The sequence below is a fragment of the Wolffia australiana genome, chromosome 10 (assembly GCF_029677425.1).
Source record: "Wolffia australiana isolate 7733 chromosome 10, ASM2967742v1".
In the NCBI taxonomy this organism is placed as follows: Eukaryota; Viridiplantae; Streptophyta; class Magnoliopsida; order Alismatales; family Araceae; genus Wolffia; species Wolffia australiana.
Genome location: NC_135844.1, coordinates 190,590 through 330,864, shown reverse-complemented (window position 1 = coordinate 330,864; position 140,275 = coordinate 190,590). Strand labels below are relative to the sequence as shown.

General features: G+C 41.7%; 14 protein-coding genes and 2 long non-coding RNA genes across 28 annotated transcripts in view; 6 read left to right on the top strand and 10 right to left on the bottom strand.

Annotated features, from left to right (window-relative positions):
* LOC144708826 (calcium-transporting ATPase 5, plasma membrane-type-like) overlaps positions 1-10,131 on the top strand; it is a 14,956-nt gene extending 4,825 nt beyond the window's left edge. For both annotated transcript variants that reach the window (XM_078582266.1, XM_078582267.1), the window contains exons 3-35: positions 633-749; positions 816-858; positions 1,286-1,392; positions 1,481-1,612; positions 1,701-1,790; positions 2,358-2,427; positions 2,905-2,975; positions 3,050-3,133; positions 3,228-3,305; positions 3,371-3,442; positions 4,908-4,991; positions 5,205-5,287; positions 5,358-5,466; positions 5,548-5,603; positions 5,696-5,738; positions 5,806-5,889; positions 6,005-6,142; positions 6,395-6,460; positions 6,553-6,651; positions 6,729-6,839; positions 6,914-7,081; positions 7,298-7,357; positions 7,454-7,618; positions 7,710-7,826; positions 7,898-7,996; positions 8,084-8,221; positions 8,326-8,426; positions 8,539-8,584; positions 8,679-8,813; positions 8,901-9,008; positions 9,157-9,248; positions 9,762-9,862; positions 9,950-10,131. In XM_078582266.1, the coding sequence (XP_078438392.1) occupies positions 633-749; positions 816-858; positions 1,286-1,392; positions 1,481-1,612; positions 1,701-1,790; positions 2,358-2,427; positions 2,905-2,975; positions 3,050-3,133; positions 3,228-3,305; positions 3,371-3,442; positions 4,908-4,991; positions 5,205-5,287; positions 5,358-5,466; positions 5,548-5,603; positions 5,696-5,738; positions 5,806-5,889; positions 6,005-6,142; positions 6,395-6,460; positions 6,553-6,651; positions 6,729-6,839; positions 6,914-7,081; positions 7,298-7,357; positions 7,454-7,618; positions 7,710-7,826; positions 7,898-7,996; positions 8,084-8,221; positions 8,326-8,426; positions 8,539-8,584; positions 8,679-8,813; positions 8,901-9,008; positions 9,157-9,248; positions 9,762-9,862; positions 9,950-9,981 (3,099 nt within the window). In that variant the 3' untranslated portion in view covers positions 9,982-10,131. The remainder of the gene's footprint in view (positions 1-632; positions 750-815; positions 859-1,285; positions 1,393-1,480; positions 1,613-1,700; positions 1,791-2,357; positions 2,428-2,904; positions 2,976-3,049; positions 3,134-3,227; positions 3,306-3,370; positions 3,443-4,907; positions 4,992-5,204; positions 5,288-5,357; positions 5,467-5,547; positions 5,604-5,695; positions 5,739-5,805; positions 5,890-6,004; positions 6,143-6,394; positions 6,461-6,552; positions 6,652-6,728; positions 6,840-6,913; positions 7,082-7,297; positions 7,358-7,453; positions 7,619-7,709; positions 7,827-7,897; positions 7,997-8,083; positions 8,222-8,325; positions 8,427-8,538; positions 8,585-8,678; positions 8,814-8,900; positions 9,009-9,156; positions 9,249-9,761; positions 9,863-9,949) is intronic.
* LOC144708827 (Peptidyl-tRNA hydrolase II (PTH2) family protein) lies at positions 9,849-10,873 on the bottom strand. Its single transcript, XM_078582269.1, has 2 exons — positions 10,499-10,873; positions 9,849-10,324 (listed from the first exon to the last, which is right to left on the bottom strand). The coding sequence occupies exons 1-2, from the start codon at positions 10,817-10,819 to the stop codon at positions 10,142-10,144; spliced, it is 504 nt and encodes a 167-aa protein (XP_078438395.1). The 5' UTR covers positions 10,820-10,873; the 3' UTR covers positions 9,849-10,141.
* Positions 10,874-24,810: 13,937 nt separating this feature from the next.
* Positions 24,811-27,319, bottom strand: PAP28 (purple acid phosphatase 28). The gene is made up of 2 exons (XM_078581961.1): positions 26,973-27,319; positions 24,811-25,862 (listed from the first exon to the last, which is right to left on the bottom strand). Exons 1-2 carry the CDS (start codon positions 27,150-27,152, stop codon positions 24,918-24,920), a joined length of 1,125 nt encoding a protein of 374 aa, XP_078438087.1. The 5' UTR covers positions 27,153-27,319; the 3' UTR covers positions 24,811-24,917.
* Positions 27,320-35,176: 7,857 nt separating this feature from the next.
* Positions 35,177-36,337, top strand: LOC144708949 (uncharacterized). Its single transcript, XM_078582409.1, has one exon. The coding sequence runs from the start codon at positions 35,617-35,619 to the stop codon at positions 36,172-36,174; it is 558 nt and encodes a 185-aa protein (XP_078438535.1). The 5' UTR covers positions 35,177-35,616; the 3' UTR covers positions 36,175-36,337.
* Positions 36,338-36,368: 31 nt separating this feature from the next.
* Positions 36,369-37,513, top strand: LOC144708948 (mitotic checkpoint protein PRCC-carboxy-term protein). The gene is made up of 2 exons (XM_078582408.1): positions 36,369-37,143; positions 37,244-37,513. The coding sequence occupies exons 1-2, from the start codon at positions 36,370-36,372 to the stop codon at positions 37,406-37,408; spliced, it is 939 nt and encodes a 312-aa protein (XP_078438534.1). The 5' UTR covers position 36,369; the 3' UTR covers positions 37,409-37,513.
* LOC144708951 (uncharacterized) lies at positions 37,473-46,566 on the bottom strand. Its single transcript, XM_078582410.1, has 2 exons — positions 46,038-46,566; positions 37,473-37,702 (listed from the first exon to the last, which is right to left on the bottom strand). The coding sequence occupies exons 1-2, from the start codon at positions 46,158-46,160 to the stop codon at positions 37,646-37,648; spliced, it is 180 nt and encodes a 59-aa protein (XP_078438536.1). The 5' UTR covers positions 46,161-46,566; the 3' UTR covers positions 37,473-37,645.
* On the bottom strand, positions 42,679-45,916 carry LOC144708952 (uncharacterized). The gene is made up of 3 exons (XR_013582906.1): positions 45,059-45,916; positions 44,893-44,970; positions 42,679-42,734 (listed from the first exon to the last, which is right to left on the bottom strand). It is a non-coding gene; the product is annotated as an uncharacterized LOC144708952 (long non-coding RNA).
* Positions 46,567-46,704: 138 nt separating the features above from the next.
* Positions 46,705-58,588, top strand: LOC144708947 (RING/FYVE/PHD zinc finger superfamily protein). Of its 4 annotated transcripts, XM_078582406.1 has the most exons (8): positions 46,705-47,003; positions 47,220-47,337; positions 48,043-48,737; positions 49,043-49,103; positions 49,184-49,299; positions 57,945-58,035; positions 58,196-58,243; positions 58,360-58,588. In XM_078582406.1, exons 3-8 carry the CDS (start codon positions 48,073-48,075, stop codon positions 58,378-58,380), a joined length of 1,002 nt encoding a protein of 333 aa, XP_078438532.1. In that variant the 5' UTR covers positions 46,705-47,003; positions 47,220-47,337; positions 48,043-48,072; the 3' UTR covers positions 58,381-58,588. The 4 variants fall into 4 exon arrangements, with proteins under 4 accessions (XP_078438532.1, XP_078438530.1, XP_078438531.1 ...); XM_078582404.1 differs by lacking the exon at positions 47,220-47,337 and having other exon boundaries at positions 48,047-48,737; XM_078582405.1 differs by lacking the exon at positions 47,220-47,337.
* A 767-nt stretch (positions 58,589-59,355) lies between these two features.
* On the top strand, positions 59,356-61,446 carry LOC144708408 (uncharacterized). Of its 4 annotated transcripts, none has more exons than XR_013582781.1 (3): positions 59,356-59,822; positions 61,027-61,171; positions 61,250-61,446. XR_013582781.1 is itself a non-coding variant. In XM_078581711.1 (3 exons), exons 1-2 carry the CDS (start codon positions 59,381-59,383, stop codon positions 61,089-61,091), a joined length of 507 nt encoding a protein of 168 aa, XP_078437837.1. In that variant the 5' UTR covers positions 59,356-59,380; the 3' UTR covers positions 61,092-61,129; positions 61,250-61,446. The 4 variants fall into 4 exon arrangements, 2 of the variants coding, with proteins under 2 accessions (XP_078437837.1, XP_078437836.1); XR_013582780.1 differs by having other exon boundaries at positions 61,024-61,171; XM_078581711.1 differs by having other exon boundaries at positions 61,027-61,129.
* LOC144708407 (RING/FYVE/PHD zinc finger superfamily protein) lies at positions 61,171-64,653 on the bottom strand. 4 transcript variants are annotated; one of them, XR_013582779.1, is made up of 9 exons: positions 64,427-64,652; positions 63,939-64,197; positions 63,621-63,820; positions 63,443-63,528; positions 63,148-63,294; positions 62,364-62,466; positions 62,029-62,141; positions 61,601-61,889; positions 61,171-61,481 (listed from the first exon to the last, which is right to left on the bottom strand). XR_013582779.1 is itself a non-coding variant. In XM_078581707.1 (8 exons), the coding sequence occupies exons 3-8, from the start codon at positions 63,808-63,810 to the stop codon at positions 61,797-61,799; spliced, it is 732 nt and encodes a 243-aa protein (XP_078437833.1). In that variant the 5' UTR covers positions 63,811-63,820; positions 63,939-64,197; positions 64,427-64,652; the 3' UTR covers positions 61,489-61,796. The 4 variants fall into 4 exon arrangements, 3 of the variants coding, with proteins under 3 accessions (XP_078437833.1, XP_078437834.1, XP_078437835.1); XM_078581707.1 differs by lacking the exon at positions 61,171-61,481 and having other exon boundaries at positions 61,489-61,889; XM_078581708.1 differs by lacking the exon at positions 61,171-61,481 and having other exon boundaries at positions 61,489-61,889; positions 63,939-64,156.
* A 15,479-nt stretch (positions 64,654-80,132) lies between these two features.
* LOC144708607 (Pentatricopeptide repeat (PPR-like) superfamily protein) lies at positions 80,133-82,390 on the bottom strand. The gene is made up of 2 exons (XM_078582011.1): positions 81,315-82,390; positions 80,133-81,239 (listed from the first exon to the last, which is right to left on the bottom strand). The coding sequence occupies exons 1-2, from the start codon at positions 82,262-82,264 to the stop codon at positions 80,291-80,293; spliced, it is 1,899 nt and encodes a 632-aa protein (XP_078438137.1). The 5' UTR covers positions 82,265-82,390; the 3' UTR covers positions 80,133-80,290.
* A 10,576-nt stretch (positions 82,391-92,966) lies between these two features.
* On the bottom strand, positions 92,967-93,954 carry LOC144708669 (large ribosomal subunit protein P3-like). Its single transcript, XM_078582083.1, has 2 exons — positions 93,727-93,954; positions 92,967-93,240 (listed from the first exon to the last, which is right to left on the bottom strand). Exons 1-2 carry the CDS (start codon positions 93,922-93,924, stop codon positions 93,070-93,072), a joined length of 369 nt encoding a protein of 122 aa, XP_078438209.1. The 5' UTR covers positions 93,925-93,954; the 3' UTR covers positions 92,967-93,069.
* A 683-nt stretch (positions 93,955-94,637) lies between these two features.
* On the bottom strand, positions 94,638-97,148 carry LOC144708476 (Pseudouridine synthase family protein). Of its 3 annotated transcripts, XM_078581836.1 has the most exons (8): positions 96,816-97,148; positions 96,701-96,754; positions 96,456-96,614; positions 96,248-96,376; positions 96,066-96,182; positions 95,871-95,966; positions 95,649-95,807; positions 94,638-95,026 (listed from the first exon to the last, which is right to left on the bottom strand). In XM_078581836.1, the coding sequence occupies exons 1-8, from the start codon at positions 97,146-97,148 to the stop codon at positions 94,679-94,681; spliced, it is 1,395 nt and encodes a 464-aa protein (XP_078437962.1). In that variant the 3' UTR covers positions 94,638-94,678. The 3 variants fall into 3 exon arrangements, with proteins under 3 accessions (XP_078437962.1, XP_078437964.1, XP_078437963.1); XM_078581838.1 differs by lacking the exon at positions 96,701-96,754 and having other exon boundaries at positions 96,456-96,637; positions 96,761-97,148; XM_078581837.1 differs by having other exon boundaries at positions 96,456-96,703; positions 96,812-97,148.
* LOC144708477 (uncharacterized) lies at positions 96,207-97,324 on the top strand. The gene is made up of 2 exons (XR_013582789.1): positions 96,207-96,348; positions 96,429-97,324. It is a non-coding gene; the product is annotated as an uncharacterized LOC144708477 (long non-coding RNA).
* Positions 97,325-118,227: 20,903 nt separating this feature from the next.
* On the bottom strand, positions 118,228-119,036 carry LOC144708859 (ribosomal protein-like protein). The gene has a single exon (XM_078582306.1). The coding sequence runs from the start codon at positions 118,882-118,884 to the stop codon at positions 118,393-118,395; it is 492 nt and encodes a 163-aa protein (XP_078438432.1). The 5' UTR covers positions 118,885-119,036; the 3' UTR covers positions 118,228-118,392.
* A 6,724-nt stretch (positions 119,037-125,760) lies between these two features.
* On the bottom strand, positions 125,761-133,040 carry PBA1 (N-terminal nucleophile aminohydrolases (Ntn hydrolases) superfamily protein). The gene is made up of 8 exons (XM_078582078.1): positions 132,842-133,040; positions 132,577-132,653; positions 129,436-129,491; positions 128,444-128,516; positions 127,062-127,173; positions 126,716-126,789; positions 126,136-126,210; positions 125,761-126,069 (listed from the first exon to the last, which is right to left on the bottom strand). The coding sequence occupies exons 1-8, from the start codon at positions 132,954-132,956 to the stop codon at positions 125,929-125,931; spliced, it is 723 nt and encodes a 240-aa protein (XP_078438204.1). The 5' UTR covers positions 132,957-133,040; the 3' UTR covers positions 125,761-125,928.
* Positions 133,041-140,275: the final 7,235 nt, after the last annotated feature.

Sequence of the window (140,275 nt, the reverse complement as noted above, 5' to 3'; positions counted from 1 at the left end):
CATATAGGATTCTTTGTAGACTTCCGAATCTCCTTTGAAGTCCAGAAGTAGGAGTTGAGATCCAAGGACAATACTAAACAATGACACTGCTGGACCCTTCTCCATAGCATGTGTTCCCTTCTCCGCAATACGTTGCTGATGAATGATGTCGGAATATGTTCTCTGAGGTCAATGGTCTACGATGATGTTGCGGGAACCTTCTCTGTAACATATATTCTCTTCTTTGTAATACGTTGGATCCACTGTTGCTGCAAATGGAGATAGAGGAAAAATGGGATGACTTGCCCTATGCCTCCAGCTCTGATACCTTCTCAGTTCTTCTCTTCCAGCCGGAGGCGGACCTGGCAGCACATGGGTCACACATACTAGGGTTTTTCATGAAAAGTTGGATCATCTCTTTCTAAACAGTTGGCCCCGTACTTATGAAGCTGGAATGGGGGCCTAATATCAGTGGGCCTAGGTGACAAAATAAGGGGGAAAGAAAATATAATTAAAGATAGAAACATGTGACGAGGGCCTCTGGCTGACAGTTTTTATATAATGTTGGGTCAGTCTGTTATTGTTATGTGCAAATGAAAGCTTTCCAGGTTCAATTTTTCTTCAATATTTTTATTTTTTTGGTTCAATTTCAGCAAGCAGTTCTTGTGCTGAATGCGTCACGAAGGTTTAGATATACTCTCGACTTGAAGAAGGAGGAAGAGAAAGAGCAAATAAGAAGGAAAATTCGAACGCATGCTCAAGTTATTCGGGTAAACAAAAGGAGAGGAAATATGTCGTGATTTTTTTATGGTTATATTTTCTTATCAACTTTTCAGGCTGCTTTTCTATTCAAAGAGGCTGGTGAAAGGGAGACGCCAGGTAACACTTCTCTTGCCATTTTCTAATGGAGGTTACCCTATGGAAAGTATCTTCTTTTGCTTCATATGATGATAAATCATTTCGCTAAGCTTCTAAAATTTTGCAAGATACAATATAAAACCAACAAAATCGAAGCAATTAAAATTACAAAATTATTGATTAGAAATCTCTGAAGTCCGACGTGTGTTGTGGATGTCTAGTATCCTCATTGCAGATGTCAAATTATTATTGTTCAAAAAAAAATACAAAAATATTCACCCATCAGTCATATCGAGAACAGCAGCAAATCTAGGATGAGAGAGAGCTATGATAAAAAATATTGAATTTTTTGAATCTAAATTAATTTGGCACAATCCTGTAACTCTTACGTTAATGTATTCTGAGGGTATCTGTTCTATCAGTGATTTTGTAATTCATTTCCTTTTAGGCCCCCCTGGAGCGATAACAGCCCCTGGAGCTTATGGCATCGTTGAAGAACAGCTGACCTCAATGAGCCGGGATCATGATATATCTGTGCTACAGAGATATGGCGGGGTGCGCATGCATACGACTCTGAATCCTTTATATTTTCTCTCAATTTTTTCTTAACGTTTCTCTCTCTCTCTCTTTTCAATTAAATCAGATGGATGGATTGTCCAGCTTACTCAAAACAAACTTAGACAAAGGAATCGGTGGAGATGAGGCTGATCTGTTAAACCGTAGAAACATATTTGGTTCTAATACATACCCGCGGAAAAAGGGCCGGAGTTTCTTTGTAATTTTCCTTAATTAAATCTTCGTTCTTATCTTATTCTAAGAGTCTAGCTCACGGAATTCCTGAACGAAACTTTTTCCTGTTGCAGCTCTTCCTGTGGGAAGCTTGGCAGGATTTGACGTTGATCATATTGATGATTGCTGCTGCGGTGTCACTTGTTCTTGGAATTAAAACTGAGGTTGGTGTCTTGTTGGAACACTTTTTTGCTAATGCCTATTTTGATAACCATCAGATATAATGTCGTAGTTTTCCTTGAACACTTTCCCGAAGCTTGATTGAATTCGTTCATAATATTTCAAGAATGTATTTTCCTGCTCGTTTTGGAACGATCCTACAACCATAATCGCTGTGAACCTGAATCTGTCGGGTTAAACAACCGTAAAAACAGAAAAAAACGTTTTTTTAATTTTGTTCTTGCTTTTTCTTCATTGGCGTGTTTCGTGGGATATAACTTTGAACTCTTTTGAGTAATCTATCATCTCCTTTTCCGTGCAACTTATATTTTTATGAATTATGCTATCCTACCATGACTGATAACTCTGGTGGTTGATTAACTGAGAAATTTCTTACTTGGGAGGTCTCTTAAAAAGGAATACTGTATGAAGGTACTTTGTGCGTTCTACTTTCGGTAATTTGCCCCTGACCTGTAACAGATGACGCATCTTCTTGTCACTTATTTCAGTTGCTGCTTATGTATTCTTTTGTTTATTGTTATCCCTTATTTATTGTTTGTTTTTCTATTTAGGGCATCAAAGAAGGATGGTACGATGGGGGAAGCATAGCTATTGCTGTTATTATCGTTATCGTTGTTACCGGTAAGATGTGTTCGAATAGGGAATCGCCTGTTTGCAGAAAAAAGTAGCCAAAAGTTTGAGAACTTTTGTTTGAATTTCGTCCTGATCAAGCGTGAAGCGTTGAACCTATGTTCATCGTCACAGTTTTCACTTGTTTTATTTTTATTATTGCAATCTATGTTATGTTGTTGTGAGCTTCGACTGCATCTTTTTAAGTGGTCATCTTCTTTTTGTTTCATTTCATTCTTGGTGAAACTTTTCTGATCTCGATTCGGAGTGTTCCATTGTAACCTCTGTTTTCTTTCTGCTGGTATAAGAGAGAAATGTGAGGAATGTACTTGACCTTTTCTCTCTTTTCGGAGGCCTGATTATATAATGTATATAGAAGCTCGAATCTATTGCTCATGTAACATGAGCAATAGATTTAACTGATTTCTGTTTGAAGTATACCATGTGCTCATGTAACAACTTGGGGTCAATTTTTATTTTTATGTCCAGCTGTTAGCGATTACCGGCAGTCCCTTCAGTTCCAAAATTTAAATGCTGAGAAACGCAACATACATTTGGAGGTACGCTTCTGAAACGATAGTCCCATACCCAGACTCAGACTTTTCTCTAATTACCTTGTGTGTTATGTTTTCAGGTTGTCCGAGGTGGAAGAAGATTTGAGGTTTCGATTTTTGACCTTGTTGTTGGTGATGTCGTACCGTTGAAAATTGGAGATCAGGTTTGTCGTGCCGATTCAGCAAAGCTTTTTATTTTAGCCTTCCTACATGGAGTTACTAAATTCGCCCTTATGATGGCTAAAAAATTGTCCCTAGGTTCCTGCAGATGGGCTATTTATTTCTGGTCACTCTCTTGCAATTGACGAATCCAGTATGACTGGGGAGAGCAAAATCGTAAGCTAGTGGTTATTTCTGCTTTATTATGACGTGATTTTTCAACCTCTTTCTGTTCTCTTCAGGTACACAAGGATCATAAGGCACCATTTTTGATGTCCGGGTGCAAGGTTGCTGATGGCTATGGTACCATGCTGGTAAGGAAATTTTATGTAGACTGCTCTTGTCGAGCTGGTTGTGTTCCGTATTCCCAGATACGTCCAGAGAGGATGACTCTAACAAAGGATAGAGACACTGAAAAAAACGATTTTCCTCTCCATGTGGCTGTATCGAGAGTGCTAATGAAAAGAAACTTAGATAATAACTGGCCAGGCGGACAGAGATGCAAAGAGACATCCCTCAATTCCACGGATCAATACTCTCTCGTACTACTGAGATCCCTTCCCTCACTGATATGTTTCTATGCAAGAAATGTGCAAATTGTTAGGCAGATACCAGTCACCCATGTAAGATGGGATCCAGCAGTCTTCTATCAATCTTCTCTCCTAATAAGAAGCGGTAGAAGGTCAACCGAGATCGGTGGTCCTCCCTATACAATTAATAAATTTAAAGTTATAAATGCATCCTAGACCCTAGGGGTCCCCACACCCTCCGTTCAGCTCCCTCTGGATGAGACAGAGGCTCAGCTCTTCCCATGGTGTACTATGCCGACCAGCGATGCCTCTCGGCATTTGAAGATGACATCGTTGCGGTGTAGCCATATGGCCCAGAGCACGGCAAACAGTTGTCCCCATTCCTCACCCCCCTGGGTACCCCATCCCATAGTGAGTCCCAGGACTCTGTAGAGACATTCACTCTGTCATAGACTGCCTGGCCAATGCCCCTGAGCGGGCGGGCATTCAAAGAAAAGATGGAACAGTCTTCTTCACCCTGCGTGCACATAACGTACTCTGTTCAAGACTTCTGGTAGCCATCTCTTCCTGGAGGCTGGCATCACCAATCTTCATCTATGACGCTGCCCCCCAAATAGCCACACTTTTAAGGTGATCTTTAGCTTCCATAAAACTTGGTTTGGGTTGATCATCGGCAGTTCCTCCTGCTTGTCTTTGTCTGATTTTTAGCATCCCTGATGATTCGTATCGATGATATAATTCTCAACCTCGTCATGTTAGTCCACCAGGGTATTTCGTTCATTTGGTCATTATGTATTTCCTTTAAATAGGGATGTCCTTCCTTTAGGAGGGCAGCCAAGAAGAGTGAAGCTCCCTGGTCTCTCCTCTCCAGCATTCTCTCATTGAACTCATTTACATCCTGTGGGGTTCTTTGGGGTACTGGAGAGAAAATAAAGACCTCAATCCTAAATTATTGAAACCTCAGGTTCACGTGAGTGGCCAATACATTCAACGAGAGATTATTCATAAAAAATTATTCCTCTCCTAAGGGTGTACTTTTGGTCACCTTAACATTAGTTTTCGGTGCGCCAAGATTTATCCACAGGCTGTTAGAGCACCGAGAAAGATAATATTCGGTGATCTGATGAAACCTTCACGTCTCTATCTTTCATGACTGATGACTGTTGATTGAGCCGTGCGTTTTTCTTCCCTCAAGTTCCGTTTTATTCATGCCTTTAATTTGATAGTTTCTCCCATCGGCACATTTCAGGTTACTGCTGTTGGTATTAATACCGAATGGGGTCTACTTATGGGTAGTATATCAGAGGACACCGGGGAAGAAACCCCTCTACAGGTTTTTTTCTTCATCTGTATATAGTACCAGTGTCAACATTACTTTTTTTTTCTTCAAAACAAGAAAACATTATTTTATTTTATTTCTGAAGAAAAGAGGGAAGATCACCCGAGAACGGTGATCAACCCAACTTGTCAACTTTAATCTGAATTTATTTGTGAGCACCACAACTTTGATCAAAGGTTGAGGTTTACGCTTTTTCAATGAAACAAGGTGCGTTTGAATGGCGTGGCCACTTTCATCGGTATTGTTGGGCTCACTGTCGCATTAGCGGTGCTCATTGTCCTCTTTGCAAGGTACGCCTTGTGTTTTCGTTCTCAAATTTTTGTTACCTTTATCAATGTCTCTGACACGTCCATCTACTAGATACTTCACCGGACACACCAAAAACCCTGATGGCACTACTCAATTCGTGGCTGGTCAAACAAAAGCCAAGGCTGCCGTAAATGGGGCCATAAAAATATTTACGATTGCTGTAGGTTTTCATTTTTTTCGTGAGTATATGAGCGTCTTGATATGTATTTGCATAATCATTTTATTATTATACATTTCAAAGGTCACAATTGTGGTCGTCGCGGTGCCCGAGGGGCTTCCTTTGGCTGTCACGTTGACGTGAGTCTTTTTTATTTTTTAGTTATATTTGATATTATTTATATCCGTTCAACCTGTGCAATTTAATAATTATTTTTGGTTTAACTTTGCAGACTTGCGTACTCGATGCGCAAAATGATGGCAGATAAAGCTCTGGCACGTACCACCTTTTCTCTGGCCATATCTATTTCAGATAATAATACATTTTATTTTATTTCTCCAGGTGCGAAGGCTTTCAGCGTGTGAGACTATGGGTTCAGCTACCACTATCTGCAGTGACAAGACTGGAACTTTGACATTAAATCAGGTACTATTTCATTATTGAAAATAAAATATTTTGCGTCAGTATTTAGAGGACTGCTCGCAGCATTAAATATCTCTCGTGGCTGACGTGTAGAATTCTCTTTACTTCATCATACCAGATGACTGTTGTTGAGGCACATGTTGGGGGAAGAAAGATTGAACCTTCTGACAACATCGAGCATCTTTCATCCGCTGTTTCGTCTTTACTTATTGAGGGGATCGCGCAAAACACGACAGGCAGCGTTTTCGCACCAGAAGTAATTCTCGATTACTTGTGATGATTCCCTTATGTTTTATTCTGGTTTGTCTGTTGGATAAAAAATCAATATTGAATTTTCATTTCTATTTCTTGACTTATCCCTCATTATCTTAAGTAAACTGCACGGACTTTTTCAAAAAAAAAAGCGAAATGTCTGTATATTTTTCTGACGGATGGATTATAGAAATGCATTTCAACGTATTTTACATGTCATGGAAGATGTTTTTTTATGAAAATTATGTGTTCACAGAACGGAGGAGATGTTGAGATTTCTGGTTCACCTACTGAAATGGCAATTCTGTTTTGGGGCGTCAAGGTACAGCTGCAAAACCTTCTTGTCATCTAATCAAAGTCACTATATTTATCTGCCTCTGTATTGGCGCTGATTTCATTATCATTCTATTTCAGTTAAGAATGCAATTTGAGGACGAGAGGTTAAAATCATCTATTCTTAACGCATTTCCCTTCAACTCAGAGAAAAAACGCGGTGGAGTTGCTTTACTGTTGGTAATGATTGCATCATTATTGGTTGTTCTTGTCGCTTTCTCATGTCTAATAATTCAAACATGTGCTTATTTCTTCAGAAGAGTTCAGGAGTTCACATCCACTGGAAAGGGGCAGCCGAAATTGTTTTATCTTCATGTACTGGCTGGCTCGATGAGCAGGGTAACGTGAAACCGATGGACGACGACATGGTGGGTACTCTTTAATTTTTATCTCTTTAATGTTTTGAAATTTGAGTATTAACAAGTTTTTTTTATTCTTGTAGATGAGCCAGTTTAAAAGAAGCATCGAAGAAATGGCTGCAAGAAGCCTCCGGTGCGTGGCATTTGCCTATAGACCATACTCACTAGAGGATGTGCCCCCCGAGGAGGAGCGAGACTCTTGGTCATTACCTGAGGTAGACTTGATATTGATCGGCATTGCGGGACTGAAGGTAAGATTATTGTATGTTTACTTGCAAAATTTTACTTGTTTTCCTTTTGTATTTTACTCTATTCCCTAAGTAAATTCTTTTTGCATTCTGATGATTGCTGCTGATCTATTCAAAGTGCATTCGTAGAATTCTGAATCTAGCTCCTATTTTTATCTAGTCATTAAGAATTATGATCATCGCCTTGTTCCTTTTTTTATCGCACGAACCTTGTTGTAGGATCCATGCCGACCTGGGGTGAAAGAGGCTGTGAAGTTATGCACTCACGCAGGTGTTAAGGTTCGTGTTTCTTCTTAAAAAAAGTGTTTCCTCCTATTCTTTTTCGATCTAATCTTGTTAATTGAGGCTTAGTATTATTATTTTCTTAATTAACAGGTACGCATGGTTACCGGTGACAACATTCAGACAGCAAAAGCCATAGCGCTCGAGTGCGGAATTTTGGATTCCGGCGTTGCGGCGGTGGAGCCGACAATTATCGAGGGTAGAGTTTTCCGTGCCTACTCCGATGCAGAAAGAGAGGAGATCGCAGGAAAAATATCGGTACATTTCCAACTGCTCAGGAATTATTGGCTTCTCTGATTGCGTACACTTCTTTGAAATCCGCTTTAGTCAGTGATGAAATTCTTTCCAGGTGATGGGGAGGTCTTCTCCTACTGATAAACTTCTTCTTGTTCAAGCTCTGAGGAAAAGAGGGCATGTCGTGGCAGTCACAGGAGATGGAACCAACGACGCGCCTGCCCTACACGAGGTTTCAGTTCATACTGTTGTTGTATGTTCTTAACATCATTCATTCTTTAATGATTATCCATCTGTATGTAGGCAGATATTGGGCTAGCCATGGGCATACAGGGGACGGAGGTGGCCAAGGAAAGTTCAGATATCATCATCTTGGACGATAACTTCGCTTCAGTCGTCAAAGTTGGTTCCAACTTTCAGTGCCGATTGTCTCTCGAAGTGGTTATTCTCGATTTTAATTTCTTTATTTTTTTTTTCTCTTGCACCTAGGTCGTCCGCTGGGGTCGGTCGGTGTACGCAAACATTCAGAAATTCATCCAGTTTCAGCTCACGGTCAACGTGGCCGCGCTTGTTATCAATGTCGTTGCTGCGATTTCTGCCGGAGAAGTTCCTCTTAACGCTGTCCAGGTTTATTTCTCTAAACTTTTTTTTTAAAGTTTTTGTGCATATGAATGACATTAAACTTGTAATTTACGGTTTTTTTTTCTTTTTTTTGGGGTGGGATTGAATAGCTTTTGTGGGTGAATCTTATCATGGACACGCTTGGAGCATTGGCACTGGCCACTGAGCCTCCCACGGATCATCTCATGGACAGGACACCAGTCGGCCGAAGGTGATATAAACTCACATTTTCTTAGTAATCTAGCTCTTCGTTTAATAATCCTTTTTCATGTATGCTTGACGAGGATTGGATTTTGTTTTGTTTGTTTGTTTGTTTGGTCCAGAGAACCTCTTATTACAAATATCATGTGGAGGAATCTTCTCGTACAGGTAGGTGTTTTATGGATGCTGAATCTTTTACGGGTGTTTTATTAACTGATTAACCGTTTAGATTGATTTATTAATTACATCGATGGAACTGTAGGCTACATATCAGGTGATTGTGTTACTCGTTCTTAACTTCGATGGGAAGAACATTCTACGCCTGAACAACGAAACCCCGGGCCAAGCCGACAAAGTGAAGAACACGTTCATCTTCAACACCTTTGTTTTCTGTCAGGTATGTACTTTTCTTCATCTTCTTCTTCTTCTACTGATCATGATAACAATTCTCCTTTTTTTTTGTTTTCTCTGCCTTTTTTTACAGATATTCAACGAATTCAACGCGAGAAAGCCCGACGAATTGAATGTCTTCCCTGGTATAACGAAGAACTATCTCTTCATGGGCATTATCGCTATAACGGTCCTCCTTCAGGTGGGTTTTCCTTGTGCTAAATATATATATATATATATATATATATATATATATATATATATATATATATATATATGTACGTATATATATATATATGTAACCTTCTTGAAGATCCTGAGAGCAACATGCTGACATCTTCCCCCCTCAGTTTCTGATCATCGAGTTCCTGGGCAAGTTCGCTTCAACCGTTCGCCTCAACTGGAAATTCTGGCTCATTTCCATCGCCATCGCCTCCGTCGGGTATGATAATTATAACAGTGAAGATAATGTCGATCATGATAAAAATGATGATGATGATCATCCTAACAATTTTGATGGTGATCATGATTACAATGATGATAATGAACCTGATGACAATGATTCTAATGATCATGACAGCGATGATGCCGATAATCACGGTGATCATGATAACAATGATGCTAATGGTCATGATCACAATGATGATGATCATCATGGTAACAATTTTGATGATGATCATGATAACAATGTCGATGATGATGATCATGATAGCAATGTCGATGTTGATCTTGCTTATAATGATGCTAATGATCATGCTAATAGAGCGACACTAAGGATCATGATAACAACTTTGAGAATGATGGCAATGATGATAATTACAATGCTAATAATGATACTAATGATCATAATAACAATGATGATTATATCAACAATCATGAGGATAATAATCATGATTACAAGGATGATGACGATGATAATGATAACAATGGTGATTTTCCTTGTCGATGGAAACAGCTGGCCTCTGGCCGTGGTGGGCAAGCTCGTACCCGTCCCGGATGAACCCTTTGGAAATTACTTACGGAAGAAGAAAGCCCCAGGACACGATGACTTAACAGGTTGCCGATCATATAAATCGATTTCTCATTCAGTTTATACAAAAAAATTCCCCTTTTAGTATCTCCAGCTCCTTCCTGTTCATGCAGGTAACGGCGTGGAGAACGAGATTCCGAGGTAGCAGTAGACCAACCATCTGATCGCCGCGAGCTCTAACCGAGAAGAAACTCATGAACTGATGAACATGCCCGGCCTCGAGGAAACAAAAGACAAAGAGTTTAAATTGAGAAGGGGAAAAAAAAACCCTAAAAAAGGGGATGCCTGTTGTTTTGTTCTTGGCGTCACTTGCAGAGCTTGAGATTCTTGAAGAAGGGGGCAACGAGGGGTTTAGGGCAAGGGCGGGTGGCGATGCAGGTGGGCGTGTTCTCCGGCTGTTCTATCCAGAGCTTGTGGTCGATCCCGGCAATGGCCAGCTTCTCCGACAGGTTCCGTATCTGCGCCTCCCCCTTCACTTCCAATGTCACCTGCAATCGATTCGATTCGATTCGATCAATCAATCAGCGAAATCGATCCCGACAATCTGCGCCTCCCCCTTCACTTCCAATGTCACCCGCAATCGATTCGATTCGAATCGATTCGATCAATCGAAGTGAAAAATGGAGGGATTGATCGATTTGGGGGGGGGATTGGGGCGCTGCCTTGTGCATGGAGTCGAGGTTGGAGGGGGAGCAGTAGGCGAGGGTGTCGGGGTGGTCGCGGTGAGCCCAGACGGCGGCGACGGCGGCGTGGCAGCCCTGCGTGACCACGCTGCCGAACGGCCACGAGTCGATGAGGTCCCGCCGTAGGACCACGTACTGAACCACCCGGCTCGCGTCGGCGGACCGCGGCGGCGCGGCGGGGTCGGGCTCGGCGCTCATGGTCGTCGCCGCGGCGGAGCTCCGCCGCCTCGGCCAATGGCTGGTGGGAGGAGGGCGGCGGAGTGGAAGTCCCAGCCCAGATGACAGGCCCAACTGCCGCATTCTCTCTCTCTTATCTCTCTCTCTCTCTATGTCCTTTGACGAAAGGAAAGAGAGCAACAGCGAAAGCGAAGAGAGAGAGAGAGAGAGAGAGAGAGAGAGAGAGGAGAGGGGAGGAAAGAGATATTCTTCTTTCTTCTAATTGCTTGTAAAGATTCTGTCATTACCTTAACAATTTTCATCATTTTTTTTTGTCAGTACCTTAACACGAGATATTCTTCCTTCTGCCAGCATGAGGAAACATGTTCGGGTCACGATAAGTCGCCCACGGAACCAACATGAATAGAAGATATTAGCCTGTGCAATTTGATTATCCACTATTTTCAATTTTTTAAAGTATAATTTGATTGATTATTTAATGTGAATTCTCATTTTGGATCGTTAATCGCGGAAGAACCTATCACTTTCTAATTAATTCCACAATTACATTGAGGGATATTTTTAATATCCATCAAAGCACTGACCTAAAGTCACTATCCTAGACACTAGATAAGCTTTCAAGGCCTTTACACTTCTTCTTAGCTTTTGCATCATGATCTTCATTCTTTATTAGTTCAAGTTATATTCGACATAGTATTAGTCTAGATCTGATTAGCTTGATGAAACTCTATCCCTCTCATAATAATGGCATCCAACATCAGTATTGTGGATTTATTACAGTTTATGTAATTCATAAAGGATTCCTGTGGATATTAAAAATTATTCATAAAATGTAATCATAATATTTAATAAAAATATTGTACAGTTGGTGTAACCTTGATCTTAGTATTTTCCCCACAAATAGTAATGTTTATCTCATGTTTTTGAAAAAATAAATCAGGACTATTCCATCTAATCAAAGTTAAGTTTTTTATTTTAATGTATTATTTTATCATATAATTTTTCAATTTAATAAGCTAAATGGCAAGTAATAGTATGTGTCATTCTTGGAGATAAATTAAAAGGATGTCATTAGAAAGTGTTATGCATTTTAATGGTACCCTTTCCTCCAGTATTGAAGTGAAATCATTTTTTTTCATGCATCCTTAAAAAAACCTAACCAATATTACTGCCACCAAGTCCATTTCAAGCCACATCAACTAGATTGCTCATGCCACTGCTGGGTATTGAGGCAAAATATTATCAAATCTCATAATGATTTCTCAAGACATTGACTTTAAACATGAATTATCTCAAACTGACTTCATTAGTTAACTTTATTTAACTATTTATGAATATATATTAGTGAATATATTTTTGGGTTTTAGGGCGTGATTGACATGAACATAAACATTTCACATTTTCGATGACTTAAAAGATAATCATAGAAATCTTAAAAACCTGATGGTGTATTCAGGTTGGTATATTAAGTGTCCACAATTTGTTAGTTCCATGAGTGAGATGTGTTAAGCTTATCAGTATAAATCCTGTAAATGTATCCATCTAATACCCAGCTCATTGAATATCGTTGATGCAGGATGATATGTGATGTCGGATGAAAGGTGATGCAAGATGATGGGACTGACCGGGTAGGGCAGACTAGCTTGACTAGGGTAGGATAAATCAGACCACAATTCACAAGATCAAATTCGAAGATTTAAACCCTGTGTAAGTACTGATGGTGCAACCCCTTTCCTCGATTGAGGGCGGGAGTACTGTCTTTCAACCACCATGGTTAACCAAGCGATAATTTCTATAAATCGATCGGTCAATCATGAGAAGATTCAAAAATATATAATCAACTAATCACGGGAAGATTCAAAAGCCTGATCAACTAATCCAACTGCATTAGAAAACCAATTGAGGAACACCGGAGGAAGAACACAGACACCAAAGAGGGTAGAATTACCTCGACACTAGAGCAGTGCGCCGTGGCGATGCGGGTAATTCTTGACGCGTCATTGGCTGGAGTGAGTGACGTGCGCTTTGATAGGGTGTCGTGGATCCAACTGCACGGTTAGTTGGCAGGGTTCAATGGGGGAGTCGCCCCCTTGGGGGCTTCAGGGAGCGCCCCGAAACCTAAACGGTATACGGGGCGTGCACTTGCAGAACGAGGGTCTGAAGCCCCGGGATACTGAATGCAGAGGCCGCGTGGGAGGGCGACCGCTTGGGCAGGCTGCCGCGTGGGCGGGTAGCCGCGTGGGCGGGTAGCCGCGTGGGCGGGCGGCCGCGTGGCCGGGCCGCCGCGTGGGTGGGCGGCTAGCGCGGGCTGGCGGCTGTGCGTGTGGTCAGTGCGGGCTGACATCTATGCGTGCGGCCGACACGAGTGGATGTGTGCGCGGTAGGCGCGGACAGTGGGCAGTGCGCGCGCGCGCAGGAGGACAGGTGGCCTTCTCTCAACGGCGGCGGCGGTGGCAAGAGGCAGCGGTGGCAGCTCAGAGGGGCGACGGCTAGAGCAAACTTCCTTTTAGAAGAAAAAACTTCAATTCCAAAAGAATTTCATCGAGTCTTTCTTACAACATTGGCCTATGTATAGGCCTTGGAGGAAAGAGAAAATAAGATAACCATAAATTTAAAAAACCTAATACTAATCGACGTTGGTGACGTGTCAACGTGTCACATCAAAGGACGATTCTGAAGTTGGTGTTGGTGATGTGTCATGACACGGGGACATCTGGTGAGATGGTGGAGGCATGTCCGGTACTGGTGCGTTGTCGTGGTCGCCATCAATCGTCCATCTCGATCATCCCCATTATTTATCACCATTGTTCTGATGTTCTGATAGCGTTGAGAGTAGAGCAGAGCCATGGAGATACGGAAGAAGAGAGAGAGGAACTTGAGGACTTCTGGCCAGGGTAAAAAAAGTTTAGGGCCTTCTCCTATTTACTCTTAATATGATTTTTATAAGAAAAGTCTAAGATTTGAGTATATATTTTAACATCCAAAAGAGTATTTGTGAGTGACTCTCTAGGCTAATGTATTAATTTATTTAACCATTTCAATGGCCTTATAACCTATATTTTGTAACCAACTTAATATCCACATCACCATATAGATTTAATTAATCAATTATTGATTTAACCTATCAATAGGTAGAGTTTCTATCATGTGGGGTGGAAATTTACACCTTGTGCTCTTTAAGATACAAACATTACTGTCATTGTTTATCATGTTCATTTAGACCCTCATTTGATTGAAACTACTAAGGTGAATTAGGGTTTGAACATTTGTCAAACCTCTTGTCAGACATTTGACTTAGTACCGATTGTTGCGAAATCATTGAAGAAGTTTTCTTCAATATTCATCATATTATCACCCTTAAGCTGTATCTTCTAATAGAAAGGGAGGACTCTCCTTTCATTGTCACTCAATTATCTTCTTGAGTTTCTTATTGCACTTGAGATATTAAAATTGGAATTCCATGAATAGAAACCCATAAGTTATAGTCAAAGAATGACCATCCATCCACAAGATGTCTTTGATGTCTCTGTTCTAAGGTCAAATTCATCAACATAATGTGAATCAACCTGATTTTTTAGTATAATACCATTTGCAGATCACTAGTCTTTAAATGTGGAATTTAAAGTTTCTTATTCAAAGGATACAATAGAAGAACATCGAAGTATCTCTATAGAAGAACATTATATACTCCCAGTCATATCATAAACTCAAAATTAGAGTAAAATTTTGTGTTTGTTGACTTTGTATTTAATCAATAATAATTTACAAACCTTTATACAATAATTTGACTAGTTAGTAATGAAGAAGGGTCTCTTCACAAGTAACATATATTAGGATTTAAATACTCATTAAATGACATATATTAGGGTCTCTGCACAAGTAACATGTAGTTCTAACTAAAGAGATGTGAAGGGGGAAAAAACTAATCTAAGGCAAGAGACTAACCTAAGATCTCTATATTCGGTCGGGATCAAGCCATTTTTCTGATGCATATCAGACTCTCCAGTTCTCAGTTGATCTTTCCAAATCACTCAAGACACTAAGAAAACCACTGGTGGACCTTCAAAATCTCACTCTCTTTCAATCTTCTTCCCTAGGATGAAATTAATTTAAATATAGCTTTTAAGAAAATTGAGGCGCTATTTATAGATCCAACTATGTGGATGGAAAAAGGCTGGAAAAGAAGCCCAACTCAAAATTTCAGCCCAAAAATTATTTTGCATCGGCATATATCGTGATATGAATATGGATTATTCTCAACCCTCCAATTTTCTCTCTCCTCTGATTTTCTCTTTTCTTTGATTTTAAAAGTACAAAAAAGTTAAAGAGCCAATAAATAACTCCAAAAAAAATTTATTCATGAAAAGATTAGAAATATATAAGTTGAATTTCATAGATGATATGTCTTCGAATATAATGTAAAACAACTCGGGAAGTTTTATATTTCAACTTAGAAAATTATTTTCTTTTTGAATTTGACGTCATAAAAACAATTAAAAATACTTAAATTCATATGTTTCAAAATATCATTCTAAAAATAATTTAATCATTTTAGGCTTGATAACAGCCATATATAATAAATTTTATGCAAATAAAATATGTAAATATGATCATGTTAACTTATTAAAATGTGTGTTGTCACTATCAGAAAGAATTTACTGAATTGATCCATACAGATCCATGGTGAAATTGTCAATCAGGTTTATTCACGTCATGTTTTGTAAGATGTATTGTGGACGAACCATTGTACTTTGACTATAATAGGTATAGTTCTAGTGCATCAAGAAATTCTTAAATATGATTGAATGGTAAACATGGGATTGTTGGCCCTCTATATTGGAGGATAAAATTCAATGAAGACGATTTAATGAACTCCTTGGCTAAGGTCACAAAATATCAGAGAAGATTTCTCTGATGATTTCTGAACTCATCAGTACTAACTCGGATAACAAATTACATTTTGACAGTTTACCATACCTTAAGTCATCCTAGGTGCATCAAGTGGATTAGGGAAAACACGTACATGATAATCAATGATAGAAAGGTTCCATTATTGAGTGAATACGCACTCGATTGTACCTCCTAGAGCACGAAAAGTCTCTAAGAACCCTTTGGGTTGGAAGCTTAGCCTATTGATTGGGTTAGATCGAACCTTTATTAATCTATATCATGATAATTAATTTACAAGGCCAATAAAGGTTAGTGGGCCACTAGAGTCGTTGACTAGACTAATACATAGGCCGAGAGGGTCACACAAAAATGGTATTTTGGATACCTAAAGATATACTTAAATTTTGGCAGTTGTTATAAAAAATACTCAATTATTATAAGGGAAGGCGCTAAAAGAAATTCATCCCGGTCATAATTATTCAAGGCCCTTCCCCTTCCCCTTCTCCTCCCTTCTCCCCAAAGCTCCTCTCCATTCCAGATGCGATCAGAATAATATAACAATGACGATGAAGCGTGAACACAATGTGAACAGAGCATGAATAGAGCCTGAACAGAGCTCGTATGGGTGAAGGAAGAGATTTGATGTGTCAATGATTGTATGGATACGTCTAGAGGATACAAACATGAGAAACTCGACGTATAATTTATGATCCAACAAACATGACAAGCTTGAATAGATCCAAGAAAACCATGGAATCGAATCAGCAAGGCATGAATCACGACTGTGATTGATGCCTTGGTGATTTGATTCCATGGTTTTAATCGTGTCATTTTCATTCTATTTTAAGTCTTGCACTAAAACAAATCATTTTTTTTATCTAGATCTAGTCCCTAGAACTCAACAGAATTCAGATAGGTAGAGAGTGAAGAAGAAAATGAGAAGAGTATGGAAAACGAGACTCTCGAACGACATAGGTTATGGTTTATCGTCAAACCTAAATCCGTCATTCGATTAATACAAATGTGTAACGGGGATCATTGGAGAACGCCTTCTCCAATATCCTCACTACCCTGGCCAGGGATTTTTCTGCATCATCTTCCTTGAGTCAATCTCCTCTTATATCGCGCGTGGATGATCGCCTCTTGACTACTCAATCATCCCTGTAAGTTTTTAACTACATCTTATCTATAACTTATTTGAATCCCATGATTAGAGGCTCATAAGGCATAGTTGACGAGACATAAATCAGGCATGTATATCAACATTCATTAGGAGTTTAATAAGTCATAAAATGAAAGAATTATGCATTTTTATGTTAAATCCCACCTTTATGCAATTTTTCAGTCATTTTGTAAAACATCACAATTTTAATAGGTTTTTGCCTTTATAAGCATAGTATGAAATTTGATGGTTAAGTAAAAAGAAAATAAAAGAATAAAAATTTTAGAAAAGAAAAAGAATATTAATAATATAAATACAATAAATAAAAAGGGGTCCTTAATGCCAAGTCACAGCCAAGCCAAGCGCACCCCCGCACGCGCCACCCGTAGCCGCAGCTAAGGCCACAGCCGCAGGGGACAAGCGCAGCGCAAGCCCAGGCCAGGCAGACCTCACAGCAGCCCAAAGGATTCAGTCAGTGCCCACGGTAAGTAGGAGTTTGTTTTAATTCACTCCTGAGGGAAGCTCAGAATTTATATACCGTTCGGATTTCTTAAAACAAGCAATATGGGATTGACAAAGAGCATTGTTTCTAAAATGCAATCGAGTCGGGCCAAGATGGAAAGAGAACGATCGCGGCCCATCCAGCCGCGATCTAAGGGGAATTACATTTAAATTCTGAACGGGGTTCGAGCCAACCTGGTCCGAAACCCGTGTCGGTTCGGGCTTTTCTTTAAAAACATTTTTTAAAAACTTGACCGTCAATCTTCCTTCGAAAGATTGAATTGTCAAGATCTTATTTTAAGTTCTTTTCTCTTTTCTTTTATTTTCAGATCAACAGCTAAGCATGGAGCGCCATCCTGGACGAATCGAAGATGGACAGATGGATGTCGAGGCTGAGGCGGCGCCGCTGACAAAGCAGGGTCCACCAGATCTTAAGAGGGTCCACAGCTATGGTTTAATCGTAGCCGTTGAGCCCTCCAACAGAGGATCCAATGGTTTTAGATCGCCGATGACCTGGGCCCCCTTGGTCAACCTCTTCGTTGTCGGCGACCGAATTCCAGCGACGAAGAGGCAAATCACGGCCGTCTCGCCGCCGAAAAATGAAGAGGAATGATCCCACATCACCGGAGGGGATTTTTAGAGAATATATAGCTTTAAAATCTCATTGTATGGTCCTGAACGCGGACCTTTTGCTGCCGAACTCAAACATTTTTTAAAAGAAAATTACGGAGGAAGATCCTCCTTTTTCATTTTCTTTCGATTCTCTCGGTCGACGGCAGTGACAGTGCTGCGACCTGAAGGGAGAACGCGAGAGTGATAGAAGAAGAAAGAATTAAGAAAAGCTTGCCTGAAGGATGAAGCGGCCGGAGCGGGGTCTGGAGTCGTCGGCATCTGCGAGTCGGCGCAGAAATCCGGTAAGTACTTTGGTTTACATTTATTTCAATTCCTAATTCATTTAGTTTCAAGAAAGAACGAATCATCTCATCAAAAGTTTTCCTTGAAATCGAATGAAATTGATTTTGAGTAAAAACATAAAAAAACTTTCGAAAACTCTCTCAGATATTTCTTCAAGCACTTGAATTCAAGTTCTTTGAATTCGATCTTTTAAAATATTTTAAATACTTTTTGACCAATTGAAAATCTCTAAAAAATATAATAAAATATGGAAAAATGTTTTTCCTACTTTACCTATATCTTAAGATAAAATACTTAAAAATTATATCTCGTTCCTTCTAAAAATCCATAAAGGGATATTTTCTATTAGGCATTTCAACAAACACTTAAAATTCAATATTGTCCTTTGTATTTTCTCATATTATTCGACCTCTTAAAAATTCTGGAAAATTTTCTGAAAATCACTAATATTCTCCCCTTGTCTGTATACAAAATTAGAGGTCTAAATAAAATTGTTAGAGAGGACTTCCTTTATAAATCATCATTAAATTCTTCTTTACCTTTCTTTAGAGATGAAAACAAACACCTAGTGGTGTTTGTTGACCATCCTACTCATTAGTGAATTCTATCTACAAGTGCCAATCCCTGTGGAGACAACCTTGCTCATCTGTATAAGATTTTGAGTAAGTTTACATATACAAATTTTTATTTGATCGAAGCAAAAATAACACTGACAAATTAAAACCCCATTTTCGCCTTCGTCAATAGTCAAAATGTAGTCGCTCGCTCACGAGATGTCCTTGGTGTCTCAGGTCAGTGGATCACTTATACAACCGTGACTTCAATCAACCTGATTGACGTTTAGGTATAATACCATTCAGGGATTCATGCGGATCAATTCAGTGAACTCTTTCTCCAAAGAGCACTGATAATCTCACTTTTAGGGTTAAAATTTATCGTTGGTGATTGAGATTATTCAATAAATATATTTAACCGTACTTAAAAATATTTAGTTAGGGATGAGTACGGATCGTCTCCACAGGGAACGAAGATTAAGGAATTACTTTCTTAACTCGTGATGTTCTTATGAGAAGATCGACAAAAGCACGATTCAAGGATATGAGCTAGTGATATTGATTAAGAAGTACTAAATGCATATGTTATTTCAACTAAAATAAAGAGTAAATGATTGTGACGGACACGAAGATGAACGAAAGTATAAATGAGGATAATGGTTGGGTATGATGGCACGGATGGAGAGACGAGAAACACGAGTGAAATGAGAGTGCAAGTATGATGAAAATTCTAATTATGTTAAATATAGTGAAGGGAAAGAGATAACGTAAGGCGAGGACACTTACCTTAGATCCTTATGTTCCGCTAGGATCACGGCGATTTACGAGTGCCGGTAAGCCCCTCCTCTTCTCCAATGCTTCTTCCCACACACTCAGGACATCAAGAACACTCTTGATGGATCTCAAAACTCACTATCTTTCAATCAGCCTACACAAGTAGGAAGCAAGTTCAAGATGAATTTTACAATGATCCAGGCCTCTATTTATAGATGAGGGTATGGATAGAAAGAGGAGGGGGAGACGAAGCAACGCTGAAAATTTCAGCTAAATCGGAGTTGTAGATCAAAAGTTATGGCCGTTTCAATTTGAAGAAATCCTAGCCATTGATATTTTCTCTCTCCTCATCATCAGCGGTGTTTTCCGTGCCCGTTGAGAAGTCAAAGCGCTCCGCATTTCGTGCTTTTCGTCTTCCGTGCGCTTTTCGAAGTCCACGTGTACCTGAAGAAAAGTCAAAGAAAACAAAGCAAAGAAGAAGAAAAAAAAAGCAAAACACGTTTTGTTTTCGGAGGGAGACGTGGCGGCGCGACAGCGCGCCACGTCACCTTCTTCTTTCTTCTTTTTCTTTCTTTTAAACGAGTGGCTGTGAGTGTGCCACGTCACCCGGCGCAAAAAAAAAACCAAAAACATTTAAAAATTCATATTAAATAAAATAAAAGCCCAAAAAATACGTATGTATATATTTTTGACTCAGAAAAATCATATCTTTCCAAATAAAATGTCAAAAAATTCCAGAAAAATCATTTTCTATCTCAAAAATAATATTATTTTAGAATATATTGTTAGAAAATCCATAAAAATGCAGTAAAATCAACAAATCATTCTAAGAACAGATTTAATCATTTTAAGATTGATAACATGCAAATATAAGTAATTAAATGCATATAAATAGGTAAATATGATCATATAAGGTACTTAAAATGCATGTTATCAAGCACCCGCTATCTGTCCTTGGTGTCAACATACTAATAGCTACATGATCAACTATACTTATCGTATAAGTAAGATCATCTAGTGCTATTCTATCCAGATAATTTGATGTCCGTCTTGACTATCCATCAAATAATTTGATGTTTAAAGACTAGTGATCACCGTATTATGATCTCATCATAATTCACTAAGTCATTGCATGTATTAATGGACTCCATTATAAATATCACACAAATTAACAATGAATGCAAATATTGTATTCAATAAACTTAAATAAACATGGTAGTCTGATTGACTTGACGGCCACATAATATTCATGACGTACATGTGTCACTCTCTTATTTGCTAAAAAGGGGACAATGATGACATGACGTGCGATGACGCGCTGCCACGTCAGCTGCGAGAATGATAAAGTAAAACTATTCAAACAATATAAATACACCATGATTCTCTTATGTCTTTTTGATCTTGCAGGTACACGCGGCAGCTCCAAAAGGCACGATCATGAATGATGAGAGGACGAGGAGTTCAAAGGATTTGATAGTTCTACCAAAACTAGAAAAAGAGGAAGCGTAAAAGACGATGATGATGAGGGAAAAAAATCAAAGGTCTGATTGAGCTTAAATTTTCAGAAATCCTTCATCTCCCCCTCCTCTTTCCATGCATACCCAATGCTCTATAAATAGACACCTATATCACTTTGAAATTCATCTTGAACTTGCTTCCTAAATGTGTGAGCTGATCGAAAGATAGTGAGTTTTGAGATCCATCAAGTGCGCTCTTGGTGTCTTGGGTGTGAGGGAAGAAGCATTAGAGAAGAGGGGGAGCTATCATTAATTAGACGGTTTCATTTTTTTGTTGGGTTCTAGAGGCCTTGACATTGATGAAGACGAGGATTCCACACAGCGGAAAACATGTAATGGAATCATAACGACATTGAATAAAACCATACAACGAAGTACCTTTCCACAGATTGCATTTGTGATTTCTTGGATCACGGAGCGAGACGAGGCAAGCTGCACAAGTGTGCAGCCTCTAGATGTATCCACGCGATCCTTGGCACTTCGAATCTCCTCTTTATTGTTGACGAGCCCCATTCTACCTCCATCGTCGTCGTTATGGCGTCCCGATCACATTAGGCATGGAGAGGGTGTGAGGGGAGAACGGAGAAGAAGGGGAAGACCCCCTAAACAATTCTGGCTTGGGTGAATTTTGTTCAGGGCCTTCCCCTATTTATACTAAGTGGGTAATTCTTCATAAAAATCCCCAAAACTTAAGTATATCTTCCGACGTCCAAAAGACCATTTGCGTGTGACCCTCTAGGCCCATGTATCAGTCTAGTTAACGACTCTAGTGGCCAAAAAACCTTTATTGGCCTTCCAAATTAATTAACTATATCATCATATAGATTAATTAATGTTGTATTGATTTAACCCAATCGATAGGTTGAGTCTCCAACACGTGGTGTGTCAAGCTACACCTCGTGTTCTAGAAGATACAAAGGAGTGTGTATCGAATCGCTCATGGAACATGTTCGTCATCGGTTATCGTGTATGTATGTCCCCCATCCACTTGACGCCCCTTGGACGACTTAGATTATGGTAAATTGTCAAACCCTAATTGGTCATCCGAGTTAGTACTGATGCATTCAGAAATCATCGGAGAACTCTTTTTGGGCAAGGACTTCATTGCATCGTCTTCCTTGAGCTGTCACCTCTTATACCGAGGGTGGATGATCTCATCTTAACCACTCAATTGTCTTCGTGAACTTCTTGATCTACCTGAACTAAGACCATTTAAAATCCCATGATTAGAGACTTGTTGGCCATAGCCAACGTACAACCGTCTGTCCACAAGACGTCTTTGGTGTCTCAGGTCTAAGTACCACTTACACAACCGTGATGTAAATCGATATGATTGAAAGTTTGGTATAATACTATTCAAGGATTCATACAGACCAATTCAGTGAACTCTTTCCACTAAAGAGCACCCACTATCTATCCTTAGTGTCTCCACACTAATGACTACGAGACTGGCCATACTCATCATATGCGTGAGGCTAGATTGTGCTATTCTATCCGGATACTTCGATGTCCTTCTCGCGTATCTTTTGAACAGGAATGCTTAGAGCACATGCTTAAAGACTAGTGATCTCCATATTACGATATCATCATAATTCACGAAGTCCGATCATGTATTCATGGACTTCAATATAAGCATCACATGTGCACTATAATGAATATGTTCTACCAATGAACATCGAACGAGATGTGGAATGTGTGATCGGCTTGCGGGCCATATATATTTCCATCACTTTTTTTAGATCACTAATTCATCTCACTCTTGCAGATTTGTAAATCCCGAGTAGTGTTGTGTGGGAGCACTGAGCAAGGGAACTACATAGGAGAATGGGTTTGGTTGATTACTTGGGAACGTTTTACGAATGAAAATTACAATGACCCCTTTGTCACGCAAAACAAAATTTTTGTCCTTATTTGCGCTATCATTAATTAGACATTTTACTTTTATGCATATCATTCATCTAACATGTTTTGTCATTGGTTCTCTACATGGATGTGATCTCGTCCATGGACATCATTTATCTGTGTGACCGGTGACATTGCCAGTATGTGATGTCCTTTCACTGGATCATGTCATGACGTCGGGTTTGGTCACATCACGTGATCTTATTAGTGCACGGAACTGACGTGGTCTCAATCGTGGGATCGATCTGTGTGGTTGGCAACGTCACCAGCATGTGAGGTCCTCTCACTAGATCACGTCACGTCGTCTGGTCTGGTCAAGTTAAAAATTTTGTGATCTATGTAATATTTTCATGTATATGATTATGTAATATTTTCAAATAATGGTGATTTATAGTTCTCTCCTATCTATTCATAGTCACATACTGTCATACCTTAGTAGTCAATAATATTTTTTACCATAATTGTATACCTATAAAATTATTTGACAGTTCAACCAAAAATAGAAAAAAAGACGAAGCGTCGGAAACTATGATGAGGAGAGAGAAATATAAGGGCTAGGATTGCTCCAACTTCAAACGGCGATACCTGACGATCTACAGGTCTGATTGAGCTGAAATTTTCAGCATTGCTTCATCTCCCCCTCCTCTTTCCATCCATACCCTTTTCTATATAAATAGAGGCCTGGATCACTGTAAAATTCATCTTGAACTTGCTTCCTATTAGTGTGAACTGATTGAAAGATAGTGAGTTTTGAGATCCATAAAGTGTGTTCTTGGTGTCTTGGGTGTGAGGGAAGAAGCATGAGAGAAGAGGAGGGAGTTATCATTATTTAGATGATTTTATCTTTTTTAGATCGCTAATTCATCTCACTCTTGCAGATTTGTAAACCCCGAGTAGTGCTGTGTGGGAGCACTGAGCAAGGGAACTACATAGAAGAATGGGGTTGGCTGATTACTGGGGAACATTTTAGGAATGAAAAATACAATGACTCCTTTGGCGGGCTAAACAAACTTTTCATCCTCATTTGCATTATCATTAATTAGACGGTTTGCTTTTATGCATGTTATTCATCTACTACATTGGCTCGTCGGCGTGTGGTATGAACGTGGTCTCATTCAGGGACATCCTCCATCCGCGTGGACAGAGACATTGCCGGCATGTGCCATCCTTTCACACGATCACGTCATGTCATCTCGTCCGGTCACGTCACAACATCTCGTAAGCGCACGGTACTGACGTGGTCTCAATCTGTGTGGTCGGCGACGTCACTGGCATGTGACATCCTCTCACTCGATCACGTCACGTCGTCTCGTCCGGTCAAGTTAAACATTTTGTGATCTATGTAATATTTTCATGTACAGAATTATGCAATAGTTTCCAATAATGATGATTTATAATTCTCTCCTATCTTCTCATAGTCGCATACTGTCATACCTTAGTACTCCATAATATTTTTACCATAATTTTATACCTCTAAATAGAGATAATTTACACAATATTGGCTAACTTATAATGCCTATTTCCAAACTTATGCTTTTGTCTTTCAAAATAAGTCAACATATTTTATGTACCTCATTATTTATAGTTTTCCGAAAGTAAGAGTTCACTCATACCTTCTTCTTCAACAAAATAATCCCAATTTCTGGAATTTTATTTTATTTCCAAATTGTTCAAACTGTTGGAATAAATATTCGGTCGAACATGAACGTACAAACTAAATCGAAAGACGTAGACTGAAAGATTAAACCTGTTCGGATAGAATCTTCAGATGATCGTTGGAAACATTCGATCAGGATTTAATCGATTAAATTAAATCCGATCTGAACCCCGACCCCTAGTCCTGTGCAAAATATAACTCTTCTGATCTCCCTCAGAGGACGATTTTTTAGTGCATGAATGAAATAATCATCCTGTCAAAACTATAAAGTAGTCCCACGTACTATCAGGATATACTAAGAGCTGCATGCAAGATACGGTAGAAAATATCGTTTCTCTGCTCTTCTCTTTCAGATAGAGGACGCGCCGTCCTCCCAGAGAACCTGCTCGTCGATGAGGGTCAAGGCAGGGTCGTCGAGGTGCTTCCAAGTCCGGACCCGGGCCACGCCGGCCGAGCCGAGCTCGGCGAGGATGACCCGGGCGCGCCTGGCCCAGCCGGGGCGGCCGTAGCCGTGGTAGCCGAACCCACCACCGTAGCAGAACATGACACCGCCGAGGTCGCCGCAGAAGTCGTTGAGATGGTCGTGCCCGGCGAACGCGGCCTTGACGTGGCCCATCCCCTTCATCGTCTCCAGCGCCCCCGCGTTCACCGCCGAGCACGCCACCCCCTCCTGGAACTCCCCCACAATCGCCTTCCCCCACAGCCCGCGCACCTCCGCCAGCGGGATGTGGAAGAAGGCCAGCCCCGCCGCCGTCTCCCGGCGGCGCCCGGCGGCGACCGCGCGGAGCCAGCGGAGCTGCGACGGCTTGATCCAGCCGTAGGTCCGGCGGCCGGCGACGAGCTCGCGGTCGCCGCTGTCGAGGAAGTAGAGGCGGAGCGCGGAGGAGTTGGCCAGGGCGGAGCCGCGCGCGCCGGCGACGCGGAGGGCGTAGTTGCCGAAGCCGTCGACGCCGGGAGGGTCCGGGAGAGAGACGGAGCGGTCCATGAGCGAGATGAGGGGCATGAGCTCGGGGCGGGGCAGGGAGGACTCGTGGTCGTGGTTGCCGAGGACGGCGGCCCAGGCCACGCGGGCGTCGGCGGCGGGGCGGAAGGCGGCGAAGAGCGACTCGGCGGCGTCGCGGGCGCTGGGGCCGAAGATGTTATCGCCGGTGAAGACGACGAGGTCGGGCCTCTCCGCGCGGATCGCCCGGGCGAGGAAGCCCGTCGAGTTCGCGTCGCTGCACGACGCCCACTCTCCCGCCGCCACGTCCCTGCACCGCGTCCCCTCTCCCGTCCCGTAGTGCAGGTCCGCCACCTTCATCGTTCGCACCGTACGTCGCTCGCGCGATTTAGACACGCATGTATCGGTTTTACACGCAAACGGATAGATAGCAGTATAGATAACTAGATAGATTCCGATTTCCGATAGCTAGACAGATAATAAATAGAGAGAGAGAGAGAGAGAGAGAGAGAGAGAGAGAGAGAGAGAGAGAGAGAGAGAGAGAGAGAGAGAGAAATAATTATATAGAGAGAAAGTTAGAAACAGATGGAGATAGATAGAGAGTGAGATAGATAGATAGAGAAATAATTAGATAAATACATACATCAATACTTGGCTAGGTACTTATAAACACATGGATAAATTAGATAGGTAGATAGATCCCGAGAGAGAGATATACATATACAGATAGATGGACATATAATATGATATAGAGATGGGAAAATAGATGAACATTGATAGGCAGATAGGTAGATATAAAGATAGATAGATAGAGAGATGGATAGGTACCAATTGAGAGATACATAGATAGACACAGAGAGAGATAGGTCGATAGATAAATAGATAGATAGGTAGGTAGAGAAATGATAGATACTCGCTGAGAGATAGATATAGACAGACAGAAACAGATTGAGAGTGAGAAGAAGGACAGCGGGAGAGAGAGAGATAGGTCGATAGATAAATAGATAGATAGGTAGGTAGAGAAATGATAGATACTCGCTGAGAGATAGATATAGACAGAAAGAAACAGATTGAGAGTGAGAAGGACAGCGGGAGAGAGAGAGATAGGTCGATAGATAAATAGATAGATAGGTAGGTAGAGAAATGATAGATACTCACTGAGAGATAGATGTAGACAGAAAGAAACAGATTGAGAGTGAGAAAAAGGACAGCGGGAGAGAGAGATAGGTCGATAGATATAGATAGATACTAAGTGAGAGAGAGACATAGATAAAAAGATAGAGAGAGATAGCTAGATAAACATTGATTGATACATATATAGACAAAGAGAGAGAGAGAGAGCGCGAGCGATTGATTGATAGATAGATAAACAGATAGAGAGAGAGATAGAGAGATAGATAGATGGATAGAAAGACAGAAAGAGAGAGCGAGAGAAAGATTGATAGATGGAGAGGATGAACGGACCTGGAGGATCTTGAAGGTGCCGTCGGGACGGAAGCGGAGGGGGAGGTCGGCGGGTATCTTGACGCGGGGAACGGGACGGTGGAACGAAGTCAGCTCCGGCGGGAGGAGGTTCTCCAAGATCCGCACAGTAGCCACCAAGAACACGAGAAAGACGGACACCCGCAGCACCTCCGCCGCCATGGCCACCTCAGGCCCGCCAGCCGCCGGAGAAGACGCTAAGCCACCGACGTTCACCCCCCCAATTAACTGGCATCTGAAGACTCTGGACGCTCCTTCCGAGATGGGTGAAAATCAGACCAGCCCAGCCCAGATTCCCCACTCTATTCAGCCTGATCTTTTTTTAATTGATGGTTATATTTCCATATGCCACTCAAACTGCTGGGCCGTTCACAACGTTTATAATCTCTTGAAGTGCTGGATAATTCCTCAAGATTGACATGCACTTTCAAAGGTTCTTGAAAAACCTGGATGTACAATGGGCCATAATAAGGCCCTTGTAAATGGTCCAGTGATAAGTCCGAATTTGGGTTTTCATTTCGCTGTTTTAATCCAGATTTGGCTAACAATATTTCTTATAAGTTTCCACTTAAATAATATATAATTAATATGCGGTAAGGGGTTGATCCATAGGAAGCATGGAAATTATTACATAAGTTATCTTAAGCTTGGAAACAAAAGAAATGCGGTTAAATGCCAACTTGTTTGGGATTTTCCACAATATTATATAATTTTCTAGGCATTATTTTTTGTTTGAAATGCAAGGAATATTACTAATACCATTTATTTTATTTTATCCTGATTTTATATAACATCTAGAAAGAGGACACGTGTAATTTTGGTATTTTATAGATTTTTGAATTAGTTTTAATAAATGGCTACCCATGATAAATATGTTTTTAAGAGATTTTTCAGGAGTTTATTTCAAGGCTAGACTAAATATAGCTTAATATTACTATTTAAAAGCTTTTTATATTAGTAAAAATTGTAAATACAGAAAATACCTGTATTTTGCATCTTTAGCAGTAGACAATAGTGGCTAGGGTCGAGCTATTGGGTCGGCTGGCTCGATCTAGGCCGGTTCAGGCTGGTTCACTCTTTTCCAGACTTGGCCAATGTTTGGACAAGTCTGGAAGGAGGAAACCTGTAGAAAAGCAGGAATGCCACTGACCCATAGATTAGAGGGCAATATGGTGTGCCTGCGGCTAACTTGCTGCAAGTGCTGCCCACACAAGTTTGGACAGTGGTGGAATAAAAGGAAAAATGGACAGGAAACATTAAGAAAATGTAGATCTAAGTTCCCTATGACCTTAATGCCTGTCTCTTTAACCTTTAATGTTTCCTCTCAAGTTTGAATTCTTATATTCCACTAGCATCATGCATTTTGCAATTCAAACAAGAGATGAGATTAAATGAAACTTCAAAAAACTTATGCTGCACAAGTCAAACAACATGTACTCTTGAGAATGCCTTGACCTACTGGGTTGTGACTTTCTAGAAACCGACATGTGATTTTATATTTTGTTTCACTACCATTGTTGCCTCTTTATCTCATTGGTTGAAAGTTTCTCCTTGTAAATTTCAGCTTCCCCTTTTTTTTTGCTGTATTTGAGGGCTAAATGGGCAGGTCAGGACATGATGAATTATCACCTGATTGTTCCTTTAAAAGCCCAAAATATCTTTTGACCATTTTAACGCAGTTGCACGGTAATAAACTCCAAGAAATACTTCAGCTCATTAATAATCGTCCCTTTTTCATTCAACTAAAATTTTGGCATGCATGAAAATTGTTTTTTGTGTGAAGGTGCATGTATGAAGTAGGAATGAGACCAAATCAATAAATTTCACTTAAACAGTATATTAAGATGATGGATATTATGTGGCTGGCAAGCCAATCACAACACCATGTTTATTAAAGTTCATTGAATAAAATATTACGTTCATTATTATTCCACTGTGATGATTATAATGAAGTCCATGAATATGTGCAATGACATAGTGAATTATGATGAGATCATAATACATTGATCACTAGTCTTTAAACATGTATTCTAAATATTCCTATTTGATGGATAGTCTAGATAAACATCGAATTATACGGATAAAATAACAAAAACTGATCCTATTTATATGATATGTATAGTTGATCTTGTGGCTGTTAGTGTGGCGACACTAAGGACAGATAGGGGGTGCTCTTTGGAGAAAGATTTCCCTGAATTGATCCGTATGAATCCCTGAATGGTATTCTACCTAAACGTCAATCAGGTCGGCGACGTCATCTGTTCGGGTACCAAGACAATGCTCGGATATTGAGTTTAATGCGGGCATCGTCGATGACGTTGTCTGTCGGTGTGGACCTACGGAGATGCGTCTACGTGATGTGATGCAATCCTAGGTGAGCGTACGTGCAGGTCCTGACTCGTGGGGTCTCCAGGCTCTGTGCTCCGGGGAGGGCGACTGATGGCAGTGACGGTGACCTCCCAACCCTCATCGGAGAGATGAAGGAGTCTATGGCGCCGGACAGACTGAGTCCGTTGGTGCTCTCACGTAACAGAGGGGCTCGGCCCCGTACCTAGGGAAGACGCTCGTTGGACGCTCTCGTGTTTGTTTATACTCTCATCTATTCTATCCCCAGCGCGGTGGAGTGCAATGGAAATGTATACAACAACAGATAACTAACGGGCGGGCTAGAGGAGCGAAGTACCTCTTGGTGACTTCGTCTCGGAGTCATACGTTTGTCGATGCAGGGATACCGATGGGAGAGTCAGTGGGGCTACGCCGGAGGCAGGCATGGCGTCGCTCAATTGGTGGTGCAACACCGCTCTAAGAGCAGTGATGCGGGGGGTGGAGTTGGAAGGGGAGCGAAGTGGTGCGGCGTGGACCACGAGGCGGGGTGATCACAGTGAACAACAGCGGCGTTCGGCATACGGCAAGGCATGCTGGGGGCGGCGTGGATCGAGGGTGTGGTGGAGCGCGACGATGGGCGCTGGGCACAGCGTGGCATGGCGTGCGTCATCGTGGCACACGACAACGGCAGTGCGATGCGTGGTCGAACTGGAGCACAGCGCTGGTGCGACGGTGTGGTACGTGACAATAGGTGTGTTAGGCTTTGTGCGAGCGCAGATGTCGTGACACGCGGTGCGACGTGTTGGCATGGCTTGATCCATGGGCATCGTGGAACACGGCAACGGGCGCGCTGGGCATGACGTGGCGCGGCGTGCAGCACTTGTGAACCGGATCAGCAGCCCGGCGGCTTAGCGACTCGAAAGACGGTGCAACACGAGCACGACTTGTGGCCAGCGCGATGCAACAATGGTCACAGCTACCATGGTGCGAGCTCAGGGAGACGGCAGCGCGACCGAGAACGGTGGCAGAAGCGTCCCACAGTCGGCACGGACTGTCCGTCAATTTCAGCAACCGGCGGCATTGTCATGGCAACAGCCAGCGGTGCACATGATTGGAGCGATTAGCGGCACGGGAGTGCACTGGACGCTGACGACTCGGGGAAGGCGACCGTGGTGCACGTGGCGGGAACGGTTAGCGACGCTGGAGCACGCAAGGCGATGGCAACTTGATGGAGGTGGCCGCGTGCTGTTCCCGAGTGGCCTAGACGCATCCGACAGTGTCTAGAGTAAAGGCCTGCGTGTCACGATCGCATTTTGTGGTGCAACAATCGGCACAGTCAACTTCGTGCGCGCGTGGGGGAAGATGTGGGCGTGCCTAGTACGGTGGTGATCCGGTGGAGAACGGCGACGTGCAACTTCGTGGGGGCGTGGGTGTCGCCCGAGAGTTCAGGTGGTGGCGTGGCGACGACATGGCAGTGGCACTCTAGCCCTCTCCCTCCCCTTCCTCTCCTTCCCCTCTTCTCTCCTTCTTTCTTCTGTCTCATGAACGAAGATTTTCCCAAAAAATATTCAATACAACTTAAGTTTTTTGGGCACCCACCCCATTCCTTGTATAGGAATGCTAAAGGGCCTCTAGAAAGGAGTCTACATGGAGGGGTCCATTAGAGGGGCCCCCCCTTTAAAACAAAGAAAACAAAAAAAAACATTCAAAGCAAATTAAAATGCAAAAATATGCGGAGACAGGGCCGTGCAAGCAGATGTGGCCCGAAACCTATGAGTGTGGGTGTACCTTCGCCTCCGCTTTGGCGTGTAGATCTGGCGGGGCTCGAGCCGACGGGTGTTGTTGGCGATGGCATGGGCTTTGGCGTCGTCCTCGATGGAGCAGGATCTCGTACTCCATCATGTTGATTCATGTCATGGTTGTATAAGTGATCCACTGACTTGAGACACCAAGGACATCTCGTGAATGGGCGACTACATTTTGACTATGACTTTTGAGCCTCTGATCATGGTATTCAAACAAGTCATGGCTCGGATGTAATAAGAATGTCACGCAGATGATTGAGTGGTCAAGACGGGATCATCCGCCCTAGGTATAGGAGGAGATTGACTCAAAGAAAACAATGTAGAAAATCCCTATCCAGGGTAGTGAGGATACTAGAGAAAGAGTTCTCCAAAGATCCCTATTACGCATCAATACTAATAGAATAACAAATTAGGGTTTGACAATAAACCATACCTAAGTCATTTCAGAGTCTCCCGCGAATGATAGATTATACATATAAGGTAACCGATGACGGTAAAGGTTCCATGAGAGAGTTCAAACACTACTCGGTATCTTCTAGAGCACGAGGTGTAACTTGGCACCCCACGGACTAGAAACTTAACCTATTGATGGGGTTAAATTGATTCTTAATGAATTAATGTATATGTAGACATAGTTCATTAATAAGGTTGGCCAATAATTGTTATTGGGCCACTAAAGTTATTAACTAGAATGATACATGGGCCTAGAGGGTCACACGTAGAAGGTCATAAGGGCATTGGTGGATATATTTTACTTTATAGGTTTTTGAGAAAAAACTTAAGTAAAATATAAATAGGGAAGGCGCACTCATTTCAAGAAACCATGCTAGCCAGATTTGAGACCCCCCCCTTCTCCACTCTCTTCTCCACTCAACTAAGGAGATTGTCTTCATGGTGAGAAGATCTTCAAGATTTTCAAGAAGAGTATAAGAAGATGAGGTGGAGATCCAAGCGCCAAATGATCGTGTGGATACTTCTAGAGGCCAGACACATGAACAACTTCAGAACAATATTAGAGCAACAAAGTCAATGGTGGAACAAGTTCCCCACAAGGTATATTAGATGTATGTTTTCAATGATTTATTATGAATCGATTAACACGCTTATGCATCCATGGAATCATGTTTTCCATGGATGAACCGAGGCATAGAATCCAACATAAGATACTTTAATCATCATTAGTGAGATATCAAAACAATTAAAATACAGGTATTTTTACAGAAATCTAAAGATGTAAAATAATGTTAGGCTAAGTATATACTTGAATTGATCAAATATAAACTCCTAACTAACTTGGTTTCTAGATTGATGAATCCTATATATCATTTATTTGTTGTTTTATATATTGAACTCCAAATGATACAGCCCTTGGTGATGGTAGAGATTTGTCACACAACATACACACATGATATTGGGCTTTAAAGAACCATTTGATATGATCCTTCTAAAAAATCTAAAATCGTACTCTGAGTCACTGTAAAGGTTTCACACTGTTCAAATGAATCAGAGCTTTTCACATTGTGAGGAAGAAAAAAGGGATAAGAATATAGTACATGGAATTCATCTGTTTGATCATAATCATAGCACTAGATTGTAAGGTTCTTCAGATCTCAACACTAACGTAGTCCTCTTTCTGTGCACCGTGTAACTTAAGCAGTTAAAGTATGGGTTGAATCTCTACTTTCCGGGTTTACTCAATTGATTCCACAACTTGAAGTCCATTAGTAAAACATATTTGTCCCCTTAAGATCAATCCAGCGACCTGCTCCTCGACCTGATATGCAAATCTGATGCAACTTAATTCTCAAATAAACTTATAGGGTCAATTAGCCATTCTTCATAATAAGAAAAACAAGTACCATGTAGGTACATACCATTCAGCCAAAGAAAATTAATGGAGAATTAATGGAAATTAATGACCAAAATGAGCCCCAAATATTAAAAGGTTATTATCTGTGTTAAATAAAGTGCTGTTTCTGATTTAAAATCTAGAAAAATTGCATAGCTCAAGTAAAATTCATTAAATTTTGAACATCATTCCATGTATAGTATTTTCAAATTATTCATCTTAAAACTAAAAAATAGAAAAGTCTATGTTTGCACATGAATAAAGTGACCATTTTTAAAATGAATGATGTCGTACATTATTTCAGTCACTAGCATGCATCAGATGATGATAGTTGACATGTTAATGTGTGATATGAATGTATGTTGTTAGTGACCTAGCTCATTCATGATACTTCTTTAGCACGGACCAACTATCTATTGTATTATAAACTATGTAGTGCATTCTTATCAAAGAGAATACCATTCATATCATACATATCAACATTTTTTGGACATCTCAACAAGTTCAAGCCTATAGCACATTTTTTGGGGTATCGACCTGGTACCAAGGTTCATGAACTAAGTTATATTCAGTGCGGATGGATTTTCTTGTTTCAAGATCTTCCAGGTTAGTATTTTTCGCTTCAGGGGTTCGTCTACAGTAGAAGAAACATGGTGTGTTTTCTCATCTAACCACTTATGTCACTGACATTATTGTTATTGGCCTATCAAATACTTTGCTATCCGTGCAATCTACTATTCGTGCAGACATCCAAAAAATGACCAATGAAGATATTAATCCAAAATAATAATGACAAATACTATCACATAATTTATTTCTATATTGAAAAGGGTGCCCTTTAAGTTGAATTTAAAGACTTAAACACATATTGGTCTACTACATCCAGGTCTGACTTTATGTACAAAGTATTCAAATATATTGATGGGCCGCGACAATGTTTCATGCACTTGGCATGGCAAAATTTTGTCCGAGTTGACTGAATTCAGCCTTTGCCAATGGCAACCAGAATATTCCCTTGTCATACAATTGGAAGGGACTGATACAACATTCATCGTATTCATGGGGAATATCATCATCTATATTACAAATGTCACCCATATAAACTCAGTCAATACCTTTTTGAGCTCTTAATTTTAACTAGTGGATATTTGAGCTCAATTATTAGGGCGAGGGCTTGAGATCACCAATTCATCGGTCGTCATTGTTCTATCTCAAAGGACATATGAATTACTAGTCCACGATGATGTAGGAAAGGGGGAGCTAAATCAAGATACTTTAAATTAGCACAGATACCAAGAAATGCCTATCCCTTCATCATGGGAAACTAGTGGACGAGTGTAGACAACGTAGTTGAATTTATTGGAGTTTAATGCACCTAACAGTGTCTTTTTGACATCACCTTTGTTTTTCAGTCAACACAAGAAAAAGCCGTTCACCATGTATTAATTTACATCAAATGCACGCTGGAAAATATTTGTAATCTTCTTCATCTCTTTTCCGAGTTGAATTTTCAAGCATACCCCGATGCAGATTGGGTTACTTACTATATTGGAAGTCAAAGAGATATACTGTCACCTTATGTCTGAGTCATTGAGCTCTGGCCCATCGTTTCCAATCATCCATAGCCAGACATCTCTACAAAAGCGCTTCTTTTCATGGAGCAGCCCGTCCACTCAAGTTATGATTCTTGCGTATGTTTTCCTCTCTTCCTCTTGTTTTTTTTATTCCTTTAGTTCTATCAGAGGATGATTTCTGTCCATTCGTGATGGTCGATGTATCTATCGCATCATCCCGGCACTAGATCCCAATCATCCCATTGTTGGTGTGGATTGATACCAGCCCTCTCATCTTACACGGCGAAGCTACAAGATGCGACACGTCTCCTCTCCTTCTCCACACGTCTTCTTCCATCGCTGTCCACCGCCACTGGCATTAACAAGCTGGTCTCCACACCGGAGACCGAGGCAGTGGTGGGTCTCTCTCTATCCATCTGTCTCTCTATTTCTCTATCTATCTGTCTATCTTTCCGACTCTCTATTTCTATCCATCATCTATCTTTATTTGGTCATCTATCATATATCTATCTATCTATCTATCTATCCATCTTTCTGTCCCTCTTTTTCTATCTACACATCCATCCATCTTTCTGTCTCTCTATTTCTATCTACCTATCTATCTCTATCTAGCCATATATCTCTCTACCCATATGTCTGTCTATCTATCTAGACATCTCTATATCTATCCATCTTTCTGTCTCTCTATTTCTGGCTATCAATCCAGCTATCTCTATCTATCTATCCATCCTTGTTCGAACCATCCTCATCCTCGGAGTTGTGACAGAAAAAAAAGAGATTTTTCTTCCATAACGTGAGGTGACGGGCCCCTCCGCGCGCATCTCCCCTCCGCCGGACGCGATGAACTAGCGAGTCCCGCGTGTGTGGACGACATGTCCGCCACGACCGCCAAGAGCCCGACTCCCAATTTCTCTCTCTCTTTCTCTCTCTGGGATAATCAATAATCCTCCTCCGACGCCAACGAAGAGTCTCCTCCGAGTGCATTCATTCACCCTCCCCCTTCTCTATATATATAAGCCTCCCTCGCGCCGCGGAGGTCGCCGTCGCAGCTTCTTCTGTTTCCTTGTCTCTGCATGGGCGCCACGCCTTGCGAGTTGTGCGGCGCGCCGGCCGCGCTGCGGTGCGAGCCCGACGCGGCCTTCTTGTGCTGGACCTGCGACGCGCGCGTCCACGGCGCTAACTTCCTCGTGGCGCGCCACGCCCGCCGGCCCATCTGCACCCACTGCGGCGGCGCCGCCGAGGCCGCCGCCGTCTCCGGCCCCAAGCTCAGCCCCGCGCGCTTCGTCTGCGCCCCGTGCAGCGGCGCCGCCGCCGCCGCCTCCGACTCCGAGTCGTCGACGCGCCGGGGGTCCAATACGGGCTCCAGCGGGTGCGAATCCAGCGGCGGGCCGGCGCGGAAGGCGGCGCTGGAGGCCTGCCGCGGCCGGCTCGGGATGCGGAGGGCGTCGCGCCGCCGCGCCGTGGCGGCGGCGGCGGCGGTCTGGCTCGCCGCCGGCGGGGAGGCAGCGCCGGCGCCGCTTCTACGGCGGCTCGAGGCCTGGTCCGGCGTGCGGGCGCGGGTCATCCTGGCGGCCGCCGCGCGGCTCGCGCGCGCCGCGAGCCGCCGCCAGCGCTGGGCCGAGTGCGCTTGATCTTGCACCCCTTGAACCTCTCTTTCTTCTTCTTCCTTGTACATGGGAAAACGCGACCACGTGGCCGCGGGAGAACCGCGCGATCCGTGTTTGTAACAGTAATTCGATGATGGGCTGATTTAGTTTAGACCGAATAACTACAAATTCGAGACCTTTTCTTGCTTCTTCGTTCTTCGTCCTTCTGCGGGAATCGGGATGGAGTCGCTGGTGGCGACGTATGGCTCGTCGGACGAAGAAGAAGCGACGGGGAATGGAAGGGGGGAGGAGAGGAGGAGTTTCCCGCCGCCGAGGCCGCCTAAATCGTTTTCCCTTCCGCCCCCAAAAATCTCTTCTTCTTCCTTGATCTTCTCTTCCTTGCCTCCGGCCAAGTCCTCTTCTTCTTCGACTTCTTCGTTTTTTTCGTCTCTCCCGGCGCCCAAATCCCTGCCGCGGAAACCCTTGGCCCCAAAATCAACCGAGAATGAAGAAGACGGAGACGAGAACGAGGCGAAACGCAGGAAGAAAACCCTTGATTTCTCGTCGAAGCCGCTGTCCTCCATCATTCCGGCGCCCAAGAACACCCTCTGCCTCGCTCCCTCCTCCTCTGGGTCCATGCGGAGGTCCGTTCTCGAGAAGGTCCCCCCGCCGAGCGAGTCTTACGGGGAAGCGCAGGCGAGTTACGGAGGCCAATGGGCGGAGCCTTACGCCGTGCAATCCGACTCCGCCGGAGTTGCTGTTGACGTCGCTTGGCCTTCCACCGCCGAAAGCTACGACCTTGCCGGCAGTCATGGCGGATTCGAGTGCAAGGATTGGGGGTACGCCGCTTCGTCGGCGGCGGAAGTGGTGGGTTCGATTGCGGAGCTCGGAAGGAGAGGAAAGAACGCGATTCCGTCGGAAATCATCGAGGTGAAGCAGGAAGAACTCGTCAAGAACAGGCCGAGAGAAGACCAGGTCAGGCTCACGGGAATCGCCTTCGGACCCGCTTACCAGGTGAGTACCCATTTGATGGCCATGATGATGAATTTCGACGGTGATGATGATGATGGGTGATGATAAAAAATGATGGTGGATGATGGTGGGTTTGGCGCAGCCTGTGGCGTCGGGGGGGAAGGCGAAACCGTCGAAGCTTCACCGGAGGAAGCACCAAATCGGATCGCTCTACTTCGACATGAAGCAGAAGGAAACGGAGCTCGCGGAGAGAAGGTCCAGAGGCCTCCTCACCAAGAAAGAAACCCAAGCCAAGTACGGCTGGTGATCATCCTCTTTCTTCTTCTTCTTCTTCTCTCTATTTCCTCAACACTCTCAAGAGAAAAAAAAGCTTGAAACAACGAGTGATCAACTCATCTTCTTCATTACTCGAGTCTGCGTTTATCAAAGTGTTGAGAGAGAGATATACATTGAGAACATCATCTTCTAGCTTTTGACCTCCAAGATATGTCGCCATGTTATGCTTCAATCCTATCTTCCCCCACGGCATGAAAGATTTTAAGCTCTATGAAATTCTCTCCGCCGATGCCTCCTCTTCCCGCTCCCTCCTACGCCTTTCTCTCTGTTCATGTTGGAGACAAGAATGACAAATATTAGAAAAATAAGAATCGACAATTTAGCCAAGGAATCCAGGGGATGCAATTTAAGGGTCCTATTCGAGTCAGTAATCCAACTGTTCGATGGAATGCTTCTTCTCACCGTCATCATAATCATTATCATCATTATCATCATTATCACCCGATTTTCAGGGCAGCAGGCTAGGGGTTCAGCGCTGGTGACCCATTAAAACCAATCTGAACGTAGAAAAAATCATGGGACGATCGTTTTGGTTCCACCCTGAACGACAATCATCGCCAAAGGCTATTAAATCTACAACAAATTATATTTGCTGTGAATGACAGGAACTAGTGGTTATCAAAGGAAGAAATTGAGTCGGCGGATTTGAAGGGCATGAAACCTGACGAAATTTGATCAGAGATTGTGCTGATAAGACCTGTTGGCATGAGAAGTCATGGACCCATCAAGTCAAACGAACGTTCATCAGAAATTTTTGGGCCGTGGAAAATAGTTGCCTCTCGTCGGCGAAAACTCGAATTTTGAAATACCAATCATGTAAAATTGTAGTAAAGAGCTCGGAGGAACTTGAAGTACAGTGGGATGTTGCTCTATAGCCTTACTTTCCTTGAATTCGGAATTGGGATTTTTATAAGAACTAAGTTGTTCTTAACGAGGGAGAGAGATAGGAGTGCTCATACTCACTTTTGATTTCTTCTTTGCTGCCCTTCTTAGGGGAGGGATAGATGTATTTAACGATATAAATGCAGGAAAATATAAAAAGACTAAAGCACCCAGATCGGGTAAAAGGCAAAATGCCACTTGTGCACGGAAACAACTAAGCGATCTCTGTAGGTAGGACGGAGATCGCAACAGAATTGAGCAACCAGAAATTTTTAAAAAAGGTGACCACAGCCACAGGAGCGATGCATAATTTTTTTATTGGACAAGTAAAAAATGAAGATTATCTATTCCCACCACAGCCACTTGTTTAAAGGGACTAATATTTTGTCAAAAAATGTAGATTCTGGTGCAGGATTAAGGTTATCTAAGACATACTCCCGAAGGAACTTGGTGGACTCTACGTGACTTTGGGGTCACAGTGTGAATACATGATTTTCAACATCTATTGTTGAAGTTTATGCTCAATGGATTTATTGATGAAGGGGATCCTTCCTTCTGGTCGACTTTTGGAAGATTATCGAAAGAGACAGCGGAGGAGCCTGTTGTCCTGGGAGCAAGGGATAATATCACAGAGAATAATAGAACTTCTCATGTTTTACTTTACTCTTCCTGCCTTCAATAGACATAGAGATCGACATTTTAACACCTCCCATAAAATCCCATCATAAATTAGGGAGTGACATCTTAACAGTCTAAGACGTTGTTTCAACGGGACCATGAAACCCCATTGATTTTCAATATCGATTTTTAGCTGCAGGATGATGGGTCTTTGAATGAGCACTCAGTTTACCGGACCACATTTGAGGTCGTTTTTTTTCCAATATGGACCGAGAAGAATGATATCCATTCTAGGCCAGAAACGGGATAACCATTTCCTGATTTGAATAGCTCTAGATAATACCCATCTTATCAGAAAGTTTTTCCACTTCATTAAGCAGAATAATGAAGGTTGTTCTCACAAAAGTGGCGGATGTTTTGTCCTGGTCTTCTCACCTCAGCTCTATGGAGATGAATGCTGCCACCATTCGCCCCTCTTTGAATCTAGTCACTATTCCAACATAGGAGGCTGATAATATGCTCCTCTCAAACATAAAAAGACTGATTCAAAATGAGCCAGCGGCTCTGCCACATTACTCCTTGTGCCCAGGCATTCTTTTAAATAAAAATAGAATTGTACTTCCTGGAGATTCAGCTCTTATTCCCAACACACTATAAGATTTGCGTGATGGGCAAATTGGAGGTCATTATGGATGATTGGAGAAAAGAAACACATTTCTCAACACGAATTTTGGACTGTTATCAAAAAGCTGATTAGAGATTACATCAAATGCAGTTCAATTGCTAAAGCACAAAGCATCTTCTCTATATATGGCAGGGCTGTTACAGCCTCTGGCCATCCCAAATCTTGTTTGGGAAGATAAATTCATAAATTTTATGGAGAAACTTCCCAAGTTTAGCAGCTTTGACACATTTCTGGTGTCAATTGACAGGCACAGTAAGTATGGCCATTTTATCCCTCTAAAATATCCACTTACTTCCAAGGTTATGACATTTGCTTTAATAGTGGAAATTATTCATCTCTGAGTGTGCCAAGGCTTTTCAACTCAGACCGAGGCATCATTTTTACCATCCTCTTTTGTTGTGAACTCCATCTTCAAGGCACTGGGCTGAGGATGAGTTCTGTGGACCAACCCGAAACTGATGGCCAATGTGAGATGGTAAATAGTTTTCTGGAGAATTATCTGCAATGATTTGTCTCTGATCAACCAAAGAAAATGTAGTCAATGGCTCCATCAGGCAGATCCTAGTTATCATACCTCTTTTCATATGTTAGTGCCTTGATACATACTCATCACAGAAGACCCTGTCATCAGGGCTCAGTCATTGACTGCGCTTTAGGTGGGAAAGAATAACTGATCCTTGAACAATCATAGGGTTATAAACATCCTTGTAAAGTCATTAGAGGGACTTTTGGATGAATGATCATTTGATGGTTTCTTGGCACGAGTGGCTGTATCGACTGTCGTGAGGACAAGAAGTCTTGAACAAGAAGTTCTTGAGGCCTCGTTCATTCCAACTTCTCGTATTCTTCTTCTTCTCTCTTCCGCACTCCTATTTTCCTATTCCTTTCTTGATTTTCATTATGATAAGTACCATTCAAGAAAATATCAAAGAAAGAAGAAGAGAGTGCCTGGTCAACGCACCGTTGACCAGGCGTTGTGACCTCAAGCCTACGTGAAGCCATCCTATAAATAAAGGGGTCGACAGACAGGTATGGAATAGAACATTTTCTTGACACAACTGCCGATCACCACATCGGGGGGGCCAGAGCGGAGGATCAAGCCGACGCCGCCTGGAGGGAGGAGCTCTTCCAGATCTGGAGGAGACGCCCAAGTATCGAGAAGGAGCTCCGCCTGGAGGGAGGAGACGTCTCGGTCGCCTACGTTACTATATCGTGTATACCTTGCAATTTACCATTCTTGGAACACAAGTACTCTTTGGGCATATATTGTTGATTGGAATTTCGAGTTCAGATAGGTTTGGAGTTGAACCTATCAACTGGTATCATAGCAGTGATCCTGCGAAATCACGCCACAAAGAAAGTCTGTCTGATTATTTTTTCCGAGAAGATATTGTGCGATCAGCAGACAAGTTTTCAAGAAAGATCTTATGGAAATAACCGTTTCTTGATTTTTCAAGGACAATATAATCGCATCTTGTTCTTCTGGTGAATCATTATCAATCACATTTTCAGTTGTTTGTCGTTTACCCAAGTTCACATCGAAGAATGCAAGTACAACAGTGACGGAAACACCAATTTTCAAGAAATTGGTTTTCAAGAAACTGATTTTGTAGTAACCGATTTTCAAGAAAGGTCCAAGGGGATCTTAAGAGTTCTCCATCCACATTCATGCTAACAGTTGCACCTTATAGTTGACAGTGTGAGTGCATCTATCATCTGACTCCACTGATTGGCATCATGGAAGAAGCATTCGCACATCCAGACACAGCAAAACTTTTATCTGACATTCTTCAACAATTGAAGGTTATGAATCTACGACTGGAAGGTAGCATTCCAACTGCATCAGTATATAATACACAAACAACTCAGAAGGATTCACAGATTTTATCAAATCAAGATCATCGACTAGATCAGAGATCGAGTTTTCAAAAATTCAATTTACCGTATTTCCGTGGAGAAAACGCAGAAATTTGGTTGAATCGTGTCGAAAAAATTTTCCGGTCGCAATGCTTATCAGATTCCAAGAAGATTTATATCGTGTCATTACACCTAAAAGGTTTTGCATCAGATTGGTTTACATACACGTATGAGCACACCGGATTTGATTCTTGGATAGAATTCAAACAGCAGTTTTATCAAAGGTTTGTATTTTCCTCTAAAGCAATTTATCAACAACTATTCAACTTGCATCAAACAGGATCTGTCAGCGAGTTTCGCTATGAGTTTGAAAAGCTAACTACTTGTTTGCCTCATATACCCGCGGATATTTTGGAGAATGCTTACCTGCAGGGACTCAAAGCAGAAATCAGGGCAGAAGTTCGTAAATATCGTCCATATGGTATCCAGGAAGTCATGGATTATTCTATTGAAGTTGAAGTAAATCGGGAAGTATTTGGCCAAGGCACACCTTCACATCATGGCGGGAACTCACTCAATCATGTCAGATACAGCCAAAAAGGAGAATTGTCAAGCCTAGATCAAGACCCCAGTGAGGCAGTTACGGTAGCCACTTCTTGTGAAAATTTGGCATTTTCTCCATATGAAATGACAGGTAAAAGCAAGGAGAATTTTTCGGAAGGGGCGCTGCCACCCACCCTGCAAGGGGGGGATTTTCCCCTTGCGGTAACCTCGATGAAGAGTGTTGTATCAAGCCCCGCACTAAACAGAGGGGATTGCAGCAGTCAAGATATCACAAGAATAGATATTTCAGAAGAATGTGCCCAAGCTGGAACCATTCATCAAAAGAAAAGTATACAGACTTGTAAGCTAGATTTCTCTCCAGTGTTACATTTGGATATTCCTCAAAAAGAAGATCAAGAAGAACAATTTGAGGTATCATTTCCACTGTTCTTACTAGTTTTTCATACAACTCAATCCGAAATTCCTTGGTCATTAATGAGATGCACTGGTGACACAATCTTCGTAACATAAGTGGAATATATCCATCCAAGTTTTTCATTTATAGGAAAGCATCTTTGGAACATTAGAGTGAGTGAAACTATAAAGGGACGTCCATCAGGAGGGCAGTATGCAAACATCTTATTTACTCAATTGTGGCTTGTTGCTGAATTTATTTGTTGTTGAGAAGGGCACGATGACAGTACATCACCACCTGCAACATTAACCGTAAAGAATATCATGTGCCTGGTTGCTGCTATTTTAAATTACAGGAGGATAATACATACCGAGCATTGCCTAAACAGATTCCGAGATGTAAAGACACTGTATGATGGTGAAGTTGAGAGTATGTTATACTGGTGCTCGATATCTCTTTTCGCTTTATGGAGGAGACTTAGAATGAAAGAATTTATATGGACAACAAACAAGAAATGTTCTTCCATTTAATATACCTCGGGAAAAGCATACAATGACGAAATGATTAAGTCGCAATGTTCAAGGATTATTCCTTTTATTCTCAATGCAGATATTAAAATGCAGTATGGGGGTGAACCAGAAATTGTTGAACCCAACATACTGTCTACACTTGATTCAGCGACTCAGAACATGTTGCAATTTCAAGGGTACATCTTAATTCGGCTGGAGCAAGCTTGGTATCTACCTTTACAAAGCATACATCCATATGCTTATAATGATTTAGTAAAAGAATTGCAACTGGTCATTTCTTATCGCCCGTTTTGTCTGTCCAGAGAACATAGAAATAATTATACGGAGCTTGTCAACTCATGTACATCCAATTCACCTTATGATTCCAGAAGATCTCCATTACCTACAGGCTCTTTGATGTTCTCCACTCCAATGAAATCTGCTACAATTATAACTAAAACTTTTGAAGCAGGCAGGATGTTTCAATCCATCACCAAGTTTCTTTTCATAAAACTGCCTCTAGCAAAATCAGAATATCACATGATCATCTTCAGCACATTTACTCCCGATTACAGTAAGATGGGACTCACAATACTTTCCTATCTCCAAATAATCTCCAATGGGGAATGGGAAATTACTTTTCAGACTCTTTGGCATGAATTCACAAAACTTGTCTCTTGTCAGAGGAGCTTGAGACATAGTTTGAAGTTGCAACATTGGGTACATTACCGGAGGCAAACTCTGACCATATCAGTACATGATGCAGCTTATTACCTAAATGCCATTATTCTTAAAAATTATCTGGAAAATAGAGCATCAGAAGGAAATGAAGAGGGTTTCTCAGTAGAGGGTTACATTGACATTGAGATATATGAGGAAAAGTTTGAAGGCAGACCAACTGGTTCTTCATTGCAAGAAACTCAGGCACAATTCTTTCAGTCCAATACCCACTCATCCTTGTCATTTTTTTCATATATGCAGAATAAAGTCAGAGCAGAACCTATTGAACTCAACTATCCACAGTTGTCAGCATCAGCATCCACTGAATATTCCACAAAGCTACAGAGGGAAAAGATAAGACACTTGATTGATGAAGTTTATTGTAGAAAAGAGAAGCAATGGCGTTACCACTTCAACGACAATCATTCACCAGGATATAAATACCAACGAGAGCTTACTATTTTCCTCTCACAGGAAGATGATACAAAGAAAGACTTGCCAGTGAAGTGGTTAAATCTGCCTCTATGCGAAGCTACATGGGAGGGAGCACAATTACTTCAACGCTATTTTCCTCAATCTAAGCTTGAGGACAAGCTTAAAGTCCATGGAGGGAGTATTGATAAGTACCATTCAAGAAAATATCAAAGAAAGAAGAAGAGAGTGCCTGGTCAACGCACCGTTGACCAGGCGTTGTGACCTCAAGCCTACGTGAAGCCATCCTATAAATAAAGGGGTCGACAGACAGGTATGGAATAGAACATTTTCTTCACACAACTGCCGATCACCACATCGGGGGGGCCAGAGCGGAGGATCAAGCCGACGCTGCCTGGAGGGAGGAGCTCTTCCAGATCTGGAGGAGACACCCGAGTATCGAGAAGGAGCTCCGCCTGGAGGGAGGAGACGTCTCGGTCGCCTACGTTACCATATCGTGTATACCTTGCAATTTACCATTCTTGGAACACAAGTACTCTTTGGGCATATATCGTTGATTGGAATTTCGAGTTCAGATAGGTTCGGAGTTGAACCTATCACATTAGATCTCCATGGGGATCGTAACACACACCGCTTTGAAACTCACTCTGTTGAAAGCAGAACATGGAAGAGACACACTTTCACCAGTAAGACTCGACTGAGGAAAAATCTCCCATGGATGATGTAGATCAACACTTGATGGAGAAGAATCAAATAATGGATCTCATGGAGTTACAACAACTAAAAAATCAAACCTCAGCTAAAGAAGTATCCATTTATGCCAGACGCAACCTCCAATTTCAAGTGGCAGAGTGATAGACCCCTCCCTGGACCTATCAGCGAAGGAAAAATAGTAGGTCCACATCAGTAATGAGGGCGGAAAATGACACTGGACGTTCTTGAATTGTGAGTATATAATACCCCTCGGCGAGCTGTGATGAGGGATTTCAATGAATTTATGTTCTTGGATTCTTGTGCCACATTGAGCTGTTGAAAGATCAAAATTGTTGTATTCAGCGATTCTTGGTCATCCTCATCCTACTCTTCTCGATTCTTTTGCCATCTTCTATCTATCTTGATTCTTGATAGACAACCACTAGTTCTGGCCTATCTCAAGTTAAGGCCCAAGCGGATGAAGTCCTTGGTATAGAAACACAACGATAAACAAGGACCTAAATACTTTGGCCCATATGGCATCCTGAAATTCATTGGAGATGTCAGCTATTGATTAGATCTGCCAGCGTCTGCTGCAATCCATCCAATCCCTCATAAACCTCAATTGAAGCGGCCACTGATCCAGACGAAACCGAGTCAATATCCACCACAGATCTTCATCGAAGGAGGAATATTAGCAGAGTTTTCTGCAAGTCGTTCTGCAAACAGCAAGTCCAACAAGGGAACAGAAGCCCTGATAAAATGGCATGACTTCCCATCCTGTGAAGCAACTTGGGAACACGCCGCCGATTGATCAAAGTGCTAGAAACGGATCTCTTTTTTTTCTTCAATTCACAAGGGTGTAAGTAGACATTGATGTTACTGAGACGTACATGACTGGATAATCAAATTCACAAGGGCGTAAAAAGACATTGAATTTCTTGTTCATCCTCTCTCTTCTTCCACCTTCTTTTCGACCCTCCCTCTCGAATTCAATGGATTATTGATAGATCTCCCGCAGACGTCAATCAATTTCGAAAGGTTTTACCAAAAGGAGATGCCTCAAGAGCTTCACTTTCTCGTGAATATGCCTCCGATTCCACCCAATGTAGAAATTGGAATCAAAAGAATGCTGACAGACGCGGTGCCGACTCATTCTAACGTTTTTCAACTGTTAGCGAAAGTCCAGATCGAGATAGAAGAAAATAAGATTGATTACGAAGAGAAAATGCGTAGAGAAGCTTACCCTTCTCTCCCAGAAAGGATGGAAGCAGACAAAATCATAAACTGGAGTGATCGTCGTCAGCAGAAGAGCGTTCACCCCAGTGAACAGCAGCAGAGCCGTCATGGGCCTGCTCTTGTGCGGCATATCTCCTTGATGCTCGAATCCCCACGATCAAAAATCAACCAAAACTCTCAACCCAAGAAGATATTCGAGAGTCGAGAACCCTAGTTCGTCCCTTCCGGCTCGGCGATGAACTTCTTGCGCTATCGCGGGATAAATCAGTGTCAGGCGAGGCGAGGGGGTGAAATTCCGTGCAAGACCCTCTCCTCATTGCTTTTATGTGATTATCGATCCCTAAAAAAATTCATCTGGACAGTTCGCGCGGGTGCGTTCCCGGAATCAATGAATGGAAGATTGTCAATTCGAGATGGGTTCGGGCAAAGATGATTTCTTGCGGTTGATTCATTCCTGGGCAAAGAAGTAATCAGTCGCGGCGGCCCGTCTTTCGATTCTACGGAAGACCCACGTTTACTTCTTGCTCGCGGGGAGAATGATCGTTAGATTTAGTGCAGTCAGTGTGATCAACAACCGACTCCGTGAAGAACGAGCACAATGTCGGAAGAAATCAATCAAGAAGGCCGGCATTCAATCTGACGGCCGGAGGAGAGCGAGGGGGAATGGTTGATTTTTTTTTCCTTTTGCGTGGTTGTCTAGATCGAATTGTTTGTGGGTGGCCATCAGCCGAAAATTGAAGGTAAATTGAACCGCAGGAAGTCCAAAAAATTATATTTTTTTTTACTTCCCGGGGCCCAATAAAAGGTGGGAAGAAGAGAGTTGTTGTTTCAAGTTGGAGAATCATCCTCTGCTCTCTCTTTCTCTCGCTCTCCCTCTCTCTCTCTCTCACAACCAGATTGATGGAGTCTCCATTGCCTTGTGTCAACACGGAAGAATCTAAAAGAAGAGAGCCGCAAAACTCCAACCTGGAAGGTAAAGAATCGACAAGCCTTGTAGTCACTTCGCTATCTCGGGTTTATGTTCTATGTTTGTTGTTCAAACGCATCACTCAAGTATCGAAGCGGGATGCGAATAAAATAAAGCTTCCAGTGATTAGATTTACGCATTTTTTCGTTGGCAATCATGATTTTTAATAGAGAACCTTACATATTTGCTGTGAATTGAGATGTGTACCCTCTTTTTCGTCAGAAGTTGTGGTGTAGTCCGTGTTTTTGGAACCGCTGCCGTGTGTATGTCGAATGAACGGAGGAAGAGGGCAAAAAAATCTTAGCTGCTGTTTGATGATTTTGTCAATCCGAAACTGACGGTATTGCCTCCAAAATGAAACTCAAAACTAACCTAGTTTTCTCTGGTGGGAGTCTTTCTCGTTTCTGTCACGTTTGAAATGAATCAGGCTACCATTCTCGACTCAACCCGTGACAAGTCTCCCTTCTCTCGATAATGCATCTTTGGCTGTGTTCGTTAAATGTATCATCAATGGCCATTACAAATGGCGAAATATATTAATTGGCTTGAGACAGTGTTTTTTTGAATTTCTTTGGACAGTTTGTGTTGCAGGCGTTCCGATCAGAATAAAGCACAAGCAAATCGTTTTGTTTTGAGTGTTTGAATTGGACGAGCTTTTGTATAATTTCACCCAAAAAGTTGTGGATTAGAGCGAGAAAAGTTGTGTTCAAGTTGTTCAAAGCATGTTTTCTGTTTAAATTAATGATCCGAGCATCGCATAATCTGGTTTGATCTTTGTGAGGGAATCTTACGTTTTTTGTTCATTTTAATTAACCCTAAAGGAATGTCCTATTCCTTGCTCATTCGTTTATGGATCTACTGGTATAGAACACTAAAGGCTGGTTTAGAATCATGTCACAACTTTTTGCAGTTTTACATCAAGTTATTGACATTAGTGCATATGATCTAGTATTCGATTTCATTCTGCAAATTCGGGTTTTTTTTAGGTGGATGCCGTTCGTTTCAAAATTTTAACATATTCGTCCGTATTGTCGAATGCTACTAGCCAGGTTTCCTCCAGTGTAGCGTCTCAAACATGCATACGAATCATGTATACAAGCGAAGAAAAATTCGAAATTCTGTTGCTCTATTGTCGGAAGGGGGGGGCTGTTCTTCTGGCCTCAATTTTGGATGCAGTACTTGGGAAAGATACTCGATCCCTTCACTTTCTTTAGATACATCGACTTCTTCAACACCCCTTCGATGGAAATCTCTCAGCGTTAATCATGAAAATCTCAGAAAATCATCGAGCAATTCTGAGAAACCAACACATAATTCTTCGTCAGAACACAATCGGGGACTTGCTCAAGAGAGTTGCTCTCCAGACGAGATCAAAGTCGAGACTGATGATAGCTCTTGGTTTTTGTGCAAATTATGCGGGCTCAAGGGAAGTCCGGAGAAAATGTTGATTTGTGATCTTTGCGAAGAAGCATGGCATTTAAACTGTTGTAATGAGACAAAAGTTCCATTAGACCAATGGTGCTGTCAGCCTTGTTCAAACAACGGGTTGAGTGCATCGCCAAGTAGTCTTGCAGAAAGGTTTTTTTGGTTGATGAGCGAAAAGAAGAGGAGGAAGATGTTACGCGAGACGCAAGGTCCGATTTTATACATGTTAATGGATGAAGATCTGCACACATCGCGTGTTAGGGTTGGCAAAGATTTCCAAGCAAAGGTTCCGGGATGGGAAGGACCAGCTGTTGAGTATGTTTCTCCTCCACCATCTTTAATTTTCTCCTTGTCTTAAATTTCCTATTTTCTTATTGATTACATTGATTCTCTTGATTCTTCTTGAGTCAAATCTCCGGAATGAGTTATTCATCATTAACAAAGCTAAAGTTTTGTTTCTCTTCAATTTCGAAAAGTTTGTTTCTCATCAGTTTTCTCAGAATGCAAAACGATTAATTTTCCTTCCAATTTATTAGTTGAATAGTCACCGAAAGAAAATAATTTTCTTTCCAGAAGAATTTTATCGCAACGCTTTCTGAAATTTGATTTATTTTGCGTAGAGATGATGAATATTTTTCAAATTCTTTGGAGTTGAGCCCTACGGAGCTAGATAATTTAAAAGTAAGCCATCTTCCTTGATCACTTCTCGCAGAAATAAAACAAACTTCTGTTAAATCGTATTGTTTTCTTTTGATTGTCAGTGCTGGAGTAGATTTTCATGCTCTGGGTCTAGTAGCAATTGGCTTCAATGTCGAGGGAAGATTATGCTTACAGCAGAAGTTGGCAAACGAGGAATTTTATGTGGAAAGTGGCGCAGGTTAGCCAGTTCTGGAATCTGGATCTTATTTAAAGATAACTACTTTGTTAAATTATCTCTATTTTTCAATGTGATGATAAAAGTGTGATCAAGGTTTATCTTATTTCCATATATTTTAGATGATAAAAGCTCAATATGATGCCGAGTGATCTTCAATGCTGGATTGCATTATTTTTTTGAAGAAATGCTGGATTTCATTATTAAATCATTGCTGAGCGAAGGATTCAAGAAACTCCCCTTTCTAGACTTTTCTTCCGATGAATGTAGAACTTCTCTTGTTGAAATATTATTCTCATAATTTTGCTCTGGTTGAGAAACTACTGTGATAGAGTGCTAGGCTTCTATCAGGAACAAAGGGAGATTTAAGGACAAGAGGGAGGGTGATAAGATCCCAGCCTTCCGGGTGAGTGGAAGAGAAGAAGATCCAAGATTTATGCAACACAAAGGGTTCTTTAACACCCATGGATACAAAACGGGGGACGAAAAGAGAACGAGATTTCCAGGGGAACAAGACAGGGGACGCCTTGTCTCGGGGAAGCTCTTCCTCAAGGTGCGGCCGTCGGACGCTCGGTAACCTGGGAGGAGTAAGGGGTCAGGGACTCAGTGGGAAGAGCAGTTAGGTCAAGGAAAGGCAGGACGAGGGAGATGCGAGGAAGGGAGAGAGAGTAAGGAAGAGTATGATACCAGTTCTTCGATGCCTTCTTCCGTCTCCGTCCCTCCCCTTAAGAAGGACGCCCTTTCCTTTACTTCCGCCGTAATGGGCGCTGATGCGAGTTGTGAGCCCTGCGGAGGCCCACGAGACTTTCTTTTGTAGACTTTCAGTGGGGTACTAACAGAGGGAAACAGATTTATTCAACTACAACTCAACTAAAAACAAATGCTTCCATACATAATGTCTTCTTTCCTCCTACTGGAATCCAACATGTTCAAAATACAAATTGGCCAACATGTTCAAAATACACTTGAGCTTTGTATCAATACTTCCCCCTCTACCAGATACTTCCCCTCAAGCTGGTTTGTCGGCCACATAGGCTTCCTCAATTCCAAAATCTTCTTTGACCTGCTGCTCATCTTCTGGGCACATGAGTTCTACATGAAATAATGCTTGACTTTCTGGAATCACTACTCTGGTTCAAGGCCCAAAAAGCTCAAAATATCACCTGTTTTGAAGCTCTTTAGTGGATCTCTATGAGGAGGTGGGGAGTGTGAAACAGCGGTGCATGATCATGTGGTGGGTGGATCTGGAGGGGTAGAGTTTGTTATCCAACAAACTCCAGTGACAATCCTTATCTTGCTGCTGCACCTTGGTTGTGATGGGTTCCCAGCCGGGATCGTATCGAAGACCGGTGAACCCGGGCGGAGTGGACGTCCCGAAGGGTCAAGAGCGGTTGGAGGGACGACGGAGTGGACGTCGCCGGAGGAGTCGACAGAGTGGGTGTCATCGAGGGAGAGGGGAGAGACTACTAGAAGGAAGACAACTCAATAATCCATGTCCTGCCCTCCAACGAGGAGGGCTACATATTTAAAGGGAAATGCTAAGGAAATGCAAAAAGACAATAATGCACCTAATGTGCTTAGTAGATCGTAACAGGGTGCAAACATTGAGCTGTTGTTGGTCATCCTGCAGCTCAAGGGCATATTCACTGTCAGGTGGTCATTCCTTAGGTGGTTGGAGTTGTCCCATCCTATGCAGATGGTGGTTAGATTTGAGTGTGAGGTTGAGGATGTAGAACATGCCTCAGGCAGCCTCCTGAAATGGCATTGACCATACCAGGTTGCCTATGGGTAAGAGACCTACCCTATGATAAGAACCTGGGGTTTCTTATTGATGAGGTTAGGTATAGAGGACGGTCTGATGGGGATGGAAAGATCATTGGCAGAGAGGGGACGCCAGGATGGATGTTGGCTGGAGGAGAATACTGACAGAATGGACATCACCCAGGAGAGAAAGGACTGAACATAACACAACTTTGATAACTTCTTGTCTGCCCTCTCAGAAGAGGGCTACAGCTATTCAAGCGGAGAAGCACACTAAAACTTTAATGAAAAAGTTCTCCTAGAGGGAAAAATTAGGAAACTACCCCGAGATATGAAGGTGATCATACCACCCTAATACCTGGAATCAGTACATCAGTGCACACAACCGCCCTGGGCAAGAGTCCCGGCAAGATCCTCTCTGGCGTCAGAGTGCATGACAGTGAAGTCCGCTGGGTCATGTGAGCCCAATCATCCTTTCCCTAAGAGTAGGACAGGCCTGAAGGTCAAGATCCCTCAGTAAGGGTTGGGTAGGTGGCATTTGAGCTCCCCCTGGGGAAGACTGTAAAGGGGGGAGGGCCCAGAGCTGTGACAGCCCAGGCAACAGAGTGGTGTGCACCTCCATTGACCATGGTGGCGTTGGTGAAAGTTGCATGGCATCAAGGATGATTGCAAGGCCTGGGGGCTCTGCAGCGGTGGCAACACAGGCCAATGCTGGAGGTAGTCACCAAGAGGTTTGCGTGGTGTGCTCAACAAAAGCCAGGCCATCATGCTCTGCATCTGCCAATTTTTGGCGTGCTGATCATCGAATTTGCCTTCTGAGACTCATGCTGAGGTTGAAATTGCACAAACTTGGACATTTGGCTTCGACCTTTATCTCTGGTAATTTTCCAGCAGGCTCCTTGTTGACATTATTGTCTCCTTTCCTTTTTCTTTTCTTCTTTCTATTATTAGCTCCTTTCTATTATTAGCCCATTAGGAGCCCTTTCTATTATTAGCCCATTAGGGCTCCCTATAAAACCCCTTGTAATCTCTTTGTTTGGGTATCAAGAATTGTTCTTTCTTCTTGTCTTCATGGTATCAGAGCCCTAACCCTAACCCTAATCCGGGTTCCTGGGCTCGACCGTAGCTCCGATCTCTGGCGTTTCTACATTCGCCACGATCTTGAGCTCCTTCTCCTTCCGGTTGGCTACCTGCTCTTGGCGGCGCAGCTTCTTTCCGGCCACATTTCCGGCTTCCCGCACCGCGCTCCCTCCTCGGCTGATCTTCTCTCTCGGCAGCGTATGCTTCCCTCTCGACCGCGCGCTCTCCTCTCGGTCGCGGCCGCGCTCCCTCCTCGACTCTTCAGCCGCGCACGCAGCCAATAGCCGCGGGCATTCCTGCAGCCGTGTGCTCCTCGTGCGACACTTCATTCTGTGATCAAGATGACGGAGCCTGTATCGGTTTCCGGTGTGACGCCAGCATCGACGCCAGCATCGACGCCACCCAGTGTGGGTCAAACGTCAAATGCCGGAGGCACCTCTTGAGTCGGGAATTGGTCGGCTTCACCTGGACCGTTTCTCTGCCTCGGATGCCTCCAGATGGGATGTTCACCGGCTTTAACCTTCTTCAGTGGCAGCAATATGTCCAGATTACTCTCAAGGGCGACTGATGCGTCATTTACTTGAAGAAGGGCCTTCCAAGACAGACTCCAAGTACTATGACTGGCTAGGCGTTGAAGGGTGGTCCATCGATGGCTTTTGGATAGTATTTCACCGAGTATCAAGGGTGAATTTCTGTCTCTTGAGTCTGCCCGGGCCGTGTGGGAAGCGGCCCTTGACAGCCACTCCAAGAAAAAGAATATTGCCACACTGTATGAGCTAGTGCACCGGGCCGCCAATCTGCGTCAAGGAGACAGGGCGATCATGGAGTACAGCACAGAACTCATTTCTCTGTGGAATGAGATTGATTACTACATGCCTCCGGACCCTCACTCGGTGGATCGCAAGTACACTCTTCAACTTCGGGTTTTTCAGTTCCTTATAGGACTTAACCCGGAATATGAAGCGATGCGGGCTCAGCTTATACACCGGGAGAAAGAGCTTTCCTTCAAGGATGCGCTTCGCAGCGCGAGAATTGAAGTATCTCGCTTTCAGCAGTCCCAGACCCCGGCTTCTGCACTTGTAGCACATTCGTCTTCCTCCACGCGCCCCTCGGTGACGACCACATCGACTGGAGCAGGAGCTTCGTCTCGTGGTCCATCTACTCGGACTGAGGAATCCTCCAAGGTGATCCTTCCTTTTCTGCAATTACTGCAAAAGCGGGGTCACTCCAAGGAGGCGTGCTTTAAGCTTCAGCGGAGCGAACACAACAGAGCAATCTCGCTACGGTTGCACCTTCTGTCAACCAAGTACCGATGCCTGGTCAAGTGCCTCTGTCCTATGGTCTTCTTCCAAGTGGAGCGTCTTCGGCGAGTGCTTCTCTTCCCGGCTTTACACCTGAAGAAGTGGAACGTCTTCGGCGATTGCTTGACCCTCCAGTCGTGGGCTCGTGCTCTCTAGCTAACGCGGGTATGTCCACCATTCCTTCTCCTCCTTCATCATCTCCGTCGTCATCATCATCCACTTGGCTTCTTGACTCTGGTGCCACTGCCCACATGACACCCAATCCTAGAGCTTTTGTGACCTATGAACCCGTTTCCGGCTCCTCCAAAGTTAAAACAGCTTCCGGTGATCTTCTCACTGTGGCTGGGATTGGTCGTGTGTCTCTCTCTCCTTCGATGAACCTCACTAAAGTCCTTCATGTTCCACGGCTTGCTCATCATCTTCTTTCTTTATCCCGCCTTGTTCGTGATCTGAACCAAGATCTTACATTCACTCCTAATACCTGTTTTTATCGTGATAAGGTGTCGGGGAGGACGATTTCCATTGCTGAGGAGCATGAGGGTCTCTATCTTGTTCGATCTCCCTTGTCTCCCCTCGCTGTTGCTGCCGCTGCAGTTCCCCTTTCGGTGCCTCATGAGCATTTGTGGCTTCTCCATCGACGCCTCGGCCATCCATCCTTTGCTACTCTTTATCGTTTATTTCCAAAACTTTTCCAAGGCCACTCTGTGGACCGCTTTGTTTGTGATGCTTGTCGAATTGCTAAACATTATCGTACTATGTATCCTATTTCTTCTTCCCATTTGGCGACTCCTTTTGCTCGTTCACACCGGCGTGTGGGGACCCTCCTGTTCATAGCACGTCCGGTGCTCGGTGGTTATGTATATTCATTGATGGCGCTACTCGTTTCACGTGGGCCTATCTCTTGAAAAATAAATCAGAGATCTCCTTGTTATTCCTCAGTTCTACTCTCTCATTCAAACTCAATTCTGCACTTCTATTAAATCGCTTCCGCCCGACAATGCCGAGACTATGTCAATTCCACGTTAAGTACTTTCTTCCAAGAAAAGGCATCATCCATGAAACCACATGTCCTTACACCCCAGCAAAATGGAGTTGCAGAACGAAAATTTCGTAACATTTTTGAAATGGCTCGAGCCTCTTATTTCACATGCATGTGCCAAAGTATTTTGGGCTGAAGTGCCATTCATCTTCTCAACCGTCTTCCGTCTCGTGCTTAACTACTCTACTCCCATTGATTGTCTCCAGCATTCCTTCCCCAACATTTCTCTCTGAACCAATCTTACCCCTCGTGTCTTTGGGTGCGTTTGCTTTGCTCCTAACCACCATCTTGGTCGTGACAAGCTTGATCCTCGGGCCATCCAATGTGTCTTAAGTCGGCTATGCTTCTACCCAAAAGGGTTATCGATGTTATCATCCACCCTCTCGTCGATTTATTGTCACCAAGGATGCTACCTTTGACGAATTCACTCCGTATTACCCTCTTCTTCTCCACCTTCTCCTTCTTTACCACCTCAATCAGATCCTTGAATTTCTTATTCTTCCTAACTCATCTCCCTCGTCACCTGTCCCAAGTCCTTCCTTGCCTGTTCCTCTCGAAGAGCCTCCATCTGATATTCCCATGAACACCTTGTCCTCTGATCCTCTGCCTGCACCAATCCCAAATCCACCTGTCCTTACTAAAGATCCATCCTCTGCTTCATCGAACCCTCCTGCAGAGTCCCCATCGGATCCCTCTATCCCCCTATGTTGTGTCCTTTTACCTATACGCCGTTGCCGACAGAAAACGCTATGGTATCACTCTTGCTTCGCAAGCCTCGTGTTCCTCCTACCCCTGAAGTTCCCTCATCCTCCTCATCCACTCCTCTTGAAAATCCTTCATTAGCACTTGTGTCTTGCCCTCATCCTTCTCCATTGTATCCATTAGCCGCATCCATCTCATCTCATCGTCTTTCCCCATCCTACCACGCTCTTCTCACCTCCCTTGACACTATCTCCCTTCCAAAGACGGTGGACGTAGCCCTCTCTCTTCCTCATTGGCGTCGGGCAATGGAGGAGCTACAAGCACTTGCCCTAAATGACACATGGGATCTGGTTCCACTACCGCCGGGCAAGCACTTGGTTGGCAATCGTTGGGTTTATGCTGTAAAGCACAATTCCGACGGCTCTATTGAAAGGCACAAGGCACGTGTTGTGGCGCAAGGGTTCACCCAACAGTATGGCATTGATTATCAGGAAAGCGTTTGCCTGTGGCCAAGATGAACACTGTCCGGATTCTCTTGGCTCTTGCCGCCGATCGGGGCTGGATATTGCAGCAATATGATGTCAAGAATACTTTTCTTCATGGTGATTTGACTGAGGAGATCTATATGGCCTTACCTCCTGGATATGCCTCCTTAGTGCCGTCTACTCCGAGTTCAGTTGTTTGTCGCCTGAAGAAAGCGTTGTACGGTTTGAAGCAATCTCCTCGTGCTTGGTTTGGCCGTTTCACCATGGCCATGAAGAACCGGGGATACCGTCAGTGTAATGGAGATCACACGCTTTTCTACCGTCATTCCATGTCCGGGGGAGTGGCTATTCTTCTCGTGTACGTGGATGACATTATCATCACGCGTGATGATACGGAGTCCATTACTCAGCTGGCTATGTATCTGTCATCGGACTTTGCCATACGTCATCTTGGCCCATTATGAAATTTTCTTGGTATTGAGGTGGCTTATTCTTCGAGTGGGATTTTCATCTGTCAGCGGAAATATACAGTGGATCTTCTTTGCGAGCTGGGAAAGGAAGACTCCAAGCCTATTTCGACACCGATTGATGTGAGTCATCAACTTGGTGCGGATGAGAATGAAGATCCGGCTGAGCCCGGACAATATCGAAGACTTGTGGGCAAACTGCTCTATCTCACCCACACCCGTCCCGACATTGCATATACAGTGGGTGTTCTAAGTCAGTTTATGCATAACCCTCGAATGAGTCATCTTCATGCTGCCCATCGCCTCCTCCGTTTCTTGAAGGGCACCATTGGCCGTGGATTAATGTTTCATCGTCACAGTGGTCTGCGTCTAGAAGTCTACACTGATGCCGATTATGCAGGATCTGTGGTTGATCGTCGGTCGACCTCTGGGTACTGCACCTTCTTGGGAGGCAATCTTATTACTTGGAGGAGTAAGAAACAGAAAGTGGTCTCTCGATCAAGTGCTGAAGCGGAGTTCCGTGCCCTTGCGCATGGTCTTTGTGAAGCACTTTGGATTACCCAACTGCTTCGTGAACTAAGGTGTCCGGTTTCTTCCCCTGTTCAGCTGTTCTGTGACAACAAATCGGCTATCAGCATTGCTCATGATCCCGTCCAGCATGATCGTACAAAACACATTGAGATCGATCGACATTTCATTAAAGAGAAGCTTGAGTCGGGAAATTTCTGCACGCCATATGTTCCGTCAGCTGAACAGCTTGCAGACATCTTCATCAAAGGGCTTCATGCCCCTCGGTTTGAGGAGCTCTGTTCCAAGCTGGGTGTGGAAAACATCCACGCTCTAGCTTGAGGGGGAGTGTTGACATTATTGTCTCCTTTCCTTTTTCTTTTCTTCTTTCTATTATTAGCTCCTTTCTATTATTAGCCCATTAAGGGCCCTTTCTATTATTAGCCCATTAGGGCTCCCTATAAAACCCCTTGTAATCTCTTTGTTTGGGTATCAAGAATTGTTCTTTCTTCTTGTCTTCACTCCTCATTACATCCCAGTCAATGGTAGAGGCCCGCCTTATCAGTTGCAATGGCAGTGAGAGGGAGCGAAACAAAAAATAATTATGGTACTCCTAATGCCTTACATTTAGGGTCATTGATTCCTTTTATTCAAACCAAGAAATGGAAACTCCATTTCCCACCTAGAGTGGGGTTGTATCAGGATCTTGCTCCACCATGGAAGATGAGGATGGAAGAAGGATTCTATTTATCAAAATGTTGAAGAATTAAAATAGGGTACAAGAAAAAGGGAGATGTGAATCAGGATCAATAACAGATAATTCTTGATTCCCCCTCAGGCCGAATCGGCTTCCTCAACTTGGTGAAACCCCTTTCCATCTCCATTCCTGCTTATTTATAGAAATCTGTCTTATACTTTCCATCGCCTCAGATCCAACCAATTTATCACTGAATTATTGGTTCTTTTATCTACTCTGGTAGACCAGAAAAGAGGTCCTTTCATTCTGTTTGGAAAATACTTCAAATGGACTTATTTCATTTGCGTTGATTACCACTTTATCGCTTAACGTATTCTACCAAGACAGCACGCATGCCATACAATATTGAGGTAGGACATTGGCAATCACTCCAACATGTTTATAATCCCGAGGGCAAAATTATTTTATTTCCTAATTATTTGCCATGCATCTCAAGGTCGTTGATGCCATTAAAAGAAACTTTTGTTCCCCAAAAGATTTATTCCCTGGTTTGCATTTGGGAGTCAATCATGTTCCTGGCTGAATTTTTAAATATACTAATAATTGCAGAGCTCCAGCCTCAATGACGCCAACAGAGGACTGGGACTGTTCATGTGCTGTATTGTGGGATCCTGCACGTGCTGATTGCGCTGTTCCTCAGGTGCACTTTGAATGGCACTTAATATACATTTGAATTTCGGATCAAAATTCATTTTTGCGCAAAGTATGCTTGGATGCAGTGTTGAATTGTGGCTCCTGTGTTGGTTTTTCCATATTTCTTCTTTTGATGGGCCATACTCATGGTGTTTTATAAACCACAGGAATTGGAAACAAGTGAAGTTCTGAGACAGCTGAAATGCCCTAAGCCGGTACCTTTTCATCTGTAGCTGCTTGAAACATATGAAGAATATATAGGGCCTATAGTTCCCAAGTGATAACTTTCCTCATTTCTTTTTTTTTCTCAATGATGTAACTATATGAACAGATAAATCAACTGCGGCAATGAAGATTGTGGAGCTTTTTCCACTACCGCAAGTGGTGATACCTTGGTAAACCAAGAGGAACATTCTTTTTTTCTTTTTTCATCCTGTCTTCTTTGAGGAAGCAGGAATAGTTTATTTTTTTCCAAGTGATAATTTTCCCACTTGAGAGGATTCTTCTGATCCCAGAATTTTTGTGTGTCCATCCTGTTGATTTTTCTGGATGATTGCATCTTCTTTCTGTCCTGTAGATTGTGTCATGAGTTCTTTGTTACAATCCCCATGTAGATCTAACAAAAAAAAGAAATATGATGAGGGAGAGAGATAAGAGAATAGGAGGCATGAAAAAGCTAAGAGAGAAAGAGAGAGAGCGACAGGTAAACGAACCCCCAAGAACTTACTAAGCCAGAGTCCTTGCTCTCACGACAGCCGGATACAGCTACTAATGCCAAGAAACAACAAAATGATCATTCACCAAAAGGTGTCTTATGTCCTTACAAGGGAGTATTTATAACCCTTGGATCCTCAAAAATCAGTTATTTTCCCACCTAAAGCTCAGTCAATTTGAACCAAGACTGGTTGTCCTCATCAGGACTCCAACATTCTTGCAGTCTCTTTACTATTTATAAATGGGTCATCACAGTTGTCGATATCACATTTTCTGCTATTATCCTAAAGACACCGATGAAAAAAAATACACAACTCCAGTCGACACATACATGCACACATATATCAAGATGGACAATCTGCAGTAAGAAATAAAAACATTATCATTTCAGAATGAAACGAGTGTCACTGAAAACATCAAGTAAACAAAGAAACGAGACAATGACAATTCAGCGAGTTAATAAAAATGTTTTTTTTAGTTATGGATGAACATTGAACAAGGAAGAATTGGCCCATTGGGCCGAATTAAGGAGGTATAGAGAACAGCCCAGGCCCATACCAGGGCCATCTCTTATATATATAAACTGGGCACGACTTGGAGAACACTTATCCGCACACAGCTCGATCGGATCTTCTTCGATGTCGCGAAGCTTGTCGCGGGCGGCGGCGGTCGGGGAATCCGCCGCCGAAATCGGGCGGCTCCGGCGGCGAGCTCCGCCATGGGCGGCGGCGCTGTCGCCCCGCGTCGGCCACGTTCGGTGGAGGTCGGGCGGATCGGGGAAGTTCGCGCAGGTCTTCGAGCTGGTGGTCGAGGAAGGTGGTCGAGGCGGGGCCGGCGCGGCGTCGTCCGAGTCGGGCGCGGCGCGGCGGCTCGAAGAGCTCATCCATGGCATCCTCGTCCGTCGTTCGGCTCCGGATTGGCTGCCCTTCGTCCCGGGTTCGTCGTACTGGGTTCCGCCCCGCACCAAATCGTATAAGCTGGTCGAGGCGCTGGAGAAAGTGTCCGCCCCGATGACGGATGAGGAGGTCATGTCTCTGACCACGGCCTGGGGTTGGCCCTGCGCTTCTCATCTGGTGGATGGTAATTTGCTGTGTTCTTCCTCTTTTTTTTTTTTTCTCTTCGATCCTCTTCCTCCTCTTGATTTTGTTCTGGTTCTATCTCTTTAATCGGATTTTTTTTTTGTGCCCGTTTGCATGGATTCTATCAATTATGACTTTGGTTTAAGATTTCGACATGACTACGGAATGAGATAAAATTTCGACATTGGTTTAGATTATAATCAGGGATGCAGCGGGTAGTTCTTTAATTGTTCGCCCGTAATCATTGAGGACGGTTTGTCGGGAGTCGTTGGCAGGAAATGTTCGGGTTTATCGGTTTCGAATCATTTTCAAATTCTAATAAAGACTCTCCTTACTGTGTCTATATGAAGCTAAATTCGTCGTGTTGTTTTTTTTTCTCTTGAGCTGGAATACCGGTGATTAGACATTAGATTTACTTCTTTCTCTGTATGCAATAAATCAGTTATCTCGAGATTTATTTGTCTTTCATCTTTTACTTTTCGTCTAATTTGATCAAGATGCCTCCTTTTGTATGCGGAATAGTGCTGTAATTTATTTGTTTTATAAACAAAACCTTCCGACAACTCTGTCTCTTGGCGAAATTCAATCTATGGCCATAGGAAAACCGTTTGAAAGCTGACGAACATTCACCAGAAAGAAAGATCTGTGTCTAGAAGTTTACATTATTTTATTTTTTACTTGACCCATCTAAACGCGAGAATCGAGCCTGTCCATCTGAGTTTCAGCTAGATGGCAGCAAATTGTTCAGTTTACCTTGCTTAAAAAAAATGTTGAATTTACCATTCCTAGGTTATTCAGTGCTATTTAATGACCTTGATCTTGTTGTATTTGACAGAGCCGCCGACTCTCTGACAAATAAGTAGGGTATAAATATCAATTTTATTAATAATAAATGTCCAAAAAACTTCAATCGGATATTGATTGTCCACACACATTCTTATACAAGAAATCAAATTAAAGGTGTTTTGTTTAGAATATTAACAAAGACACCAAAGTATAAATTTTGATATGGAATCGACCAGTTTATGTATTTTATATCATGTTCAATTTTTTGCTGTATCTTCGTTGTTCCTGGGGAAGCCATATCAATATTTTTATTTTGCTTTGTTTCATCTTTTATTGCTCTCATTACTTCTTGTTACAGACCCTCTTCCAGTCTCTGTTGCTTCATCACTCAATCAAATTTGATCTCCTGAAAAAAGCAGATTTATCTACGGAGTCAGAGGATAACAAGAACAGAACACACTCCTCAGAAGGCGAAGAATCATGAAAGAAGAAATGGAAGGAATAGCGCCGCAGATCTGGAGAGTAAGCCCAGTCTTGATCTTGGGTCAGCGGAGCTTTCAAAATGTAGAAATAAAATTTATTCTTGCTATTGTTACTACAAGCCTCGACGGCCGATATTAACTAATGGTGATGTGCATGCAGAAACGCAGGGGAAAGCCCAAGAGCGTGCACAGTGAGAGGGAGAGGGGGCAAAGCCAGACTAAGTTGACTGTACATAATCCTACACTCCAGAAGACATGTAAATTCTCTCTCACTATTCCCCGGAGCCATCTATCTTTCCATCTTTCTTCATTATGCAACAATATAAGTAAATCTAGTGGCTTCCATAAGTTTCTCCATTTCGATTGAATGATCCAAACCTTCCTCTTCGGAGCTGCAGGTGAGAGGTAATAATAAAACTTTTTTTTTAAGGAAAGAGAGGTAATAGTATAACAAAACGAACATCCATGTCTTCTTTGTTGTACTATCTAGGCAACGAAGTTATGCATGTACCTTTCGTTATTACAACATTCTTTCTTCATGCCAAAGAACAGAAGCTATGCCGAAATTATCATTGTTTCTTGGTAATCTTACTCGGCACCGTCAGAGTGTTTTGTATGGCCACTCCCCTGCTCCTGAACTTTTCTCTGTCATCATGCCTGCCGTGATGACGGTCTGGAGAGAGATATGGTATTGCTTACATCCCTTCTTAATAGAGTCCAAGCATCCTCAGCTCAGTGACATGGATGGATTCAAGCTGATGTGGGCTATTGTTCCCTTCTCGGTTCTCCACGACATATTCCTGCATAGCAGCCATCGTTCACATTTAGGGTTCAGGGTTGTTTTGTTCACAGAGTATGCATTTAGTCAGATTCTCTTAATATCTATCAAATTTGACTCTAATTTCAATTTATTAAATAAGGATAAGATATGATCCAGACCTTTGTCAGTTCCTGCTTTGCAAGAACATGATAATGTCGGTCGTTGATCCTTCTCCCGCAAATAATGGCTATGAAGAACCCGTAAAGCAGCCCAAACAAGACTAATGACAAAACTGCGCTACCAGAGTAGGTAGGCAAAAAACAATGATACAAAATTAGAATCATGATTAAGATAATTACTTGAGCAACGGTGTCAAGAAATAAAACGCAGGATTTTGGCTCGTTTGGTTGTAGAACAATGATGGTGTTCTCGAAAGATAGAAATTCTCTATTCCATAGAGTTCTATATTGACAAGGATAGAAAAAATGAAGGAGAAGGAGACGAAGGGAGAGACCTGCCACAGAATAGAAGCCGTAAGGATGTTGTTCATAGTCAAACATTTCTCTGAGCTCCTCTCCGTAAAATCTGTAGAGTAATATACCCAAGAATGCAACGATCTGTAAAAAAGAATGAGCATAGATGAATGCTGCGTGAATGAGCATTGATGCAGTGAGAATCTCTCTGATCAGGTGTGCAGTATAGATCACCAAAACAATTTGAGATGGCCCGGAAAAGTGACTAGATTATGATCTTCAAAAAATAAAATGCGTTTTCTTGTACGTAGGAGAGGAAGGCTTAGTGATGGAAAATTAGGCATAAAACAATGATACAAAATCAGAATCATGATTAAGATAATTCGGATGACTAAATCCGGGGGGGAAAAAGAACTCATTAAAAAAATCCCTGTGCCACAGAGACTGCACAGGGCTTAACTAACCCAGCGGGTCTCCAGGAGGCCCTCGAAAAATGTATTAACGAGATGATAAAAGCTAGCCAGTCGTGAGAGGTAACGAAAATTTTGTGCCTGTAACCTACTCTGATTTGTTTTGCCCCAGTAATTTTGTATTTCATTTCGACCAAAATTCAGAAAGAATAGTAATTTAAAGGAGCTGGTCTATAAAAAGTTTATGAGCAAGAAACAATTTGCATAATTTCCCATAATTTTCTTAGCCGCGCACGAAGTTTTGAACTTTTGCTGTTTGTTTTGCCTGCGCAAATTTATTTCATTTCAATGCGAAATCATAAAAGGCTGCAATATAAATTTTAAAAGTTTGATAAAATGAATAAATAGACTTTACCAGTTGCACAACAACAAAAATCAGAGCATGATCGCGAACGACAAGGAGCTGAAACTTCAATTTCAACCACCACCTATCAGGAGGTACATTCGCTCGTAATAAGAAAACAGCTTGACACTCTGTACAGTGTGAAAACGCTAAACCCTCCTACATTGAAACATGCAAAGCCTCTGTTAAACGTAATTTTAGTTTAATTGTGGAAATAGACTATGAAAAAATCCTGAGGCCCAAATGGTGCACATAACATCATGATATATCTGTATTTTCGACCAGTTTTAGTAAAGATAAGTCTTACCTTGGTAGATCTCCAGCTATCAAGACATGACCGATGTACATACTTCTGAGTACCTTTACAATTACATGGAGCTATAAGATCTTCACCTGCGATGAATGATTGATTTAGATAAGAACAAATGTTCGTCACAGAAAGTTAAAAAGTTTAAAACAAATTCAATAAGCTACTGAGGAAAAACCTTCAGAATCAAGGCAGATCCGGCATTGCGGTTGATCTGAATTGACGAGATTTCTGAGTTCGTCGGAATCATCGAAGCGTTGAGATTCTTCACCGATTCCTAGAGGTTTAATCTCAGAGGAAGGTACGTGATCTTGGCCGATCTCCGAAATGTCTTCTTGTACCTGAATACTTGTAGAGCCCAACTGCATTGTAAGTGACCTGATTGAACAGTAAAACGAAGTGATTAGATTCAGTGAGATTCAGAAGACTCCCGAAGTAAAACTGAAAAGGGATATTTGATGGCCCAGCAAGAAGAAGTTTTTGTTCCGGAGCTTACCAAGTAATATAATAGATCTAACTCGTAATTTCGAGTAGACAGGTAAGGTAAAGCTTGAGGCTTTGTCCCGGGAAGATTGCAAACTGAATTAAAAATTCTCACGAACTATCAATAATTCAATACAAGGTCTCTCCCAAAGGGCTTGATCTTTTGATGATTGAGACTTATTTCTTGCTGGAGAGCTCAAAAGAATCAGGAATCGGGATAGAAGCCTCGAACTATTAGGAACCACAAAAGATGTTCGAGCCGGCGTCAGCCTCTGCAGATCCCACGCCATTTCCAGAAAAAAAACCGTGGGAAAGATGAAAAATTAAACACAACTTTGAAAAACAGCCGCAAAAATGCCGCTTGAATCAAAATTGAAAAAGGGTCCAACGATCCGCAGCTCCTACGAGCTCGTGGGAAATATAAATTGATGATGGCATACACATCAAGCCTAAAGATAAAATAAAATGCGAAACCACGGCTAAAATATAGACGACGCTTACTTGATAGAATGGGAATAGAAGAATTCTCAAGAATTGATAAGATGTCAACTTCCTGCAGTGAGGAGATCACAGAGTTTGATTTCGGGGGAAGGATGAAGCTGAGTAGTAGATCGCGCAATTTCCATTGATAATTGTTGGCGGGGGGATGGATTTGCTCAGTCCCCTCCCCGGGCCAGCGAAGGGGACGACGTGGTGTGAGCAGAGGAGAATATTAAGACTTGAGCAAATATTCATACCGGCCAAAGTTCTAGCACAATATTTAATGAGGTAAACAGGCCAGGCCCATTAAGCATTCCATTTAGTCATTTTTTAGTTTTTCATTCCATTATCAACGCTAGAATGAAGAATATTTTTAGAGTACTTTCAGTGGAAGTATCGTATACTGTATGAATATAAAAATATAGAATCATGAATATTTTCCTTTGTTTATTTTTTTCCATTGGATCCCACCCTACACTACAATTTATTTATCAAGCCCAACCAATGGGACAGGTCAGAGATTGGGTTCACTTGGGTTCAGGCTGATGGATTTTATGCGGCCGTCAAGCCAAATCACACCAACATATTTATTTAAGTTCATTGAATAAAATATTACGTTCATTATTATTCCAGTGTGATATTTATAATGAAGTCAATGAATACGTGCAATGACCTAGTGAATTATGATGAGATCATAATACAGTGATCACTAGTCTTTTAAATATGTATTCTAAATATTCCTATTCGATGGATAGTCGAGATGGACATTGAATTATCCAAATAGAATAATACTAACTGATCCTACTTATATGATAAGTATAGCTGATCCTGTAGCTATTAGTGTGGCGATACTAAGGACAGATAGTCGCTTCTCTTTGTAGAAAGAGCTCACTAAATTGATCTGAAGAATCCCTGAATGGTATTATACCTAAGCGTCAATCAGGTTGATTCATGTTATAGTTGTATAAGCGATATGTTGACCTGAGACACTAAGGACATCTAGTGGATGAACGACTATGTTTTGACTATGGCTTGTGAGTCCTTGATGATGGAATTCATATAAGTCATAGCTCGGATGTAGTAAGAAGTGCACAGAGGTGATTGAGTGGTCAAGACGGAATCATCCGCCCTCAATATAAAAGGAGATAAACTCAATGAAGACGATACATCAAATCCCTGGCCAGGGTTGTGAGGATACGGGAGAAGGCATTATCCAATGATCTGCATTACGCATTAGTACTAATCGAATGAGGGATTAGGTTTGACAATCAACCATACCCTAAGTTGTTCGAGAGTCTCGCTTTTATACTCTCCTTTTATACTGAGAGTATAAAAGGAGATATACGTTAACCTATGCTGGTAAAAGTTCCTTGAAGGATTTCAAACACATGGGTCCTTCTAAAGGCGTGGCACATGAAAGACATTAGAACAATCTCTGAGTGGGCAAGTCAAGGGTGGAACAAGTTCCCCATGTAGTACATATGATGTATGATTTTATAGATCGATTGTGAATTGATAACATGCTTTTGTATCATGGACACCATATTCCATGGTTGAACCAAGGCACAGAACCCAAGACAGGCCAGGTCAATCCAACCTAAGGTCAAGTTGATTAAACATAAGTTTAGGTTGAGGGTCAGGTCTACTCTAGGTCTACCCTATCACCCAACCTGAACTAGGGTCATACTGAACTCTAATTCAATAATATTAAAAAAACCCACTAATACACTTATCAAGTTTTTTGATTTAATTATCCCCTAATGGGAATAAAAGAAACATCTTGTTTTTTAAAAAGAATTTCTGACCTCTTTCGAACCTCTCAGTAGGATTCTAACCCCAATGGCATTTCATTATATCAAGAAGTTTTAGGGGGACCTAATAGTGATTATATGTTTCTCCTTGCATGCTTCATATGGTAAGCTCATATAAGGTTCATCACAACATGAAGTAAAGCCAACCGCATGATCTGTCTCTGCTACCTTAGTTGACACATTCGTTGGCTGACCTGAGCCTACTCAAGTATAGGTATGGGTAAAACATGTGTGAAAAGTGTTGGTGTTGACCTTATTGTCTATCCATGACGCTAGGGCACTATCATCATTTCTATGATAGATGAGTGCCCCTTAGGGTTTACTAGCTTTAAGGGGCTTTATGGTTCTCACATATGAAATGAAAATGTCATTAGGGCTTCCATCATCAAGCTTGAGCTTCTTACTTGGTCCTAGAGGTCCTTGAACCATAGAGGGGGGTACTGGTCATACTAAAATTGTTTCACTGCTACATTCATACTCCTTGATCCATCAAATGTTATGAGGGTTTAGTTTACCTCTGACATCATTTTATGGTTTCTCATGAGTCATTGCGAGCATTCCACCAAATGAGTTTTATATAGGCCATTTTTTAACACACTCAAGCTAATGGAAATATATGTGGTTGGCAAGCCAATCATACACTCAATATCTCGTTCACTATTCATTCTTATAATTAATCCCTTTTAAAGACATACAATGTATTAATCCAACTTTAGTGAATCATGATGAGATCGTAATATAGAGATCTCTACTTCTTTAAGGATGTGTTCTCAATATTCTTATTTGAAGGATAATTGGGAAGGATATCAAAGTATCCACTCAAATAATGATTACGGGCAAATCCCTATCCATTTGTGCGGCAAAACTAAGGAGAAATATTGGGTTCTCATTAGTGGTTGACTAAATTTACTATATGAATCCTTGAATTATATGGTGCCAAATTGTCAATCAAGTTGATTCATGTCACACTTGTGTAAGTGGTCTTTAGACATGAGACACTAAAGACATCTCGTGGGAAAATTATTTCTTTTTGATTGTGTCCTACAAATTCCTAATCATGGAATTTTCAAATTGTCTTAACTCTAGTGCAGAAAAAGGTTCACAAAGATAATTGAGTGGTCAAGATGGGATTGTATGTCATAGGTATAAGAGGACACAACTCAAGGAAAATAATGTGATAAAGTCCTTTACCAAAGGTATAGAATATTAGATAAGACTTCTCTGATGACTGGACAGATCAATACTACTTCAGATGACCAATTAGAGTTTGATGGTCGATCATAACCTAGGTCATCCTAAGAGGATCAAGGCGATGAGGGACTAAACGTAAGTAATAACTAATGACAAATAGGCTCCATGAGTGAGTCGATACATTCATTTGTATGTTATAGAGCACGAGGTGTAGCTTGGCAACTAATAAACCAGAATTTAGGTTTAAAAAGTCATTTTAAGGTGTTGACTCATGCAACAATATTTATAAAATTTTCCTTAGAATAGTGTAAGGATCAAATCCACAAGGAGCAAGTTATGAGAGAGTAAATTTCATTTCAAATTGTATTTTATATATTTTATATATTTTTAAGTATTTTCTAAATTGAAAAATCAATGAAATAAATGAAAACTAGTCAAACAATTTAAAATAAATAAAACCATATTTATTTTAGATAATTTCTAATAATTAAAGGTTATTTTTTAGGCATTTTGGGGAATTTTAAGGGTGAGAAATAAGATTTAATGTTGAAGAAAACCTTCGGCTGCAATTTGTGGACGACGTCACTTTGTCGGGTGGGTAGTAAGACTGAAAACACTGTAACTTTTGCTACCATAGGAATTTTTTAGTGATGTTTGATGTGTTGGAAAGATTGAAGTCTAGTCTATACATTGGAATGTTTACCTAGAAAAAAAGGTGAGAAAATGTAAATCAAACTGGTGGCACACACGACCATGCCCCATCATCTAACGCGACACTACCACGAAGGAGGAGATGACCCGTGTCATGACACGTCGTCATCATCAACCTCGGACCCAAGATCCAAATTTGATTTATTATCAGGATTTTATTTCTGAACTTTTATGAAATTTCTAGTTATTTTCTCTCTCCTCCAAGGCCTATAAATAGGTGATTATTGTAATGGATCATTAGTATGTTTGGAATTGAATTTTTCTTCTCAAGAATCGCCCTAAGCTTCCTCTTTGCCACCATGCACCGTCGTTCACGTGTGAGGCCACTGCACGCCACCGGCCACCCGCGTGTCCACTACGTAGCCTCTATCATCTGCTTGTCGCGTTTACTCTTTAGGCTGCCCCAAACCTCTCAAAGGGGCAACTTCCCCCCTCGCCCCCCCCACCCCCCCCAGCCCCCACTACTGACCATGTAGTTGGATCCGAGTCCGGTCCTGTAAAAGCGCATGTCGTCCACTCCTGCCATCAAACGCCTCCTCAACTTCCCGCATCACCCTATCCGATATTTCACTACCTTGGCCAAGGACTTCATTGCGTCGTCTTCCTTGATATGTCACCTCTTATTTTGAGGGTAGGGAACGACACCTCCGGGACATGACACCCCGGACGTGACAAGACAGATGACAAGTGGTGACATACGGGAACGTGACAAGTAGTTTGTCACATCCCCATCCAGTCACATGTCCAACCATTTTTTAATATTTCACGTCATCCCATCACCGTCTCATCAACAGACGGCGTCAGCGTGACTTGTGACAAAATTACATGCCATAAACTTTTGGTAATTTTCTCTGCTCTTTGTTCCTCGCCATTTTCGTCAGTTCAGCAAATGAAAACACTTTGCAGGTCAAGGATTTGAGGAAGAAAGAGCGGTCAAGGGCAAGGATTTGAGGAAGAAATAAAGGGATATCAAGGAGTTGAGTTCATGTCGTAGATCAAGCGGGATCTTTGTTTCTAGGTTGTCATTTTCAGTTTTGTACTTCATCTTTGTTTCTAGGAGATAGAAATGTTCTTTAAAGCTGTAAATAGGGAAAGATCTCCTTGTTTCCTATGAATTAGCATAAATGTAGTGATACACTGTCTCATGAATTTAGTGATGAGTTCACCTCAAAATCCAAAACTGATTAATTTTTACACTCTTTGATAATTTACGCTCTCTGATTAATTTTTACGCTCTTTGTTTTTGACATCACCTTCTAGTTTATTTTTCAGTTATTAGTTATACCTCAAATGCATTTTATTTAAGCGTTTATTCTAGAAATTTTGTTGAATCTGAAAGTTCTCTCTGTCCACATTACCTCCACTCCATATCCATTTCATCTCTCTTCCTCTTTCTCTCTCATTCTTCTATCGCTTTGAGTTTTGTTTTGAGTACTCTTTATCTCTTGTTACCTCTAACTCTCAATGCTATCAAGATACAGTTAATTTATGCATATGTTGCAACAATATTGTTTTATCCGATAGTTCTGTCTGATCTGATCATCTTCAATTCATATGTATTCATCTCTTTCAATCTCACCCAAGGATCTAGATAGCATTGTTTAATCATATGGTTCCGTCTGATCTGATCATCTTCAATTCATATGTATTCATCTCTTTCGATCTTGCTCAAGGATTTTGTTCAATCTGAAAGTTCTATCTTTCTTCATCATCTCCAATCCATACCATTCATCTCTCTATCCCTGCACCCCATGAGTTAGATTCTTCCTCTCTCATCCTTTCTCGTTCTAAGTTTTTCTTTATGTGCTCTATATATGTAGTTAGTTCTAATTCTCAATGTTCTCAATATACATTTTTAATCATGTATTTTTTTTTAGGAATGTTGGTTTGTCCGATTGTTCTGTCTGATGTCGTCTTCTCAACTTTATATATATATCCATCTATTTTTTCTTGCTCTAGGATCCTATTTGGGCATTCTCAACCTTTAGTTAGTTCAATATCTAAATGGCTTTTATCCGTGCACTTGTTCTAACATCATTTTTTATTCTAATGGTTCTATCTGTACTCATCATCTCCAGTCAATATTGGTTTATCTCTCTATCCCTGAATACACTTGTGAGTTATATTATATTCTATCATTTTTTATATTCTATCTTTTAATGAATGCATTATTTTTGCTCAATTTCGCTATTCTCTGAATTTAGCTCAATGCATTATTTTTGAATTTAGCTGAATGTGATGAGAAGAGTTTATCTCTTCTCAATGAACTAGTCTTGAATGGAATTCCCATATGGCGACTTGCGCGTTGACTCAGGAGGAGACTCGTCGATAGACGATGTTCAAGAAACCTCTCTGCCTTTGGTTGGGATGTCTCGTAGCACACGTAAAGGTAAGTAAAAAATATTAAAATATTATACGGCGGTTGGGCAGGGGGCATATGGGTGTGCATACTATGTCGCGACCAAAAAGTTAACTCATAACGGAATAGGTTGAGAAGGCATAACGAAGGATCTACAAACATATTCTGGAGGCATTTGCAGTTCAATCATGTTAGAATCTATGATAAGCTGAAGGGCATTCCTACTTATCAACGCTCGATTTCTGAGGCGGCGTACGGGCAGGGCGGTGTAATGATGAAGACTCTAGAGAAGACAAAGGAGATTATAGAGAAATTTGTTTGTCTTATTTCCCTTTACTTATTTCAGTAGACGACAAGATGCTTTTTTATTTCTTTACAATCTTTTTTTTGAAAAATATAATTAGTTGAATAATTTATCGCCCCATTTCTCTAGCTGTAAATTTCATTTTTAACTCCATAATTAAACATAGAAATTTAATGTATGGATGTGGCAAACTTTTTGTCCTTTTACTCTAAGGAGAAAAAAATTCCCATTGATTTCCTTTATTTATATTTTAAATTTTTTTATCCTCCCTATATATCTTGGGAAAAAATTATACTCAATAAGACCAATAATAATTCCTCTCAATTATGTACTTAAAAAAATACACCTTAATGAACTTTTCAATATTTAAAAGTACTAAATTTATTAAAGATATTTCACACTATTAATCATATTATTCTATTATAAGGAGAAAAAACAATTTCCCTTTAATTAGCGTTCTCCATAATTTGGAATTTTTATACAACATAGGCTTTTATATAATACTCCCTATATATCATGCGAAATAATTTTACTTAATATGACCAATAATATTTTCTCTCAATTGTGTTTATTCTAAGCAGAAAAGTTTTAAATTTTTTTTCCTTTTTAAATTCTTTTAAAATTCCTTCACCAACGTCACCCTTGATGTTCATCCCATCATGTCACTCGTCCGAGAACCTCCGTCACTGTCACGTCACCCATCACAGATATTTCATGACTGTGACCGATACCATCACAGGACAACAACTTTGTCACTGTCACCGTCACGTCATCCGTCATAGTTCCGTCACTGTGAGGAGAGACGTGAAGGATGATGTTTGCCATTTACTAACTGAGGGTGGACGATCGCATCTTGATCACTCAATCATCTTTGTGAACTTCTTGATGCACCCAAAATAAGGCTATTTAGAATCCCATGATTAGGGACATGTAGGCCATAGACAAAGTAAAAATGTCCATACACAAGATGTTTCTTTTCTAAGGACAACTTACACAATCATGATGTGAATTAACCTGATTGATAGTTAGATATAATACATTTCAGGAATTCGTACGGATCAATTCAATGAACTCTTTCCACTAAAGAACGCCCACTATCTATCCTTAGTGTTTCCATAATAATGGCTACGGAAACGGCCATACTCATTATATGAGTGAGGCTAGATAGTTCTATTCTATCCGGACATTTCAATGCCATGCTTGAGTATCCTTCGAATAGGAATATTTGGAACACATTCTTAAAGACTACTGATCTTCGTGTTACGATCTCATCATGATTCACAAAGTCTGATCATGTATTTATGGACTTCATTATGAGCATCACACGTGCACTATAATGAATATGTTCTATTAATGAACATGGGAACTAGATATAGAATGTGTGATTGACTTGTTGGTTTCATATATTTCCACCAATTTACATGCCACACATTTTGGCATTTTTTTATTTAAAAAGGGGATTGATGAATAGTATGTGCCTGTCAGCCAATCACACCACCATATGTTATTTCAAGTTCATTGAATGAAATGTTTCTTTATTATTATTGTGTGTGATATGTATAATGAAGTCCATGAATATGTGGAATGACGTAGTGAATTATAAAGGGATGATAATGCACTGATAACTGATATTTAAACATGTATTATAAATAATCCTCTTCATTGCATAGTCAAGATGGACATCAAATTTTCTATGAAGGATAACATTATTCAATCCTACTTATAAGAGAAGTATGACCAATCCTATGGCCATTAGGGTGGAGACACTAAGGATAGACGATGGGTGTTCTTTGGAGGAAGAGTTCACAGAATTGATCTGTATGAATCCATGAACAATATTCTACCTAAATATCAATCAGGCTGATTCATGTCATAGTTGTATAAGTGATCCGTTAACCTGAGGCACTAAGGACATCTCGGGGATGGACGACTATGTTTTGACTATGGCTTGTGAGCCCCTAATGATGGGATTCAAAAAAGTCATAGCTGAGATGTAGTAAGCAGTACATAGAGGTGATTTAGTGGTCAAGACAGGATCATACAGCCTCATTATAAGAGGAGATTGACTCGAGAAAGACAATGCAAATTAATCATTGGCCAAGGTAGTGTGAATATTGGAGAGGGCATTCTCCAATGATCCCCGATACACATAGTACACCGAACGTCAGATTAGGGATTTGCTACTAACCATACCATGTCTTATGTGAGTCTCGAGCGAAGGAAGGAATATATATGTATGGTAACTAATGACATAAAAGGTTCCATAAGAGAGTTCAAGACTACTCTACATCATCTAGAGCACGAGGTGTAGCTTAGCAACTCACGAGCTAGACACCTAACCCATTGATTTGGTTAAATTTATCTTGATAAAGTAATATTTATGTTGATCTAGTTAATCAGAATAAGTTTGGTCAATAAATATTATTAGATCGTAAAGCAATTAACTATAATAATTTATGGCACTAGAGGGTCACACGCATACTACTAAAAGGACGTTATATATAATTTATTCTAAGGTTTTTATGGAAAAATATTAATAAGTATACATAAGGGGGCACCCATTTTATGTGCCTAGGCAGCCAAATCTGGGCACCCCCCATCCCCCTTTCGTCTTTCTCTGATTTATCCACTCATTCCACCAATCATCTTGATGGTGAGAATATGTACAAGATCATCAAAAGGAAGTGGAAACTAAGGAGAGGAGATCCGAGAACCTTCTAGTCGCATGGATACCACTAGAGGTCGGACAATTGAATGGCTTGAAGAATCTCTACCAAGAAGCAAGTCAAGGGTGGAAACAGTTCCCCACAAGGTACTCAATATGTCATATGTTTTAGGTATCAATTCTGAATTGATCTTAAGCTTTCATTGCTTGAAATTTGTTTCATGCATCAAAAACCATACCCCCACAAGTCAATAGGGAATAGATTTTTGTGCTTAATTATTCTCTTTAGTTCATAGTTTTATGTTTTAGGGTTGAACTGAAAGAAAAAAATGGAGAAAGAAAAAAATAATAATAAGTTGTATTGTAGCGCCTAGCTGCCAAGCCATCTAGGCATAGGAGCATTCAAATCAGTCGCAGACCAGGGAGTGCAACAGTGCTCAATCCAGCCAGCGACCAGCAAGCATTGGTGCGCAAGCAGGTGCAGCGCTAGTCAAGGAAGCAACACCATAATGCCCCCAACAACGACGCAGGCATAACAAGCCTATGTATGTGCATTATGATACAATACTTCTAAAATCCTCATAGATGTCAGGTTAAATATTTCCATAGCGGCTGAAAATTTTGATTTTTTTGATATTGGATTTAAGCTTTACCTGTCTTTTTAAGTTGCATGATGCCCAGGCTGAGGAACATAAGAAGATGAGGCCAAGCTCAACACACCACAACTTTTAAGAATTAAGAGACAAATGATGACCAGGCTTCAAGCTAACCCCACATGAAACTCACATCACTTTGAATAAGCTATCACATTATGATTTCAGCTGTCTGATCCTTTCAAAGAAGGTCTGATGACTAGATAAAAAGGCGTTTTATTTATTTTCATTTATTTTTTCATGTGACATATTGGTAGCGGCATCACTCACGAAGATGATGCGGCTCACCAAATTGAAAACACTAATTAGAGGAGAAATGTACATGTGGAGCACCAAATGGAGGAGAAATGAACTATTATAAATATTTAATTTCAAAGGTTTTCTTGGGACCATGAGGATGCCACCTGAGCCACCAACAGCCTAAATTGGCCTTTCCTCAGCCTTTAAAAGGATCTATTTTCATTATATTTCTGTATCTTTTGATCAAGAATGGGAAAGACAATAATAGACACGTCCAGAGTTTGTTCAGTCGATCAAGAACAGTAACAACTCTATGACCACTCAACCAGCTTAGGAAGGTGCCAAGGAAGCTTCAGGGAGTTCCAAATCATGTCTGAAAAAAAAGAGCACTTGGAGAAGCATACTGACATTAGGAGACGACAATAGGCACCCCTTTCTCCTGCCCAGAGAAATTAGGGTCACATTCTGATCTCTTCTTCTTTTGATTTCTACCTTGTATTTTTAGTAAGTGAATTAAATTCAATCAGTAGCAGTTAAAAATCACATTCAGATTTGAATTTAGTCAGTAGTATCCTCTTTGAGGCATTTTTTGCGTGCCCCATCTGCATTTTTGCTGATTTTGTATTATTTTTATCTTCAATTTTATAATATAAATAACATAAAATAATTCTGAAATATATTAATTGATCTGCCTCATATTCTAGAAATTAGTCTACTCTCCAGCATCTTATATTAATTCATATAATTAAACATTAACCCCCTCTTCTTATTTCCTATTATGCTCTAGTCCCCTCTCTCCCAACCTAATTTCCTATATTCTCCTAAAATTAAAATAAATTGTCTCATTGTCTATGTATATCTTAAAATCCCATCATATATATAATATACCTTCACCTCATCAATATATATACTTAAGTAGTATCTTCTTATTATCTATCTCATTATTACTCACTTTCCTCTCCATTCCTCACCTTATGTTATATTAAAAATAAAGTATAACTATTCTCTATCTCCCTAAAAACTAATCCTCATTTAGTTACTTCACCTAGCTCTCCTATAATACACATAACCTATCTATCAGCAAAACTAACATAATAATATTAAAAATATTCCCTGCTAAGAATATTCCCTGATAGACCCAAAATGTGACTTGCAATCATACATATTTTAGAGTCATTTTGGGAACATTTCACGTGTAATATCTTCAATTTTATGGAATAATGTATTTTATGCACTAAACAGAGGAAGTGATAAACATTTGCATTTTAATGTCATTTTTATACATGTTTAACATACTCAAGAATTTCTTAATAAAATCCAATATTTGAGACATGGTTAAATTCTAATGTTCTATTTAATTTGTTAGCTACGCTATTGCAGGATATATATATATATATATATATATATATATATATATAAAGGATTGGATTTATTGGGCCAGCTAGGGCCGACAAGGAGCATCGGCGCCCAAGCCGGCCGCAGGAGGACGAGCAGGTGCTCAAGCCCACCCGCAGCCAGCAAGGGGCGTTGCTCGATAGGTCACACAGAGCAGCCCACAAAGAGGCCATCAGACAGGCCTACTCAAGCCCATAGTGATAGTCGAGATCACACACTCAAGAGGTATATGATTTTAATTCAGTTGAGAATACATTTCAAAGAATATATAGCGCTTCAGAGTTTAAATATTTCCGATATGGGATTGAAATCCCATGACCTATTTTAGATTCATAGCTGGCTGGGCCATCAAGTGACCAACGGATCGCGGCCCAACGGGCCGCGATCCAATTACATTTTAAAGGAAAAACCATGACCAGGCTTCGAGCTGACCCGACCCGAAGCCCGTGTCATTTTGGGCTCATTTTAAATAGGCGGATACGATTTTATCCATCTGATCTTCTTTCACAAGGTCAGACGGATGAGATCTATCCTCCATATTTAATATATTTTTATTTCTATTTTCAAGGGCCTTGATTGGTTGTCGCGGATGAAGCGGAAGCAGGACCCCTTGGTGGACGAATCAGAATAAAGGAAGGCTGATGAGGCAGCTGAAAAGGTTGTCTATGTTGATGCTGATGTGGACGGGGCAAGGTACAGAGTTATGAATGGGTCCACAGCTGCGATTTGATCGCAGCCTTTAAACCCATTCGAATGGGGGATTGGAAGGTGGGGGGGCAATCCCGTCCATCTTCACTCCTAGCTGTTGTCCTCATCGATCGGCCGGCGGAGGCCGCCAACAAGGGGACCACAGGCCGATCCAACGGCCCATGCAGGGCCATTGGACCAATCCTTTCCCGTTGAGGGGTTGAGAGAGTCTCTCTGGACCCTTTAAAGAGAGATTGCGAGCCCCAATTTCATCCTTCTTTCTACCTTAAGCCCTCGGCGGCAGAGATCCCTTCTGCGTTAGGAAGCAGGCTGCGACGTCATGACAGCGCCGACGGCTGTGGACAGCAAGGAAGGAGCCGAAGAAGTTCTGAAGCAGCTTAGATTTGCACACGGATGAAGGGGAAAAAAAAAGCCAGGGAACCCCTAAACCGAAGCTCAGCAGTGGCGATCGGCGCCGCCACTCTAGTTCTTTGAATCAGGGCGATTCAGGTTATTTTATGAGTTTCTTTGGTTGATTTTCATGTCTTCACTTATTATAGACACTTTAATTCTAATTCAATCTATTTAGTGATTGATTTTTGACTGAAATTTGGTACTGCGACTTCGTTGTGATATTTCATTGAACACCTCATGTGTTTGATGAACATTCTTCGATTTGCCTAAGTTTTATTTTATCAATCTTATACAATTTAAAAATATATTCATCCCTCTCACCTAATGGACTTCTATCGGGCATTCTGTCGAACACCCGAGGGGCGTTCGATAGAACTGCCTCTTCTACCCCAATTTTCCTCTATATAACTTTTGAACTGCATTTGTCGAACATATAAAAACTATATATAATCAATTTCTCCCTATTCCTGATCCTCTATTGGGAATTTGGTCCTATACCTTCAAGGTGTTTGACTAAATCACCTTTTACTCCCTTAAATCGACCCTTAAAAATCTATAAAAATACATAGAAAAAATATAAAACATATAAAAACATCTTAAAATAAATATAGTAATTATATAATAAATATTTCACCTATATACGTAGTATTCTATAAGTATAGGTGATCTTATATTAATATAATTATCTCGTAATTACTGTTACTGCCTCTTTACTCCTTGATATGTCTCTCTACCTATATAATCACTGATAATATTATAATTAAATAATCACTTACTCTCTCTCTCTCTCCCTAGATATCAACTTCTACTCTTCTTCTTCCCTCGTACTACTAATTACTCTTATTAAGTACTCCATACTTCTTCACTAAGTACATTACTATCATTCTTATATATAATATCTAATCTCTTAATCCTTTATTATTCTTAGTATCCATAAAATATATATATATATAATGTCAGATATTCTCTCTTCTGTAGTTATCGTATTAAATTAATATTCCCTCTGTTTACTAATTACTTAATTCTTCTTATATGCAGACGCTAGCGTGATTATAAAATCCTTATACCTAGTTTTTTGCACTGTAATAGATATTATTAAATAACAACCCAATTATTGAATACATCCCTAAAGGCCCGTCCCTGTGGAGACGACCTTACTCACACTATACATTTGAGTAAGTTTATATATTTTATAAAATTTATTTGATTTTAGGCAAATTAAATTTACATCGACGATTTAAAAATAACTACGCAATTTGCCTTCATCACTAATCTCTCCCAAGATTATTACTTTAATATCTTAATTATAATCTAAAAATAACTTTTCCATTACATATCTTAATGTCTTCCCCTAGAAATAGATTTCATCATCGTATGTATTCACAACCTGTAATATCTATAAAAATGAAAATAATAGAAATAACATAAAAAACCTTATCTTTTATACATATTAATTCTCCTTTTCTCTCTTCCCTGCTCTATTTATTACTTATCAAATTTACTTATTTCTTATTTGTACCAATCATCACTTTTTATTGCTCTCTTTATTATTATTGTATCACTTTTTATTTTATTATATAACTAATTCATATTCTTATTTGTATTATCATCTTATTCTTCCTAATCCTAACTCAAGCATAAGTTCCATCTCTAAAGACCAGTCCCTGTGGAGATGACCTCACTCACCCCTAGACATACGTGAGTGAGTTTAGATAATTTCAAATGTTATTACGATAAACATCCTAATTTGCCTTTGTCAGTCAGAAATTTTTAATAAATTGAGGTTTAATAGTAATGGTTACTGGGTTCTTAAATTTATAAACTAGGCTGGTACATAGTCCTATACGGTCACAAGCAAAATGCTTATTGGATGCCCCATCATTTAGTATTATTTAGGGATCACTTATGAAAAATACCCAATTAATCATAAAATAAGGAAAGATGACATGCAATTCAGAGATACCCATGCAAGTCTCATTGTGAGGGTTAAAAGGGGAGGAGATTGGATAGACTCGGATCTCTAGAGGCAACGTTCATAAAGATGAATAGGAGGTTTAATGTTTTGAGAACTGAGTGGATATGCTGAGGGGTTGGATGTCCGACCAGCTCAACACTACTCAAATGACAAGCCCAGTAATTGTGGATTCGACCCTTCATAAGGTGATAATATCATCAACATGATTTTGGTTTTGATTCCATATGATCCGTTAGTCCGCTTCATAATGTAGGTAAAGTAAAAATATCTCAAGAGGATCATAGGTCCTGGAGCGTTGAGACAACAAAAGAAGGGGATAACCCATTGTTTGTGGCAAGAAAATTTGAGCCAAAGTGACCCGGAAATGAAACGCCCCAATGCCACTTGAGGAGAACCCAATAGGAATCCTATGCACATCCATTATCAACAGATTCAAGGGAAGGGAGAAAATAGACAAATCCAGTAATCACCGATGTTGTTGACGCAAGACGCCCAAGACGATGTTCAAAGGCCAGGCATGTCACCAAGGACAAAAAATAGAGAACATGAGGATGCTCAAATGAATGAGAAATATCTGAGTAACCTTTGTGGACACTTTATAAATAAGGCTTGGCCTTCTATCATCCGACGTTCTGATTGAGTCCATAGGAACTTGTTTCGCTCAAGTCATTCTCCCTCCTTTGTTTTCCATACTCATCTCTTCTTCCTTGCTCTTCCCCTTCCTACCTGTGATCCTTCAACACACACCTCTATCCACTCACACAACTGACCCCTCCTCCCAGCAGATTGCCAGCACCACAATCGCAACCTCATGATTTCAGCCAACATCAATTTGGCTATCCTGTGCCTTCATTGATCATTTATTTTCTGCGCCACTACTGCACTCATTTTCACACCTTCAACACAAGAGAATTCACGGCAAGGTGTATGCATGACCTTCACTACTGTGCGCCATCCCCACCAGCTGAGGCCAGTTATTCTTCTCCCTCCTTTATTCTCATACTATTTAGACCGTTGAATGTCCTTTGGTGGCTGTTACTTTCTGGCCAGACAACTGTAAGAGGAGACAATTTCACATTTTAGCACCATTCAGATTCACTGGGTCTGTTCCATACATAGAACAGTAAATGGAGAGAGAGAGGGGGAGAGGGAGAGAGAGAAAGGAAGAGGGAGAGAGAGGGGGAGATAGTGAGAGAAAGAAAGAGAGAGAGAGAGAGAGGGAGGAGTAAGAGAGAGAGAGAAGGAGAGGAAGAGGGACAGGGAGGGAGAGAGACAGGGAGAGGGAGAGGGAGAGGGAGAGGGAAAAGCAAGGAATAGGGGGGAAAAGGAGAGACACAGACAGAGATATATATATATAGAGAGAGAGAAATAGAGACAGAGAAAGAGACAGACACTCAGAGAGAGAGAGAGAGAGAGAAATCATACTTGCATTCAGAGGAAACCGACGTTTCCCCCCGGGCCCTGGCTATATAATATATTTCTACGGGAGGTTGGGGTCGGGCGCGTAGCCATGCAGCTTCATCTCCTTGAAGAGAGCGAGGAGAACCCTGTGCAGCTCGACAGAGTCCGGGTGGAGCGCGTCGCCAGAGCGAAACTCATGGGCCTGTCCAGCCACCTGAATCCAGCTACACCCCGGGGTCTTGGCAACACCCCTCTCCCTCATCAGCCCCCTGATCCTGGCTGACTCCTCCCACCTCCTGCACCCTGCATACATCTTTGAGGAGATGACATAGTTGCCTGAATTGCCTGGCTCCAGCTCCAGCAGCCGCCGCACCACCCGCTCCCCCACCAGCACGTTCTTGCAGGTCCGGCACGCCGCCAGCAGCGCACCGAGGACCACGGCGTCGGGCTTCTCCGGCATTGCTGCCATGAACTCCCACGCCTCCTCCACGCGCCCCGCCCGCGCCAGCAGGTCCACCATGCAAGCATAGTGCTCCATCTGCGGCGCCACCCCGAAGGCCGCCGCCATCTCTCCGAACCAGCGGCGGCCCTCCGCCACCAGCCCGGCATGCACGCAGGCCGTCAGCACGGCGACGAAGGTGATGTCGTTGGGCCGGGCTGCTCGCGCCTCCCGCATCCGCGCAAAGAGCTCCAGCGCCTCCCCAGCGCGCCCATGCAAGGCCAGCGCAGAGATCATGGCATTCCAGGATACCACGTTCCTGTCCCGCATTCCCTCGAACACCTGCACGGCCCGGCAGAGGTTCCCACACTTGGCGTGCATGTCCACCAGCGCCGTGCCGACATATACGTCGCCGGCGAGCTTCCTCTCGCAGGCCACGGCGTCCACCCACTGGCCCAGTGCGACGTCCCCCGCCGCGGCGCACGCCGAGAGCACGGTCACCATCGTCACCTCGTTTGGCTCCGTCCCCGCCTCCTGCATCAGCTTGAACACCGCAATCGCCTCCCTCGCCAGCCCATTCTGCGAATACCTGCACAGAATTCCGCACGAGTTCAATCCAGCAACACCCAAGAAGCAAACCTTGGGTTCAATCAAGGACAATTACCCGGATATCATGGCGTTCCAGGTGATCAGATGCTTGCTCGACATTCCATCAAACACCCTCCTGGCCGCGTCCAAGTCGCCGCATCTCCCATACATGCTGACCAGGGCGCAGCCCAGAAAGGAATTCAGATCCGCGCCCCTGGCCGCGGCCAGGCCTTCCAGCCGCTGCCCCAGCGCCAGATCACCGAGATCGCCGCAAGCCGCGGCGGCGCTGACGAGGGTCATGTCGTCCGGCTCGAGCCCGGAAGCCGTCATCCGCCGGAAGGCCTCGACGGCGTCCCCGGCCAAGCCGAGCCTCGAGTACCCAGAGATGAGCGAGTTCCAGGAGACTGAGTCTCTCACGAGCAATTCGTCGAACACCTGCCGGGCGCAGAGGATTCGGCCGCACCTGGCGTACATGGTGATGAGCGAGTGCTGGGTGTGGGCGTCGGATTGGTGGCCCGACTTGAAGGTAGAGGAGTGGACGGCGCCGCCGTGGAGGGGCCAGAGGAGATGGCCGGCGGCGGCGAGGACGAAGGGGAAGGTGTAGCGGTCGGGGCGCTCGCCTGAGCGGAGCAGGCGGCGGTGGAGGTCGAGGGCGGCGGGGTAGTCGGCCCAGGCGGTGGCGGAGCCGCGGATCATGACGTTGAAGGCGAAGCTGTCGGGCCGGGAGAGGCGGGAGAAGAGGGAGGACGCGTAGGCGCGGTCGCGGAGCTCGACCAGTCTGAAGAGGAGGCTGTTCTCGCCGGGAAAGCAGGCCATGACCAAGCGGGCGTGCACCTGCTTCGCCCCGCGGGCGGTGGCGCAGCGGCGGAGAGCGGCGAGGATGCCCGGAACTGGGTCGTGGTCGGGAGACGGGGAAAAGCTCCGGCGAAGGAGGAGAAGGGGAGGAAGAGGGCGGCCATGGAAGAAGAGGCGCCGGTAGATGAGGAAGAGAGGGGAGGCTTCCTTCTCCGGCGCGAGGCGGTGCATCCGCAGGCGCCGCCGAGAGAACTCCGAGCCCGTAACGCCGCTAACTCCATGACCCAGAGCGAGACCCCATCGGCGCCTGCTCTTTCTCCCCTTCAAGAAAATGACTTGGTGGTCGTTTTCCTGAAGAATTTCCCCTCATATTCTCTCGTCTTTCGCCTAGTTAGTGGGTAATGCCATGCATTTTATCAAATATTGTATTATTATGTGCTCCTTAATCTCTACGTTTTAAAATATAATCCTAATTTCTCATATTCTCCTCACATTCTCTCGTTTTTGGCCTAGTTAGTGGGTAATGTCATGCATTTTATCAACTGTAGTCTTATCCTGTGCTCATTAATCTGTAGGTTTTAAGATGTACTCCTAATTTTCTTGAATTCTCTCTCAGACTATGGGTTTTCTGTTTGTGGGGTAGTATTTTCTTGATCTTATCTCACAGTAGTGACAAGAGGAAAACAAAGTGGAATACTTAAGTTTTAAGAAAATAACTATTCTTAAAATTTGATAAAATGTATTTGACCTGTTTATGAAGCTTGTTGCTCCAACTAAAATAATGAGTGTTATAATTAATTAAAAAAATATTCAAAAATAATAGATCGATCTGTTTAAAGCATCCCATAAATTTACATTTCAAGTAACAAATTGGATTACCAAATATTTCATTTGATCTGCCCCACCCCTTCAGACCCTGAGGACAATTATCAACATTGTGATAGAGAACTTAAAGAGGCTGATGGAGGTCCACATATTATAATAATTCCCCTAGAAATTTAAACTCCATTACATGATCTAAAAAAAAATCAGAGTCATAAATGAACACTTTTTCAACCTAAGAATCTGTTGAAAAATACAAGGTGTTGCAATTTACACTTGTCGATGGACTTGATTTACTTACTACATGAATAATAGCCATGATTAACCAGAAACTAGGGGTTAATTATGTCATTTAAGGCTTATGGTTTATGCAACAATATTTGTAATTTTCCTTATGACCACAACAGGAGCAAGGGCCAAATTTACAGGGAGCAAGTATTGGATAAGTGAATTTTAGGTTTAATTTCTATTTTTTGACTTTTTTTATTTATTTCATGAATTTAATCTAATTTAATAAAAGCAAACTGGTGAAAATTATGAAAAATTTAAATCAGTGAACAAATATTTATCCTAATTAACCTAACTTATTCAAATTTCATAGGTAATTTTGGAAAAAAAATAGAAATTTATTATTGAAAATAGTAGCCACTTCTAATTAAAAACACCTTCACTGGGTAAAGGTTGAAGGAGATAGATACGAGTGGATCACATTTTTCACATTATTTCTATATAGCCAGTATAAAAATTAATAACATTTACAAGTCAAAGTCATGGATTTGAAAATTCAACCATTGGCCTCAATAATGGGAAATGTTGATGGGAAAGTTTGAAAAACTCAGTTAATGGGAAATGCTCTAATATATCATGTAATTTTAAATTTCTTCATCTTCATAATAGTGTCTTGGTAAACAAATAATTTTTTGGGTATTGATTTACGAATGACCACATGTTGACCATGTGTTGACATCAACAATTTGATCCTAATAAGATCCTTGAGTAATCTTCCATCAAGATTCCACTAAAGTGGGCATTTCAATAAATTCTTTCAAGATTAGTACAAATATTCAGTATTTCATTCAAAAATCAAAAATAAAGAAACATCATTCCAAATCTTATATGCTAGTGTAACAATGAACATCGAGTAAAAACATATGTGTTAAAGTCTTATAATCAGATTTCTATATGATTGTTATCTGATATGATATCAGGCTATTATAATGTAAAATATGGCCCTAATACTATGTCAAAGCCTTGTCCAGTTCTGGTGCCTTGGTTGAATGATAGAAAACTGATTTTTCTATGCAATAGAAGCGTTTATCGATTCAAAATCAATTTTTAAATTCAAAAAAATCATATGCACTTTGTGGGAAACGTTTTCCAGCTGTGATTTTTGTTGGTTTCTATAGGCCTAGATCTGGAAGAAGATAAAGATTCCACACAGTGGAAGACACGTAACGGAATCATGACGACATCATAAAAAACATTAAAATGAAGTACCTTTGCACGGATCGCATCCGTGATTTAATGGATCCCAGAGCAAGACGAGTCAAGCTGCTCAAGTATGCAGCCTCTAGACATATCCACGTGGTTTGCATCACGTCCGATCTCCTCCACCTCTTAACAACCTCGTTCATCTCCGTTGTCGTCGTTACGCCATCTCGATCACATCGGGTATGGAGAGGGGATGTGGAGAGAAGTGAGGAGAAGGGAAAAGGCCCTTGAACAATTCTGGCATGGGTGAATTTCGTTCATGCCCTTCCCCTATTTAAACTAAGTGGGTATTTTTCATAAAAAAACTCCAAAACTTAAGTATATCTTCCGACGTCCAAAAGACCATTTGTGTGTGATCCTCTAGGCCCATGTATTAGTCCAGTAACGACTCTAGTAGTCCAATAAACTTTATTTGCCTTCCAGATTAGTCAACTATATTATCATATAGATTAATAAATGTCGGATCGATTTAACCCAAACGATAGTCTAGTCTCCAACACGTGGTGGGCCAAGCTGCACGTCATGCTCTAGAAGATACAAAGGAAGGTGTATCGACTCATCATGGAACATGTTCGTCATCGGTTACCATGTACGTATAATCCCTTATCCACTTGACGCTCCTTGGACGACTTAGGGTATGGTTAATTGTCAAACCCTAATCTGTCATCCGAGTTAGTATTCATGCATTCGTAAATCATCGGAGAACTCTTCTCTGATATTTCACTGCCTTGTCCAAGCACTTCGTCGCATCGTCTTCCTTGAGTTGTCACCTCTTATACCGAGGGTGGACGATCCCATCTTGACCACTCAATCGTCTTCGTGAAATTTTTTATGCACCCAGACTAAGACTTTTTAGAATCCCATGATTAGAGACTTGTTGGCCATAGTCAAAGTACAACCGTCTGTCCACAAGACGTCTTTGATGTCTTAGGTCTAAGGACCACTTACACAACCGTGATGTGAATCGACCTGATTGACAGTTTGGTATAATACCATTCAGGGATTTGTACGTATCAATTCAGTGAACGTTTTCCACTAAAGAGCACCCGCTATCTATCTTTAGTGTCTCCACACTAATGACTATGAGACTGGCGATACTCATCATATGAGTGAGGCTAGATAGTGTTATTCTATCCAGATACTTCGATGTCCTTCTCACGTATCCTTCGAATAGAAATGTTTGGAACACATGCTTAAAGACTGGTGATCTCCGTATTATAATCTCATTATAATTCACTAAGTTTGATCATGTATTCATGGACTTCATTATAAGCATCACACGTGCATTATAATGAATATGTTGTATTAATGAACATGGAACGAGATGTGGAATGCGTAATTGGGTTTTCGGCCACACATATTTTCATCATCTTGCTCACTTTGAGATTGCTCTGAAGCCATTCACATGCTCTGTCCTCTAGAAGTATCCAAGCGATCAGGTTTCTCTTGGATCTCCATTTTTTCTCTAATTCTTCTTGAAAACTTTGTAGACCTTTTCATCATATCATATGTACCATGAAGACTCTCTTCTTAGATGAGTGAAGAAATTAGAATCAATAAAAGGGTTGCGCCTAGCTCTAGCTAGCGTGTGTGCCTAAAATGGGTACCCTTTCCCTATTTATATTTTACATCTGCACGTGACACTCTAGGCCCATGTATCATTCTAGTTAATAACTATAGTGGCACAATAACTTTTTTTCGATTATGGCAAAATCATGGTGCCGAGTATGTCCAACCCTACAATTGTGCCCATAGACCGATCCATCCATGCCCTGGACGCCACCCAAGGGGTGTTTATTGATAAAATGTAGTGTTTTTATTGTTTTTGGGTGTGGAGTGAGCATACATGTCCTAATTACATACGCACCCTACTCGCCCACGCCCATGTTGCATGAAGGGAAAGGTACATAGGTGTTACCTAGTGAAGGCCGAGAGATGGTCACTTGTGCCAGCAGGAGTTGGGGGAGCCCTCATCGCAATGCAAAAGTGTGGAGTGCATAGCCGCCCCATTGTTCACAGATGTCATTGTGGAGGTGCGCGACTTGACGAACTATCAGGCGAGAGGGTGAGCTCTCCCGCCTCAAGCTCTCCATGCTATCTGCCACTCCCGCGTGCCTTCCTTCGACAGTGTGCAATGTGTACGAAGGGCCAGTAAGCCGATGGCGTTCAACGTAATAGCGTCCACGAGCTATCAAAGCGAGTGTCTGCCAAGAAATGAAAAGGGTGGAGGGGGTTTGTGTGTGTACCGCGTGGTTGGCAAGGGCATCTGCTGTCTGATTTCCCTCGCGCAGCTGGTGACGGATACTAGTTGTGTGTAGACATGGTCGTTATGTTCTGTTCGTTTGAAACAAACATAAAATTTGCACAAAAGAACCACACAGGCCCTTGTTCTTTGTTATGTTCTTTTTCTTTTCAAAAACAAACAAAATTTGCACATTCGCACAGATTCGCACATTCGCACAAAATTAGACTAAAATTCGCACAAAGCAAACAAAAGAACAGAACACGCTTATGTTCGATGTTCTGTTCGAATTCGTTTTTGTTTTGTTCGAAAACTGAACAAAACTAACAATTCGCACAAATTCGCACCAAAAGAACAGAACGACCATGTCTAGTTGTGTGGGGGCAGCACCGCATGACGTCCAGCCATACGTATTGCAGTCGTTACTGGGACCATTTGTCTGCACGAAGCATGTCAACTAATATATGTGAGTCCGATTCTATGACGATATGGTGAAGGTTTCGTTCCTCGCATAGGAGTAAACCATCATGTATCGCCATGGCCTCGACTACTGTATTAGTTTGTATGCCGTAAAAATAGGAGAAAGCGAAATTAATACTCCATGTATGATCCCGTAGGATACCACCTCCCCCTACAAGCCCCGAGTTCCCTTTGGCCGCACCATCTACATTTAGCTTGAGGATGCCACTTGGCGGTGGGTGCCAACAAACAATCTATAGTCGAATGCGGATGGGGGCAAAGGTCATCGGGATACTCCAAGATCGAAGGAGGTCGCAGGCTAAGGTTGAGCTGCGGGCACGAGGTGGTAAAAGGTGATGTGTACGCCGTATCCATTGCTTGACTTGTTGCATGATATCCAAGTCGCACATGGGAGTTCCTGCAAAACAAGAAGAATTTCACCCCTTCCAAATCTCCTATAGTAAGTAAGCTATGGTGACGTGTAGGGGGGGTTAACTATGTCATTTAAGGACTCTAGTTTATGCAACAATATTTATAATTTTCCTTACGACCACAACAGGAGCAAGGGCCAAATTTACAGGGAGCAAGTATTGGATAAGTGAATTTTAGGTTTAATTTCTATTTTTTGACTTTTTTTATTTATTTCATGAATTTAATCTAATTTATTAAAAGCAAAATGGTGAAAAGTTTTTAAATTTTCAATAAAACAATGAAAAAAATATTTTTCATAATTAACCTAATTTATGCAAATTTCATAGAATAATTTTGTAAATTTTGATAGAAATTTATTATTCAAAATAGTTGTTAATTCTAATAAAAACACCACCACAGGTTAACGGCTGAAGGACATGGATGTGAGTAGACGAAATTTTTTTCCATCATTTCTGTCAAGCCAACATAAAAATTATTAACATTTACAAGTGGAAGACATCAATTTGAAAATTCAAACTTTGGCCTAAAGGTTTAAGTTTTACGTACTCAGTTGATGTGAAATGCTCTAATATCATGTAATTTTAACTTTTTCCATCTACATAAAAGTGCCTCAGTATACACAATTTTTTGGGTATTAATTTATGAATGACTATATGTTGACCATGTGTTGACATCAACAATTTGGTCCTAATAAGATACTTGAATAATCTTCCATCAAGATTCCCATAAAGTGTACATTTCAATGAATTATTTCGACACAAGTACAAATTTTGACGATTTCATTGAGAAATCAAGCCTAAAGAAACATTATTCAATAACTGATTATAGAGGCATGTTTTCAAGCAGAAAATGTTTAAATTTATTTTTAGAATGATTATTTAAATTCTATGAATTTTTCATTATTTTTAATGGTTTTTACGATGTCATAATCTGAAAGAAAATAATTTTTTGAGTTGGAATATGATTTTTCTTGAATTTTTTGGCCTTATATTCAAAGAGATATCATTTTTAAAATTCAGAATATATATTTATTTTCATGAATTATGTAATGGATCTTTGACATTTCTGAAATTGGAGAGAGAAAATCAGATGAGAGAGAAAATTGGAGAGCTCAGAATGATCCAATTTCAAGTCTCAATAATTAAAAAAGTCTCAATATTTAAAAATCCAAAAGGAGTTTCAAGCTGAAATTTTGAGTAGAGCTTCCTTTTTCTTGCCTCCTTTCATTCTTATTCTCATCATCTCATTTTCAACACCATCTTCCATCATCTCACCCTACCACAACCATTTTGATATCAATCTCGTCACATTCGTCTCATGTAAAAGCGCTAAATCATTTGTCCATCATCCACTTTTCCATGTCAAAACCACTTATCCATTCATTCATAACATCCATTAGTTAGATCATTATCATTTCTTGTTCCACCATTCCATTTCACCATCATGCATCCACACCCACTCACATCCATTCACCCATTTCATCATCCTATCTTTTTAATCCTTCTATATCCATCATCACTTCATGTCTTCATCTATCTCACTCCCAAATTTCCATATTACATATCCACATCCTCCTAACTTTTCATCATATTATTATTCGTATCATACAAATTAAATAATTTTAATCATACTCACGCCAGCTCATATTCATCACATCACAAATCCACTATTTTATACATAACTCCTATCATCCCACTTGTTACATTGTTTAAAGAGTATTTAAACCCTAATATCGGTTCCTTACGGAGACAAGTCTTGCTCATCACTAATTAGTCAAATTATTTTATGAGTAAAGGTTTATAAATTCTTATTGATTAACTCATATACCAAATACAAATTAACACCCTAAATTTGATTTCATCAGACGCAAAGCTGAAAGGAGACCATATTCTAGACATTTGAAAAAAGCACGCAAAGAGAGCCCAAACATGGACAAATCAACAATCAGATCTGCATCGTCATAACGTGGATTTTTAGGTAGGATACAATGTCTACATCAAACTGTAGGCATACTATATGAAGACACAAACTAAGAAACCTGAAAATAAATTGGCCCACAAGTATTTCATTTGGCATAGCCCCACAAGGTAATCGGCACCGCTACCCAACCACAAACGGGGCCGCTTCAGTTTTTAAGGGCATGGAGTGGTGCGTGACAAATGAGACCATAGCTGAGATCTGAAATTCATGGCACACTAGAACAGCCTACTAGACTTTGAACCCACCTGGAAGCTGCGCTTCACCATTCGCCATCATTGTCCATGCTTTCCAGATTGAGTACAAGCTTCTAAAATTAGGGGCGAAGAGAGAGAGAGAGAGAGAGAGGGAGAGAGATAGAGGGAGAGAGAGGGGAGATAGGTACAGAGAGATAGAGAGAGGGAAAGAGGGGGGAGATAGATAGAGAGAGGGGGAGAAAGAGATAAGAGATAGAAAGAGGGGGAGGGAGAGTGTTAGAGGGAGAGGGGGAGAGAGAGGAAGAGGGCAAGGGAGAGGGTCAGAGGGAGAGGAGGAGAGAGAGAGGGAGATAGAAGAGAGAGGGAGAGAGAGAGCGATAGAAAGACAGAAATAGAGAGAAAGAGAGAGATAGAGAGACAGAAATAGAGAGAAAGAGAGAGATAGAGAGACAGAAATAGAGAGAAAGAGAGAGATAGAGAGACAGAGGTAGAGAGAGACAGAAACACAGAGAGTGTGTGTGAGAGAGAGAATTGATACCATATCGGGCCATCATTACGCAAAATATTGGCCCGGTATTGTTGTAACACAACGTGCCAGAATCGACGGCTCGTGTTACACCACAGTGAGAAATTCGTGATATGACGCGACGAGTTAATGATGCAAGAGTTTAAATCAACAAAGATTGCATTGGTTGCCACTGACTAGGACGATAGAACCTGAAAGACGACACGAGGGATCTAGAGGCAGGAGAAGCTCCCAACAACCCGACGGACCCGCTCGAACATCGACGAAATGGGAAGGCAATCACTGGCCGTATGTGTTCCCAGCCGTCGTTGATAGCTTACCCAATCCAACACCTAAGAACGAGATTCCCTACACTCGCGATGGTGGCTATCCAACGACACTAAGCTCCAGCAAGGGGAGCGACAAGAACAGCACTGGAGCAGATAATAATACTGAAAAGAATAACGAGAGGAGATGGGTGTGACCTGCAAGCAGCGAGCCTGGACATATGAAGAAATGTGCATTGTTCTCGGAGGTGATGTCAGCGCGGTGATCGGTCGATAGTCATTAGGGTCGCTGACAACCGAACGGCGCGGATGACAGGTAACGGAGGCGGCACTGGTCGTCAGGTCTTCGGTCGGCCCCACCCCCCATGAGAAGTTCAACTGAAACTAGGAACATACCATCCCTTATAAAGGTAAGGATGGTTGCCCTAATGGGCCAACTTAGGGGAAATGTCTAACAAAGACATTCCCCTAATGGTCCAAATGAAACTCAAAAACATGAGAAAAGACGATGGCGCCCGAAACACCAGGGCCCACAAAATCCATAAAGATAAAATACAAAAGTAAAAGAACTGTCGAGACCGGCTGTATACTTGAAACTCGAGTTCTTTGCGTCGTCTCGGTCTCCACGATGGAGTTGCTGACGAGCTTGGACTTGGTCTTCCCAATGGTCCTCCATCAGGTAACATGTAATGGCCCTTCTATCAGCCCAATAACACAAACCAGTGACAATTAACTAGTATGAGTAGGGGGAAACAAGAATTAAACTCGCAATAAAGTAACTCATAAGCCCCCACTCTCCCTTTTATCTGTCATGCTTTCTTTTTCCACTACCTCTGGCAATGAATCTCTTCCTCTCCCACTGCTTTCTGTAGTCACCAACTCAGCTTATGGATGACATGCTTTTAAGGACGTCATTGGCAATTTTCTCGTTAGCCAGCTTTGAACTAGATCTCTCATTCAATGTAAAGAATATAATAGAAATTACTAATTAAATTGTCGACCTTCCAAGAACTTATCATTATCCCATTCCTCACGTGTTATGTTACGTTCATTCACGCTGTTATTTTTTTGTAGTTTCTTTCAGGGTGACACACTAATCTTTATAGAACCGAATGTCATAACTGTCTTTGGGTTCACCAGTAGCATCTTTACAAGTGGATGTTAGAAGATATACATTAAATTGTTAAGGGGATCAAACCTACTGAAAGCTGAAGTTCATAATCAATCTCCTCTCCCCCCACTGCAATTGTTTCTCTGAAGTCCAACTGAAACTAGGGGCATACCGTCCCTTATAAAGGTAAGGGTGGTTGCCTTAATGGGCCAACTTAGGGGAAATGTCTAACAAAGACCTTCCCCTAATGCTCCAAATGAAATTCAAAAACATGAGAAAAGACGACGGAGCCCAAAACACCAGGGCCCACAAAATCCATAAAGATAAAATACAAATGTAAACGAGTTGTCGGGACCAGTCATCAAGCCATATACTTAAAACTCGGGTTCTTCGCGTTGGCTCAGGCTCCGCGACGCGGCTGCTGGCGACCTTGGCCTTGGTTTTCCCTATGGTCCTCCATCAGGCACCATGTCATGGCCCTTCTATCAGTCCAGTGACACAAACCAGTGACAGTTTACTAGAATGAGTAGGAGCAACCTCTCTCCCTCTTATCTGTCATCCTTTCTTTTTCCACAGCCTCTCACGATGTATCTCTTCCTTTCCCTCTGCTTTCTGTGGTCACCAACTCAGCTTATGGATGACATGCTTTAAGGATATTATAGCAATCAATTATTAAATTGTCGATCATCGATCGATACCTTCCAAGAACTTATCACTATCCCATTCCTCACGGGTTATGTTCCGTTCATTCAAGCTGTTATTTTTTTCGCAGTTCCTTTCAGGTTGACACACTGATCCTTTAAGACCCGAATGGATTCCTTCACAATCTAAACTCTTTACAGTTTCCCAAAAGACACGCAAATGCATTAGGTTCAAACAGCTCATGAACCATTTCAAAATTTCATAATTTGATAGAGCCCAATTCTTCGCGGAGAAGTGACATAACTGTCTCTGGGTTCACCAGTAGCATCATTACAAGTGTATGGTAGAAGATATGCATTAAATCGTTAAGGGGATCAAGCCTACTGAAAGCTGAAGTTCGTAATCCCTCTCCCCCCATTGCAATTGTTTCTCTGAAATACATTTTCTTTGGGAATTTCTATCAAACGGTGTCACGGAGGCGTCGATCCAGAACTTCGAAGTTGTTGCAACAATGGCATTACAAAATGAAGACAGTTCTAATATCCACAAGTGAGATGAAACTGTGCAGATATCCTGCATTGCCTCATCCTGAAAATGTAGCAAGTTGACAACACCATCCAAAGATGAGATTACAAGGCATCACAGATCCAAAATCTACCCAAGAAAATTACAGATTTTGATCCCTGCCTGGATTAAAGATTTTAATGATGTTCTAGCATTCATATATCTGGATGGGAGAGAGACGAGGGTTCCAGTGCCCAATGATCATGCCATGCGAACCTCTTATGATAGAAAAATTCTTCCAACGCCTCAACCAAGAAGTACTCGTGAATAGCAAGAGATTTCTGGAAATAAATAGAGGAAAGAGAACCTAGTCGAAGAGAGAAAATCCCATATCGTCGTCGCTCTCCTCCTTCTCTTCCTTCTTCTCCTCCGCCGCAGGTGCCTCCGTAGCAGCAGCAGCAGCCGCCGGTGCAGCGCCTCCTCCGGAAGCACCTCCACCTACAAACCCACCGCCGCCACCACCGCCACCAATGATCACCTACAACCCAATTCAATATAGCAAGAACGTAAGACTCATAGTAGAATGGATTTCCAGAAACTTACTCTCGAAATTTAACATGAACATATCTAGAGGGAAATAGAAACATAAATTCCATACATACATCATCCCAGCCTGATAATCACAGTGGGTAAGTGTCAGGGCTCCAATTAATTCAAAAAGAATCAGAAAAGATTAATGAAAACAAAGGAAATAACTTTTCCACTGGAGCACAATGCCCAGCCAAATCAGGAAAAATAATCCGCCCAGGATCATAAAATGAACAATGACGGACAATAAAATGAAAAGAGAAGAGAAATCATACACTAAAACGCGCCTTACACGAGAAAAAACACTACCCAAATGACAAAAACCAAGTTTTCATCCGAGATCGAAGCTTATGGGGATCCGAATCAGGATATGTCTACTTCCAGCGGTACAAAACGACCATGGGTAAAGTTCTAGCAATTGAGAAGGAAACTCAACCTGAAAGACGGCAGAGGAAGGGGAGACGAGGGAGAAGGACGACTGCAGGCCGCCGGAGGAGTCCACCGAGGCAGCCGCCTGCACCAGCTTCCTCTGCAGCTCGTACGACGACGCCGCCGCCGCCTCAAGCTCGCCGGCGAGCTGCTTCCCCGACCATCCCGACCCCGAACTCCTGCACACAAACGTGTAAACTCCCATCGCTACGCCGCTCGATCACCCTCCCCCTCTCCCTCCACCGCCCGCCGGCGATTTATACGAGAGAAAACCCTAACTCAGACCCGTGAAAAGTCAGAAAAACCCCCCAACTCAGCCCCTAATTACGAAAAGCCCAAGATAATTTATTCGCCTTCTTATTGTTTCTCGTCAGAAGAAATTATAACATAAATATAAACTATATGATATGGTCCGGTGACCGGGTCAGGGGCGGGTTGTTAGCGCTTGGGGAGAAGCGGGGAGAGGCCATCGCCGGCGAGCTCGTCGGCGAGGCGCTGGAACAGGGCCAAGGAGAAGGCCTTGTACCTCGCCTCCTCCTTCTCCAGCAGCCGAATCACGAAGCAGAAGAAGGCCGCGCTGCAAGGGGCGGGCTGCAAGAAGGCCGCAGGCGGCCGCGTGGCCGACCTCCTCCTCGAACCTCTTCAAGAGCGACGCCATCACCGGAAAATTCAAGAACCTCGCCGGAATCACGAACCGCCGCCGCTCATCCCCGACGTAAATCCCCATGAATCCCGCCGGCGGCGCCGCCTCGTCGCCGCCGTGGCTCCGCCGCCGCCACCGCCGCACGATCTTCACCATCCGCACCGCCCGGCGCATCTTCTCCATCCTCGCTCCGCTCCACCGCGCTCGGGCCCTCCCCTCGGGTATAATAATTATACGAATTATTTTTTCGTTCCTCCCCTCGGTTCGAGCGTTGATTTCGGCGAGAAAGAAAAGGGGCGATTTTTCTAAGACGGGATTAGACGAGGAAGGAGGACATGACGTTCCAGCTGAGCTGCATGTGGGGGTGGAGGGGGGCGACGAAGCGGAGGAGGGGGGCGGCGGCGCCGCCGGTGGGGCGGCGGAGCGCCGCCGCGACGTCGGGGAGGACGAGCTCGCGACAGTGGAGGTGGAGGAGGGGGACGTTGGAGAGGACGCTGCCCTTCTGGACGGGGAGGCCGTGGGGGCGGCGCAGGCGGTAGGGCTGGCCGGACCGCGGCTCGTAGTCGGGCTGAGCCGTCTGCTGCCACCGGCGGTGCGCGCACCAGCCGTACTTGAAGTCCCCCACGATCGGCGTCCCCAGCGCCTCCGCGCAGTGCACCCGCAGCTGGATACAGATCCACAAATACGTTGTGAGAGATAAATGGATGGATAAACAGATGGATGGGTGGATGGATAGATGGAGAGATGGATAGACATTAAAGGATAGAGATTAGACACAGATGGATAGATTCAGAGAGAGAGATAGATGGATAGACATTGATGGGTAGAGAGATAGACACTGATGGATAGTAGGATAGTGTTGGGATCCCCATGGAGGTCTGACGAAATCAAAAAATGGGACTGAGGGAGAGAGGAGAATGGGAGAGACGAAAAAGGTAAGAGTGCACGACAGCCGAATATAGCTATTCGTGCCAAGAAATCACAAAATGATCATTCATCAAAAGGTTATCTAATGACCTTCCAAGAGGATAAGACAGGTATTGATGAATTGTTGGATAGATGGATAGATAGAAATTGATGAATAGATGGATAGATAGATTGATAGATACAAATTAATGAATAGAAGGATAGATAGATGGACATCGGTGGATGGATGGATGGATAGAGATAGATAGATAAAGACAGACAGAGTTGATAGAAAGATAGATAGAAGGAAGGATAGATAGAGCGATAGGCCGATAGATAGAGAGAGAGAGAGAGAGAGAGAGAGAGAGAGAGAGGCATGCCTGGTGTTTCAGGCGAGTGAGGGGGCGGAGCTCGAGCCAGGAGCAGCCCCTGATGGTGGGGCCCATCACACGGTACTCCGTCGTGGCCTCTCTCCAGCCGTCGATGCCCGACGGGTGCGCCAGGATCACCCTCTCCGTCTTCCCCCCGTTCAGCAGCACCTGCCATGACACACATCCATGAAGACCGCAACTTCCCCAGTTTCTTTTACACAAAGACTACACCTTCGACAGCGGAGCCCGGATGACCCCCTCCCGTTCTGCCGGCCGTCCGATCACCAACGCCCAGTACCTCTGCATCGTCGATCTTCTGCTCCACATCTATCCGGCAAACCAGAACCCATCACGCTCACAACAGAGATAGGAAGAAGAGAGAGAGAGAGTTGGTGAAGAAGACCAGGGAGAATAAATATACACGACCTCCGAACAAGAACCAGAGTTGGGGACTGTAAAGAAGAGGGTGTGAAGCCACGCGGCGCTCTCCTTGGTCCTCGAGAGCAAGAGCAGGCCGCTGCTCTCCGCGTCCAGCCGATGCACCTGGCCCAATCTCCGCCTTTGGATTAGACTGCGAAAGAATCGATCATCAGGGTTCGATCGATTACCAATTTGGGGCCCTCTTCCTTGCCGTGCGACAGCGCGGCCGCCATCAGAGCGTCCATGGCGTTGTGCACCGGCAGCCTCCCCTTGACCGGCATCTTCGGAGGTTTGTTCAGCACGATAATGGCGGAATCCTGAAAGAGATTTTTTCGATTCATTCACTCTTCAAGATGAGATTTTTCGCAGATGGGTCGGCGAGAAACTCGTACATGCCTTGTGGGTAACGAGCCGACGCAGATAAGCGATCTCGTCGGCGTTCGGATTGAGCGTCGCCGTCGGAATGGTATCATATCTTCTGGAAATCTTCGTCTCGGCGACGGACACGGGCAAGTAGAGCTGCATTCCAGGCTTCATCGCTTCGTCGTGTCGCACCTTGAAAGATCGAACGAAACCCCCTTTTTTTTCTTCAAAAATTTCCGGCCGGGGAAGAAGACGAAGATCAAGGAACCGCAGCGTACCTCCTTCAGATTCGATACTACTAGCTCGCGATCGCCGCCATTCGCCGCCATAACCTGAACCAAAAAAAACCTTAATTCCGACCAAGGACGAAGGAATCATCGCCGTAGAACTCACGAGGCCCTGGTTGAAATGGGTTTGGATGACGGGGGGAGGGACGTCGGAGAAGTAATGCTTCGTCCAGGTGATGGCGGTGACGCGCGAAGGCTGCGAGTTCTTCCGGCCGGGAAGAGGATTGACGTCGTGGGGGGGAAAAGGGGGAAGCGAGAGGAGCTGCCTCGGCTTGGGGCCTTCCTTGGGGGGACCTAGAAAGGCTATGTTGTTCTTCGAGACTCTGAGCACGGTCGCCGGAGTCGGCGGCGGAGGCGAGATTCGCGAGAAAGAGCGCCGCCAGGCGGCCGCCGGCCGGACCGCCCCGGCTTGGCGGCGCCGCCCGAGGCTCCTCAGCATGGTTGATTTCTCCAGCTCCGCCCAGAGGGAGAGCGCAGAGCCCTCAACGCCGGCATCGCCCGCCGCTAATCTGACTGTAGACGGAAGAAAAGAAGAAGATGAATTAACGCTCTAGACTAATTTTCTTCCCTAGGTTCAGACAGATTAATATTTAAACAGTTTTATAGTTCTTATTATACTCATTGGTACTTAGCTTCCTGTCATTAGGTTACTTTTTTTAATTCGCAAATGCTCAGCTTTTGGCATTCGGAAGTCAGTTAGAGTTGTATACACGCCCATAAAATAGGCACTTGAATTTGCTTTAAACCTCAGCTTGGATTTTGTAAGTTCAACACTGATATTACTTGGGCCTATCATGGGCCGTCAACCCTAAACTATGATTATTCTTCAGAAATTATGATGACGTAGCCCTCAGTTATCTAGGTATTTTCTTTCCTCTAATATCTAGTTTAATTCCTAGGTTTAGCTAAATTTTCATGTTAAAATAAACTATGTACTAGTGGGCTTAAGAGGGGACCCTTTCCTAATGGGTTCCCCCTCTTATGATCCCTCCTTAGGGCCCATTACCCTCCCTACATAACGGACGGAGGGGCCCCCATTCTACCCTAAGTCTTGTTTGAATTTTTGGAAAAGAAGTCCGTCCCGTTCCCGCGAGAGAAAGAAAGAAGAAAAGAAGGTGAGTGAGTGTAGGGCGGAAGGGAACGGGGCCGACTTGGCCGCCCGTCCCGTTCCGCCCCCCCCCTTCCTGTCCGTCGGCCTCACCCGACGAAACCCTAGGCGGCCGCAGCCGCCGCCGCCGCAGCCCCCGCGCGCCGCCAGCGCGCTGCCCGCGAGAGCCCCGCGCCGCCCGCGCGCGTCCCGCGTCGCCTGCGCGCCACCCGCGCCGCGCCTCGCCGCCGCGCCCTGTGCCGTCTCGCCGCCGCGCCCCGGCCGCCTCGCCGCCGCGCCTCGCCGCGCCTCGCCGCCGTGCCCGCGCCCGTCTCGCGCGCCGCGCCCCGCGCCGCCTCGCCGTCCCCCCACCGCCTCGCCGCGCCCCGCGCCGGCTGGCCGCCGCGCAACGTGCCGCCGCGCCCCGCGCCGCCCCCTCAGCTGCCATAAGCCGTTGTATTGTTCGCCGCTGTATTCGCCATCCGGCCGGCTGAACCGATCCGCCCACCGGTCGTCAGGCCCACCAATGCCACTACGACGACCCCGTGGGTGTTGACCGAGTGGAGAACGGTCACCCTCGGCTTCTACGAATTGAGGCCCTGCACAGGACCTTTTCGGGACTCCCACCGACAAGGCGGGACGTGCCGTCCAAGATCAACGTCCCCGAGAGGGACGAACGGGCCCACGCTCCCGCCGCAGGACGTCGACCGCGTCCCTCCTGCATCAAATTCTCTTTCAATGCATAGAGAGCATGACCCCAAGGAGGGACAGATGTAATCCAAAATCTAAGCAATGTAAATTTGTGTTGTATGCCTTTGTAATTTGCCTTCAACCTTCACTAGAGCTTTGTAAGCTCATGCTTGACTGAAGACAGCAGTATTTGCCGATACTGATATCGGATAATCAAGATGACTTCAGATGCTTGTATCACATATCAGATGGATATCTAAGATTGGCCCAGTCTCGGATATCAAAAACAAAGTCGTATAGATAAAGGACTCTGCTGGATGATGGCACCAGATATCAATATATCAAGTTCTGATCACCATCCCAGATATTGATTTATTTTTCTTGGGAAGCATTGTGCCATGTGGAAGAAAATGAAGAAAAAATAATCTAGGGCACCTGAACATTACATAAGTCCCATGTGTGGTCCAAGGATGTAAGTGTATCTTGACTATTATTCATAGTCAAAATTATAAGCACAATATCTCTCAATATTTGTCAACCATATCTAGAGATCCTACATGAGATCCATCCAGATTTTTTCTAGTTTCTCATTCCATCCAATATTCCACAAAAAAATTATAATATTGAAAATAATAGATAAAATAAATTAATTTAATATGTAGGAAAATCTAAGCACACAGATCATTCTTAAATGTAAAACATGACAATCATTATAAAAAAGAATATGAGCAACCAATTAAACAATTTAAAATGGTTGTAGGAATTTTATGGAATTGAATAATTTAACTCTTTCCTTCTTTCAATTTTAACTATTCCAAAAATATAAGCATTCCCTAACCTAAGAATTTTATTGACATAAAACAAATTAAATCTTAATTGATTTAGTTAATAAAATTAAATACATATTTTCATGATTTATATGGAATTAATTTGACACTAAATAAATTAACTTTAAATAATTCTACTCAATTAATGAAAAATAAAATTTATAAATTAAAATTTTGATTTATTTGTCATGAAGTAATCTAGAGTTCAATTTATTCATCCCAAGACACCAATTATATAATTTTCCTGAATTTCCCATTATTAATTAGAATTTATTTCATGCCCAAAATACTTTATTTCTAAAATAAATATTCCACTGCTGAATGGAATGCATACGTTTAGGTGAGAAGAGAATTTGAGTTGTGGGCTTATGGGCTCTAGCCCACGTCTCTCTCTATCTCTCTTTCTCTCTCTCTCTCTCTCTCTCTCTCTCTCTCCTTTTCTAAACTTACATGTAAAAAACCTAATTTTCGATTATTCTTCTCAACGTGGTCATATCACAATTCATACCTATTTACATGGTATCAGAGCCGACAATTCCTTACCGGAGAATTTTGTCTCCAGCGTGATCCTTCCATTAGAAGCAATCTTCCTCTACCAGTGGCGTCTTCCTCTTACTGAGGAGCAGCGGTCTTCCTTTTACCAGCAAGCGGCGAGCGGCGGTCTTCCTCTACCGGCGGCGTCTCCTCTTGCCGGCGGGATCTCTACCCCTCGACGTGTCCTCTATCGGTGGCCGTCTTCTTGTCTCCCTGATGTCGGACGTCGTCTAGGACGTCGTCCGGTCGACACCGAATATGACGGTGTCGTCGTCCGACAGATGAACCCTAACAGATCGATGTAACTACGATGCTCAAGTGAATATCCTACGTGTCGTACGTGTAGGCTCTGACTCGAGGGAGGCATCGAGCTCCAAGCTTGGACGGGGTTGCCGGGTGACGGCGACGATGGCCCCTCGAACCTCGTCGGAGCGACGAAGGCGTCTACGGCCGAATGGAATCAATCCGTAGGTCTCTCACGTAACGGACGGTCTCGTCCGTACCGGTAAGACACTCAAAGACATCCTAGTTTCTCTCAAAACCTCTCTCACCTACCTAGCCCGAGCGCGGTGGAGTCAAGACGAAAGTACACTACAAGAAGTAAATAAACGAGCGTCAGGAGCGGATGGCGAACCTCGTAGTTGGCGTGGCTCGTCGTGCAAGATCGTCGACGGTCGACGGCGGTCAGAGCGGGTGCGGCGAAGTGGCGCCAGAGAGTCAACGGCGGCTCGACAGGCTAGTGGAAGCCAGAGCAATTAATGGAAGTCGGCAGAGAAGTACGTGCGGAGGAGATGAGTCGTAGCGGACCAGCCCTATTGATTGGCGAGCGTATCTAGAAATCACGCTTCTCGTGGAGAGAACTGGTGTGTTACGATGCTAGCGGTGATAGTGGGTGGTCGCGACGATGGAGGAGTCAACCCGCTGGGCAGACGTAGCTGAATTCACACCTCACGGTACCCAAACGGGGAAGGGATTGGACAGCTGGGCATCACCGACGGTCACCCTGTCGATGTAACGAACCCACAAGGGCTGCATAATGCCCAACAACCAGACGTCGCCTTTTACACTGCGGTACCTTACTATGCAACAAAGTCCTCAGTGCGATCCCAACGCCGGTTTAAAGAGCTCCACGGACCGCGTATTTTAGGTGATACCATTCTCCTCCCCCTTTGTTGCAAACAGCGAGATCCACATTCGCAAAGGAGCGGGAAAATGATATCAGCGTCACCGAGGCAATTCGCGAGCAACCTTTTTGATTCTCTTCCCGTTGGACCATGTTGACCCCGTTCGGCGGTCAGATTTCTCCGGCCTGTATTGGGTGTACAGGGGGAGAAGAAGAGGGTAACAAACGGGTGTGGATACTTCCCGCAGTCGAGTGGGATCCGGGTGCTGTAGAACGATTGCACCGGACTGCACCGCGATCCCAGATTGGCATCCGTCCTGCGGGATGCGGCAGAATCTTCCTTCTCACGAGGTTCAGAGATGTAGTCTTCGTGCACGAACTGGAGACCCTGAGACAGGCGGTGATCCAGAGAGGAAGATGGTACAGCAGTTCTTCAAGCAGAATCGCCGACCATGAATTCCCGATCTACTCTCCCGTTCTCCTTTTTTTTCAGCGCCTTCTCTCGTGGACGATCCTTCTTCCTGGATAGCAGCGAGACCAAGTAACGGGGAACACGATTCCTTAGAAAATAATACCTGGCCTACAAGGGAGTCCATTAGGGGAGCCCTTATAAATGGACTCCCCCCATTACAAACAAAGAAAGAACATAAGAAAAACAAAGGGGGAGATGAGGGAATGGGGAAAGAAAGGGAGAGAAACAAGGGGAAAGGGTCAACGGATGGCCCCTCCCCTTGACGGTAGAACGACGGATGAACACGTCACGAATGCGACAAAATACGACGACACGAAAGGGAAAAATGCAAAGACAGGAGAGGGAGAGAGACAAAAAAAGAGAAATGATAACTCGAGCATCTTCACCCAGTCTTCAACGACGATGGCGCACGGCGCGGGTGACGTTGTTGACAATCCTTGATGGCGTGCGCCATCAATCCCGTGGCCAATGTGTCCTTGGCGGAGAGTTTCTTCTTCACCGGAGCCTTCTCGACGAACTTCTTCTCCTCCACCAGATTCTTGCCGGATCCCCACCAGTGGATTGTATCAGGTTGTCGGCTGTCTTCTTTTCTCCAGTGACCAACGTGTCCTTGGTGGGGAGTTTCTTCTTCGCTAGAGCCTACTCGGCGGCCTCCTTCTCCTCCACCAGATTCTTGCCGGATCTCCACCGGTGGATTGTATCAGGTTGTTGGCCGTCTTCTTGTCACCCGCGACCAACGTGTCCTTGGCGGGGAGTTTCTTCTCCGCCAAAGCCTTCTCAGCGGCCTTCTTCTCCTCCACCAGATTCTTGCCAGATCTCCACCGGTGGATTGTATCAATCGGATCTCCATCCCGGTGGACTTTCTTCTTGCCGTATTATCATTGGTGGCCTTCTTGTCGGATCTCCATTGGCGGCCTTCTTCTTGCCTGTATTATCATCGGCGGGCTTCTTACCGGATCTCCACCAGAAGCCTTCTTCTTGTCATATTTTCATCGGCGGCCTTCTTGCCGGATCTCCACCGGTGGCCTTCTTCTTGCCCGTATTATCATCACCGGGCTTCTTACCGGATTTCCACTGGTTGCCTTCTTCTTGCCATATTATCTTCCCCGGCCCCCAAGAGCAGGCGATTTACCGACGACATCTATATTCAATATATCCACTTCAGATGGACCCTTCTATAGACTTACCATCGCCTACCTATATGCCTGCACTAGTTACCACTGGATCGGTCAACCCGTTTATCTGACAGTTGCAGGCGTCGTGTTCCATTTTCTCTGGATGCGCCTCCAATTACATCACATGGTCGGCAAGCTTTCATTGATTTTTACAAATTCATCAGCACAAGTCTCTTCTCATGAAAGATCCACCACCACACGATGATCCTCATTATGTACACTAGATCACACATGATCGTACAACCACCGCTTGGCATCTGAAGATGCTTTCTCCCTATCTTGTTGACTCACTTCAGCTTGCTCCCCGATGAAGAAGATATGGGACGCGCTCTTCCGGATGTATGGTCCGAAGAGTAATATCGCCTCTACTATTGACATCTTTGAAAATATGTTTAAACTTCAAGGATCTAAGGGTCCTCTCGAGGCAGTATATGCTACTCTTCGCGGGTGTGATTCGCGCCTGCAGGTATATCATCCATACACTTTGGATATTCCGGAGCAAGGACGTTATCGGGAGGAGTTACATGTATCCATCTTCCTTAACTCTATTCCTACGGCCATCAATACACAGATACGTGGATCTATTCTGAGTGGTGCAACTCTTCCATCCTTGGCCGATGTCTTTAATACGGCTCAAAGCATGGACAGCCTTACTCCCATCAAGGCCTCTCCTTCAGCAACTTCTATCGCCTCTTCCGACTCTTCGGCACTTTTTACTTCTGCTCCCGTTGCTCTCGCTAGGACTCGGAAAAGCTCCGGCAGTTCTCAACCATTCAGTGATCGATCTTATGATCGGCATCGCAGCAAGTATACCAGTCCTCCATGCATTCATTGCTCTCGACTGACACATTCGTTTGCTCGGTGATATCAGAAGTGGGGTTATCCCCCCGGACATCCTTGTCATGTCCCTTCTTTGTCGACTACTCCACCGTTGCCACCTTTAGGGTTTGTGCAACCCTCCTTTATACTGCTACGCGTGGTTCCTCTTCCTCTGGTCAGGGTACTACCTCTCAATTTTGCTCTTCGGGGTCTTGGATTATTGACTCTGGTGCCTCACGTCATGTGACGGGTGATGACACTATACTTTCTCATTTTTCCAAACTTGACAATCCTGAATTCGTATTTGTTGCATATGGACGCTCTTGTTCGGTTACTGGCAAAGGCACTGCTTTCCCTACATCTCAGCTTCCGCTTCATGATGTTCTCTATATTCCGAGCTTTCTAGTCAATCCTATTTCTATTAGTACCTTGAAGCTCTTTTATGCTCCGTGACCTTTTTACCCTATCATTGTGTGTTTCAGGATTTGAGGACCGGCGCACAGATTGGTTTGGGGCATAAAACTCGGGGTGGTGATTACAAGCTCATCTCTAATACACCATCCACTGGCCTTTCCTATCACCTTTCCCATTCTTCTACCTCTCTTGAGTGGCATCGCCGCCTTGGGCATCCCGGTATCACCAAGCTTCGCCAAGCACTCCCCTGGGTGACCATTAAGGATTTTGTTTGTGAGTCATGTCAGATGGGAAAACATCATCGTACTACCTTTCAACGTACTGAATCTATTAGTGTGAAACCTTTTGATTTAGTGCATTGTGATATTTGGGGACCATCACGCATTCCTTCCAAACTTGGTATTCGCTACTATATGGTACTTATTGATGATTACTCCCGTGTGTCATGGGTCTATATTTTGACTGACCGCACCGATGCTCTCCCAATGATCCATCAGTTTCTTCAGGAGATATCGACTCATTACTTGTGCACTTCGAAGATCATCTGTACGGACAATGCCACGGAACTTGTCCAACGAGAATTTCAAGATTTGTGCGCGGCGGCTGGTATCATTCATCAAACATCATGCGCTCATACCTCTCAATGGAATGGCATAGCTGAGCAGAAGCATCGTCATTTTCTGGACATGACTCTGGCGATATTATATGAGATGAATGTCCCTCGTGAGTTTTGGGAAGATGCTATCATGACCTCGATGTTCCTCATCAACCGCATTCCTTCCACACCTCTTGGTGGTGATGTTCCTCTTCATCAACTTCATCTAGAGAGGGAGTTATTTCCCTTACCGCCCTGTATATTTGGGCGTGTGGCCTTTGTTCATGACCACTTGGCCACCAAATCCAAACTTGCTTCACGCGCAACCACGGGATATTTGTCGGCTATTCTCGCATGTAGAAGTGATAGCAGATCTACCTTCCCGAGAGTCAATGTTACATTATCTCGGTGGATGTTACATTTCATGAGTCAACTCCTTTCTACCCTACACATTCCACATCTTGGGAGCATTCGGGATCATCTCCTCCTGTTTTCCCGATGAACCCGGCTGCTTCCCCTATTGCACCTGATATGCCACTTCCCCTACCTTCTGCTCCCCTACCGGCATTACCCCCACTACCTAAACCCGCTAACACCTCTTTGCTAGCCCAACCTCTTCCTCTCCTCTCTGCTCCCAACTCATTGGCCCCCCAGCTCCCTGCTGAAGCCCAATCTGCATCCACCTCAAGTCCACCTTTTGATGATTTTCATCTTTCGATCGCGCTTCAAAAAGGTACATGCTCCTGCACTCTTCATCCATAATCTAATGTGGTCTCGCATGCCAGACTTTTTGCTCCTTATCGGGCATTTGTCGTGGCCTTGGCTGTAGAGTCTATTCCTCAATCTCATGAGACTACATTATTGATATCCTCATTGGAAATCCACTATGGATGAAGAGTATTCTGCATTTGTTCGTCAAGGTACGTGGGAGCTTGTCGATTGACCGACTACTACTAATGTTGTCAGCTGTCGCTAGGTGTTCACACTGAAGTATCATCTTGATGGAACTATTTATCACTGCAAAGCTTGATTAGTCGCTCGGGGTTTCTCGCAGGTTCACAGCATCGATGATGAGGAGACATTCTCTCAGGTGGTTTGGCTTAACTCTACCCGTGTACTTCTTTCCTTGGTGGCCAACCATGATTGGCCGTTGCACCATCTTGATGTCTCCAATGCCTTTCTCTAGGCGACCTCTCTGAGTGTGTATATGTGGAACAACCTCCTGGTTATTCGATTGAGGGGGAACATGATAAGGTATGTCTTCTTCATCGCGCTTTTTATGGCCTGAAACAGAGTCCGCGGGCGTGGTTTGATAAGTTTAGTGAACTTATCTCGATGTGTGGACTGGTGGCATGTGATGTGGAGCCTAGCGTCTTCCGCAAGACTACCTCAGCTAGGTGTATTATTCTTGTGGTCAATTTGGATGACATAATCATCACAGACAGTGATTGTGCGGGCATTCAGCATGTCAAGACCTTCCTCCAGCATCTTGATATTTGCGACTTAGGGGAACCTAAGTATTTCCTTGGCATCGAATTTGCATCTCGACTAGGTGCTCTTGTTCTTAATAAACGCAAGTATATCCTTGCTACTTTGCCATAAGCTGGTCTATATGGATGCAAGCCCTATGCATCTCCGATAGATAGCAAGCCTTAGCTTTAAAGTACTACGTCTCCATTCTATACGAATCCTAAATGGTATCGGCGCCTGGTTGGGAAACTTATCTATGCTATGTTGACACGGCCCGACATTGCCTTCACCGTAAACGTTCTGAGCCAGTTTATGCACGCTCCTCGAGAGGTTCATTGGGAGGCTACTCTACGTCTGCTTGCATATCTCAAATATGCTCCAGGACGAGGACTTATCTTTCGATGCCATGGTCATCTACAGGTCATCGGGTACTCTGATGCCAGTTTTGCTGGCGATCGTTAGGGCCGCAAGTCTACGAGTAGCTATTGCGTGTATGTGGTTGGTAACCTTGTAATTTGGCGAGGTCACAAGCAATCTGTCCCATCGGTATCTAGTGTTGAGGCAGAATATTGAGCGATAGCCGAGACGTCCTTCGAGATGTTGTGGGTACGTAACTTCCTCTTTGAACTTGGCTTTCCAGTGAAAGGGGCGATGCCAATGATGTGTGACAATCAAGCAGCTATGTTCATTGCCAATAACCAAACATTTTCTATGCGTACCAAGCACGTCAAGATTGACTGCCATGTGATTCATCATCGTATCGTCACAGGACTTATTTCCGCACCCTATGTGGCCTCCACAGATCAGCTTACCGATATATTCACTAAAAGGCTAAGCGTGACGTCCTACGACACCTTTTCAGGCAAGCTGGGCCTATATGACATTTATGCTCTAGCTTGAGGGGGAATGTGAGAAGAGAATTAGAGTTGTGGGCTTATGGGCTCTAGCCCACGTGTCTCTCTCTCTCTCTCTCTCTCTCTCTCTCCTTCTAAACTTAGATGTAAAAATCTAATTCTCGATTATTCTTCTCAACGCAGTCACATCACGATTCATGCCTATTCTACAGTTTACTCTACATGTGATTTCAAAAATACATGTGGGGCCTTGTCCTAATGGGACTGACCCACCACCGCAAAGGATTTTAGGATGATTCGCTTGTCGTCTGTAACGAGGATATAATTCTCCACTTAGAATTATTTAGTCTATGAAATATCACTCTATTTTACATATAAATTGTGTAAAGGAGTTAAGGTATTAACAAAACATATTTCATATATTTGTGGATTCAGCATTTAGGTTTTATTTATTTCTATGTATCTAGTACTTTATGCAACATGAGTTATTATCTTTATTTTTCCATCAGTTATATATCTATTATTTTGCTTAGTTAATAAAATAATCGTGGATGCATTATTCAAGGGCAGTGATCACCGGGCACCTTGATTAGCCTTTTCGTTAGCTCATCTTGAAACAAAGAACATGTATGCATTGAATAATGGTGTGCTTACATGTGTACTGATTTTTGAAGAAAAATTATGGATATCTCATGGTGCTCTGGAGAAGGAGATTTTATTGTGCCTCGTAGACCAACGTTCTCGTTCGATTAGAAAGAGTAAAATGGTACATCACACACTTGTGTGTGTCATTCAAATAAATCCACACGTTACGAGTTTGAGCTGAATGATTATTAAATCACATGTATGACTTACAAATCATTCCATTAATCAAACATGAGTTTCCTGCCTCCTCATCAACAACCTTGAAACTACTATCAAGTATCTCCTTAGCTTCAATCCACAAAAGCCTTAGACATCTCTTCTCAATCGTCAAAAACTTCACACTCAAGTACTCAGACACAATCACACAAAAAACTCAATTTATGTATTAAAGTACAAGTATGACCAATGAAAATGAAGCTGCGTCTGCTCAAAGTTGTATTTATCCATTTGTAAATTAGTCATCCTTCTACCCAAAATGTTCAGATAAACACAACATTAACAGAGGGACAACTAGTTTCCAAATAGATTTGGAGAGTGATTGTCCATTTCAGATCAAATAAATCTCACCCAAATGATTTAAGTAATTTTGTAAAATATTTTTTCAAAAATAAAATGAAATTAATGTAAATAAAATATGATTTACATTAAAATATGGTTTTGTTGTATTAAAAATATGATAAATACATTAAAATAGTGTAGAACTTTTTCACCTCTTGACTTGGTCCTTGGGAAGACTTCTTCAACGTGTTCGCGTGTCCAATTTCTCGAGGTATCCACACAACAGATCTAATGTTGGATCTCTTCCTAAATTTATTCAACTCTCCTTGAAGATCTAGTGGATCTTCTCACCATCAAGTCACATTAATTTCAGTTTCTACTGATGTGTAACACAGATCATTGGCGAACACTCTCTCCAATATCTCCACTACCCTGGCTAGTGATTGGAATATATGTGGTGCGCAAGCCAATCACACATTACATGTTTAGAAATATAATTTATACATTATATCACACGTGTGATGCTTACAATGAATCTATTAATACACGATCAGACTTAATGAATTATGATGAGTGATGGAAATATATGTGGCCAGCAAGCCAATCACACGTTCCATATCTTATTACATATTCATTAGAAAAACATATTTATTATAGTGCATGTGTGATGCTTATAATGAAGTCCATGAATACATGATCGAACTTGGTGAATTATGATGAGATCTTAATACGGAGATCATTAATCTTTAAGCATGTGTTCTAAATATTCCTATTCAAAGGATACTTGAGAAGGACATAGAAATATCCAGATAGAATAGCACTATCTAGCCACACTCATATGATGAGTCTGGTCTATCCCATAGCCATTAGTGTGGAGACACTAAGGATAGATAGTGTGTACTCTTTAGTGGAAAGAGTTCACTGAATTGATTTATGTACAAATTCCTGAATGGTATTATACTGAACTATCAATCAGGTTGATTCACGTCATGGTTGTCTAAATGGCCCTTAGACTTGAGACACAAAAGATGTATTGTGGATGCGCATTTGTACTTTGACAATGACCTATGTGTCCCTAATTATGGGATTCTAAATAGTCTTGGTTTGGGTGCATCAAGAAGTTCTTGAAGACAATTGAGTGGTCAAGATGGGATCGTGTACCCTTAGTATAAGAGGTGATAGCTCAAGGAAGATGATGTGATGAAGTCCTTGGCCAAGGTAGTGAAATATTGGAGAAGAGTTCTCCGATGATTTCTGAATGCATTAGTATTACCTCGGATGACCGATTAGGGTTTGACAGTTGACCATACCATAAGTCGTCTAAGGAGCGTCAAGTGGATGAGGGACTAGACATACACGGTAACTGAGGACGAACATGTTTCATGAAGTGAGTTGATACACACTCCTTTGTATCTTCTAGAACACGAGGTGTAGCTTGGCAACCCCGCGTGTTGGGGACTCAAACCTATTTATTGAGTTAAATTAATTCATTAGTAATTAATCTACATGATGATATAGTTAATAAATAAAGGTTATTGTGCCACTAGAGTTGTTAACTAGACCAATACATGGGTCTAAATGGTCACGTGAAAATAGTCTTCGGACATCATAAGATATACTTAAGTTTGGGGTCTTTTATGGAAAATACCCACTTAGTATAAATAGGGGAAAACTTTATAAGAAATTCACCCAGGCTAAAATTGTTCATGTGCCTTCTCCTTCGTCTTCTTTCTCTCCATGGCTCTGCTCCATTCCCGATTCTATCAGAATGGCATAATGATGGCTACAAAGATTGAATGGGGCTTGTCAATGAGAAGGAGGATATCTGATGTGGTGAGGATCACATGGACACATCTAAAGGCTGCACATATGAACATATCAATTCATCTCGCTCGGGGACCCAAGAAATCAATGATTCAATTTGTGCACAATTTCTTCGTTTAATGATTTTAGTGATGTCGTTGCAATTTCATTTTGAGTCTTTCACTGAATGGAATCCTCATCTTCATCTAGATCAAGGCCTCTAAAATCCAACATCCACTACTCTGGCTAGTGAATGAAATATATGTGGTGTGCAAGCCAATCACACATTCTATATCTCATTCCATGTTCAATAATACAATGTATCCATTATATCACACATGTGATGCTTAAAATGAAGAACATAAATATATGATCAGCCTTAGCGAATTATGATGATATCATAAAACAACATTACTAGTCTTCATGCATGTGTTCCAAATACTCATATTAAAAAATTATTTGAGAAGGACATCAAAGAACCAAAGAAATTATGAACCAGAAATTAGGGTTAGACATTGATAACACCCTAAATTTGGTCTTTAGTTCAAGTAATTACAACATTTTTATGCATTTAAAGTGATGTTTGACGTCGTCAGGACGTCGTCCGTTCGTTACTGAGCGTGCTGACTCGATGTCGATAAGAAGACGGTATTGGACTACAACCGGGGGCGTTGTCCGACAGTGAATACTGATGGCTAGGACCTACGATGAAATGCAGAATGCGTCTACTTGTGGAACGTGCAAGTGTCAACTAACACGGAAGTCCGACTCCCCGGAAACCGACGAAGTTGCTCGGAGATGGGTGGTTAGGCCTTCCGAGCCTCGTCTGAGGGGGGTCGAGGATGGTACGACGCCGAACGGGATGTTTTCCCACCGAATTTAGCTCACACCGGGCAAGCCCAACTCGTACCAAACAGGAAAGGCACTCAAGATTTGCGAGTTTTCACTCATCCTGTCCCGCTCACCTACGTCTAACCCGAGCATGGTGGTGGCAATATGATTATGCACTGAAAGAAATAAGAGACGGGGCAGAGTGGACGTACCTCGTCGGGGTCTGCTAACCACTTCCTGGCTTCGTGTGTTCGTCCTAGCGCGGTAATGCGGGTATCAGGTGGCTGGAGCTCGGCAGAGTGGAGGCTCGGCGTGAGGCAGTGGATGCGTTCGAATGCACAGCCACGACGACATCGTCGGGCACAAAGCACAGGTGATGGCCGAGCTGACGGGCGCAGCGGCGACAACTACAGGGCGCCGGCGACCTCGCAGTGAGCTCGGGTGCCCGGCAAGCCGAGTGGTGAGACGGGTGCGGTGTGTGCCGGGTTCCACGCACGGACTGGCGGGTGCTGGGCGTGGAAGATGGCAGAGACGTAGGGGTTGGCAGGGGTCGAGGCATCGATCGACGGCCTGACGACTCACGGGCGCGGGAGGAGTGCGAGGTAGACCATCCGCAGACGCGGGGCGGCGCAGGCGTGGGCGTCGCCATTGGGTGTGGAGGTGCAAGGCGATGGCGGCAACGAGTGACGGGTGTAGGCGTGGTGCTGGCGACCAGAGGGGCCGAGGCTCATCCAATGGGCGGACGGCTGATCGGCGCAGTGCAACTTCGATGCACGGAGGCGGTGACCGGGTGCAGTGCTACAAGCTAGGCTGGCGCACTAGAGAGCGGCGCGACGCTCAACAGGGATCGCGCAGCATCGATGTGGCATGACGCGTCCTGTGGCCACGCACCGGCGGTGCACAGCGGCGGTGCAACGCATGGCGTGCCGAGAGGCGCGGGGCGCCTGGTGCGTGGGCAGCAGCGACCGCGCGTGCGGGGACTGGACGCGAATCTGGCGAAGTCTGGGCGTCGGCCTGTCAGAGCCGGAGTGAGGAGAGCCCAGGCCGCTGTGGAGGGTGGGCGCGTCAGTTGCGAACGCGCGCACCCGTTATGGCGGCGGGGGAGGGGGGGGGGGAAGACGGTGCAAAAGGCAGGGCGATGGCCCGCGGCGGCACCCTCTCTGCCCCTCTCTTCCTTTCCCTTTCTCCCTTCCTCTCCTCCTTTCTTCCTTCTCCCTCCCTCTTTCTTCTTCCTCTTCTTCTCCTTCCTCGATCGTGAGCGGCGACCTTCTCGTTCTAACAATTCTCTTTGAAAAAAAACTTAGTCAAAAAAATGAGAGGTAAGGTTCTAGGGTGCCCATCCTATCCCTTTTATAGGGGTTTGGATGGGCCTTAACACACAAGCCCAATACCAAAAAAGAAAAGGAAAAGGAAAAGGAAAGGGGAAGAAAAGAAAAGAGGAGAAAGAAAAGGGGAGAGGAAGGAATTGTCTTTCCCTTGAGTGGTGGTGGAGGGGAATTCCTTATAGGTTGGATTCCCCTCAGTACAACGAGTAAGACGAGATAAAGAGACGGGGAATGAGAGATAAAAACAACGGAAAGGAAAGAAACACGGATGATGTTCAAATGAAACAATGAAGGAAAATAAAAATAACGAACCCATTACCCGGGATATTTGAAACCGGGTGTGCGCATCGTCGCTTTAGCTTGCCGTGCGGGCTGGACGCGAACTGGCGGTGATGTCGATGATGAGGTTGACGTCTCCGAAGATGATCCTGGGGCTCGGGCTGCGCCAAGCCATCAAAAAGAGTTTAAAATAGGGTTGTTATCATATATTATTAGTTAATTAATTTTCCCAAGTGAATTCTGCTTTTTCCCTAGTTTTATGTAATTTTATGGATTTTATGAAATTTTTTTAAGCATGGAATAATTTTATTTTAACAAAGATGGCAGGTTTAAATATTCATTTTAATTATAATTAATGGCATAACGAATTAATTATTTTTCTAGAATTTTTCAGGATTTTATTGGATTTTTTGGGAATTTATTCGAGGAAGAAATGGATTCTTAAATGGGAAAAAGTACATTTATAAGGAAAATATATGAGTTTTTTAAAAATTTCTAAAATCAAAGGGGTTTTTCTTAAAACAGCCCGCCGTCGTGGTTATAAGCCATGAAAATAGTTACGGGGTTTTATTGCAATCAATCAGCTTTTTAATTGTTTTTATGAGAAAAAGGAGGAGAAAGAAAGCAAAAAGGATATATAATTAAATAGTTTCTGGGCGGTGTCGGTTTACGCGCGCGCACTTAATCATGGCGTTTTTTGCAAAATTCCAGGTCATTCTCTCTCCAGAGGTAAGCTCACCTCCCCTTCTGTGCATACAGAGCACGCACACGGGAGGTGAGGTGGCAATTTGTGACTGGTTTAAATTATGAAGAGCGCACAGGTAAATGCAGACGTATTATGTTTATTTTTATTATTTTTCTTTATTTTTGATTTCAGGACAGGGGGTACGTGGCACTACGAGATGGAACTCGAATTTTAAAGTTCTAATGCAGCGGCTAATGAGGGAATGACACGACATTGCGTGTATAAATTAAATTTAATCAAATAAATGGACATTGATCCAACATCTTAGATTGGTCAATTTTCATGTATTAATCACTTATGATTCTGATGTCCGATTGAAATGATTTTTTATGGATTAGCTCATCTCAACCTCCTCTTTCTATCTGTATGGTTGGATCATTCAGATCAATCATACATTGATGGATAAAAATTAATTACTAAATGACAGTAAAATGGTAATTTTTACCATGTAACCTAAGTATAAAAGTCAAATTTTGAGAGGAGGGGTCATTCTGGAGGTGGCTCTATCACAGCTGCAAGACAGAGAGGAGCTTCATCTTGGATCAACTCTATTAGGTGCTCTCTAATTCATTGTTTTTGAATTTTAGTCTAATTTGGATTATGGTTTAGTGAAGTTTGTGATTTTTCCTCTTGAACTTGGTTTGAACTTCTAGATCGCTTGGCTTGAGTGGTATGTACAAGCCCTTGCCAGGATTGAGAAGGGAGATTGTGAGATTAACTTAGCTATTCCAAGTTCACCATATAAAATCTAAAAAAAAGTTTAATTTTTAGGAGATTAAATTGCCCCTTTTATTACCTAATAATTCAGTAAATTTTGAATTACTAAGCCTCCAAAACCTAATAGTTCAGTAGTTCAGTAATCTTCTTAATCCCTCTAATTGACTCCTTTAATCGTTTAAATTAGATCAAAGAATTCAATTTAGAGCTCCCTGTTTCTTCTATTCTTCTCATCTCTTCTACCCCCCTTTCTAAATTCATCAACTAATTAGGGTGGTTGGATCTTCATTAAAGATCAAATTAACTCTAATTAGGGTCAAATTATATACCCACATCACAATTGAAATTCCTTACTGGCTTCCCTTGGACGATAGATATACTTATCATTATACATCTGAAGCGAAGGTTTTACAAATTTTATTGTATAAGCTAAAATTAATGACAACAAGGGCTTATAAAATTACAAAATTCACCCCTATTTTTGGCTTATCACATATCGTGTAACGTTTTTGTGTTTATGCAACAAAATTCATTAATTTTTGTCATGAGCATACAAGTAAGAGTCAAATCCACAAAGAGTAAGTATTGAATTAGTGAATTTCAGCTTTAACTTGTATTTTTTGGTTTTTTAATGTTTATTTTAATAATTATAACTAAATTAATAGACACAACTAATGAAATTAAATTAAAAATAATTTAAGATGATTAGAAAATTATTGTCTAATTAGCCTAACTAATTCAAATTTAATACAATAATTGTGATAAATTTAATATAATTCATAGTAAAAATAATAATTAACTCTAATTTAAGTACTTCGCTGGAGCCTTGGGAGAGGCACATGATGTTTTACGATGATTGACATGAGTAGAGTGGAGTGGATGAAAGATATACAATGCTGGTTATAATGGAGATGATGGAGACACACACTGACAATTGGTAGAGTGTGAGCGAGCGATGGTGATTATATTGCTGCCGAAGTGACATAGATGGGATTTGATACATGACTATGATTGGCGGTGTTGGAGGTGGCGTGCATGATTGTGGAAACCTAAACTATCAGCTATGATAATCTAGGAAAAAGGAAGAAAACGTGTGTTTGAAAAAGAAGAAGATCACGCTAACCTGGAAGTCACATGCCCAACAGGTCATATGCTGCCTTTTCTTCTCGTGCCTTAATTTGAATGTCACTCCTTCAAGAATGGACCCAAACAAAATTTGAATAAACAAATCACGACGTAAATCATAATTAGGAACAAAACCCAAGGTTGTCTTTTTTAAAAGAATGGGGGTTCTATTTATAAATCCAAGATGCTGGATGGAAAGAGGAGGGGAAAACAGAACTACCTTCCAAAAATGTTCAGCCCCAAACTCCTTCTCTATCATAATATATCATCATTTGAATTTGGACCAAACTTAACCATCATATTTTATCTCTCCTCGGAATTTTCTCTCTCATATTTGTCTGACGAATGGCTAGAGTGGCACGCACATCTAAGAGTGGAAACGCCAATTAATTCATTAAAAATATTTTAAAATTAAATAATTAAAAATCATTATTATATTTGTGACTTATAAAATTATTTGCTTTGTGAATTTAACCTCAGAAATTTCCATAAAAATAGTAGAAATTATTTTTAAAATATAATTGTTATATTATTTAAATAATTCTAAATAAATATTTTATGTACTTTAAATTATTTTATTCATGAAATTAATGTTGGAGAACTAGGTTTAAATATCATAGATCAAGAAAATATGAAATTCATTGTAAAAGTGCAATAAATTATTTTAAGCATAAATAATATGCATTTGTGATGACGCTAAGTGCAATGAAAATAAGCACATAAAATGCATGAAATATTACTGAAATAACATGATATTTATGATTATGATTAGAATAAAAAAAACTAGCCTCACTCCTATAATGAGTATGACCAGTCACGTTGGCATTAGTGTGGAGACAGTAGGGATACATAGTGGGTAATCTTTAACAAAAAAAAGTTCAATAAATTAATATGTACTAAAATTGAATGATATTATACCAAACTTTCAATCATGTTGATTTATGTCATGATTATGTAACTGGTCATTAGAGCTGACACACTTAAGAAGCCAATTATGTTGATTCACATCATAATTGTGTTAGTGGTCTTTAGAGCTGAGACACTAAATATTGTCTCATGGACAGATAGTTATACTTTGACTTTGGCCTTATGATTTCCTAATCATGGAATTCGACAAAATGTTAGTTTGTGTGCATATATAAGTTCATGAAGATGATTGAGTAGTCAAGATGGGATCATCTAACCTCGGTATAAAGGAGACAACTCAATAAAGATAACACAATAAGGTCTTTGGTCAAGAAATTGAAATTTCAAGTATGAGTTCTTTGATGATTTTTGAATACGCTCGTTCTACCTCCAAATCACCAATTAGGTTCTAACAGTTGACAATACCCTAAGTCATCTTAGGAGCATGAAGTCGATACTGGACTATGCGTACACGCTAACCAATGATAGATTGGTTCCATGAATGAGTCGATACACACTCATTTGTACCTCTAGAGCGTGATGTGTAGCTTAACGCCCCATAGGCTAGAGACTCAACGTATTGACTTGGTTAGATTGATTAAATTTTAATTAATCTATTTGATGATATATCTCTTAATTTAGAAGGCCAATAGAAGCTATTGGGTAACTAGAGTCATTAACTAGACTGATACTTGGAATTAGAAGGTCACACCCATATTGCCTTTTGGACGTTGGAAGATAAACTTAAAGTTTGGGGGGTTTTATGAAAAAACACCTACTTATAATAAATAAAGCCCTAAACAAAATTCACTCGTGGCAAAAATTGTTTAGGGCTCTTACAAGTCTTCTCCCTTATTTCCTTAGCTCCTCTCCATCTTAGATGCGATTGAGATGGCGTAATGATGATTATGGAGCGTAAACAAAACTTGTCAAGGTGAAGGAGGAGATTTGATGTGATATGCACTACATGGATATGTCTAGAGGATACACAAATGAGCGGTTCAACTCCTCTCACTCGAGGATGAAAGAATTCACATATGTGATCTGTGTCATGGAGATTTGATTAAATTTTTTTGTTGATGCCGTTTCAATTCCATTATTAGTCTTCCGTTGTGATTAGTTCTAAGTTTTCATCGAGACAAATGGCCGAAGAACCCAAAGCTCTACGATCCCATCTTAACTAGTCAATCAACTTTGTGTATTTCTTGATAATTATATACAAGTTGAGAGTTGGTTGAATTCTTGTGGTTAGAGATTTGTACGACTTATTCAAAATATGGCCTCCAATCCACAAGAATCTTTGGTGCCTTAGGTCGGCATACCACTCGTTCAATCCTCATATGAATCAACTTGATTAAGACTCACGTATAATAACGTGATTCATATGGATCAATTTAGTGAACTATTTTCTTGATGCACACCCATCATCTATCCTTATCACCTTTACATTGATGGCCACAAGAAGAATAAGACTTATAGTATAAGTAGAGTCGGGTATTGTTATTCCATACGATTAACTTGATGTATGTCTCAAGTATCCAACAAACATGAATATTTAAATTCATGCTTGAAAACTAGTGATCATTGTATTATGATCTCATCATAAATTACATACTCAATGCACACATTCAGGGAATTCATTATAAACATCACACAATAATAATAGTGAATAAATGTTTATTTCAATGAACTTTATAAATCATGAAAGTGTGATTGGCTTAACAACCTCCTAATAACCATCTACACTTATTTAATAAAGTCATTTGAACATCAGACTAAATAGTTGATAAATCTCACCTGAATGTCTTAACATATTTGCATGATATAATGGAAAATGCACACAAAATTCAGTTCATGTATCACTTTCTAGATCAAATATTTAACATGGTTTAGTCTTCAATACCAAACTCATGTTGTATGGATTGAAGGACAAATTGTGACAAAAAGAGAAGGATTTTACTGAATTATAAATAGGGAGCCTTCATCTGGTTGGCATTAAATAATTTTTTGTTTTCCTTAACATGGTATAGTGCTCTCTTTATTTCTGCATCGAACTGATATAAAATGATATTTATGGCAAAACCACCAAGTTAGTTGACACATGGAAGTCTTCCATCATTTGTTGATTGACATTATCATTAAATGGTCTAAACTATTATCCTCTAATTATTTTACAACATTAGTCCCCAATTGGGCTTGATTTGGTCTTCCCAGGTGTGTCACTGAGCATTCTACTTTCCATAAATTCCATATTTATTTTATTATCTGTAAAACGTTCCACTGAACTTGTTACTTCAAGAGAAGAAAGTCTTGTAATAGGAGCACTCTAGAAGTTTTAGCTTGGGAGAATAATTGGTAGTCGACCCAACCTCCTGGCATTGTTACACAAAACTCATCCTAAACAAGATTGTCATCCTCGAGAAACAGATACCACAAGAAGTGATGATATCAGAACTGATAATCCTAGATAACAGATATCACAAGAAGAGATGATATCAGAACTGATAATCCTAGATAACAGATACCACAAGAAGAGATGATATCAGAACTGATAATCCTAGATAACAGATACCACGAGAAGAGATGATATCAGAACTGATAATCCTAGATAGACTTCACCAAGTCGGGCAGGCCCTGGTGCAAAAAGAAGACTGAGAAAATTAACCCGTCTCCCACTACCAGACTAGGCTCAAATCCAAACTTCCAGACTATGAACAAGACGGAAGAGAAGGAGAGAAGAGACGGAAGCTTAGGGAGAAGGCGGAGAGTGACCCTTGGAGGCGCCGCTGACGGTCTCCCACAACTTGCGGAGGCCGCCGAGCAGGAACGGGGCGGAAGCGCCGACGGCGTTGACGGCGGCCCCGGCGCAGACGGCGACGGCGAAGGCTTCGGGGTAGCCGGGCTTGGAGTCGAGCTTCATCTCGACGAGGGCGAGGCGGGCGTTGGCGTTGTCGAGCTTGCGCCCGGCGTCGGCCATGAAGCGGTCCTTCTTCCCCCGGCCCGAGGCGACGGTGCGGTAGAGCACCGTCTGAAGCTCCCTTATCACGCGCAGAGACGCCTCTCTGGGCTCCAGGCCTTGGGCCTCGTAGTGAGCCACCAGCTCCTCCGGCGTGGGCGGGGCCGGCTTCTTCGCCGGACCCATCTGGCCCGAGCCCGGCGCCGGCCCAGAGGACGAGGACAGCGGGCTCGGCAGGGGAGATGAGGGCGGGACGGCGACGGCCTTCTGGGTCGGCTGTTCCATGCCTCCTCTTCCTCTTCCTCTTCCCTGGGGAGACGAGGAGATAAACCCTAAGCACTTGGCGGATGGGGAAGACGACGACTCTCCTTCTCTGAGAAAGAAGGGAAGGCAGGATGACTGGTCGGATAGATGATAGATAGTTCAGAGTTCAGACTCTGGTTCTTGGAGACCCTTCTTCTTATTCAGAATCTGCGCCGTTGGATGACCAGGAGAGCCATCCATCCACCCGTCCGTTGGAATACTTCTTTTTTGGCTTATGGGTAAAAATGTATCCATTTATCTCGGGGTTTGTCTCCTCACTGTTTTCAGGGTTGAATAGTATGAGTCTCCTTTTGGGAATAGTTTAGTCTTTGCTTGATAATCATTTTCGTCCTTCTTAATCAACAATTGTGTCTACTATGTTTTGCAAAAGGTTCACTGCTCCTTTTTGGGTTCTAAACAGCTGATTCTTGTTTCCGCAGATTGGGGTACCATGAGCCCTCTGTCCCACTCATCTATCCAGAAGCAAGTGTAGTTCACCGGTTCCACCAAATGCTCCTATCCCTCGGCAAAGATTGTGTGAGTGAGCAGTTATGCTTTGGATGCTTCGCCATGAATGACCAGTTCCTGTTCTTTTTCGGTGCACTCGATTGGTATCTCCAACACACAAGGACACGGTGGGAGGCAGCGCTAGCCTCTGTCCGGCCGATCATTCTGCTGGCATCACGCATTACGCCCCCATTTTCCTGCCTCTCGGGGATGTAGGTGTAGATATGTGAGTCTTAGTGGGTTGTTAGCTCCAAGACTTTCTGTAATATACAAAATTCTCAAGTTGTTATTGAGTCTGGTAAACTTTTCATTTTTTTATAATTACATGTATATATTGAAATTCTTGTATAAAAATATTGACTGGAAAAATGTTAAAGATAATTACCACTCATTGGCAGAAGAATTTGAGAAATCATTAATAGTTGTATTAATGATTTTGAGAATTTGTTAGCTTTGAATTTAATGAATTTAAGGGTTCATATGCATGTTTTCTATATTTAAAGCGTTGTTCAGAAAATTCTTATAAAAGTTAAATATTTTTAAATGTATGACATCAGCTAAGTGAAACTTTTTTCCCCTAAATATCAGTAATTTTGGTGAATCCAGCTAAAGAGAGGACTTAGTTTAATAAAAAAAATGGTTCCAAAGGAAATATGATAATGAAGAAATTCATAAACAAACTTAAATATGCACAGAATGAAAAGGGAACGGATAAGATTTTACACCCTGTGGTTTAAGCTTTCTCCTACCATTTTAGTATGTTTAAGGTATCTGATCTTTCATAACCTCATGCCAACCAGGTCTTTTTTGAACACATATTTCGTGACTTATTTTTTTTGTCACTTTGGTCCACTCTTGCTTTTAAACTTTCTCTTCAAATTATGCATCACGGTGTTTGGTCTCATAGTCTCCTCCATTTGTTAAAATGGTTTTGTTTACATTTGTTGTAAATAATAAGTGCAAAAGTAATATATTATTACTATATTCAAGTGGATATTTCAATCAGGCCCAACGGTCTAGAATAAAAACAAATAATACATTACCAATTTGACGTCATTTAATCCTAAATTATTATTACTTTTTCCATGAGGAATGTGAATATATATCAGAGAAAATATAAAATACTACTCAGTTGAAACATATAGATTCACAGTCATTTTACTCTCCAATAATGACCTTTGTTTTTATGTAGCATATTTATGATCTTCATTTTTATAGATTAATGTGGATAAATTCAGTTAAAAGTAATATGAGAAGAATTGTTTTCTTGCTAAAATACAAACTATAGAAGATAAGAACATTACTTTGTTAAAATGATAAGCATAAATTTTCATCTACTAATAATCATGAATATCATGCTATTTTTAGTAGTAATTTCATGTATTTTATGTTCTTATTTTCATTTAACTGATCATAGATGTATGTTATTTAAAATTAAACAATTCAAAAAAAGTAGGCAAATATTTATTTATAATTATTGAAATATTTTAGGGTTTACTATATTTTTCATATGATATGCTCATTTTTCTGGATTTTCTGGTATTTTATGGATCTTTTGGAGTTTAAAATCCTAATGAAGATAATTTATTAGTTAGAAAATAGAAATGAATTTTTTGAATTTTCCCCTCCTAGAATTGCATGTCACGCTGGCATTTCACTAAGCAAATTGGAGGAGAGAGAAACTTGTTAAATCAGATTGCTCCAAATTCAAACGACAATATACAACCTTCTAGAATGAGTTTTAGGATGAAACTTTGAGAGTACGTCCATATTACCTCCTCTATCCACCCACCTCATTAAATCCACAAATAGAAGCACCCCATCCTTGTAAAAAAGGTACTCTTGGATGTTGTTGCCAATTATGATTACTAGAATGATTTGATTATTCAAAATCTTGTTTGGGTCCATTCTTACACCCCAAGAGTTGAAGGATTGATGTTCACATCAAGATACATGAGGAAAATCACCACTTGGCCTCTTGGACACGTGATGAAAAGGTAGATGTGATCTTCATCTCTTTTCGACTCATGTCTTTGTCCTTTTCCCTAGGTTATCATTGTCGATATCGTATGTTTCCACTTTCCTGCATGACACCTCCAACTCCACCCTCATCAGCGTGTACATGCATCCATCTCCTTCACACTAGTGATAGTAAAATCATCGTCACTTGGCCCCACTCTACCAATTCTCAATGTGATAACGTCAAATTAGATCAATAACGTTATGCTTGTATACTTATTTTTTACCGCATATTTCTGATGAGATGCAAAAATGAGAAATTTATGATTTATTTTCCTAGGATCTATTTGTATATGTTTTTAAAAATTTTATTGATTTTTTTGAGACTAACCCCACTTCACTCTTTAGATTCAAATGGATTTATCACATGTTCTTGGAGTTTTATTTGATAAACAGGGCTTAGGTAAAATACAGTGGTGAATTTGAAATACAAATGGGAGGAAAGTATAAATATATTAGATAATAAGATGATGCCCAATACAGAATAAGCCCATTCTAGAAGGCCATTCAAACCTCCTTAAAGGCCAGGTCAACTAAAGGCAAGAATTGTGGAACTAACCCACAATTTTAATGTGAATTAAATCAATTGGCTGGGAGAATTAGGGCCCTTCTATTTATTCTCTTCTCCCCTCTCTTTGTATCTCATCTTGGATTTCTGCTCCAGACTTGTTGTTGGAGGCCTAATGCATCAGATTTCTTTGATCCATTCTTGTTCTACAAGAGTGTGGGAGAGAGAGTTCAAGGGTGATCAAAATTCTTGGAGAAAGAACATCACTTGGCCTTTGGGGGAAGTGACAACGAGGTTCGTGTGATCTTCTGAGTGTTTGATTTGAATTTTCTCACCCATTTTGTGTAGGTAAACATTCCAGAGGATAGCCTATACTGAAATCTTTACAACGCATCAAACAGCAGTGAAAATTCCACCTGCAGCAAATGTTACGACATTTTCAGTCTACTGCTTGCCCAGCGGAGCGCTGCGGCCAACAAATTACGGCCAAAGGTTTTCTTATTTATTGCCCTAAAGATTCCCAAAAATAAAATATATTATTATAAATTATATAAAACAAAATAAATATGTCTTCCCTTTATTTAAAATATTTCAACTAGTTTTCCTATTTAAAAAATGCTTAGAAAACTGAAAAAATTATACATCACCTAAAATAATTATTTTAATATATATTTGAAATGAAATTTAATCTCTCGTTACCTGCTCCTTGTGGATTTAAGCCTTACTTACCCTATTCTAACTAAGGGAAATATTGTAAAAAGTTGTTGCATAAATCAGAGCCTTAAAATGACCTATTTGACCCAAATTTTGGTTTATCACAATGCATGTACATCATCATCTCCATCGAAATCAGCAGAGGTATATGTTTCATCCAATCCACTCCACTAATGTTCATCACCTTCAAGTGTCACCCGATGATAACAAAGTGCTGAAAAAGGTATTTATTTAGAATTAATTATTATTTTTTGATTTAAAAATCTATGAAAACTATTTATTTTATTCATTCTGAATATATTAAATTAATCAAGAAAATTATTTTCTAATCGTTTTAAAATCATTTATTTTTAGTTTTATTTATTAATATAGATGAAATTACATAAATAAATATTACAAAACCAAAAACTAGACATTGAAACTAAATTTTACTTATTCAATACTTGCTCCTTGTGGACTCGACCCTTGCTTCCCTGTGATGGGAAGTAAAATTATAAATATTTTTGCATGAATGAGAAGCTTTAATCAACAATTCCGACAAAATTTTTTGGTTCATCACATATAAAAAAATCATGAGTGGAGGGGAACCAACAAGAGAATGAAGATGATGGAAATTTTAGAACCTTAGTAGAACATGCACTCTAGAAGAAGAAATGAGTATGACATTCTATAAAACCTATCATGAATTACCATTTACATACACTCATGAACCTGCTTGAAAGTCCAAATATTTCTCAGAATTCTTTAAATATCAATCACTAATCATTTATACCACTTAGTACTGATGTGTTGGAAAAGCATGGAATAACTCTTTTTCATAACTCTACTCCCTTTTCCCAGGATTTCGTTGCATCATCTTCCTTGAGCTGTCTCACCTTTCTAGCATGATTTAATAAACTTTTGTGCTACCCAATAAAACGTAGTGCATGGATGGAAATTAGGTAAAAATACAAAGTTTCCCTCAAACTTTTAGCCAATATCCTTATGTATTATCATATACATGCTTTCAAGTTGAATATATTTGGAGTCCAAAAATATTTTCAATAATTAGAGCATTACAATGATATCAATTTTCATTTATCATAAAATTTTAAACATGTATTATAGACATTAATCTTCATATGACATTAATATTTATTGATTACGGAAATACAAATATCTAGATATAATGGCACAAACTAATCCGTATGATATGATGGTGATGATATATTATGTTACCCCTTTTTAGAGATATTTGGCTGGTTCTCCTTAGGGAAAGAGTTGAATAACTATACTGCCAGAAAGACATGAATATGATGCTCTATTTAGATTGTGTCATTTTTATCTGAAACTAAAAACTAAAGGGGTGCCTCAAAAATACCTAATGTAGGAGTGTATACATCACTGTCCTCTAAAAAATGAAATTATTATTTTAAATACATGGTTACAATTTTCATCAAATGATCGTGAATTTTCACTAACATTATAAATCTAAAAACCTCTCAGAAATAATAATAATAATAATTATTATAGGTTCACAGTGTTACCCTTCCTCATGCATAAATATGAAGCATTTGCAATATTTTGAATCATCCCAAAAAATCTTAAATACTAAGGAATATCAATTGATATGTTCAGATGAAGAGTGAGGAACTATATACAATGTTCGGGCATATAATCCCCAGGGAAACAGACTTTTAGAGACAAATGACAGAATGCCAAATTTAAAATTTTAAAAATATTCATTAAAGATATAGTATAATGAAACTCTCGCTGACGGAAAGTGTTGACATTGTATTTTATTGTCTACACTTGTTCCAAATCATACCAAACATGTTGAAGACATAGTATCAGTCATTAAAAGGGAAAAAACCATCTTACAGTACTTCAAACCTTTTAGACCTAAATACTGGATGTTTAATGTTTAACGTTAAAATTTGGTCTATCTGACGTAAAATGTCAGCCTTTAAATGTGTGACAAGGCATCTATAATATTACAATATTATATTCATTATTTTGAGATTTATAGTGATTATTCTGATAATTCATTTTTAGAATGATGACTAATAACAAACGGAATGGTGATTTCATGATTATATATTTAGGATCTGAATGAATTAAATATTTAGAGAATAAATAATAATGGAAAGTCGTATACAACTAAAAATACTGGACCTATCATTGAGCACAGTGACTCTTGGAATAAATTCTCTCACAATAAATTGGCAAACCCAATAAACATGTACTTACTTGGAACTATATAATCCTAATTATGTGAAAATATTTCATTACATATGTAGAAAGAATTAGGATGGCTCATAAAAGATTTATAAGGTGCTTTCTTGGAGTTCAAAAATATGATGAATTATAGCGCGATTTTATGGTTCATGATAAATACTCATATTTAAAAAATTCTAAGGTTCTCAATTCGAGAAAATGGCACACCTATTAACTATAAAATTTGATTTGTACTGTACAACACCAAGGTAGGATCCCGCTTGAATAAATCATGAATTTTGATTTGTACTGTATTTGATTTTCATAATACCAAATACATTGTTAAAAAAATCCACAGTTATTGTACCAATCAAATATACATCATGAATTGAATTGTGCGACTATTGAAAGAGAACATTTACTAAGCATAATTTATCCAAAGAATTTCGATATGAATTGTGATTTAGTATTTTTCAGTAGGATATGATAGAGTAAGAGATCAAGGGCATTCACCTTCCTAGGGGGATTAGAACTGTCATTGATATCCTAGAACCGAAACTGCCCTGCTTTATCTACTATTGAAGATATTATACTTTTTCCAAACAGTAAGAGAAAAACAGAAATTTAGATGGTTAGGGGTTAATATTGATTAAAATACGTATAGAATACTCATCAAGTGAATATATATTGAGAAGATAATACAATATTCAGATGTCATGAAACAATTAACTAAGAGAGCACGTATTTCATCAAATAAAAAGAAATAAAACCATAATTCTGCAATATGCATTTTTAAACATTAGAAGACCAACTAATCATTGACTAACCAGCAACCAATTTTTGGTAGTTTTGGACATGCAAAAATCCTCTAATTTTTGCCATTAAGCATAATTAGAGGTCCCCAGATGCACGTCTTATCAAATAAGGCAATAGAGATGGAAGTATAATTGCATCAGTACTTTGGGCTAGAGCAGCCCCAATATTAACCTGTAGCTAAAGACTTTGATGTTGCAACAACGCACGCTACCTCTTGAGCTCTGATACCACTAGTTGAGAATGAATAACATAGTGAGAGAGCACTCTCAGGTGCTCATGGGCTGGGGGACAGCGGCGGAGGCGCTAGACAGTACGTCGAGCAGTGAATTCTGGGCTTCGAGCTCCTCGTGCCACAGCGGGTGTGCATCCCCCGGGTAGTAGTTCCTTGTCACCCCCTCCTCGTTTATCTGACAAACAAGTTTAGCAGAAGCGAACAATGAACACATAATAGTGCTTTAAGAAAGAGTACTTACGATAACAGTGCGGATGACTCCGCCGCTCGCGCCATCTCGGGCCATTGCAAGAGATGCTGCCTTCACGACCAATTTCTGCACCATTCACTCAAGCCGATGGTGTGTTACAATGGACAAACTAGATGCTGGCCTTCAGCAGTCATTCCCAGAGAAGAAAGACTTAACAGATACCCAGTTGTCGCAGATAAAAGATAGCATGGTTCCGGGAAGAAGAAAAACCATGAAATTCGTACAGCAAAAAATTAAGATTGTTTTTCAACATAAAGAATTTTTTTAGTATTGGCACCTATGCATCAAAAAACAATAGCAAGCGAAAGAGGTCAAGACAATGCATTTCACCCTAAGGTTATATCAAATTTCACCTATAAAGTGAACACGATGTGCCTAGGTCTAAAGAAAACCAGGTTAGCCACCAAGCCTGTCGATACTACGGATACAGTGACCAAGTCCGATTCAGTTGTGTAGGATTCTACGGAATAAAAGACAGCTTTTGCACATGCTTTAATGAAAAGCCAGAAAGAAACGGATATCTCAAAAAACAAAAGAAAAAAGTGGATAAAATATAGAGATCTACGCATACCTCCGCCTCATCTTTGGTCATTCCTTCTTTCCATGCTTGATCCATGAAACCATACAAATAACTGGAACCGGATCCTACAAGCAGAATCATTTTCATTAGATTAGAAGGGTTGAAACGCAGTCAAAACGCAATTATCTGCAATCAATTCAAGTTCAGAGAAGAAATAATTTCCAAGTCAGTCTTCAACTTATTCAAAAAAAGAAATCCAACCTAGTCTTTTACTTAGGCGCAGACAAATAGACACCAAAGGCCAAAATCATGGCGACTGTAGTCAGCTTTCATCAGATGATATAGAAATAAATTGTTTCGCAAAGACTAGAGTAGAGGACTCGCCACTAAAAAATACCTCCAATAGCGAATGGCTGCTTCAAAATCGTTCCACCAATCGGCACAGAATACACTTGCCCACCTTCATACTTGTCCCATCCACCGACAATCATACCTGCTTGCAGCATATCCTAAGAAATAAACAAATTCATTACATCAACGTTATAAAAAATATTTTTTTTTTGACTTAAACGTTATAAAAAATAATGGAATAAGAACAATGTTGGACATACGAATTCATCATAACCACAAGCAGCAAATGCGTTGAAACACAATGGAGCCCAGGACTGGCGACTCTCTTATACGCTAACCCAAGGGGGCCCAACTACTGGCATGCCTTTTGGCAGCAGGGATATTAGGTGAAGGCTTTATCAAACAGTCTGGGAGCTACTTAAGGAGGATGGCCGGGGTTGAGGATTTTTTTGGTAATTTCAAAAGAATATGCCCTACGGGAGACAGGCAGAGCACCAGACCTCTTTATTGCATACATGTATGCCCAATAGCTTTCTTAGAATATTACGTGGAGCTTAGATCAAGGGGTGATATGACAAGATAAAGACAGATCCACGAGAAAATAACGTAGAGAAATTAAAAAGTCAGAGTACATGCTCATGAGAACCTGAAATTATTTCAGGGTTCGACGGATCTGCCGCCTCGAAACAGATCCCTTTCTCAACATTGCAATCCTTTCCACACAGGATCACCAAGAAAAATAATCAATTATAGCTTAGTCCAGTTTCGGTAATTTCACATATTCTAGAATCTTCTAGATTGTTCTTTCCTCCCTAGATGATCGCCATCTAGCCACGAGTAAAAACGATAATGCTGCCCATTATAGTGCATTAGGAACCTACTAAAATATTAGATATTTGATATTAAAATCTGCATGAATCTCGGAACACTGGCAGAGTCTAAAATATTTTCACAATGAGAAAAAAATTACAAACAGAAGATGGTCAGCGATTGGGCACTCAAACTAAAAATGGGTCGTTAGAGATCAAAGACGCAATATGAAAGCCAGATTCAAGCATTTAACATATAAACACAGACAGCGAAAATGAAACGAAAGCAGGTCTGATCACAAAGATATACTAGACTACAATTAAGTTGGGTCTGGAGGGTCTGATCCAGATTCGTGACGAATCCCCCCCGAGAAATCCTGGGATGTCCACAGTTTTCCCATTGTTATTTTTCAATTGCAACTTACCACTGTAAATTGAGAAATATGACTGATAGTTTTAGCAATGATGACCGAAAGTTTTAAGACACAAAAACTATATTGATGATCAACATTGGAGCGATCCAATGAAAACATATCTTCATGTTCTCTTTTCATGAATGAGATTCAAATGTATCACGTTCACTAGACATCATATGCATCAAAGAGAAGATTGCGAATACCTTGTTCTGATAGGCCATCAACCTAACAAGATTAGCAGCTACTTTAACTGTAGCTGGCTGGCCTTGCTGAATGCTGAAGTGAAAAAAACAAGATCAGTCATCTGTTTTGAAGGCATCAATCGATCATTATTCACATTAAGAAAATTATATTGTCACTGGTCATTTCACATGATAGGCATAACAAAAACACTTAAATTAAGTAAATGAGAGTAAAATAAAGAATACGCTGGTAAAACTAGCAGCAAAGAATGCAAAAGTTCATCAGTCAAATTATACATGTCAAGTAATATAATTGACCAAATCCAACACCTCCATCACGGGCTTTTGATACGAACCTGGATCTAGGATAGTATCGGAAGGAGGGTAGAGGACGAGATAAGGTAGAAAATCCCGGGGTATGGAGGTGAAATGGGAAGGATCGGAGGAGGCCGAGCAGAGAGGGTAGGGATCGGCCGAGGACGAGCCGCCTGAAGACGCGGTGAGGTAGAGACGATCTCGAGAATGGGGATCATAGATGGAGAGGAAGGCCAGACCTGGACGAGGAGAGGGGAGACAAGAAGACCTTACTTCAATCTACTTATTCTTCTTGGCTGCCCCCCTAAAGGGAGGGCATACCTATTTAAAGGAAATACATAATAGCCGAATGACTGAAATGCCCCAGTGGGCTAACATGACGAAACTACCCCTAGATAGGTTGAGGATCCTCTCAAGGATCCCATCCTATCAAAAGTTCATCAGTCAAATTATGCATGTCAAGTAATATAATTGACCAAATCAAACAACTCCATCAGGGGCTAACATTACAACCGATGGTATCAAAATCAACAAAATGATCACTGAAGAAACTCAAATGACAAAGGAATCAGAAACTACAGATGAACAAAATTAGGTATTTGAGTGAGATTCCAGAAGCAAGTTTGAGGCGTTTAGTAGTAGATGAGAACTTAAAATTCGTAAAATATGCGTAAAAACAAATATGTGAGTCAACTCACGTATGTTGATGCAGAAAGTAACGGACATAATCAGAGATAATCTGGGTGTCAGCAGCCTGAAATAGGGAAATTCTTATTTGAATGAAGACTAAAAAAGGGAAGATAAAATAAATATTCTGAAAAGCAATTAAAGACCACAAAATGCTATAAAGATTAAAGCTCAAAATAACCAATACCATTCTTTACGAGAGAAATATGTTGCTTTCTAAATGAGGGGAAATACATGCTGATCTAAAAAGGAATGAACATACAACAAAAGGTATGAACTATAGTGACATCTCATATTTCGGTCCACAAAAAGTCTGAACACAGAAAAAACAGGCAGACATCGAAATGTGCACAACTTACAGAAAAACACAAAGATATTATACTAATAAATGAAGGTATTGATGTGTTATGACATATCAAGAGACAATCACATGATTTGTTAAGTGGGACAAAGCTAGCCGTGGTACTTCACTCTCTGTATATATGCTCCCGCTTAATGCAAAGAATCACACCTTTACTCTCACGTTTGTCAGTGCCCTACGAGAACTTTTTTCCTCCACTGTTCGCTCAGTCTCGTCCATCATTTTCTATGTCTGCAACCTAGCCGAAGCTCAGATTCACCACTCTAGCACAATATTAGAGCCAAAAGGGGTTTCACTAGTTAATTCAAAAAAAAAGGGGGTTTCACTAGTTGCCTGAGAGCTAAGATCACTTGTGTGCGACCAGACATTTCTCTAGGTATTAAATGAATATGTAACACCAATTATTGAAACACTCTCACAAAGTGTCTGGCCTTCTTCTTTCATCCACGGCAACTGATGAGATCCAATTTGCGGTTCAAAACAACCGCCCGAAAAACATGGAGTGTAGACCCTGGGTTCGAAACATACTCATGAAATCACAACTCAAATGCTAGCAAGGAAATCTCCAGGCAATTTGAGCACTGCTGGGGGACGAAGCCAATAAGAAGGGTAGAAGACAAGACACAGAGGATCATCAACGGGAAAAAAGCTTGACACGAAAACCTCGCCCTCAAAGTGTTTCTAAGTGTGTGTGGTCCCCTTGAGCATCCAGTTTCCTCCTACTGTCCTCGAATAGGCCTAACTCCCCCCCCCCTTTTTCAAATACAGATAGGGTAATTTAACGCAAGCGCTTCTGGTCTTCAGCATGTATACTTTGTAGAGGATAACTGGAGGCAGATCACATCAATGAACAACCATGAACAGCACTAGTGTGGGCGGCCGTTTGAAAAAAAAAAGGTTGTAATAGCCATCAGTCATCGGCTCATGAGAACCTTTTGGTCAACTGACAGGGCTGGTCATTCACAATGCTATGTTTTTTGAAGGTAAAAGAGGGAAGATCACCCGAAATCAGTGATCAAACCCGAATGATAAAACCTGCCATCATCTTTAGCTTCATCGATGATGACCATTTCGTCATCATCATCAACATTCTGGCTGCATATGAATGTTGATGATGACTTCGCTATCCGACAATTAATCACATGTGACGAGAAGCGACGATGAGACAAAATCACCATTGACATTGTCAATCAAACCTGTGGATGAGAGGCATTGACAATTTCGTCATCATCATCGTCTTACTGGAAGAAAGAATGACAGGGAAGATGACAACTCATCATTGACCTCTTTGCATTGCCCCTGATGATGGCAAACACAAATGTGGGTCAGCAACAAAACTCTTCTGAGATTGAATCCTTCTTTAGTACTGTCATTTGGCGGACAAGGTTGCCACTCCTGGACATATATCAAGAGTAATAATATGAGTTCCTTTTGAGTTGCGCAATGTTGGCCAGTCAACCATGGCCTGTTTTTTTCCTCAATCAACCTCTTCACCTTCACTGGACATCCATTGGCCCAAGTACCCAAGTTTTGTGCATCCACATGAGCATTTCTTTGCGTTAATGAGTAATTGATGATCCAATAACTCAGTGAAGCCAAGATGTACACGTTCTACATGATCTTCCACATTTCCCACTGTAAATGAATGGGTCACCAAAAGATGTGAGTAAGTTATGTCAGCAGACACCTTTTCCTTTTCTTTTATATGCTTCTTGTCAGTAAGCCCAGTATTTCAGTTTATCGTGTAAGTGCACATATAAGAACTTTTTAATTCGGATCCACCATATCAGGTCCTCGGAGACCCAATTGATGTAGCCCAGTATGCGTACCTGGTAACTTCTCTTAATGAAGATAAGCCATATTTTTGGTTGAAGCCCCTCTCTCTTGGCGGCGAGGGTTATGACAGTTGGAGAAAGCAACAGGGAGATGAGAATTCTTCCCTGTTGATCGTCGACAAGTTATGAGCAAGAAGATGTGGCATTGGAGAACCTTAATCATCACCAACTGGTGGTTGGTGCATTCTTCAACCCAAAAGGCATGATGAGAAATTTGTACTGTCCCTCACGAGAAAGAAAGCCCGTCTAAGGGATATTGAATGCTTTCATCCAAATTTGGGGGTACGCAGTTTGTAAGTTACATTTGAAGAAATATCAATGCACCATGTGACTTATTCAAAAGTTCTTCAGGGACTGGTATGGGAATTTTTTTGGCAAATGGACCGCAGACTGACAGATACTTAATGGACCTCTAAGCTGGGCCTGGCCCAGTGGTCAGACAGTCCCAGTCTGATGGGCCTGAACGAGCTCATTTGCCCCTTGACGATAAGCCATCCAAATGACTGTATCAAGAATGTACTGCTTGGATGGACGACGTCAGTTGCAAACATATCTGAAAGATATAAAGTTGTCTCATCTGAGACATCCAGTGACAAAGTCTCATTTGTTATCTCCAAAAACTATCCCAGAGTGATTTTCAGGTCCACAATTTAAATTTTTTACGAAAATTAATCAGCTCAATGGAGATTCATACTTAAGAATGACCAAATAATTTTCTCAAATCAAAACGAATAGGCCGCGTAAACGGGTCACAAGAAAGCTCCTAATGCCTTCTCAAAGAGATATGGACAAGTCCCCATCGGTCAGAGCAAGGAATAAACGCTTAGTAAATGAAGCATGACCTAAAAACGTATAAAATGGATAGGATAGACGAAATTCTCGGACAAATTGATAGAAACTCATGCGACCATACAATAATCCAATGCACAACAAGCGATGATAAGAGAAATGATTACCGATCCAGAACGACAGATATAAACATTGTCCGTCAGGTGAGAGATCTTGTCTGAAGCCCGGTTAGCGATGTACATACCTAGAAAAGAGCCAAGCCCGAGAATACCCCAAAACGGAATGAGAAACAAGCGCAAAAAAAAAAACGGATGATGGAGGCAAGCCTTGAGCAACATGATTAGAAAGAAAAAAACACTTCCCAAGTCATAAAAAAAGGTTTTTCCGTCTGCAACGAGAAGGAGAAGATTGTAGAGAGAGGAGAGACATTACCAGTGCTCGTCCTGGAGTCGGCGCCAAGAACTACGCCGCCGTTGTAGGAGACGCCGATGATGGTCGTTCCCATGGAGTGTGGGGCATTCAGATCCATGTCGAGGAGAGGATCCATTGCTTCTGGAGGAGACGAGGTGGGGAAGAAGAACAAGCGAAAGAACAGGCAACTCTCGGAACAGGGAAGAACTAAGAAGAGCTCGCTATGCTTGTCCCGTAAGAAATCAAATCGTCTCCTTGGATCCGTTATGCCCTTCGATCGGGTCCGGATCCTAGTTTACACCCTGCAGTTGGGACCAACTTAGGTCCGCAATAATTACATATTCCTTTCATAGAGCTGTTGTTATTTGGCAGCGGATATTTATCTATCTTTTTTCCATATATTTATCCATCTATCTATCTAGCAAATCTCTTTGTAGGATCCTTGATGTTATTATTTTGGCCCATGGTTTGCCATAGTTTTTTACATAAGCTGAGGTCACCCATCCAAAATTTCTCCCTAAATGCGCATAAATATGATTTCCTTGCTCTTCCTCTCTTCTGTTGATGAGAGATGACAAGCATATTGACGAGGTGGGATAACCAAAGGTAACCTGGGCTTGTTTAAATCAAGCCATCAATTGGAATGATTTAATCTGGAGAAAAATGATGATTGTACCACCCCCTTTCTTAGGACGAGGACAAAAATAAATTCTTATAACCATTGCGATAAAACAAAGCTCCAAATTATGATCAACTACATGAATGCAAGAATCTATTATACTAACCTATTCCACCAAATCTAAAGGCGTTGGAAAATCATGATAACACCCTAAAATTGTTGTTCAATTCAAGTAATTAGCACATTTTTATCCATTTAAAGAGTTTAAAATAGGGTTGTTACCATATATTTACATGCTAATTATTATTCCTAGTGAATTCTGATTTTTCCCTAATTTTATGTTAATTCGTGTATTTTATGGAATTTATTTAAGCTTGAAATAACACTATTTAAATTGAAATGGCAGGTTTAAAACTATACTTTATCTTAATTAGAGTGGAAATAAAGTTATGAAATTCTATACTTTTCTAGCATTTTATCAAATTTTATGTGAATTTATTTGATAAAAAATGAAATTTTAAATAGAAAATGATATTATTATAAGTAAAATAGGAGTTTTAAAGCAATTTCTTAAGTCAGAGGGACTTATCTTATATTTTGGTTGCAAATTTACCCTTAAAACAGCTCTCAATTGCGCATTACACGCGTAATTATCAAATTAAAAATAATTGTAGGGTTTTATCGAATAAATTTGGATTTTTCTATGGTTTTTTTAGAGAAATATGGAGGAGAGATAAAGAGGAGGGGTATCACTCAAATTACTTTTGAGTGGCGTCAGTTTGCACCTACGAATAAAGGCAGAGGCTTTTGTGCAAAACGTCAAGAAATTGATTTTGCGGGGCCACATGGCACAAATCTCTGTTGGTTTCTAGAGGCCTTGGCATGGATGAATAAATGAAAACGATTTGTAGTGGAAGATTTGAACGAATCGAATGGCATCAACAATAACATTAAACAAAGTACATTTCCACAAATCTCATTCGTGATTTCTTCGATCCCGGAGCGAAATGAGTCGAGCTGCTCAAGTGTACAGCCTCTAGACATATCCACGCGATCCTCGGCACGTCGGATCTCCTCCTTCTCCTTGACGAGCCCCGTTCTACCTCCACCGTCGTCATTACACCGTTCTGATCGCATCGGGCATAGACATGGGGTGTGGGGAGAATGGAGGAGAAGGGGAAGGCCTTGAACAATTCTGGCCTGGGTGAATTTCGTTCAGGGCCTTCCCCTATTTATACTAAGTGGATATTTCTCATAAAAAACCCCAAAACTTAAGTGTATCTTCCGACTTCCAAAATACCATTTGCGTGTGACCCTCTAGGCCCATGTATCAGTCTAGTTAATGACTCCAGCGGCCCAATAACCTTTATTGGCCTCCCAAGTTAATCAACTATGTCATCATGTAGATTAATTAACGTCGGATTGATTTAACCCAATCGATAGGTCGAGACTCCTACACGTGGGGTGCCAAGCTACATCTCGTGTCCTAGAAGATACAAAGGAGTGTGTATCGACTCACCCATAGAACCTGTTCGTCATCAGTTGCCGTGTATGTATAATCCCTCATCTACTTGACGCTCCTTGGACGACTTAGGGTATGGTCAATTGTCAAACCCTAATCGATCATCCGAGTTAGTACTGATGCATTCGGAAATCATCGGAGAACTCTTCTCCGATATTTCACTACCTTGGCCAAGGACTTCGTTGCATCGTCTTCCTTGAGTTGTCACCTCTTATACTGAGGGTGGACGATCCCATCTTAACCACTCAATCGCCTTCATGTACTTCTTGATGCACCCGAACTAAGACTGTTTAGAATCCCATGATTAGAGACTCGTTGGCCATAGCAAAAGTACAACCGTTTGTCCACAAGACGTCTTTGGTGTCTCAAGTCTAATGACCACTTACACAACAGTGACATGAATCAACCTGATTGACTGTTTGGTATAATATCATTTAGGGATTTGTACGGATCAATTCAGTGAACTCTTTCTACTAAAGAGCATCCACTATCTATCCTTAGTGTCTCCACACTAATGGCTACGGGAATGGTCATACTCATCATATTAGTGAGGCTAGATAGTGTTATTCTATCCGGATACTTCGATGTCCTTCTCGCGTATCCTTCGAGTAGGGATGTTTAGAACACATGCTTAAAGACTAGTGATCTCCGTATGACGATCTCATCATAATTCACTAGGTCTGATCATGTATTCATGGACTTCATAATAAGCATCACAAGTGCACTATAATGAATATGTTCTATTAATTAACATGGAACGAGATGTGGAATGTGTGATTGGCTTGCCGGCCACATATATTTCCATCAATCTTGTTCGTCGGAAAAGAATCCAACGGATTGAATGTGTTGGCAGAAGTGTCCCTTGCAAGCTGTAAGTGCATGCCCATGCTGTGCATACAAAGATGCATGCATGGGAAGTGATGTGGCAACTTTTGAGTGGGAGGCGCTAGTAAAAATGCACAAGTGTGTTTTTAAATGTATTTCTTTTATTTTTTCTCTTTCTCTTAATTTCAGGACGAAGGTACGTGTCATGCCAAGAGAGGAGGCACCAAAATGTCTCTACATTTTGCCAGCCAATCAGGAAGCGACGCGAGATTGCGAATGTGAAATTTAATTATATTGATCCAACTACTAAGATTGGTCAATATTCATTTATTAATTACTCGTCATCCTAAAGTCATATTGAGCTCAAAATTTATGGGCTTGCTCATATCAACCTCCTCTTTCTATCTGTCAAGCCTACTTCAATGGATAAAAATTATTTCATTATTAGGGGTAAAATGATAATTTTAACCATTGAACCTAACTATAGAAACATAAATTTGAGTTAAGGAGGTCACTCTAGAAGGGGCTCTTTCACAGTGATGGGGAGCCATCGCGACAGCGCCAACGTGGGACGAGTCCAACCACACTGAGCTGCTCGTGCTGATGTTTGCAACCCTGACTTCAAGTATTCGGCTTGAAATTGTTCGTAAGTTTCAAATGTTATTTTGTTGTATTTTTAATTTCGTCAAAAAATCGGAGTGGGCCATTATGTGTTGGGCCATGTCCATTAACTTTCCTTCATCATTGTAATGTTAGTCTAGGGGGGACTTCGTCTCACAACGGTTTCCTCCCCTATGGTCGACCACTGGGCACTCAACCTCCCTATATATGGGGATGGCATTTCCAAGAAAGGTAGAATTTTTCCAATTTGAAAAGCTTGAAAGTTTCCTTCTTGTGTTCTTAGAGAGAAGATAGCAGTTAGATCCATAGTGAGTGGAGAACGTGGATCCAACGTCATCACCCTTGCCATCACACGTCAAGATCACTCGGTGGGTCGCCTCGCTGTCGACTAGTCCTCTCCACGCTCCGACTTCTTGAAACTCTTCAAGATCTTGGTTTTCTTGAACTGTTCTCATTCAAGAACTTCAAGAAAATGCCTGACCGAGAGTCTTCTTGAAGGTACGCCCCAATGCTGCTGCTGTCGCTGCCACCGTCGTTGTTGTCGCACCACCACCACCCCGTGCTCTTGCCCTTACCGCGTCTGTGTGCGTGGGCCCCTCTACGTCCGCTACGATCACCTGCCGTGCACACCATCAGCGCAGCCATCTACGCGCTCGCCCGCGCGCCCCGCGCGCATCAGCGTGTCCCTCGCGCATCAGCGTGTCCCTCGCGCATCCGTGCGGTTGTTGTGCCTTTGCGGTCTGCCCGCGTGTGCGCATTCGCGCGCCCACTCACGTGCCCCACTCCACGCCTGCTAGCACGCCCCGAGCGATCAGCTGCATGCCCACCGCGCGTCGTCCGCCTGCCTATCACGCAGCCGTCTACGCGCCTGTTGCGCGCCGCCCACGCGCTCAATCAAGCACCCGCCGCGCACCGACTGTGCGCCCGCCGCACGCCGACTGCGCACTCGTCGTGTGCCACCCACACGTCCATCCGCATGCACCACTTGTGCGCTCGCCAGCGCTCCTGCTTGCGCGTTCCATCTGGGCGACCACCTGCATGCTTGCCTGCGACTGGAGTCTCAACTGTTGACAACCAAGACACCGTCACCAACTCGATAAGGAAGATAAACGTCACCCCCCTTTCGTCTAAGCCAGCTTCACTCATCTTCCCTCTTTTTTTCTCAGTATTATTACCTTTTGCAGTGCCGTCTTCCCCTATCATTTCCTCTGTCGTGGTTTACAAAATTCAAAATCAGTTAGGATAGCCACCTTTATCGAGAGGTAGGGTATTTCTTTGAGGTAGAATACTATTTTACTGACAACGAAGGTGTGAACGCTTTTGGGCCATGAAACGCTCCTTTTCAATCTAGGTATTCCAATTGATTTCAAAGGTCATTGGGAGTCTATTGTGATCCCTTTTTTTCGGGATTTTATTGGATTGTTCACCTAGTTGGCCATTCTTTATAATTGCTCGTCGAAGAGTTATCTCAAAATATTTGCACGCATAACATCTGGACATCTAAGATTTATCATTTTCCTGTGTTGTAATATGAGCCAAAGATCCCGGCAGTCTCGTATTGCATCACACAGCTGCAAGACAGGTAGGAGAGCCAGCCTCGATCATCTGCATTTGATATTTTTTTACTTCACTATATTTGAATTTTAGTGCAATTTGGATTATGTGTTAGTGAAATTTTTTATTATTCTTCTTGATTTTGGTTTGAAGTTCTAAATCGCTTTGCTGGAGCGGAATGTACAAGCCCTTACTAGCATTAAGAGGAGTGAGCATTGAATTGATCTAACTTTTCCAATTGCAAATCAAGAACAAAAAAGAAAGAAAAGAAACGAAAAAGAGGTTAATTTATATGTCGGAATATATTAAGTTTATTAAAAAGGTAGTGAGTTATTTTGCATATCAGTTCCACCAAATAAACAAATTATCACTAAGTCTTCTCTTAACCCTCTACTTGACTCCTTTGATCATTTGGATTGGACAAAAGAAGTCAATTTAGAGATCCTTCTTCTATTCTTCCCATCTCCTCTACCCTCTGCTCTCAATTCTTCATCTAATTAGGGCAATTTGATTTTCATTGAAGATGAAATTAACCCTAATTAGGGTTAAATTATTCCCGTATATCACTAATTGAATTACCTTACTAGCTTCCCTTGGACGATACCTATACTAATCATTATACATCTTAAGTTAGGGTTTTATACGTTTTATTGTATAAGCTAAAATTAAAAAGGATAAGGTATTTTAATTGGATAATTCAGCCCTATTTTTGGCTTATCAAATTACATGGTAGTCTATCCACGTGAGGGTCCCAAATAACTTAAGGTATGTTAACTATCGACCCCTAGCTGCCATTCTAGTTAGTAATAATACATAAACTGGCTCATCAGAGAACATATTCTCTAGTGTCTTCACTACCCCCGCCAGTTGAGTTAATATTTATTCATGTAATCAAGTATCAATGAAGTAATGATTTAATCCATCTTCTTCCTTGATCAAATATCTTATAATATCGAGGGCAGAGGATCCCTTATTTACCATTCAATCATCATCATGTACTTCGTGTGATATCCGAAATAAGACTAATTTGCACCCCCTGAATGGGATATTTTATGTTATAGTCAAAACATTATCATCTATGAATAATATGACTTAGGTGTCTTAGGTCAAAGGACCATCCACACCATCGCAACATGAATCAACCTGATTGAAATTTAAGTATAAAAATATTCAGGAATTTATATGAATCAATTCATTTAACGCTTTCCCTAAATTTCACCCATCGTTCGTCCTTAGTGTCTTTACCATAACAGCCCCAAGATCATCCATACTTATCATATAAGTTGAAACAGATAGTTTTTTTTGGATAGTTTGATGTCTATCTTGAGTACCCTTGAAATAGGAATATCTAGAAATAAATTTTAAGAGACTAATGATCACAGTATCATGATCTCATCATAACTTAAGTAAGTCATTATAAAAATCACATGTGAATCATAATGAATAAACATTTATTTAAATGGACTTAAACACACCATAAATTTGTGATTATTTTGATGGACTCATGATATTGATCAATGCTTCACTATGATGTCCAAAAAAAACATATCCATCTTGTTCACATTTTTTTCCTCTCTTAACACATAATCAATCTGCTTTTCCATAGCCTCAAGGATCTGAATTAAGTTAAATCAAAAATTATAAATAACATGAGTTCTTAAAAATACATTGTAATAAGTGATTCAATTCATCCCTAATAATTCCATTAGATGGAAATTTATTTTCAAAATTAAATAATATTTTGAATGACCAACTCAGTACTTAAATATGAATTTTTAAAAGGAGCTTAAGAAATAATAATAGTTTTAGACATTTTAAACTTTTAGAAATTTCATAATAATAACAACTGTGAACTTATTCTTTCATAAGAAGTTAGAAAAAAAAATAAATTCATTCAACACATGGATGTCTCAAAATCACCCTTTCTAGAAGACCTTTAAAAATTAAACCTCATGGGAATGGTTAAATTATCTCCAGGTGAGTTAACTTAATAAGTCTCCTAAAAGTCTAAAATAAGTCCCAAAGTCATGATCAATTAATCTCGACACATATCTATTCCCGTCGGATTCGTTGGACCCAAGAACAAAGAATCTCTCTATTGATAACACCATTCCACTAATTTATCCTCATCTATGTTGATGGTGTCATTATATCTTTCATATCGCCTCTCACATCAGTTCTCTCCATCATGTTTTCTCCATAATAGACCTTTTATAAGCTCAGACTTTCTTCAAGATTGAATTCATCCAAAAATCTCCAGGATTTTTTCTTTCCTATACCAAATATAGTGGATCATTATTAAATAAGACTCAAA

Excerpts from the sequence above, each read along its gene's own strand:
- LOC144708407 (XM_078581709.1), bottom strand. The coding sequence starts at position 63,810 with ATGCAGTTGGGCTCTACAAGTATTCAGGTACAAGAAGACATTTCGGAG. Across the intron at positions 62,467-63,147 it reads TTTTTGTTGTTGTGCAACTG|ATCGTTGCATTCTTGGGTAT; the intron begins GTAAAGTCTATT and ends TCTTTTTTACAG. Across the intron at positions 62,142-62,363 it reads CGGCTTCTATTCTGTGGCAG|TTTTGTCATTAGTCTTGTTT; the intron begins GTCTCTCCCTTC and ends CTGGTAGCGCAG.
- LOC144708408 (XM_078581710.1), top strand. The coding sequence starts at position 59,381 with ATGTCGCGAAGCTTGTCGCGGGCGGCGGCGGTCGGGGAATCCGCCGCC. Across the intron at positions 59,823-61,023 it reads CGCTTCTCATCTGGTGGATG|CAGATTTATCTACGGAGTCA; the intron begins GTAATTTGCTGT and ends TCCTGAAAAAAG.
- LOC144708607 (XM_078582011.1), bottom strand. The coding sequence starts at position 82,264 with ATGCACCGCCTCGCGCCGGAGAAGGAAGCCTCCCCTCTCTTCCTCATC. Across the intron at positions 81,240-81,314 it reads TGGAACGCCATGATATCCGG|GTATTCGCAGAATGGGCTGG; the intron begins GTAATTGTCCTT and ends AATTCTGTGCAG.
- LOC144708951 (XM_078582410.1), bottom strand. The coding sequence starts at position 46,160 with ATGCCGCACAAGAGCAGGCCCATGACGGCTCTGCTGCTGTTCACTGGG. Across the intron at positions 37,703-46,037 it reads ATCCTTTCTGGGAGAGAAGG|AGAGAAAGGCGTAGGAGGGA; the intron begins GTAAGCTTCTCT and ends CAACATGAACAG.
- PBA1 (XM_078582078.1), bottom strand. The coding sequence starts at position 132,956 with ATGGATCCTCTCCTCGACATGGATCTGAATGCCCCACACTCCATGGGA. Across the intron at positions 129,492-132,576 it reads ATATCTGTCGTTCTGGATCG|GCTGCTGACACCCAGATTAT; the intron begins GTAATCATTTCT and ends TCCCTATTTCAG. Across the intron at positions 128,517-129,435 it reads TACTTTCTGCATCAACATAC|CATTCAGCAAGGCCAGCCAG; the intron begins GTGAGTTGACTC and ends TTTTCACTTCAG.
- LOC144708476 (XM_078581837.1), bottom strand. The coding sequence starts at position 97,148 with ATGCTGAGGAGCCTCGGGCGGCGCCGCCAAGCCGGGGCGGTCCGGCCG. Across the intron at positions 96,377-96,455 it reads GTCGGCTCGTTACCCACAAG|GATTCCGCCATTATCGTGCT; the intron begins GCATGTACGAGT and ends AATCTCTTTCAG. Across the intron at positions 95,967-96,065 it reads ACTCTGGTTCTTGTTCGGAG|ATGTGGAGCAGAAGATCGAC; the intron begins GTCGTGTATATT and ends TTTGCCGGATAG.
- LOC144708859 (XM_078582306.1), bottom strand. The coding sequence starts at position 118,884 with ATGGAACAGCCGACCCAGAAGGCCGTCGCCGTCCCGCCCTCATCTCCC.
- LOC144708947 (XM_078582404.1), top strand. The coding sequence starts at position 46,931 with ATGGAGTCTCCATTGCCTTGTGTCAACACGGAAGAATCTAAAAGAAGA. Across the intron at positions 47,004-48,046 it reads GCAAAACTCCAACCTGGAAG|GTTTCCTCCAGTGTAGCGTC; the intron begins GTAAAGAATCGA and ends GCTACTAGCCAG. Across the intron at positions 48,738-49,042 it reads TGGGAAGGACCAGCTGTTGA|AGATGATGAATATTTTTCAA; the intron begins GTATGTTTCTCC and ends TATTTTGCGTAG.
- PAP28 (XM_078581961.1), bottom strand. The coding sequence starts at position 27,152 with ATGGCGGCGGAGGTGCTGCGGGTGTCCGTCTTTCTCGTGTTCTTGGTG. Across the intron at positions 25,863-26,972 it reads GCACCTTCAAGATCCTCCAG|GTGGCGGACCTGCACTACGG; the intron begins GTCCGTTCATCC and ends CGAACGATGAAG.
- LOC144708949 (XM_078582409.1), top strand. The coding sequence starts at position 35,617 with ATGGGCGCCACGCCTTGCGAGTTGTGCGGCGCGCCGGCCGCGCTGCGG.
- LOC144708669 (XM_078582083.1), bottom strand. The coding sequence starts at position 93,924 with ATGGGAGTTTACACGTTTGTGTGCAGGAGTTCGGGGTCGGGATGGTCG. Across the intron at positions 93,241-93,726 it reads CTTCCTCTGCCGTCTTTCAG|GTGATCATTGGTGGCGGTGG; the intron begins GTTGAGTTTCCT and ends ATTGGGTTGTAG.
- LOC144708827 (XM_078582269.1), bottom strand. The coding sequence starts at position 10,819 with ATGCGGCAGTTGGGCCTGTCATCTGGGCTGGGACTTCCACTCCGCCGC. Across the intron at positions 10,325-10,498 it reads ACCTCGACTCCATGCACAAG|GTGACATTGGAAGTGAAGGG; the intron begins GCAGCGCCCCAA and ends AATCGATTGCAG.
- LOC144708948 (XM_078582408.1), top strand. The coding sequence starts at position 36,370 with ATGGAGTCGCTGGTGGCGACGTATGGCTCGTCGGACGAAGAAGAAGCG. Across the intron at positions 37,144-37,243 it reads CCTTCGGACCCGCTTACCAG|CCTGTGGCGTCGGGGGGGAA; the intron begins GTGAGTACCCAT and ends GGTTTGGCGCAG.